The sequence below is a fragment of the Octopus sinensis genome, linkage group LG14, assembly GCF_006345805.1.
Source record: "Octopus sinensis linkage group LG14, ASM634580v1, whole genome shotgun sequence".
Classification (NCBI taxonomy): domain Eukaryota; kingdom Metazoa; phylum Mollusca; class Cephalopoda; order Octopoda; family Octopodidae; genus Octopus; species Octopus sinensis.
In genome coordinates this window covers 51,904,624-52,011,327 of record NC_043010.1, presented here as the reverse complement: position 1 = coordinate 52,011,327, position 106,704 = coordinate 51,904,624, and the positions used below count along the sequence as shown (strand labels likewise).

At 39.1% G+C, this 106,704-nt stretch overlaps 3 protein-coding genes across 3 annotated transcripts; 2 read left to right on the top strand and 1 right to left on the bottom strand.

The window, feature by feature from the left end:
• Positions 1-7,480: 7,480 nt before the first annotated feature.
• Positions 7,481-24,275, bottom strand: LOC115218897 (PRELI domain-containing protein 1, mitochondrial). Its single transcript, XM_029788897.2, has 4 exons — positions 24,097-24,275; positions 16,074-16,189; positions 11,557-11,773; positions 7,481-9,755 (listed from the first exon to the last, which is right to left on the bottom strand). The coding sequence occupies exons 2-4, from the start codon at positions 16,163-16,165 to the stop codon at positions 9,411-9,413; spliced, it is 654 nt and encodes a 217-aa protein (XP_029644757.1). The 5' UTR covers positions 16,166-16,189; positions 24,097-24,275; the 3' UTR covers positions 7,481-9,410.
• A 4,111-nt stretch (positions 24,276-28,386) lies between these two features.
• Positions 28,387-85,103, top strand: LOC115219190 (nuclear pore complex protein Nup155). Its single transcript, XM_029789305.2, has 37 exons — positions 28,387-28,516; positions 32,121-32,339; positions 33,027-33,164; positions 34,451-34,547; positions 37,443-37,513; positions 39,625-39,717; positions 40,819-40,979; positions 41,541-41,646; positions 42,909-42,982; positions 43,196-43,287; positions 44,637-44,734; positions 47,441-47,605; positions 49,045-49,145; positions 49,960-50,115; positions 50,861-50,971; positions 51,951-52,013; positions 52,633-52,753; positions 54,487-54,579; positions 56,527-56,716; positions 57,565-57,631; positions 58,795-58,907; positions 60,002-60,093; positions 60,908-61,041; positions 62,155-62,214; positions 63,217-63,348; positions 65,073-65,150; positions 65,881-66,077; positions 67,700-67,850; positions 69,549-69,653; positions 71,304-71,461; positions 75,951-76,080; positions 77,129-77,230; positions 77,727-77,847; positions 79,306-79,416; positions 81,240-81,376; positions 82,431-82,537; positions 84,948-85,103. Exons 2-37 carry the CDS (start codon positions 32,156-32,158, stop codon positions 85,084-85,086), a joined length of 4,248 nt encoding a protein of 1,415 aa, XP_029645165.1. The 5' UTR covers positions 28,387-28,516; positions 32,121-32,155; the 3' UTR covers positions 85,087-85,103.
• Positions 85,104-94,476: 9,373 nt separating this feature from the next.
• Positions 94,477-105,600, top strand: LOC115219212 (LDLR chaperone boca). The gene is made up of 5 exons (XM_029789346.2): positions 94,477-94,787; positions 98,741-98,894; positions 101,064-101,145; positions 103,107-103,248; positions 105,532-105,600. Exons 1-5 carry the CDS (start codon positions 94,608-94,610, stop codon positions 105,547-105,549), a joined length of 576 nt encoding a protein of 191 aa, XP_029645206.1. The 5' UTR covers positions 94,477-94,607; the 3' UTR covers positions 105,550-105,600.
• The last annotated feature ends 1,104 nt before the right edge of the window (positions 105,601-106,704 follow it).

Sequence of the window (106,704 nt, the reverse complement as noted above, 5' to 3'; positions counted from 1 at the left end):
AAGAGACCGATAGAATTGGTACTAGGCTTACAAAGAATAAGTCCTGGGGTCGATTTGTTCGACTAAAAGCAGTGCTCCAGTATGGCCTCAGTCACATGACTGAAACAAGTAATATTCTTCTACTATAGCCTTGGGCCAACCAAAGCCTTGTGAGTGGGTTTGGTAGACAGAAACTGAAAGAAGCCCGTCGTATATATGTGTATATATATATATATATATATATATATATATATATATATATATGTTTGTGCGTCTGTGTTTGTCCCTCCAACATCGCTTGACAACCAATGGTGGTGTGTTTATGTCCCAGTAACTTAGCAGTTCGGCAAAAGAGACCGATAGAATTGGTACTAGGCTTACAAAGAATAAGTCCTGGGGTCGATTTGTTCGACTAAAAGCGGTGCTCCAGCATGGCCACAGTCACATGACTGAAACAAAGAGTAATATTAATTAAAATTTCTTTTGATACAAGATCAGCTGTTGTTTTTTCTCCACTTCGAAGATCTCATTCAAATATTTGCTCTGAACATTACTACCAACACCTGTACTTATGCTCATGGCTTTCATGAACACCACAGCACCCTCCTATAGGACCAGGCAACAATTTTCATACAACTTAATTTGACATAGTATCAGATGGTTGCTCTTGTGCTGTCTGTTTTTGGGGACCAGTCAGAAACATTCTAGGATTCACCCAATATCACCTTTAGTGGTTTGCCCTTAGTGAGCTTGTCCTGATGTAGTCTCATAAATAAGAACACATTGGTGGATTACCACCCTGGTACAAACCTATGCAACACGTCTAACTCTTTTCCTGATTAGATAAGCTACCAGCAAGCTCACTTACTATGCCGTGCTGAGGAAAGATTTACAGAACTGCTCTGCTTGCGAAGACCTGTTGAAGCAAGTGAAATCAAAATCATATTCGATGACTGGTATCCGTACTAGTGGAGCGCTAAGAATACCTATTTCTTTACTGCCCACAAGGGGCTAAACACAGAGGGGACAAACAAGGACAAACAAACGGATTAAGTCGATTACATCGACCCCAGTGCGTAACTGGTCCTTAATTTATCGACCCCGAAAGGATGAAAGGCAAAGTCGACCTCGGTGGAATTTGAACTCAGAACGTAACGGCAGACGAAATACTGCTAAGCATTTCGCCTGGCGTGCTAACGTTTCTGCCAGTGCTAAGAATACCATACGAGTGAGATCATTGCCAGAGGAACAAGCTGGCCTCCATGCCAGTGGCACATTAAAAACACCATTTGAGCATGATCATTACCTGCGTCGCCTTACTAGCACTTGTGCTGGCGGCACATGAAAAAGCATTCGAGCGAGGTCGTTGCCAGTGCCGCTGGACTGGCTCCTGTACAGGTGGCACATAAAAAGCATCATTTGAGCATGGCTGTTGCCAGTACTGCCTGACTGGCCCTCGTGCCGGTGGCATGTAAAAGCACCCACTACACTCTTGGAGTGGTTGGCGTTAGGAAGGGCATCCAGCTGTAGAAACTCTGCTAGATCAGATTGGAGTCTGGTGCAGCCATCTGGTTCACCAGGCCTCTTAATCAAATCGTCCAACCCATGCTAGCATGGAAACTGGACGTTAAACGATGATGATGATGATTTGCTTCTTGCAAGATATTGCATGAGTGCTTCTAATGATAACTAATCAATGAACTTTATTAATTCTCTCAAATAAAATAGCATGAAACTTAAACCTTTAAACATTCAGATTACTATCAAGTGTAATAAATACTCATTCATACTAATTTGAATTAATCAGGCATTATCTTTGTAGTTTTGGGATTCAATGATGTGATTTCTTATGTTTTGAATGACATTATTAGGTATAGGTACGAGGCCAGATTTGGCCTGTTTGAACATAAAACAGGTAGAAAATTTGGGGCTGGTTTAAATACTAGAGTTAACTTTAATTCTTAGTTGTTTTGAAAATATTCGAACATAAATCATAAAATATGTATTTATGCAACTAACCTACACAGTCTAAAATGACTGACTTTGTGCCAAAATTTGAAGCCATTATTATTATTATTGTTATTAATCCTTTAGCATTCAAATTATTCTATCAAAAGTAATGCTTATTTATTTACATTGTTTTGAATTCATCATCATCATCATCGTCGTTTAGCGTCCGTTTTCCATGCTAGCATGGGTTGGACGGTTCTACTGGGGTCTGTGAAGCCAGAAGGCTTCATCAGGCCCAGTCAAATCTGGCAGTGTTTCTACGGCTGGATGCCCTTCCTAACGCCAACCACTCCATGAGTGTAGTGGGTGCTTTTTACATGCCACCCGCACAGGTGCCAGACAGAGCTGGCAAACAGCCACGAACGGATGTTGCTTTTTATGTGCCACCGGCACAAGGGCCAGGTGAGGCTGGCAACGGACACGAAACGGGGCAGTACTGGCAACGGTCGCGAAACGGAAGGTTCTCTTACATGCCACCGGCACTGGTAACACATCTGCAATTTCCATTGATCGATTTCCATTCTGATCCTCACTTGCCTCAGCGGGTCTTCACAAGTAGAGTTTCGACATGCCACCGGCACTGGTAACACATCTGCAATTTCCATTGATCGATTTCCATTATCTTGTAGCTTTGAGATTTCAATGATGGGATTGTTTATTTTCAGAATAACATTGTAGTGTAGGTATGAGAGGCCAGATATTAAGGCGGTGAGCTGGCAGAAACGTTAGCACACCGGGCAAAATGCTTAGCTGTATTTCGTCTCTCTTTACGTTCTGAGTTCAAATTCCGCTGAGGTCGACTTTGTCTTTCATTCTTTCGGGGTCGACAAATTAAGTCCCAGTTGCATACTGGGGTCGATCTAATCAACTGGCCCTTTCCCCAAAAATATTGGGCCTTGTGCCTAGAATAGAAACGAAATGAGAGGCCAGATATAGCCAGGTCGAAGTAAAACAAGTAGAATATTAGATATGCCTAGTTTAAAAGCTAAAGGGTTTAAGGCGGCAAGATGGCAGAATTGTTGGCATGCTGGACAAGATGCTTAGTGGCATCTTATCCATCTTTACATTCCGAGTTCAAATTCTGCTGAGGTCGACTTTGCCTTTCAACCTTTTGGGGTCAATAAAATAAGTACTAATTGAGTACTGGGGCCGATGTGATCAACTTACCCTCTACCCTGAAATCGCTGGCCCCAAGCCAAAATTTGACATCATCATTAATACAAATATCTTAATACAATTTATTGTGATATCATCTGGTCTGTAATGGCAGCACAGATGGTAACACAATGAGCAACAATTTCACTGATTAATGACCCAAGTTCAAATCCTCAACATTGTATTTTATTCCACTGTTGGTCTGTCAGGAAAGATTTACTATATTCAGTTCAATACACATCATCTGTGTGTGTGTATAGGTCCAAATTCTATTATGCAACAGAAATTTATATCAGATCAAGGGGTCACCAACTGATAGAGTATACCGAAACTCAAGTAGCATAATGGTCAGAAAGGATAACAGAACATTTTGCTTAGTATATAGGATAATACTATTATGATTTGGTCTATTAATTTGATGCTTCCATAATGACAAGTGTAATAATAAAATTCAATTAATTTTTGAAGTTATTTTTTATTTGTATAAATTATGCTAGTTACAGTTATGTAAACCCAAACATAATTTCCAATCAGTGCAATATAAAACAAAACAAAAAAAAACTATGATATTCTGATGACATTTTGATTTTTATGTGATCAATCATCTACTGACTGAAGACATTATGCATTTTTAATACACACACATATAAATCATATACTCTTATTTGATGTATTTTGTGAGTTCTCTCTTTCTCATACTGTGTTTCCAGGATCCCATTTTTCCACAGAACATGGAATAGTGAAATTGCAGAGTAGTGATGGAGAGAAGCATTAATTTCAATTAAATGAATAAATGCTTTTCATGCATGATCACCTTATTTCTCTCTCCAATTTGTAAATCCAGATGTTTGTAGATACAGTTGTATCTATCTCCATATATACTCAATATAAAATAGTGTACATTTAAACGCAAAAGAAAACTACCCTTTAACAGGTAATTTTTACATGCTAGAAGAAGCAGTCAAAAATTACCAAAACCAATTTAATAGCAATTTTCGAAGTAAATGAAAAATAAAAACTTTTACCTTGTTATTTTTTGCAGTTAAAAAATAACAAAGTAAAAGTTCTTATTTTTTATTTCCTTCAAAAATTGCTATTAAATGTGGTTTTGGTCGTTTTGACTGCTTCATCTAGCGTGTAAAAATTACCTGTTAAAGGGTAGTTTTCTCTTCAATTTTATATTGAGAATATATTGTCTATTGACTATTTATACATGCTAGGCCACTGGTGGTGATATTTCTAATATTCGCTACCCTATATATGTATCGTATATATACACACACACACATATTGCTTATTTTTATGTTTAGTTATAATAAAAACAATTTTACATTAACCTTAGGGTTACTCTATACTTTTAGAGAATACGAATTTATCCTTAAACAAGAATATCATTGACAGCGACTTCAACGTTTTGCCCATCATTGGCAGTCAAAGTCACTGTGAACAATATTGTCTAAAAATATATACCGTAAATCCTTGAGTATAATATGCAGGGGATTTTTAGGGGGCTGTACCTCTGAAAAAAACCCAAACCTTGTGTATAGTACGCACCCCTTCTCTAACTTGAGTCAAGGAGATCTATATAGCGTCCTTGATTTGTAAAAATGTATACGGCAACATCCTTTATTATTATTGTATATGTAACATAATGCAAACGTGTAGCTTTTTTGTGCATTTTGTTTGCAGAAAATAAAGAAATAACAGTAATAACGTTTAATAAATATTGCTTACTGCAAGTTATGGATGATTTTTTTATGACTTCATTGCTTTCAGGCTTAGCTTAAGGTATTTTCGCACCCGACATCACAAAATGCGTCTGAATAAACATTGCCGGACAGCAAATAGAGACTCGGACATTGCTTAGAAAATAATTTTCATTTTTAACCTCGTATATAGTATGCACTAGGGATTTTGACCTTTAAATTTTGGGGAAAAAATGCGGATTATACTTAAGGATTTACGGTATATGAGTGTAAATGTGTGTGTGTATATATATATATATATATATATAAGCAGAAGCATTAATACATAACAAATTACCATAGAATGTTGGGGCTAGAACAATTCCTACATTAAACATCCACTGCTATAGAATACTATCAGTGGTGCATTGATATGGTTTAGGGCTGTCACTTAGCTGGCAAAGTAACATACAGTATAAAAGAAGAAAAAAAAAAATGAGAAAACAAACAGTTGGTATTTCAAAACCTTCATTATGATCATCTGCCTGGTCAGTAATAATCATTATACATTAAAATGATCCTCAGAGGATGTGGCTGATAATTGTTTTAGTATGTAATTATTAATTAATTATTTATTAATTAATCTCTCTTTGATTTCTCTCCTGTTAACTTTTCCCTGGAGATCAACTGTGTCAGAAATACTGGATTTTTCACTTTTTCTGATGAGTTTACTATTTATGTGTGAGTGTGTGTATAAACACACACACACACACAAATGCATATGTTAAAAGACATAACTTTGTAGGCTGCATCAAAACTGAAATTTAAATTCTAAAAGTCATGAATCCTATATCTCAGTATTTATCATAGTATCAAACTGCAAATTACCTGCTTTTATTGAATTTTCATAGTTTTTTTTTTTTTAACAGAGATTAATCAGTCCTGTAGCTCAGTTTGGGTTATCAATGAAAACTTGGCCGTTTTTGTGTAGTGAATTTAAAGGTTACCAGTGTAAAACAAGTCCTCCTAACATAGTGAATTGAGAATTAGCAAAGAAGACAGAGTCTTTCTCATGTAGTGAATAGTAGGTTATCATTGAAGACCAAGTCTTCCTCACAATTTGAATTGAGAGTTAGCACAGAAAATGAGGTCTTCATGCATATAGTGAATTGAGGGTTACCGTTGGAGACAAGCTCTTCCTCATGTTGTGAATTATGGGTAGGGTGAGAGGAATGTATTTGTGAAAGAAGACCTGGGCCTAATACAGTAAGCTAATGAAGCTTTCAGTTTTTCAATGACTGACACTGCTTACAGCTGTGAACTGACAATTAGAAATTGCCACCTCCGACTTAAGTGGTTGCTGCATAACCCTCGCCACCACCACTTAGCTTATCTGCTTTCTGCTTTCCTCTCACATATTCAACAAGTATTCCAGTCGTTGAAGCACTAAACTATTTATTGATTGAGTTATAGTGTGAGTGGCTGAGTATTCCACAGACACCAGTACCCTTAATGTAATCCTTCAGTGTGATGGTGGACCAAAGCGATACACAGTGGATCTGAACAAAGCCTAACAGTTGTAAAAATAACTCCTTAACCATTGTCCCCATGCCCGAGGGCCAAACATTCCTATATATACATCATACTATGTTGTTAGATTATTAAAAGAAAACAAAAACTGAACTGGACAATTGGGTGTTTCAATGATTTTATAGGTATGAAAACAAATAATGCAAAAGCACACATGAACACAAACACACACTATTAACTTTTGTCTTTAGAGATGAGCATTACTTTCATTTACACTACATTTTGATTTGATTAATCTTTGATTGTCATCAGGTGCTCTCATCCTGGATGTACACAGAGCACCAGAATGGATTAAAATGTTAGTGGTCTAAAGAAAATATGCTGAGATGTTGGGTGGAGATATGCCAAAGCAATGAGCAGGAACAAAGGTGTGATCCCATTGAAGTAGGATGCAGGCAAGTCTCTCTTCAGAGATTTCAACAAGTTTGGTATCATAGGGGCCAGTAGGCAGAAGGCAATCAGGTCAGCTGTGGAGGCAGCAGAGGTTGCTGCAAAGTGCTGTGAATCAGAAGGCGTGAGCCCTGGAAGGAGCAGTGCTAACTGGACATGAACTGGAGCTTGATCAACCCTGGCTGGGGATGTCTGATGTCGAAAGACCTGAAACACCTAACGAGCCCAGGAAACATCATTGATGATATGTCCAGGTGCATCATAGGATGATGATTAGGAAAATGACCCTTAGTTTGGGACTAAGTATACATTCAAGAATAAGACACCTGATGAGGATCCTAGATCAAGTCAAAGCAAAGTGAAGAAAATATATATTTTTCAACTTTAAAGAATGAAGTTAATTAGTCTGAAAAATTATAATCTTATTAACAACAACTTGTCTCGGACATTTAATTCATACATACATTTAACAATATTTCCATCCATCAATCTCGAAATGTTCTTAACCCAACATGGTGCCAAGCAATGAACTCAGCTCATATGAAATGGATAAAGATATCAAACAGCCAACTTGGCCAATCATGTTCATATTAGAATAAAGAGTTCAGTGACCTTGGGCTCAAGTGCAGCAAAAAGGTGCCTAGAGGAATGTTGATTTTGGAACCAATCAGTAACTGCAGTATCTAGATGGTGGGGCATAGTTTTTTTTTTATTTTTTGGTTGGGAGTTGGGGAAGGGCTCAATATATCACATAGCTCTGTAATTCCATTGGGTTCTATACAACAGCACGAACTACCACTACCATCACCTCAACCACTTTAACTTCATTATTACCATTCAGACAAGACCAACTTTGGTGTGAAGCAATACTGGTAAAGATTTCTTTCCGAGGCACAAACAGTAAAGGCTATGAGTACAAGTACTCATTTGATTAGTCCTAGTCTATAACTAGGCTCATATTGTTTTTAACCCTTTTGATTCCGACTCACTTGAAACTGCATCCTGGTTCTACAACACAAACTGTCTGTTTTAAAACGATCTAAATTAAAACTTAACCATCCAAATTTTATGTTAATCTAAGTTTGAAATATCAGCTTAATAATGATGAAGTTATTTTACAAAATTCTTCAGTATTTTCAAGATTATTTATCATTAATAACCTGGTTTAGAACATATATTAACAAGAAATATTGAGGGAAGGTTTTAATTTAGGTGACTTTAAAGCAGGAAATTTGCATCTGAGAACCAAGGAGGTCTAAAGCAGGTTGGTGTCAAAAGGGTTAAACTGCTTCACACGACAGTATTTGGTACTAAAACTCTTCACACAGTAAAAGCATTTCCCTTCCCCTGATAAATCTGAAGTTTTTTTTCTATCTAAGAAATTATCAATCTTGTTATTGTTTAGCCCTAACTGAACCTATGACCACATTGTATTTTTGTATTTCATGCATCTTACTCTTTTTTTCAAGACAGCAGGTGTGAATTTTGAGATCCAGCTGATGTTTCTAGTAGTCTGAGAGACTGCCACTCGAAGGTTCCCGCTTAAAAATTGTGTTGCTTTCCATATATTTTCCCCCATGGGAAGGGCAATGGAAAAGACCAACACAGAAGAGTGACAGAAAAGGCACCATGCTGCATTGCTGCATCGGAAAAGCAAGATACAATATTTTGTTACTTGCCTCTCAGTTTTGAGTTCAAATCCAGCCAGATCTGACAATGCATTTTAGTAAACACATACACCCCCCCCCCGCACTGCCCCACCACCCAAGTGATGAGGTTGATAAAATAACTAAGAGTAAGAACAGTAAGTCGATTCAAATGAACAAGAAATAATTGGTTTTGTGTACGATTGAAGAATAAGAAGATGGCACTTTCTGGCACAAGCACTGGTGCAGTATTGACTTCTTGTCAAACCGAAAGCAAGAACTTGTTTCAAGTGCTGTTCACAGCCATTTTACATGCGCCGCTACCCAGCACTTTGTGCCACGGAAAGAACACAAACACAACACGGTCAAATTGGAGAATGTGAAATGTGAAATGGTAGTCAACTAAATCAAAGATGTTAGTGTTGTTATTCTTATGGAGGAATGGAACACAAAATACAAAAATGCATTCAAGTCACCTCCTGCATGAATGAATCAACTCACCCCCATGACACATAATAAATATATTTCTTTCCACAAGATCAACTTGTTTTTTTTGCAAGGAAAAGGTGAAGTTACGGTCAACTGATCAGAAACCAGTACATTACTGGTACATATTTAACAAGACCAGAAGAAGATGAATGAAAAGAATGTGATCAAAAATTGATAAATTAAGTATCTGTAATATACTAGAGTCAAGCCACCCACTTGACTAAACTAGCCTCTTAAAAAATTTAAAAAAATGATAATTTGCCTCGTCTGTAACCATAAATGTTTTTTGCTTCTTATATCCTTTGTTTGCAGTTCCCAACCCTGTGCAATCCCTACCTTTTTTTTTTAGCAATTTCTTAATAAATTTGTGCAGGCTGGGTTCCTTTTTTTTTTTATCTGTTTGAAAACATGGAGTGTTTTGGTTTTAGCCTTGCCCAACTACCCATCTCTTTGGGATGAAATGTCATCAAGATATTTGGCCAGGCGTGGACAAGACAGGACGTTGTGCAAGTTCTGTGGCCTTTCGTGCAGTCTCTTTCAATTTCTGTTTCCCTTCTTTGCCGCCATGCACACGAGATATTGTGTCTGTGCTGCTGCTGTGTGACGGATCATGCATGATGTACAACCGAGAGAGGATGTGTTCGAAACCCTTCTGTGTCTTCTGCACGTTCTTTTTGTAGCGCTCAAGTGCGAAGACTTGGATGGCACGTGAAAATCCAAAGATGCTCGAGTTGATGTAGGCCCATCTTTCACACACTGTCCATCTAGTGTTATCAGCACTGGTGCGATAGACGCATTTTTCTTCCAATTGCTGACCAGAAGAAAAAAACATTTAAAAGGAAAAATAAATAATCTTGAAACATGTAAACAAAAGGTAGGGTATTTCAACCAAAAAATTTCAAAAAAGTTTTTTTTTTTTTAAATTAAAAGATGCAAAATAACTTTTGTGTACAACACCATAAGAATCCCTTTTTACTAAAGGCACAAGGCCTGAAATTTTTTTGAGGGGAACTAGTCGATTACATTGAACCCAGTGTTTCACTGGTATTTAATTTATCAACCCGGAAAGGATGAAATGCAAAGTTGATCTTGGCGGAACTTGAACTTAGAATATAGCGACGGGCGAAATACTGTTAAGCATTTCATCCAGCATGCTAATGATTCTGCTAGCTGAAGAGTCAAAAGAGTCATTACATGGTTGCTTGATCTGTTAGAAATAGCAGACTAGTCTCCCTCAAATCACACACCCTTCTCTCTTAGAAAAGGACATACCGGGGAAGCATGGCACTGGGTTCCTAGCACATAGGGGAAAAAAACAAAACAAAACTAAACAGGATGGTTATGGCTGGAATACTTTACATTGCTCAATTAGAGCTAATCTGGGGCTAAACAACAACACTAAGGATTTTCTAAAACCTTATGTTATATTTATACAAATTTACAATTAAAATTTGCATATTTATACAGGAACAGTAGAACCTTACTGCTTCACTTCAGAAATGACACACTACCATTTATCTACCACATAAACATAAACCCATATTGAGAGTTCAATTCACGGACCAGGCAGCATATTCTTTCCTTGAGCAAAAACACTTCATTTCACATTGCTCCAGTACCCCTTTTCGATCAGCAGTGGGGGGAGGAGTGTTGGCCTGGTTGCCTAGTCGTTGGAGTGGCATTATTTGAAGGTTAAAACGATGTAAACGCATTGTGACCAGCGATAAGTAACATCTAATAGCCTGGTCAGTCACATAATGAAATGATGTTGGATCCACATTACAACATCCGACAAGTATTTCATTGTACATACATCCACAAGATACAACTTCCATTTGGGTTAACCCCATAAGGACAGTCCCACCATAGAGTCCAATCTTTATTGTTGGGTGTTGGTTTGTGTGCGTCAATGGTCATAAGAGCTATGCCAGAGGAGTGCAGGCTCCTGGTAGGCCACCCCCATCCCCATCATACTGGACAGGTTAACCCCTTAGCATTCAGATTAAATTGTATTATAATTCTTATTTGACATTGTTTTCAATTAATCAGACATTATCCTGTACCGTCAAGATTTTGATGTGACTATATTTTTTGAATGACATTGTAGAGTAGGTGTGAGAGACTCAATCTGGTTGCTTTGAAAATAAAACAGATAGAATATTTTGACTAAATTTGGCCAGTTTAAATACTAAAGTGTTAAGTTAATTTTTTGGCTCAAAAAGCAAGGCCATGTAAGGGGACATAGAGTTATGTACAGGGAGGGTGTTCCTGGTCAAGAGAGACTTTGAACCGAGCGGTCGTCAGCATCTTCACTATCTCGTCCAGCAGTTTATTCCACGGATCCGCAACCTGGACGGAGAAAGCCCCTCTCCTTCAATTGAGATGAAATTGTCGCAGAGATTAACACTGTTAAGAGATAGGGACCAAATTAATAGGGATCACCTTATCCTCAGATGTAAAAATGGGTTTGCATAGAGTTACAGAAGCATCGATGACAATTCAAAACCAAGAAAATCTAGTAAAGGAAGGCCTTTCATCAGGAAAACATATGATAGGGGAAGAAGCCCTCAAAGTTTAAGATTTGACTGGAGATCAATAATAAGGAATTTTACCATAATTCTCTGCAATCCAATATTTCTGGTGTATGTGATAACAGTTTTGGCAACAGGATCAATAATGGATTCTTCAACAATGCATACATGACGCGCCCGTGATACGAATCTTTCACCCCATTTTGGCACAGGGTTTGTCTTGGTTAACAACCGCTTGGTGTGGAGCTTCTGGTTGACAATCTCCCGTGAAATCACATCTTCCGTTAAAACATGGTTGCTGTGAAAGAGGAACAGTAAAACAATGACATTAGCAACAATGCAAAAGGTGAGACTGTAAGATGTTCTATTAACAAAACAAGTAAACAGTTTAACTCTTTTGATACCAGGCTGACAACAGCTCTGCTTCCATCATATCACCGTGACCGACCAGGCTATCAGATGTTGTTACACATCGCTGGTCACAATGCACTTTACATTGTTTTAGCCTTCTTTCTTTTTTTCATTGAATGAATTCCTGTGACTTCCTAATATGCTACAAAACCCTTTGGGGGGGGGGAGGTCCGAAAAATGGGGTGGGGTGAGGTGGAATCCTCGGAAATTTCACCCATTACCCCCCGGCCCTGATCTTTCCACCCACATAATTTTCACTAAACACAAAGAATAAAAATTGGATTTTTTTGCGTGAAATCAAGTACCCTGACCTTAGTATGCTGCAAATTCCGGAGTCGTTAGGAGTTTTTTTTTTTTTGTGGAATTAATTCCTGTGACCTCCTAATATGCTACAAAACCCTTTTGGATGGGGTCCGAAAAATGGGGTGGGGTGAGGTGGAAGCCTCAGAAATTTTACCCATTCCCAACATTTTTACAGAAAAAAATTTTCCAGTGTGAATTACATGGTTCATTATTAAATAAATAAATAAATATATATATATATATATAATATATATATATATATGGCAGTGCCCCAGCATGGCCACAGATCATTAGCTGAAACTGGAAAAATCAAAATCAAAAATCAAATATATATATATATACACACAGTAGAGAATGCGACATATATATTGTGTGCATATATATATATAATAGCATGCAAACCTTTGATGCAACCTTCTCCAATGCAGCCTTAACCAATAGTACCCCTAGAAGGGGTTAACTAGATCAGGATTAGTCGCAGCCTCTTAGAGGACCCTGAGCCCCCTTTTGTTAGGTTAGCTTGGGCTTAGGTTAAGGCTTAGTTGTGATCCAAACTTAACCCCTTCTGACACAAAGGATTGGGAGCCCTTTTGGGTATTCTATTTTCCTTGCTGGAAGGGCTCCCAACCCATGGTCCAAGGGGGTTTAGATGATTGGGGCTGGTGGTTTCGAAAGGGCCAGCATGTGCAACCTCATTACCTCTGCTAGTCAAACTCCCAACCCATGCACTCCCGTCGCAACACTGATTCTGCAGAACTGGGTTGGGTGTGAAAACCAACTTTAAAGTATAAATATAGATTTTTTTTGAATCAGCAATGTTGTGTTTAGTTAAGTCCTATTTAGGGTGAAAAATCAATAAACCGATTCTTTATAGGATTTCCCATTAAAATTGGCTACACCCCATTTTCAACTGTAACTTTTACCAATTTTGACGTATTTTGTTCGAACTTGATGCTGGCATTACTTAGAACTCATGGGATCTATGAACGCTTTAAGTTCTCAAAAAAAAAAAAAAAAAAATCAATGAGTGGAAAAAACTGATAAATTGATTCCTTATGGGATTTCCCAATCAAATTGTCTGCAACCCATTTTCAGCCAAATGTTTACCAATTTCAACAGATTTCACTCAAATTTGACATCGGTGTTGCTTAGTCTAGTTTGAAACAAAGTGCTTGATTAGCTTAATAATCCTAACTTAATCCCGGGCTATACTGCCAGTATATATATATATCATCTCTTCTGACTGCTGATGGTAATGATGGAGACTTAATGTAAGCCTTTTGATACCAATCTACCTCAGACCACCCTGATTCAATGATACAAACATGTTTTGACATGATCTTAATTAAAACTTGTCAAGATTTCATATTAATGTGTTGCAAATACCAGCTTAATGACAAAGTTATTTTACTAAATTCTTTGTTATTTAAATTGATTGAAACAGAGAGATTGTATGTCAACAGAAATGTAGTTAAAAAAAAAAAAGGTTAACAAAACAGGTGAACTACAAGAGCCAACAAGTTAACAAAGGTGAACAAATTTACAAAACAAGCAAAGACGTTAACAAAACAGACACCAGCAGATTAACAAAACAAGTGAAGAGATCGATAAAACATGAGAATAGATTAATGAAAAGACACAGGCATGGCTGTGTGGTAAGAAGTTTGCTTCTCAATAATTGAGTTTCGGTTCTACTATATGGTATCTTGGGCAAGTGACTTCTACTGGAGCCTCAAGCAGACCATAGTTTTGTGAGTGGATTTGGTAAATAGAATCTGAAGGAAACCCACCATACACACACACACACACACATATATATATATATATATGTGTGTGTGTGTGTATATATATAGGTTGAGGCACATGGCTTAGTGGTTAGGGTGTCAGCGTCATGATCGTAAGATTGTGGTTCCTGGACCAGGTGACGCGTTGTGTTCTTGAGCAAAACACTTCATTTCACGTTGCTCCAGTCCACTCAGCTGGCAAAAATGAGTAACGCTGCGATGGACTGGCATCCCATCCAGCTGGGGAACACATACACCAGAGAAACCGGGTCCATGAGCCTGGCTAGGCTTTAAAAGGGCACATTTATTTATTTTTATACATATATACATATATATATATCTATAGAGACACATACACCTCATCATCATTTAATGTCCGCTTTCCATACCGGCATGGGTTAGACGGTTTGACATGGAGCTGGCTAGCAGAGAGCTGTCCAGACTCCAATTGTTTGTTGTAGCATAGTTTCTATGGCTGGATGTCCTTCCTATAATGCCAACCACTTAGCAGAATGTGCTGGGTGCTATTTATGTGCCAGAAAGAACAAGCTTGCATGTGTAGAAAGACAACGATTTTACTTAGCATGATGTGTCTTATTAGGTACAGCAGATCGTCACATCTTCCGGTCCCTTGTCATTTCCTCAGTGAGGCCCAGCGTCAGAAGATCCTTTCTCACCACTTCATCCCACGTCTTCCTGGGTCTACCCCTTCTACAGGTACCCTCCACAATTAGAGCTTGGCATTCCCTTACACAGCTGTCCTTATCCATGACCAAACCAGCACAGTCTTCTCTCTTGCACACAACAGCTGAGGCCTCTTCTACCTAGTTTTCCTCTTAAATCATTTACACCCTGTTGTGCATGCACACTGACATTACCCATCCAGTGGAGCATGCTAGCTTCATTACTCTCAAGCCTTCACAAGTCCCCTCTCTCTCCTTTCTTCCCCACCCTCTCTCTCTACAGACAGACAAGATAGATAGATAGCTAGAGAGAGAGAGATGTGTGTGTGTGTTACTGTCTCCTTGCCTTTTGACATTGCATGATAGTTGTAAGCAAGTGTCACTGTTATGCAAGCAGTGTCCTTTTGTTTTCAATCTTCTGTGAAGACATGCCTAGTCACAGGGAAATATTACCCTTACTTGGCACAATTCGGGGGTTGGTGACAAGAAGGGTATTCAACCATAGAAAAACTACCTCAACAAATTCTCCACTGAAAGGAGCACGGAAAAGTAGATGCTAAAATGATGATGATGATGCGAACAGTTTAGCAAAACAGGTGAAAAAGTTCAAGAAAATGAAGAAAAGGTTAACACACCAAGTATGAACACATTAATAAAACAATAGCAAAACAAAAGTAAATAAACTAAAAAAACCCAGTAGAACAAAGAGATGAAGAGAAAGAGGGAGGTGATGTAGACTGATGAAGATCCAAACTAGAGGATTACAACTAAACACATTATATTATCATTTATTACACATCATCAATCTTCTTTGCTTCTCTCCAAAGACTTGGGGAGGGCATAGAGGATTACAACTAAAAGCACATATCATTTATTACATTACATTCAATTTGCTATAGATTATTCGTTTCATTATCCGTCATCTTTTCCTTCACATTTCAGATATACTGAAGACCCTTTTTCTCATAAGTCTGACAACTCTTTACTTTCACCAACGCTTTATTTACAGAGATTGAAGCAATGATGAAAAGAGTCTTCAGCATACCCGAAATGTGAAGAAAAAGATGATGGATAATGAAATGAATAATGTATGGCAAATGTAATGTTTTAAATGATAATATATGTGTGTTTAGTTGTAATCCTCTACAAACAGTGTAAAGCCACTACACACATTTTTTTTTTCTGTGTCCCTTTCTGTAGAAGAGAGTAGGCTCGAAACGTAAAAGACATTTTCTATTCCTGAGCGTTATACTAATACATCTGTTTGTTTTGTACACCACCTGTCTTCGTCTTTTGTTTTTTTCGTACCCCTCCCCCCAAATAAAACATAAGTTCTACATTGGAACAGGAAATGAGACATACAGACAGAAATGTGAAGAAAGTTGTCCTGCTTTTTTTTACTTCTTAATTAACTAACCTGTATGGATTTGGATAGCGTTGCCAAAATGCAGAAGCTAACTGGTCCCAGGAAAATTTTAAGATTTGAGTACCGCTGTAATATTTCACCATAATCTTCTGATAGAAAATGTGTCTCTGAAAAGTAAAAAAACATATCAGAATTAGCAGAGGAACCCTTCAAATTATAACATTAAAATATTATTGTTTAATTATATTTAGACTTACTCAATCAGAGACTGCTCTGATTGAGTAGATCTATGGTTAAAGGTATTCTCACTTTGATCATCCTATGTATTTTTCTTCCTTTTTTGCTCAAATCTCAACCACGTGGCTTTAGGTTCAGTCCAACAGCATGGCACCTTGAGCAAGTGTCTTCTACAGTAGCCCTGGCCAACCAACACCTTGTGAGTGAATCTGGTAGATGGAAACTGAAAAATACCCATTGTGTGTGTGTGTGTGTGTGCACATGCGTGTGTGTGTTTGCTTGTATATGATGACAGTAGGTGGGCATCACTGTCACACAGGTGATGCTGCTTATTTCCAATCTTCCACAGAGAAATACATACCTGTCTGGAAACAGGTGAGAGTTGGCAATAGGAAGGGCATCCAACCATAAAAAAATCTGCCTCTACAAATTAGCAAATTCAATCCAATCTGTGCAAGCATGGAAAAGTGGACGTTAAGTGATGGTTACAAGTACAACTAAGCCTACACCATCCAATGTCTTTCCCTTTTAAGATGGTGAGGTGAATGAAAAAAAGCCAAAGTAAGTTGATACATTTGAAATAGTCTTCCACCATTTGGTTATGTAAGAGAGTACATAAATAAGCATTGTTTATCAATCAATCTTATCTATCATAGGCGCAGGAGTGGCTGTGTGGTAAGTAACTTGCTAACCAACCACATGGTTCCGGGTTCAGTCCCACTGCGTGGCATCTTGGGCAAGTGTCTTCTGCTATAGCCCCGGGCTGACCAATGGATTTGGTAGACGGAAACTGAAAGAAGCCTGTCATATATATATATATGTGTGTGTGTGTGTCTTCGTGTTTGTCCCCCTAGCATTGCTTGACAACCGATGCTGGTGTGTTTATGTCTCTGTCACTTAGCGTTTCGGCAAAAGAGACCGATAGAAAGAATAAGTCCCAGGGTCGATTTGCTCGACTAAAGGCGGTGCTCCAGCATGGCCGCAGTCAAATGACTGAAACAAGTAAAAGAGTATCATCTTTTGTTTGCTATTGTCATTGGACTGCAGCCATGCTAGGGTACCACCTTGAATGGTTTAGTCAAAAAGTAAGGTGGCGAGCTGGCAGAAACGTTAGCACGCCAGGCGAAATGCTTAGCAGTATTTCGTCTGCCGCTATGTTCTGAGTTCAAATTCCACCGAGGTCGACTTTGCCTTTCATCCTTTCGTGGTCGATAAATTAAGTACCAGTTACGCACTGGGGTCGATGTAATCGACTTAATCCGTTTGTCTGTCCTTGTTTGTCCCCTCTGTGTTTAGCCCCTTGTGGGTAGTAAAGAAATAGGTAATTATGCAGGAGACGGTATGGGACAAACACAAAGACATGCACACATATACACACATGACAGGCTTCTTTCAGCTTCCATCTACTAAATCCACTCACAAGGCTTTGATTAGCCTGGGAAGCAAGCTTCTCACCACACAGCCATACCTACTATCTATACTGTGCTAAATGTCCGAGTCATTAAGAGTGCAGTTTTTTTTTGTTTTGTTTTTAATACTTAGCTTCATCTTTAGAGGTGAAACATTTTTTAACAATATTTACATCACAATTATCTCTTCGTTGATATGATCTGATCATCATGAGATGTTTTATTCCTGGATGTGTAAATGTCTGGTTGAGATTAGTAATTGATAAGATTATAGTTTTTCAAACTAATTAAGATAACCTTTAGCGACGATTATTTTTTTTTTATACATCTACTTTACATTTTGGTCTCTAATCATCATCCTCAGATGTCTACTTATTCCTGGATGTGTACATAAAACCTGACTGGATTTGAATAAGGTGCCTATCTTTTTAAACTGAAAGTAATCCACAATGCAAATGAAATAAAGTTTCTGTTTCAAATCCATTCTGGTACTATGTGAATGTATACCGTAAATCCTCAAGTATAATACGCAGGGGATTTTTAGGGGGCTGTGCCTCTGAAAAACCTAAACCTTGTGTATAATACGCACCCCTTCTCTGACTTGAGTCAAGGAGGTGTATATAACGTCCTTGGTTTGTAAAAATGTATACGGTAACGTCATTTATTATTATTATTATTGTACATATAACATAATGCAAACGTGTAGCTTTTTTGTGCATTTTGTTTTCAGAAATTAAAGAAGTAACAGTAATAACGTTTAATAAATGTTGCTTACTGCAAGTTATGGATAATTCTTTTATGACTTCATTTCTTTCTGGCTTAGCTTAAGGTATTTTCACACCCAACATCACAAAATGCATCTGAATAAACATTGCCGGACAGCAAATAGAGACTCGGACATTGCTTAGAAAATATTTTTCATTTTTAAGCTTGTATATAGTACGCATTCAGGATTTTGACCATTAAATTTTGGGGGGAAAATGCGGATTATACTCGAGGATTTATGGTATGGCTGAGTGTTTAGAATGTTGGACTGACAATTATAAGGTTGTGGTTTCAATTCCTAAAATGTGCAGCACATTGTGTTTTTAAGTAATGAGTACCAACAGCTGGTGGGGGTTAACCTAGTGGTGTTCAGTTTAAAAAGGAGAGTATTGTACTCTTGCCTGCTTGTACATCATATAAACTGAATTAAGACCTGGTCTTATGAGCCTGCTGATTCATAACAGACATAAGACTGATTGGTAAAAATTCACACATATAGAGATATAACATCTGATGGTGATCGGAGATCAAACAGACCAAATTACAGTATCAATGCAAATGTGTTCAATTCAGAAATGAAGTAAACAGCCTGAAGAATTTTATATTATACAATATTCTGTCTTATTACCAAGGTGCAGGCATGGCTGTGTGGTTAAGAATCCAACTGTAAAAATCTTGCCAAAACTGACCTTGCCTGTGCTTGTGCCACATAATAAGCACTAAGTCCACTCTGCTGAGCGGTTGGTGTTAGGAAACGCATCCAGCTGTAAAAATCCTGCCATAACAATCACAGAAGTCTGGTGCAGGCTTCGGCCTGGCCAGCTCTTGTGGTACCATCCTACCCATGGTAGCATGGAACACGGACGTTAAATGATGATGATGATGATTGTTTCAGTCATTTGACTGGGGCCATGTTGGGAACCTGCCTTGAGGGGTTTTAGTCAGATAAATTGATACCAGGACTTTTTTTTTAAAGCCTAGTACTTATTCTGTTGGTCTCTTTTGCCAAACTGCTAAGTTATAGGGATGTAAACACACCAATGCTGGTTGCCAAGCACTGGTGGGAGACGAACACAAAGACACAGATATATATATATATATATATATATATATATATATATAATTATCATCATCGTTTAATGTCTGCTTTCCATGCTAGCATGGGTTGGACGATTTGACTGAGGTCTGGCAAACCAGATGGCTGCACCAGACTTCAATCTAATCTTGCAGAGTTTCTACAGCTGGATGTCCTTCCTAATGCCAACCACTCCGAGAGCGTAGTGGCTGCTTTTACGTGCCACCGGCACGAGGGCCAGTCAGGCAGCACTGGCAACGGCCACGCTCAAATGGTGCTGGGCTTTTTTCAGTTTCCATCTACCAAATCTATTCACAAGGCTTTGATTGGCCAGAGGCTAGAGTAGAAAACACTCGTCCAAGGTTCCACGCAGTGGCACTGAACCCAAAACCATGTGGCTGGAAAGCAAGCTTCTTATCACATGCCCAGGCCTGTGCCTATTATTGCAAAATAATAAAGTAAATATGTAACAGTGCATTGTCTGTTATATAGTGACAAATGGCATCCATCATATAGTATTGACTTTTTATCTTAACACACTGAATAGCTTTCTAATGGATTCTCCTACTTATCGACTGCTGCTGCTGTCGCTGTTGTTGTTGTTGCTGTTGTTAAGTGCCAGTCAGTCTGCAGCTTTGCATCTGCAGCAAATGAAATATAGAAAATACAGTAATCCGAGGTCAAGGCAGCCAATTAAGCGGAGTCATTAGAATGTCAGATAGAATATAGAATTCTTAGTGATATTTGCCATGATTCTTTGCACACTGAATTCAAATTCCCACCGAGGTTAACTCTGTCTTTTATCCCTTTTTGAGTCAATAAATAAATTGCCACAGAAGTACTGGGTTCAATCCCTGCCCCCATCCCTCTCTTTTACGGAATTAGCTATAACTAATAAAATGGTATCTTTGCCTTTCGACCTTTAAGGGGTCAGTAAAATACGTACCATTTTAGCACTGGGATTCATGTAATCGACTTACTCTCCCACCTACAGAAACTGCTGGTTTTCCATGCCAAAATTTGAAACCATTATCTGTCTATGAGACACACAATCCTCAAGTAATGCAGTAACAAAGTTAAAAAGAAATAATCATGTTGAATAAGTTATTAAAACAGCTGACAATACACGTCAAGCTGAGAAGTTGATGCGAACCTGTTGATGCATGAAAAAAATGATGCACACACACACACACACACGTAAGCATACAGACACACATACTAACCCATTCATGAGTACTTGCCAGCTCCACATATATCACATGCTATTTCAATAATATCTCTCTCTATATAAACGGCAGTTTGTCTGTGCGTGTTTCTGTGTGTCTGTTTTCTTGTACCCTCACCCTGACCACGGCTTTCAACCGATTCTGATGAAACTTGACACACACATAGCCCAATGTCATAATTCAAAACTAACGCAGCGAAAATTTTGAAAAGTTCCCCCAGTTCTGAAAAAAATCGATAAATTCGACATGGGGTCGAGAATCAGAAACACAAACCGCAAACTGTCTAGGGGACGCAACTCCACCTTTTTTAACTAAAAAAAATTTACCATCATTTTTTCCCATCTTTTTGCTATTTTTTGGCTATAACTCTCTAAAAATGCTTTATAGTTATTTCCCTTACAAACCTGAGCAACGCCGGGCGATACTGCTAGTATATATATATATTGCATACTGGGAGGGTAATTTTGGCAACACACTATTTCACATTAAGAGTCTTGCAAAGAAAATTCAAAACCGAAATATATTTGCACATGCACAACACACCTGTATCATTGCTCTTACGTCTATTTTCCCATGCTAGCATGAGGCAGACACACACACACATATATATACATACATATATATATATGAATAGATGAGTGTATTTTCCCCTTGTTAACAAATAACACGGAAAAAAATAGATAAATAGTTACCAGGGTAGCAAAAAATCACACATGTATAAAGGTTGTAACGCCTTGATTTTAAAGGTAGAAACTTCGGGTTTACGTGGAATAATATCAGTGATTTCTTCGAAACATGTGTCGGAAGTAAAAGTATTTGAATTATACCTGCGTTAAACTCCATTTATATATATATATATATATATATATATATACAGAACGTGTAAGGTGGTTAGGAAGGGAATCCAGCATGTAAAAAAGGAATTTAATGATCATCATATGTACATCTCACATACATACTTACGTACACATGCTGCATATTTGGGACACGTAAACTATATATTGAACATCACTACATCCCCTCTATTCGCACATATACTTGAACACTTCTCAATCTTGACAATTGATGAAGGATGTCTCTCTAAAGAGATCTTAAGACTGAAATATGTCCGTTGCTATCACCTTTTGGTTTTAAAGACGAAATCCACAATCATCTACAGCGCCTTTAGTTTCCGAAAATTTCGACTGGCTGATATCATTAGTTATTTACAGATCTCAAAACACCCGAAGAGGGAGTTTTTGTCTGCTAATTGCCAGGACAATCTCAGTTAAATGAATGTCACACATGTGAGACAACCAATGTATGGATCAGATAGATTTGTGTGTTGTAGGTCTTATAAGAGGCGGGTAGGAGGCAGCAGGTACAACGGCGTCCAAGGTCCGTAATTATTTACTAGGACTTCCCAGAAACCATATTTCGCAGTTCCTTGAAGTTTTAAAGGGCATCCTGTTCCCGAACAGGATCCAAAAGCAGTCTTGCACCGCTAGCTAAATTTCTCTCAGAGACTACTGGTCGACCGAAGATCAGTACGGTCGCGCGTAGACGTTTGATGAAGATCGTTCCGGCGGTGAATATATAGATTCTTTTGTTTTTCTATGTCGACGATTACATTACCCAAGGTGTCTTTCCTTGTTTAGTAAAGTAGGATGTGATTTGAAGGAAGTTTATTTGTCATTTCGAGCAGGTCAAACGATGAACAGAGACTCACGTGCGTGTGTAAAGAATAGTGTTGAAAGCACGTGCTAGGGGCAATTATTTTTATGCGTGGAAATACACACGGAGGTGTGTCTTTTTTTATTTCTGCTTTTATGTATCCAAATAACGACACCTATTTTAGGAACAATTTATAGCTGTTTTACACAGCAAGCAGAGTCACGACGCAGAGGTATCTTTTTGTTTAGCCATAGGTCAGCTTTGGTTCTGTAAACCTATGATCCACGTTCTTCAAGACGAGACAATATTATCGTTTTAGCCATACCTAGATTTTCAACAATACACAAGAATTTCGTCTTTTCCTTGTCAAAGGCGGTAGGGTGTAATTTGAGGAAGATTTAGCGACTAATTCAAGTCAATAAACTACGCAAAGGATGCTTTATGGGTACAGAGTGCGTGTGTAAATTCTATTTGATTTCATAGACTTCATAGATACGTATCATTCAAGCTCACACCACGTTACTTTTAAATCCTCTGTATATAGTATACACCACAATCATTACACATTCGAACCTATCACGAGTACAAATTTTTGCTAAATTCGAGATTTAGACACCTGTATCACAGTGGTGTATATATTTATACACGAATAGCATATACAAGTATTGAATTGTGAAACTCAGTAAGGTTTTTTTTGTGTGTGTGTTAATACAAATGACAAGATTCTGCAGTTCCCATCTACCAAATTCCAGTCACAAGATGGAAGAAACTAACCCAAGGTGCCACGCAGTGCATATTTCTGGGTGGTGTTTCATTAACTTCAGGTAAGCCCTCAGTTAAGAGACCTAGGATAAAAGCGTTTTAGCCGTGACCCTCACGTCTTTTGTATATCTGAGGAGAAAGGGTTTGATACAGTTTTCACTACCTCGAGTAGAAGAGAAAGGACTAAAAATAGGGGGTAGTTCTTTCATTTATTTTTAGTCTTCTCGTGTTTCATTTAACGAGAATTGGGATTCAAAAAGGATTTTTTTCCTCCAAAAGAATTCGATTTTTTTTTTTTCAGTTTTTGCTCCCCGATTCATCACCAGTTTTCTTTCCCATGAAGTAGCGATAGTTATTTTAAAAGTTCATCTCTGAAGTTACATTGTTCGAAGTGAATTTCCCTTTTATTTTTTTAAAGTATGATTTAAAATTTAATTTGGCTGCTATTTCTGTAAGATTGGGGCCCCGCCAATATCGAGAGACCGCACTCAGACACCTTCGATAGTATTTCGTTAATGTCATCGGTAAATAAAAATAAATCAAATTAAAATCCATCTCCACAATAATTTTAACAACGTGTCACCTTACATCAAGCCATACTAATTTATACTTCAGCAAAGATCTCAGACCATCATGTGTACGTAATTAAAAATGTATTAGCGGGTCCCCAGTGCTCGACCCGGCTTCTAATAGTTTAGTTGAAATGAGGTTTTGTTGTTTTTCTTTTCTCAGATGTCCCTGACTGATGTCCTTGGGAGCGGTATGAAAGTCACAGTCTCTCATTTTCCTTTCTACTTAAAACAATCCTAATTTTTCCTCTATATAAAGATACATTCAGGTAACAAATACCTACATTTTTTTAATTATGTGATTCATCACATTTTTCTATAACGTCCATATCATATAAATTTTTTTTGAAAATTCTATAAAAAAAATTAGAAACTTACCGAAAATTTAGTTCGATTTCGATTCAATATGTGATGGTAATTCAATTGTTGCTCTTCTTTCCCTTATGACAGGTAATCCTGATTAGTGTATATAAAAAAGAGGAGCAAAAAAAGGTGATGAGGACCGATCGCTCTACGGTTTAGCCATGGCACATATTAACCTGAAAAGGTTGGTGACGTCAGAAACAAGGGGAGATAATAACTGGGTTAACCTAATTTTTTTATTTGGGATTGTCGTATTTATTTTATTTTTGTTTTATTTTATCTTACTCTATGACAGCATTCTAATAATGAAGAGAGAGAGAGAGAGAGAGAGAGAGAGAGAAAATACTACAGTAGTAAGATCCGTAGTAGGTCACCACTACAGGTTTCGTCCTCCCACATATAACCATTTCAAGACCCACCTAAGATAGCTCTGGAAGAACTTCATATATTCCACGGCCTTTGATGTTTCGTTTTCTCGCCAGTGCAAATTCCTTCGTTACATACATTTCTCGGGTTGCCCTGACACAGACTACCACTGCTTTGCCTACCAATGCTACTATTTATTATTAACAAGCTCATATACTTTTCCTTTTAAATAAAAATTACTCCAATAAATACAAATGTGCTAACCTCTCGCGCTCTCTTCAATACCTTAGAGACCTGAAGATCGGAAGAAGCAGTCAATCAGTCACCCTCTTTATCTTATTCAATATCCATTTTCCTCACAATAACCACCTGTTTGCTTTCTCTGGTGCCAAAAACATCTGCTTACGCACACACACTCGTTTTAATGTCTACTTTTCCATGCTCGCATAGTCCGTTTTGTTCTGGTGGATTTTCTATGTTCGGGTCCCTTGTCACAAATCCTCACTTGTTTCTAAGTAAGGTAATATTTTCTCACGAACAGACATGGTTTCAGGGAAAATTGAAAACAAAGGACACCGCTTACATGACGGTGGCGTTCGTTTACAACTATCTTTTGAACTCAAAGCATGGAGACATAACATACACACATACATATATGACGGGTTTCTTTCAGCTTCCATTTACCCCAAATCTACTCACAAGGCTCCTTTGGCAGTGGGTTCAGTCTTATTGCATGACACCTTGGGCAAGTGTCTTCTACTATACCTCTGGGTCGACAAACAGGTGAAGAACTGTAGAGATAAAAACCTCTGAATTGTAATTCAGCAACTTGAAGTTCTGAACGTAAGTGCTATGCTTGTGTCATTTAATAAATTTAGTCCTTTATTTCCAACGATACTGAGGTCTACTTTTGTTGCTAAATGCACAATCTCTCTCTCCCTCTCTCTCTGTATGTGTGTGTGTGTGTGAAACCAGTAGTAGTGATTAGAAAACTCAAACAGATTTCGCATCAAGCTCTCGGCCAAGTGCATGGTTAACAAAAATGACCGTGGTTGAAGTTAGGATAAACCTTTGAGTCATTCTGAAAATCCAGGTGGTACATTAGTGGAAATAATGTATGTGTCGTAGATCTTGCAAGCATGAAGTGGATTCGATCCACCATAGCCAAATTTAAATTAACACTGCAACAGAACTTTTCCCATGGTGGAACAATGGTTTTTCTCTGACAGCAGTTTTACATTTTCCAGATGCTTTAGCTAGGCCAAAATAATGTCACCACTTGACGCTTTCTAACCTCTTCTACTTCACCAAAAGCTAGAATAGAAATAACAAGACTACCAACTAAATATACTGCTCTCAATGATATAGCTATCCTTCTGGATAGTTATAAAAGCAAGCACACCCCAAGCAAAAACTAGTTTGTCACAGTCAGTGACGACTCAACATAAGACAGAAGTTAGTGTATTACTATTCTGGTACGAAGAGATACAATGGTATCCAATGACTAGTAACTACTGTGGCTACTAGCATAAAACAGCAACTACAGTACAATGGCAGTCACACATCACACCAGTGGGATGAACTCATTTTACAACAGATGTGCAGCGTCTCCCACCTCTTCCAAGACAGGTTCACTCACTTCTGCAGGACATTCTAGTGATTTACTCGGATGTTGCTATTCATATTTGAACACCGTTCTGTGTGGTACGGACTCTTTGGCCTGTCCTCATCGGACATATTGTGCCAGAACACTGCTTCCAGTGGCGAGATGCCCCGCCTTTCTGCCATGGCCTTGATCGCTCAATGATGTCTTCCCACAATCTCATTTCCACTCAGCCTGTATGCTGCCCTGGAGAAGCGGTGCACATTCCACTTATCAAGCATCTCCTTCAGTGTCTCCGAACTAAATGTAGTGCCGTTGTCCATCAGCAGTTTGTCCACAGGAACCGCTCCAGGAATATCTCGTACAATTTCGTCTGCAGTACCTGTCTTCAATTCCCTCCAAATGTCCATCCAACCTGACCCACAGTCGACCATCGAGAGATACGTCCCCTGCTGGAACGCCTTTGACCAGTGAGCAGTTTAGAAGATGAGGGATGACCTGGAACTAAATATCGAGCTAATCTCAGATCCTCTATACTAAATATTTCCCAAATTGCTTTCATCTTTTAGTCAGAAGAGAAAGTTATACCCGTGACTCTTTACAAGCCCCAAGAGACTGATGGGAGGGAATACTATATCCTCAAACCAGAGTTTAAACTGGGCTATGGAGTAAGTCTGCCACTTGAGTTACGTCGCGGAACCGATACAAATATTTTTGTAAAAAAAAAACAAACAAACCCAAAACACCGTCATACTAATTTTAACATTACGTGGAACAAAATAAATAAAAACTAATAAAACTAAGATAAAAAAAATATTTATTGGTGCAGGTTTGGCTGTGGTAAGAAATTTGCTCATCAACCATATGGTTCGGAGTTCAGCCCCACTGCTTGGCATCTTGTAAGTAGATTTGGTTGACTTAAACTGAAAGAAGCCCGTCGTGTGTGCGTGTGTGTATGTTTGTCTCCCACCACCGCTTGACAAACGGTGCTGATTTGTTTACGTTCTTGTAACCAAGCGGTTCGACAAAAAGAGCCCGGTAGAATAAGTACCAGGCTTAAGAAAAAAAGTACGAGATAGATTTGTTCGATTAAACACTTCATGGTGGTACTCCAGCATGACCGTAGTTATGACTAAAAGGTAAATGATATATTGACGTATAACTGCTGTTGTATTCGTTCGGGAGTGACGTGCAACTACATTCTCTCAAATCACACTTTATCATCTCAATAGAAAAGAAGGAGGAGTGGCTGCGTGGTAAGTAGCTTGCTTACCAACCACATAGTTCCGGGTTCAGTCCCACTGCGTGGCACCTTGGGCAAGTGTCTCTTACTATAGCCTCGGGCCGACCAAAACCTTGTGAGTGGATTTGGTAGACGGAAACTGAAAGAAGCCCGTCGTATATATATGTATAAATATATATATGTACATAAGGCGGCGAGCTGGCAGAAACGTTAGCACGCCGGGCGAAATGCGTAGTCGTTACGTTCTGAGTTCAAATTCCGCCGAGATCGACTTTACCTTTCATCGTTTCGGGGTCAATAAATTAAGTACCAGTTCACTGGGGTCAATGTAATCGACTTAATCCGTTTGTCTGTCCTTGTTTGTCCCCTCTGTGTTTAGCCCCTTGTGGGTAGTAAAGAAATATATATGTATGTGCGTGTATACGTTTGTGTCCCTCCAACATCGCTTGACAACCGATGGTGGTGTGTTTACGTCCTCGTAACTTAGCGGTTCGGCAAAAAAGATCGATAGATTAAGTACTAGGCTTACAAAGAATAAAATCTTGGGATCGATTTGCTCGACTGAAAGGCGATGCTCCAGCATGGCCGCAGTCAAATGACCGAAACAAGTAAAAGAGTAAAGAGTATACGTCAGATAAGGAAGTCGTAGATATAGGAAAACTGGAACTTATTTAATCGACCCCGAAAGGATGAAAGGCAAAGTCGACCTCGGCGGAATTTGAACTCAGAACGAAACAGCAGACGAAATACGGCTACGCCGGGCGAAATGCGTAGCCGTATTTCGTCTGCTGTTTCGTTCTGAGTTCAAATTCCGCCGAGGTCAACTTAGCCTTTCATCCTTTCGGGGTCGATTAAATAAGTACCAGTTACGCACTGGGGTCGATATAATCGACTTAATCTGTTTGTCTGTCCTTGTTTGTCCTCTCTGTGTTTAGCCCCTTGTGGGTAGTAAAGAAATAGGTATAGGAAAAGTTGGGCTAGTCACGGTTGTGACGATTCTGATGGTGACTCCCCTCTACTTAAATTCAAAGTTTGACTTGGACGAAACAGCCGCAAGAACATCTGGCTAGTTGCATACGTATTTAGCTCCCTTGTTGAGAAGTCGCTCTTCTGCGTGAAGCAATTGATTCATGTTGTAACTGTCACCGGTACGAAATGGCGGTTTTCTTGGATGTTTGAGCACGTTACTACTACAAGAAGTTCAAGGAATTTTTGAAACGGAGGTGACATAAATTCGCTTTCTTTGTGATTTTTTGAATAATAATTCTATCATCAATTATTTATAGCTGTAAATATTTTTTTCCTTCATAACTAATATGTGTTTCGAAGCGTGTTTGTGTGGACAAATACTGCATTTTTTTCTCTCTCTCGTGTGACCAGCATGATACCACCGACCACATTTCTGTTTGGAAACGTGTGAGACTCCAAAAGCAGACACTTATAACAATAGCAATTGTAATAATTATAACAATAATAACGTTTTACATAGACTCGTGATTCTTAAGATGCAATATAATTTTTTATTTTTTTATAAAATAGTTTGTTATGATGTACCTAACGTTTTAGAAAGGCATCATCGCTACAACATCCCACGTCTAATGTTTTATATATTTTAAAGTAACTTTTCTGTATGGGACATGGAAACAAAAAATGAATTACAAAAAAGTGGTATGTTGGTGTGTGTGTGTGTATATATATATCAATAATAACAAAGGGTAAAATTAATTAATTAAGAAGTAATCAATTTTACCAAGTAGAATTCGGCATGAAAGAAACGACCATGAAATGGTCATATATATTAGTTATCTAATGTGAGGGTATATACTACGATAATAGGTAATTAGTCCTGCGCTACTCGGCAAATACAATTATCTTCTACTCCTCTTTAATCAGCGCCGAAACTGGAAAAGCAATTCTCTTTCCACCCTCTCAGACTGGTATTTTTCTTTCATAAAATTTAGCCGAGGACACTTGTTTCCTCGTTGTTTAGATCCGTTAGCCTATGGTTTATAACATTCCAGCTGAGATCATTGACTTTTTTTTTTTAAAGCAGTATATCCAATCTAGGACTGCATTGTCCAGTGTGTCCACCTGAGGAAACGTTGCCTGCTATTTTGAGCATATTAGTCGATCACGTAGCTGCTTCATCGTCTAGTTTTCCAGTTCAAGTTATATATGAATGGTTTCACTGGAGAGCAATTGTAGCTAATCCTTAAAGCCCCTTCCGCCCATTTCCACCGTACCACGTCACTCACCATTGACACCCGGCAAAAGAAAAATCAACAGACCAGCATCGTCAAAATTGAATACGCGGCTGTGACCTTAACAATGGAATATCCCTTACATGTGTTGTTTCTCATAAGCCCATTACCATTCCAGTATTGAGGGGGCTTCGACCGGTTAATCGTCTTGTCGGAAACAGCAGACAAATCTCCCTTCCTTTAAGGAAAGGAGACGTTTATATCTGTTTACTTTTACTCTTTTACTTGTTTCAGTCATTTGACTGTGGCCATGCTGGAGCACCGCCTTTAGTCGAGCAAATCGACCCCAGGACTTATTCTTTGTAAGCCTAGTACTTAATTCTATCGGTCACTTTTGCCGAACCGCTACGTTACGGGGACGTAAACACACGAGCATCGGTTGTCAAGCGATGTTGGGAGGACAAACACACACAAACATACACACACACATACGCATATATATATATATATATATATATATAATATATATATATATATATATATATATACGACGGTCTTCTGTCAGTTTTCGTTCACCAAATCCACTCACAAGGCTTTGGTCGGCCCGAGGCTATAGTAGAAGACACTTACCCAAGGTGCCACGCAGTGGGACTGAACCCAGAACCATGTGATTCGTAAGCAAGCTACTTACCACATAGCCAGCCTTAAAAAAGAAGACAACCCCGCCCCAGATGGTTATCGTTGGAATATCTCAGACCTTAGGTTTGTTCAATCCGGTTTGACCCCCCTGGACTAAACCACAACCGTTCCTTTATAATTCTTCACTCAAATTGGTAGAACTGGTCTGAAGTCAATAACTTTTGTATTATTGTCTTATACCTTTTACTTGTTTTAATCAAAGGACTGTGACCATGCTGGGGCACCACCTCGAAAAATTTAAACAAATTGATCCAGTACTAATTTAAAAATCTGGTACACACATACATATGGGCTTCTATGCAGTTTTTGTCTACCAAATCCACTCACAAGGCATTGGTTGGCCAAAGGCTAGAAGACTTTTGCAAGGTTCCACATGGTGAGATTGAACCCAGAATCATGAAGTTGCAAAGCAAACTTCTTTGCCTTTGCTTATCTACCGTTTTGCCCTTATAAGATCATTCATAGGGAAAGCTGTATTTTTCTTCCCTCCCTCTCCACTAAACCACATGGTTCCAGGTTCAGTCCCACTGCGTGGCACCTTGGGCAAGTGTCGTCTACTATGGCCTCGGACCGACCAAAGCCTTGTGAGTGGATTTGGTAGACGGAAACTGAAAGAAGCCCGTCGTATATATATGTATAAGTATATATGTATGTGCGTGTATATGTTTATGTCCCCCCTCAACATCGTTTGACAACCGATGCGGGTGTGTTTACGTCCCCGTAACTTAGCGGTTCAGCAAAAGAAACCGATGGAATAAGTACTAGGCTTACAAAGAATAAGTCTTGGGGGCGATTTGCTCGACTGACCCCACTAAACTATTGTCTCTCATATCCCTCTTCTAACATTATGGATCACTCACCCAACCAGCAACCAGCAAAATGTCCATATTTGTCCAACAGTTGACATCGGAGCATAACTTTATTGCAGAAAGTTTGGCCTATGTTACTCTTGTAAGAAGCACAGGGCTGGTTTCCCCATTTTTCTGGCATATTTATTCCTCCCTGAACAGGATGTCAGTCTGTCATAGGATTACTCATTTTTAATAGTTAAGTGGACTGGAGCAACATGAAGTGGAGTGTCTCAGCAACACAATACATTACCTAGTCCAGGAATTGAAACGATAATCTTAGTCATGTACCCAACACCCTAATCATTATGCCATGCACAGAAAGTTTACTTCACGGAAAGAGAAACATCCCACTCACTCGTTGTCATCTTGGAAATCCTTGTAGACACCACAGTTTTTGAGAAAGGCCCCAAATGGTTAGAATTGTTTGTTCCTTCTCGAGCCATGCCTGGCTCATAAGGGCCGGTTTCCCGGTTTCTTGGCGTATAGGTTCCCCACCTGGATGGAATGCCGGTCCGTCGCAGGTGAGCATAGTGGGATTGAACCCCACAAAAAAATGTGTTTGCAAAGCAAGTTTCTTAGCTACACAACAATGCAATAATTTTTTTTTATCTTGCTGTGGGCACGTAACAAACACCATCCGATCGTGGCCGTTCGCCAGCCTCATCTGGCACCTGTGTCGGTGGCACATAAAAAACACCATCCGAGCGTGGCCGTCTACCAGCCTCGTCTGGCACCTGTGTTGGTGGCACATAAAAAACACCATCCGAGCGTGGCCATCTGCCAGCCTCGTCTGGCACCTGTGTCGGTGGCACATAAAAAACACCATCCGAGCGTGGCCGTTCGCCAGCCTCGTCTGGCACCTGTGTCGGTGGCACATAAAATCACCCACTACACTCCCGGAGTGGTTGGCGTTAGGAAGGGCATCCAGCTGTAGAAACACTGCCAGATCTGACTGGCCTGGTGCAGCCTTCGGGCTCCCCAGACCCCAGTTGAACCGTCCAACCCATGCTAGCATGGAAAGCGAACGTTAAACGATGATGATGATGTAATTCTTTTTTGTATCTTTTTCTTTCCAGGTGACAAACAGACTGATCGTTTCCAGAAGTAGCCAATGTCTCATTTAATGAGCCCTGTGTCGTTGAGCAGTGGCAGTGTTGGCATGAACATGGTATCTCCTCTGGTCGTGGTAAGCCAAAAGGACTCTCTAGAATGTTCTGTAATGCAGATTGATACTCACATTCAGGAGGATGACAAGTTCCAAGACTTGTCATACCTCTTGCATGTTCCTGCTGATAGTAAGTGTACCTACTGATTCTTTGTTGTGTTTTATATTTTTTTGTGTTCTGGCACCACATCACTTCAATCTTTATCTTCCCTCAGTTATTTGCACCACTTATATACAGTGTGCAGTAGCCAGGTACCTCCTCTGTAGCAAAACACTTATGTTCATACTTCTATCATACTTTAGTCTCTCAATGCTTGGCATTAAACCACCTCCCTCTCTCAATGTGTGTGTGTGTGTGTGTGTGTGTGTATATCTCTCTTTTTCTCTTTTCTCTTTTACTTGTTTCAGTCATTTGACTGCGGCCATGCTGGAGCACCACCTTTAGTCGAGCAAATCGACCCCGGGACTTATTCTTTGTAAGCCTAGTACTTATTCTATCGGTCTCTTTTGCCGAACCGCTAAGTGATGGGGACGTAAACACACCAGCATCGGTTGTCAAGCAATGCTAGGAGGACAAACACATACACACACACTTATATATATATACATATACATATATACGACAGGCTTCTTTCAGTTTCCGTCTACCAAATCCACTCACAAGGCATTGGTTGGCCCGAGGCTATAGCAGAAACTTGCCCAAGATGCCACGCTGTGGGACTGAACCCGGAACCATTTGGTTGGTTAGCAAGCTACTTACCACACATCCACTCCTGTGCCTATATATATATATATATATGTATTTTTTTTCTTTCAGATTCACCATCAGTAAGTGGACTTCATGACTATGACTACCCCACGTTTTTAAATGGAAGGGTGGATATCGAAATTTTTGCTGATATTGGAGACATGAAGAAGGTGCCACTCCCTCCGGAACTGGTTGAACATTTTGGCCGTATCCTTTTTTGTTGTTGAGAATTCCCAACTTCTGTCCTCTGTCCGTGACTAATACACTTATCTCTCACCTGTCCATAACTACCTCTCAAGTCATGACTCAACATAGACGCCTCTACCTGGTCACTGGTCTGCTAGAAATAGCAGCCAAAACATAGAAGCCGCTACCTGGTCACTGGTCTGCTAGAAATAGCAGCCAAACTTATATCACATTCTACCACCTTAGAAAATGATGGACACATTGAATAATGTTACTCTGGGTATACTGCCTGCAGGAACATACAGGTGTTCATAGTTGGATTGTCTTAATTTGTCTATTTAATGTTGACCTCATTTTTTTGCCACTTCTTTTGTGGATTCATGTGACTCTGTCACCATCCAATTCTATTATTATGGATTTGAATTGGGAACTTGAGTCATAATGAATCTTTCATTAGCTGATTACACATCCATGGATACATTGCAGTTACTCCCTTGATAGAGTTTGGAGATCCTGACTGTTGATCTTCTAGGATTCTTCCACTCAGCTTCAATGTAAGAAACACCATTGGCTCAGTTGAGCTCCTCCACTGCTTCTTCACAATCCGCCATACTGCAGTCTCATGACTTTACTATATAGATTGGGCTTGCCAATGGGTAACTGGTAATTATGCAGGTAGCTGGTAATTTAAAGGTGGCGACCTGGCAGAATCGTTAGCATGCCGGGCGAAATGCTTAGCGGTACTTCGTCTATCGTTACGTTCTGAGTTCAAATTCCGCTGAGGTCGACTTTGCCTTTCATCCTTTTGGGGTCGATAAATTAAGTTCCAGTTATGCACTGATGTCGATATAATCGACTTAATCCGTCTGTCTGTCCTTGTTTGTCCCCTCTATGTTTAGCTCCTTTGGGTAATAAATAAATGAGTTTGACAGGCTCCAATAAGTCCAAGGACTGCAACATGCTCTAGTGTCTGCTTTAGCCCCTTGTGGGTAGTAAAGAAATAGGTAATTATGCAGGAGACGGTAGTCATTCCGTTAGGTATTTTCAAAATACCTGCACACCTAATCAAAATACCTGCATATCTACCTGGGGCTAAACAACATCAATCATCATTGTTGTCCTTAAGCTCAAATAGCTTCTGGGTTTAATGTTTAGCTGCTTATATTACTGGTGTGGTGTTGATATATTACATCTCCAGTCATAGACTGTGACCAGCTGAATCATTTCATCTTCTCTTAAAATTTCGACTTTCTTAGCTGTAAAAACAACTCCCTCGTTTACTTTGTTAATCCTTAAGTACCTATCAGACATGCAGTGTCAGTGTTCCATGGGGTTGTTTCCTGAAATTGAGAGGGCATGGCTTGCAATTGATAGTGATATATATATCTGGAGATATGAAGATGGGTAAGTAACAGGTTTTAACCCTTAAGCATTTAACCCTTTAGTGTTCAGATTATTCTATCAAATGTGATGTTTGTTTATTTAAAATGGTTTGAATTAATCATGCATTATCTTGTAGTTTAGATATTTCAGTGATGTGATTTTTTAGTTTTAGAATGACATTGTAGGGCTGAGGTGAGAGGTGGGATCTGGTCAGTTTCAATATAAAACAGGTTAAATATTTTGGCTGGATATGGCCGATTTGAATGCTAAAGCGTTAAACTGACCATATCCAGCCAAAATATTCTACCTGTTTTATGTTTAAGCTGGCCAGATCTGGCCTCTTACACCTACCCTTCAATGTCATTCTAAAAATACACAACCACATCGATATCTCAGAGTTACAAGATAATTCATGATCAATTCAAAACAATGAATTGCATAACTCAGTGGGTAGGACGTTTGGCTCGCAATCATAAGGTTAATAATTTGATTCGCTGACCAGGCTGTGTGTTGTGTTATTGAGCAAGACACTTTATTTCATGTTACTCCAGTTCACTCAGCTGTAAAAATTAGTCGCGACATCACTGGTGCCAGGCAGTATCAGCCTTTGCCTTTTTCTTGGATAACATCAGTGGTGTGGAGATGGGAGACTGGTATGCATGGGTGATAAATGATAAATACGCATTTACATTTGACGAGTAATCTGACTGCTGAAGGGTTAAATAGGCATAACACACATTATATCAGTTGATTATCTTTCGTTATTTAAGTCTTGCTTGATATGGTTTTGTTCAAAGGTATTAATTCGTGAGTGACCTCCCCTGTTGCGTACAACTATTTTTATGGCCATTACATACCTTAATGTTTGTCAGTGAAGGCGTGTGGCTTAGCGGTTAGGGGCATTCGGCTCATGATTGTACGGTCGTGAGTTCAATTCCCGGTGGCGCGTTGTGTCCTTCAGCAAGACACTTTATTTCATGTTGCTTCAGTCCACTCAGCTGGCAAAAATGAGTAGTACCTGTATTTCAAAGGGCCAGCCTTGTCACACAGTATCCTGCTGAATCTCCCTGAGTACTACGTTAAGGGTACATGTGTTTGTGGAGTGCTCAACTACTTGTACGTTAATTTCACGAGCAAGCTGTTCCGTTGATCGTATCAGCTGGGACTTTTGACTTGACTTGAGACAGTATTCACCCGGGGTGGGTTGAGCTGGCTTTATTCATCCTCAATGCTGCATTTTTCATAAAGATCAGGCCTGGCGATTTGAGGCTAACGACCTTGTGATCTCCAACCACTCCTTATTCCAGCGGCGAACGCCGTAGACATGAGAGCCTAGGTTGGGTTCCAGATCAGCCAGGTTTTTCGTTGTCCACCACATTGCTTTCGCCAACCCTGAAGGGGAGCTGGGGCAATTGCTTCATAGATGAATCCTCCTGGTTGACGACGGAGGGCGTGACCCAGCCAACGCAGATGTCTTGTTAGGATGACTTGTCGGTGGGAGGTGATTTTGTACTGGTGTCGCACCAAATTGTTGGAGACAAAGTGATGCCATCGGACACGAAGGATGTGGCGTAGACAGAGGTGATCGAAGGATTCTAGTCGCTTAATATTAAGTGTAACAGCTGGGACTCTTGCCATCGCAACCGACGGAGTGCTCTTAATGCTTGTCAGTTTTACATTACTGCGATTCAAGTCAATAAGAAAGAACCTCTGTTCAGTCATTCAGCTTGCTAAAATTAGTCACCAAATCTCATTCAAATCACAGTGAACCACCATAATCCGGCCCCTCATCCCAGAAAACCTGAATGTCATATTGGGATAATGTCCTTAATTCACTATATTTGAATAAAAGACAGGTTAGTCATCTCTAGAATGCCTTTCATCATAGCTCTCTTCAATGAAGGTTGTCTTTAAAGCTAAACAGTAACATTGATGTTACTGGTTTCAGCAACAACAAGGTGTTTTTACTCCATGCTATCCATTATTAAAAAGGTGGCGAGCTCTTTTTACTCTTTTACTTGTTTCAGTCATTTGACTGCAGCCATGCTGGAGCACCACCTTTAGTCGAGCAAATTGACTCCGGGACTTATTCTTTGATAAGCCTAGTACTTATTCTATTGGTATCTTTTGCCGAACCGCTAAGTTACGGGGTTTTAAACACACCAGCATTGGTTGTCAAGCGATGTTGGGGGACAAACACAGACACACACACACACACACATATATATTTATACACATATACATATATACGACGGGCTTCTTTTCAGTTTCCGTCAACCAAATCCACTCACAAGGCTTTGGTTGGCCCGAAGCTATAGTAGAAGACACTTGCCCAAGGTGCCACGCAGTGGGACTGAACCCGGAACCATGTGGTTGGTAAGCAAGCTACTTACCACACAGCCACTCCTGCACCTCCTGAGCTTGTAGAATTATTTAATATGTTGGATATATTGCTTAGTGGTATTTCTACTGGCACTTTACTTTTTGAATTCATATTCCACCAAAGTCAACTTGGCCTTTCATCCTTTTGGAATGAATAAAATACCAGTTGAGCACTAGGGTTGATGTGACATTGTGCTAGAATTTGAAATAATTATTGAGGAGTTGCAGTGGCATATCAAAAATGGTTGGGTGCCTGGCTCGAAGTTTTTCACATCTAAATGCATTGCTTTATGATCTGTGTTGAGGGCTAAACCACCTTCCTTCCTGCTGTAATCCTGTATATACTGAGATGATAATGAGGGTAAATGATGGTGGTAATGGTAGTCAATTCCTTCAACTATAATACCTTACCTACAAAATCCCTTATGTTTTGTGACCAATGTAAGAATGAACCCACTCCACCCCACCCTCTCACCATCCTCATACTTATTATTTGTTATTGATGACTGCTAATGCAATCTCAAATTCCTGCAGGCAAGACGTTGCTTATTATGATGGAGTTGATGAAACAATCCTGTGTGCCGCTTTGGTGCCCCCAAAACCAGGTAAGTTGATGATGTTGTTTTTCCACTTCACTTTTTTCACATACTGTTTCTTACACATTTTTCTGGTGATAAATCTAATGAGATACACTGATTATATCCTCCTCCTCATCATTAATGTCCCCTTTTCGATGCTTGCTTGGGTTTGGCAAAAATTTGTAGTGAGACATGAGAAATCTATTTTTTCACTGGGGTGCGAGTTAGTTGCAGACGCTAACCAGGTAGGGACGGCGTTGCACGAATTCGAGCAACAACTCCACACAAGGCTAGAATGTATCTTCAGAAAAAAGTTTGTTCAGTTGCGGCTAGTACGTTGGATGGTCAACGACGTTTTGAAGCTCTTCATTCTGTCAGCTTCATTTAAAACATGGAAAGTGATATATTCACTTTCCTTGTTATCATCATCATCGTTTAACGTCCGCTTTCCATGCTAGCATGGGTTGGACGATTTTGACTGAGGGCTAGCGAACCAGATGGCTGCACCAGGCTCCAATCTTGATTTGGCAGAGTTTCTACAGCTGGATGCCCTTCCTAACGCCAACCACTTCGAGAGTGTAGTGGGTGCTTTTTATGTGCCAAAGTTATCCTGGGCAATGTCAGTGCTGTATAACCAGCCCATTTAAGAGGACACTTCAATCATTGGACAATAAACTATGCTTGCAAAGCCTTGTTGAGGCAAGTGAAATCGCTGTCGTGGCCAATGACAGTACCACCTGATTGGCACCTGTGCCGATGGAATGTTAAAAGCACCATTTGAGCGTGATCGTTGCCAGGGCTGCTGACTGGCTCCTGTGCCGGTGGCACATATAAAAGCACCATTTGAGTGTGGTCATTGCCAATGCCGCCGGACTGGCTCCTGTGCAGGAGGCATGTAAAAAGCACCATTTGAGCATGGCTGATGCCAGTACTGCCTGACTGGCCCTTGTGTCGGTGGCATGTAAAAGCACCCACTACACTCTTGGAGTGGTTGGTCTTAGGAAGAGCATCCAGCTGTAGAAATTTTGCCAGATCAAATTGGAGACTGGTGCAGCCTTCTGGCTTGACAGCCCTCAGTCAAACCGTCTAACTCATACTAGCATGGAAAGCGGACGTTAAATGATGATGATGATATGTATATATGTATGTATCATCACTATTATTATTTAGTGCTCTTTTTTCCATGATGGCATAGTTTGGACATTTTGACATTAACTGACAAGCAGTCAGGGTGCACTGAGCTCCAATGTCTCGTTTTGCTTGGGTTTCTACCGCTGGATGTTTTCTTAGTGCAACCACTTCACAGAGTGGACTGGGTGCTTTATTCATGGCACCGGCATTGGTGAGATGACCAAGTACTTTGCAAGACAAGATTCCTCAGCTGAGTGGAGTGTAGTATTGAAGGATATGAAAGCATAATGGAAGAACAGGAGCAAGTGCATATTAATAAATGATTGGCTTCTTTCAGTTTCTGTTGGTTGGCTTGGGGCTATTGTAGAAGGCAAATGCCCAAGGTGCTATGCAGTGGGTTAGAACCTGAAACTGAATTGTTGAGAAGCAAATGTAACCAAACAGCCACATCATCATTTTCATCATCATTCAACATCTGTTTTCCATGCTGGCATGGGTTGGATGGCTTGACAGGAACTGTCAATGCTAGGGGCCATGTCAGGTTCCATAGTCTGTTTTGGCTTGGCTTCTATGGCTGGATGTCCTTCCTAACACCTATTTCTTTACTACCCACAAGGGGCTAGACACAGAGGGGACAAACAAGGACAGACACGGATTAAGTCGGTTATATCGACCCCAGTGCGTAACTGGTACTTATTTAATCGACCCCGAAAGGATGAAAGGCAAAGTCGACCTCGGCGGAATTTGAACTCAGAACGTAGCGGCAGGCGAAATACCGCTAAGCATTTCGCCATGCGTGCTAACGTTTCTGCCAGCTTGCCACCTTTGTAGAGTGTACTGGGTGCTTTTTACGTGACACCTTGGCTTTAGGATCTCCTGGCATGTACAAAATATTTTCACAATTAACACAGCCCCACCAAATTCTCAACTGTTATAAGATTGGTATTGAATTTTTCATTTATTCGTTGTTACTTTTGAACTCAATGCTTCACGCTCTCTCATTACAGATGTATTTCAGTCAAGTATTAGATATATTCTGGTTTTGGCTACAACAGTGGAAATTGTCCTTCTTGGAGTTCGCTTCACAGACTGTCCTCCAGGTGAGTAGCTAGACATTAGAATTGTTTTTTACATTTTAATTTTTATTGTCTTTGTATGTGTGTGTGTTTCTCTCTCTCTCTCTCTCCTCTCTCTCTCTCTCTCTATATATATATATATATATATATATATATTTATATTGTATAGAGGGCATTATTACACATAAATGCCTCACACTAAGAGGGACATAAGTCATTACTACCAAAATTTCACTAATCGTACCTAATGCAGGACATTTAAAAAATGAATTTAGTTCTATATCACGCTAACTACCTGATAATTTCTTGTTAAGATTTCTTATTAAGAAGTTATCCTTAATTGTTAAATATATATATATATATATATAATAATAATAATAATATGAGGAAATATTATTCCAAACTTGCAAGGAAAAATTCAATTTAGATATATACTAAATCAAATTTCACAAAATATAATATATATATATATATAAATTAGAAATAAACCACCTTTTATCAATTCAATAATGAAAGATTAAATTATACCATTTAGAAAAATTACATCTTATAGAAAGATTAAATATAAGATGTCATTTTTCTAAATGGTATAATTTAATTTTTCATTATTGAATTGATAAAAGGTGGTTTATTTCTAATTTATATATATATATATATATATATATATATATATTTACTTGTTTTTGATTTGACCTCTATTACCCTGCTTGTTTGATTTCCGAAAAGTTACCTAGCAAATTCAATATGCTTAAGCATATAATATATAATATAAAGCCAGGAGGAATGAGATGACTCTAGTTATTTCAACATTTGATATCCATAAGATTGTGATCGTTTCACAGCCAACATCATGGAGAAAACAATTTATTTTAGTGTAATTTAAATTATTTTTTTTTGTCTCTATTATCTCTATTAGTGTATATGTTATAAATTACATGGTACTATTGTACATTTTACAGGTAATACAGGTATAGGAGGCTAGCTCTTCAGGTCATAGAATATCATGGTTCTGTCCATTCTTCAGATGTAAAATAAACATGTATGTGCAAGGATGCGTGTGTATGTGTTTGTAATACGATAAATTATTTTCACAAATGTAATTGAGAATTGGTTTGTGTTTTCTAGGTGCTTTGGAAAGTTTGAGTAACTGTGAAATGCATCTGATCACAGAGCCTCTCTTCAGCCTGCCATCGGACAATCTTTATGTTGTCAGTATAGTGGGTATGAATAACGGGCGTATTTTCATGGCCGGAAAAGACAGCTGCCTTTATGAATTGGCATATCAGGTAAACTGCTTTCATGTTTGTTAATTCCAATTGAATTTGCTTGAGTCTGAGGTTGTTGCCAGTGCTGCTGGACTGGCACCTGTGCAGGTGGCACATAAAAAACACCATTTGAGCGTGACCGTCGCCAGTACTGCCTGACTGGCCCTTGTGCCGGTGGCATGTAAAAGCTCCCACTACACTCTCAGAGTGGTTGGTGTTAGGAAGGGCATCTGGCTGTAGAAACACTGCCAGATCAGATTGGAGCCTGGTGCAGCCATCTGGCTCACCAGTCCTCAGTCAAATCGTCCAACCCATGCTAGCATGGAAAGCTGACGTTAAATGATGATGATGATAAGTATATATCATGGAAAACAGGTATAAAATGATGATATAAGAGGCTTCTCCACAGTTTTCCTATCTCAAATTTCATTTAAAGGCATTTGTTAAAGTGATGTCATCATACTCTAGGATTGAACTTAGAACCATGTGGTTACAAAGCCAGCCTTTCAACAGCACAGCCATGTCATTCTGCAATGATTTCCTATATTTCTTTTCTTAATGCTACTTAATTTCCTTCTTCAGGGTCAGAAAGGCTGGTTTGGACGGCAGTGCAAGAAAATTAACCATTCAACCAGCTACCTGTCATACCTGGTGCCCAGCTTTATCAATATATCTTTAACAGAAGAAGGTGAGCTCTTCTCCTTTTCTTTCTTCTTTTTGTTTGCTTTGTAATTCTTGCATATTTTTGTCTTTCTTCTTCATCTCTGTACATTAAGATGTGCATAGGGCTGAACAGAGCCCTTTTAGTGGATTTAATAGATGGAAGCCGAAAAAAGCCCATCTCTTTTACTTGTTTCAGTCATTTGACTGTGGCCATGCTGGAGCACCGCCTTTAGTCGAGCAAATTGACCCCAGGACTTATTCTTTGTAAGCCTAGTACTTATTCTATTGGTCTCTTTTGCTGAACCGCTAAGTTACAGGGACGTAAACGCATGAGCATCAGTTGTCAAGCGATGTTGGGGAGACAAACACACACACACACACACACACACACACACACACACACACACACATATATATGTATATATACACATATATACGACGGGCTTCTTTCAGTTTCTGTCTACCAGATCCACTCACAAGGCTTTGGTCGGCCCGAGGCTATAGTAGAAGACACCTGCCCAAGGTGCCACGCAGTGGGATTGAACCTGGAACTATGTGGTTCGTAAGCAAGCTACTTACCACACAGCCACTCCAATACCTATCATATATATTTGTGTGAAGGTGCATAGCTTACTGGCTTGGGTGTTGCACACACAATTACAAGATTATGGTTTCATTTCCTGGACTGGCAGTGCATTGTGTTGTTGAGCAAAACACTTCATTTCACTTTGCTCCAGTCCACTCAGCAATGGACTGGCATTCCATTCAAGGAGAATGTCAGCTTGCCTGTGAGGTAGCATCATTTGAAAGCTACAACAATGCAAGGAAGCACTTTGTGATCAGTGGTACATAACAGGATTGGATAGTTTGGTTGATACAGTGACGTATGCATGCATGTATGTATGTATATATGTGTGTATGTATGTGTACACATGTGTATATGTACATGTATGTATGTATGTGTGTGTAGTGTCTGTGTACCCTTGTCTAGATATCACATGACGTTTGTTAATGAGCATGGTCATCATACAAGCAAGGTTGTGTTAAGCTTTCTGTGAATAATGTATATGTCTAGCTTGGAAACAGGTGGCAGGCTGGGTATCTGGCCATAGAAAATCTACCTCAACAAATTGTACCTGAAGAAATGGACATCAAATAATACTGATGATGAGGAGGAAAGTGTAACCATCTTCTACAAAGTATTTTGTTCAATGTTCAGATAATTGTGCTGTTTTCTTTTTTATGCTTTTTGTTTCGCTTGTAACCTAACTTCTTTCTCTTTCCTAGATCCACTGCTGCAAATCTGTATTGACCAGTCTCGGAATATTCTTTACACACGCTCAGACAAAGGAACGATTCAGGTGAGGAAATTAAAGCTATTATGTTTTCTGTATAATGTAAGATATAATATAATGCAATATAATAGTATTTATAATGTAAACTTTAATACATTATAATATAATATTGGGTTGTCCAGAGAGTTTGTGCCGATTTATAGTAGCTTACCTTTCGACTTATTTTAGAACATTTGTAACTATGTAAATCTACATGTCCTCATATTTTCCTTATTCCAGGTTTTTGACTTGGGTGAAGATGGCAAGGGGATGAGCCGTGTGGTAACTGTACCATTATCTACCATCATACAAGCTGCCAGTCATATAGCCGGGTAAGATGGCCAAACTTTCAGTTCCTCTCAATCTCTGACTCCTTCATTGATGTTTGGCTTCTGTTTTGTTTGTTATCTGTCATTGCTTTCCTTCCCTCCTCTCTTTCCTGATAATGTTAATGTCCCTCACCTATCTTCGATGATGATTATGATGATGTTGGTTAGCCTTAGTTTTGTCTGACAATGCAGCTCTTTTAACTCAGTTTGCAACGCTAATTGCTCACATAACTTAACCCTTTCATTACCAATCCGGCTGAAACTGGCTCTGGCTCTGAGTACAAATGTCTTGTTTTCATAAGTTTTGAATCAAAATCTTCCACCAAAGCTAAGTCACAGTTTATGTTCCTAATACTAGCTGAACGATAACTAAGTTATTTTACTAAATTCTTTGTTATATTTAAAGTTATTGAAAGAAACACAGAGCCTTGCAAAATAAATACAGTAACGAAAGGGTTAATGTATACATCTTTGCTATATAATAAACATACATCTTTGGTATTGTCATATTTATCATCATCATTTAACATTCGTTGTTCATTCTGGCATGGGTTGGATGGTGTGACCCGACCTGGTAAGCAGGAGAGCTTCATCAGACTCCAGTCTGTTTTGGCATGGTTTCCACGGCTGAATGCCCTTCCTAATGCCAACCACTTTGCCAAGTGTGCTGGTAAAAACACTTCATTTTTGCTTTGCTCCCATCTACTCAACTTTAAATGAACAACCCAGTGACAGATTGGCATCCCATTCTGGGGGGATATTATGATCTTGGTCAGTTATGTGCTATGAGAAGTGGGTAACTGACCTGATGAGTCTTAGGGCTCAAAACAGACCTGCTCCTTCAGTCTTAGGTGCACTACAACTCCTCAAAAGTGCATGTACAGTACATAGACTTATGTACAAAAATCAGTAAAGTGAACAGTGTACGAGTCACGATAAACGTGTGCATGCATATGGAGGGTGTGGAGCATGATATCAAATGTAGCGTTGGCGAATTTTAGGAAGCTTGGAGGTTTTAAAGGATGCAATATCTCGGCAACTACCGACTGATGCAGGTAGTTTGTCCCATGCTTCAGCAACTCAGAGTGTGAAAAATGTTTCTGAAAGTCATGGGAGCTGTGCTGTTTTCTGACTTTGTAAGCATGCTTACATGTGTTAGACACATGGAGCTGCAAAGGTCTTGCGCATTGCCTTCCCTCCTTTGCTAAACCATAAGTTGTTCGAAAAATAGTATTTAACTGTTGTAAAAAATAGTTTGACCAACCTTAATATTGCTGACATTTTTAGTAGATGTCTTGACTCTAGATCTTATTTGTTTTAAAACTCACTCTATATGATTATTTTGTTTCCAGAACGATTGATCCCTCTTTATTTAAAACCATCATTCACATTGCACCACTGACAGCCTCGGAATCACCAAATTTTCATCTAGTCGCCATAACACAAGCAGGTCAGTATTCCTCAATATGTAAATACAAATTTCAGCCAATAAATATAGTTAAAATTTAATTCTTTAATTGCAAAATTAAATTTCATGGTTATTCTAATTAATGATGTTAAAAGAATTGGTATTTTCTGCAGGCCACATTGCCTCAATAAACTTGTAGTGACGCTATTTTGGAAGATTTCAGCACGCATGCTCAGAGTTGGATTACTTCTGGTAGGCCGCCGGAAGTTCCCTCATGCGCAGAGAACTGCCAACAGAAAGTTTTCCCGCCAGATCGGTCTGTTTTTGAAGCTGAAGCCCTATCGAGTGGACACGACTTGACCTTCTCTCAAGGAAAACCCAACATGTAGAGAAGCCCCCTTCTATGTGGGAACGGAGACAGCATTTTGGCTCACACAAGTTAACTATTGTGAATAGTTTTATGGACTTGGCTACCAGTTTGCCCTGAAGAAAATATATGTGTATATATTTTATTTGCGAATCCAGACAAAATAAAGTATTATTTATTGCTGTTGAAGATAGTTGAAGTTTTGGTTTTCCTTTCAACACAATTGAATGTAACAGGATAAGACCGACACCTCTCAAGTGTTCCTGAGACCTTCATCCTGTTACAAACTCGACATATCTGAACACAAAAATGGTTTCCTCAACAAAAGATAGATTAGTATATAAAGCTACTTCCTGCACTTAAGGGTAATGAAATTTTGAGTGAATATATCTGATTTCTACAGTAAAAGGGTTAAATTTCTCTTTTTATTTGTAGTTTTGCAAATGCAATCTTTTATCTTTTACTTGTTTCAGTCATTGGACTGTGGTCATGCTGAGGCACTACCTTGAAGGCTTTTTGTCAAATAAATCAACCTCAGTATTTATTTTAAGTCTGGTGCTTGTTCTATACATGGCTCTTTTGCTGAACTGCTAAGTCACAGTCAACTATTGGGTTGTCTGGAAAGTTCGTGGCGATTTTTAAAGGAAAGAAAAAGGTCAATAAATACTTGCCATTACATTTTTAATCAACCAAATATGAACCTAGAATTGAGGTGGTTTCATGGCAAAGAATTCATCAAGGTATCTTTTTACGTCATCCAAGGAATTGAAATTTTTACCATTAAGACTATTCCACAGAGACCTGAATAAGTGGAAATCCGAATAAGCAATATCTGGTGAATATGGAGGGTGGAGTAACTCATCCCAGCCAAGCTGCAGCAATTTTTGTCTGGTTTCCAAAGCATCAAGTGCTGAAAATGAACTTTCTTATCTTCCAATTTAAAGGGTTACAGAATTAACACAGGTTATAGGAACATAAACCTTCTTCTATGAAAAGATAGCTTAAACTGTGCTCTAAATAGAGATCTAGTCAAATCCTATTTTATGGACTCAGCCATGTTCTAAAATAAGTCAAAAGATAAGCTACTATAAATTGGCACAAACTTTCCAGACAACCCAGTTCTACTGTATAGTCTCTCTTTCTCTCAATCAACAATGTTGCACTCAGAGGGCTGTAAGGGGGATCACTCACAGTAACCCTTGCTTCCAAGAAACAGGTGGGTTGAGGGGCTAACAACTTTTTATAGAACATGCTTCAGAAATAGTCCAAAGAAACCAGAGGTGTTGAGTGTGGATGGACCTACATAAATGACAGAACAATTTAACCCTTTTGTCATATTTCACTGCCTTTGTTTCAATCAATTAAATTATAAATAGCTAATGAAGAATTTAGTTAACTATCTTTGTCCTTATTAAGCTGGCTTTGGAATATTAATTAACATAAAACTTTATTAGATTTTTAATTTAGAGCATTTTAAACAGCATGTATCATATAACCAAGAGTAGTCTCATGTGGGTTGGTATCAAGAGTGAAAAAGACATGCTATATTTACAACTAGCTTAGAAGCTGCCCTCCATATGGACTTTCAAGCTAGCTACTGCTGAGAGCTAATTGAGCCAGCAGCCCAAATCTAAAGAGAGCAATAATAATAAAGTATTTATTGTTACCCCACCAATATTGGTATTACTTTAAATTCAGTTTAAATGGAAAACTTGTAAGTTCACAAATTTTTGTAGTTCTTTTAAAATTTGAATTTTCAACTGTTAGCATATAACAAGTCCTCATCCAGACCTAATCCTAATGTTGGATGTTCAAAAACCAAATGAAGGGCCGATTTTCAATCCTGGGATCATCCTGATTCCAAAATGGTATACTATGTCTATGTAGAGCAAATGTACACTAAGATACAGGGATCCTGGATGGATGGGCAGACAGAATTATTTACAATGGCACGTAAAAAGCACTATCTGTTCGTGGCCATTGCCAGCCTCGCCTGGCCCCCGTGCCGGTGGCACGTAAAAAGCACCATCTGATCATGGCCGTTTGCCAGCTTCGTCTGGCACCTGTGCCGGTGGCACGTAAAAAGTACCCACTACACTCATGGAGTGGTTGGCGTTAGGAAGGGCATCCAGCCGTAGAAACATTGCCAGATCAGATTGGAGCCTGGTGCAGCCTTCTGGCTTCCCAGACCCCAGTTGAACCGTCCAACCCATGCTAGCATGGAAAGCGGACGCTAAACAATGATGATGAATGAAGGGTTTCTTGACCACTAAATTAGGTAGTTTGTTTTCCTGCCTTTTTTACCATGTTTGTTTTTAATATTTTCAATGAGATTTCTCAGGAATGTTCCATTTAATGCTGTGGTTGTATCTAATTGCCAGGTGTCCGGTTATACTTTGCTGCAAAACCATTTGGTGCCGTGCAACATATATCTCGCAAATATCCATCAATGTTAAAGTTGGTCCACGTTCGCTTACCTCCTGGTTATTCTGCCAACCCTGCTCATGGTCGTCCAAGCAATGTTAGGCTTGCCCATTATAAAAAAGGTTTGTGTGCACTTTATTTATGCAATTTTTAATAATTTTTAAAAACAATTTATGATTCTGTTGTGTCTGAGGAGAGTCATTTTCTTTTTGTGCCTTATAATATGACACACTCACCGGTAAAATTTCCACTTATTTCATATTTTTATTTTCCTTAATTTTCGTTGCAACCTTTTCAATAGTCTTGACTCTTGACACTGTTGCAAGACACAACGAAAATTTTAGGAAAATAAAAATAAGAAATAAGTGGAAATTTTACCGGTGAGTGTGCCACATTATAAGGCACAAAAAGAAAATGACTCTCCCTTGACACAACAGAATATGCTTTAACACACGAACTCATATAAAGAATCTTGCAAACCAAATCCAAAAACGAAATTTATGATTCTTTTTTAGTAAACTCATTGTGTTGCACCCTTGAGTAAGACACCTCACCGCCTGATTTTATGGCTCCCGTCAGATTAGAAAGTGCAGTGTCTATACCTTTGTGGAATCTCGCACGTTGATTTGGGGTTTAAAAGAAGATGAAACAATGGAACATGGGTTGATATTAACCCTTGCTTTGACTCATGGAAGAAATTCAAACGTGTGTCACCCACACACAATGTGATCACTATACTATCCTATCCTTTCCTGTGCAATATTAATTGAAGAACATTCTGAAGTGTGGTTCAGATAGGGCAGAAATTCTTGATGTATGTATTACATCCATTGCTTATATCAGCTGGATGAGAGGAAATGAGATGGGAGAGCAGTTTAATTGATTGTTATTCATTGTACCTTATATACAAGTATATGTATATACATGTACACACGTGTGTTTATATATAAGAGAGGTGGCTGAAAAGATCTTAGTTTTCGATAAAAGAAAACACAGGAGCATCAGTTAATTATGATTTTATTCAACATATTCCTCTCTAAGATTCACACACTTATTGCAGCGGACTTTCAGTTTTTTATAAGCCCTGTACAAGAACTCAGAAGGTTGGGCCTCCAACTAGGCCTTTCATGATATTTTTAAAGCCAGCAATTTTCCAGCACCCTTTGTATAGGGATGTATATGTCAATATATGTGTATACAAGTATATATATATATATATTTGTAAAAAGCACCATTCATGCATGGTTGATGCCAGTGCCACCTGACTGACTCCTGTGCCGGTTGGCTTTTAAAAAGCACCATTTGAGCGTGGTTGATGCCAGTGCCACCTGACTGGCTCCCATGCTGGTGGTACGTAACAAGCACCCACTACTACACTCTCGGAGTGGTTGGCATTAGGAAAGACATCCAGCTGTAGAAACCTTACCAGATTAGATTGGAGCCTGGTGCAACCTCCTAGCTTGTCAGTCTTCAGTTAAACTATCCAACCCATGTCAGCATGGAAAGCAAATGTTAAATGATGATGATGATGATAAATATACATACTTTTTTTTGTATTTAGGAACCCTTTTGATGATCCAGTCACGCTCTGAAGAAAACGACTTGCTTTGGACAATCAGCAGTGATTGCTTACCTTTCAATAATGTACTTAAAGAAATCAAGGTATGTTTGCTGAGAGTCCTACTTCTCCCTTGGAACTTTTTCTTTTCTTTGTTTGTGTCTACCTTGCTGTGTGTATCTCAAGTTTAGAATAGCTACTGTATGTCTGTCTGCTGTAAGAGGCAGCTAAAAAGGTTGGTGACTGGAAAGGCATCCAGCTGTAAAGCCCTACCTTAAAAAAACCCTGTCCAACCCATGACAGCATTATAAAACAGGTCTAAAATGAAGATTTTTTTTGTATCATTCCAGGCACAGGTGTTGCTGTGTGGTGAGAAGCTTGCTTCCCAATTACATGGTTCTAAGTTCAATCCCACTGTGTGGCCCCTTGGGCTGATCAAAAGTATTGGGACTGCTGTTATGGTAACCTAACTAAAGTATGCAGAGTGAAACCACTTGGCACAGATTGACCTTGAACTCTGTTACGAATGCACACTGAGTTATGTTCTCTCTCACTGCCATTCCTTAACCCTTTAGCCTTTAAACCGGCCATATCCGGCCAAAAGTATTCTGCCTGTTTTATGTTCAAACTGGCCAGATCTGGTCTCTCACACCAACCCTACAATATCGTTTTAAAAATTAACAGCTACCTCATCAAAAGCTTTTGACTTTTTTCTATTCAATGGGTTTTTTTTTAACCTAATATTTACATGTTATTATTTATAAGCTTTATGTGCTTCAAAATCCACTGTTCCAAAGAAAGGTTTTTTTACATGTTCTCTTGAAAGTTTATAAATTCTTATGATGTCAAATAATAATAAATATTTTAATCTTTCTATATTGTTTAAAAAATTTTTTTACCCATTTCTCTATTTCATAGAGCTATGTTCCTCTTGAAGGTCGAACATGGAGCATGTGCGAGGTCCCAGCTATCCAGACAGATATTACCCCTGAGTTTAAACAGCGGCCAGACCCACCAGTTGTAGTCACGCAGCACAATGAGAAACCAAGGAAGTTTGTTTTTATCAATGCCCAGGTCTGTTTAATTTTTTTCTCTTTTACTTCTTCTGTCAGTTTTTTTAACTTCACCCGAATCACCAATTCTTTCCTGTACCCTGATCATTAATCCTCATTTCTACTCATTTCTTACACTCAAGTTCCCCAACCACCTCTGCTCTTCACTATAATTACTAATCTGTCCCCTTCTCTACCCTAGTTCCCACACCGTCTCTGTATAGTGTATGAGACATTTTGGCGTTGCTGTTTATGGCGTCATTGATTTGACACTGACGCAAAGTGTGTTTTGTAAAAGATGGAAGTCTATAGCAAGTATGTTGCAGCGAGCTGGCAGAAACGTTAGCACGCCGGGTGAAATGCGTAGCTGTATCTCGTCTGCCGGTACGTTCTGAGTTCAAATTCCGCCGAGGTCGACTTTGCCTTTCATCCTTTCTGGGTAGATAAATTAAGTACCAGTTACATACTGGGGTCAATATAATCGACTTAATCCATTTGTCTGTCCTTATTTGTTCCCTCTACGTTTAGCCCCTTGTGGGCAATAAAGAAATAAGTATGTTGCGAGTGAAAGAACCTGTGTAAACGAGAATATAAAAAATGTCCGAAGTTTGAAAGCATTTAGTGACAAAAAATTATTTTTAAAAATCTGTCGGTCAAAAGGTTAAGATCCCAAAAGGTAAAGATCAGTTTTCAAATAAATGATAGTCATATACTGTATGGTGTAATGTGTAATTACACTCACTTCTCTATTGTTTTATGTCTCTTAGGGTTGTACCATTGTGTCGAAACTCCGTCCTGTTGACCAACTGCGAAGACTGCTCATTTCATGCCAAGGTCCAGAATCAGAAGCTGTCAAAGACTTTTTTTCTCTACACAAGGTAAACAGTTCTGTTCTCCATTGTTATCAGTCTGCTTACATATCTCTGCTCGAGTCTTCATTCCCTTGTTCCTCCAATACTTCTCTGTCAATTTATCCATGTCTATCTATCTAGCTGGCTCTCTTCCTGTTTATCTGTTTGTGTGTGTGTGTGTGTGTGTGTGTGTGTCTGTCTGTCTATTTGTTTGACATGCTGTCTATCTACCTGTATATTTCTTTATCTGTCTAACTTTGTCTCTCTCTGTCAATCTCTCTTTCTCTCCCTCTCATTCCTTTCTCTGTTACCTTCTGTCATTTCTTACTCTTTCATTGTGTATACACTACAGACACAAATGCATGTCTTCTATGCTGACATCGTTTTACTATCTGGTTTTCCATGCTTGCATGGGTCAGATGGAGCTTAAAGAGGCAGATTTTCTACAATTAGATGCCCTTCCTGTTGCCATCCTTCACTTGTTTCCAAGTAAAGTAACATTTCCCTGTGGCCAAACATATTTTTACTGAATATTGGAAATGAATGACATTCATTTACAACAATACCACACAATCAGGTCAAGGAGACACAAACACTCACATAGCGCAACACAATTATTTACATACACACAATGCATGCTAGCATGGAAAGCGGACATTAAACGATGATCACACACACACAACTGATTCCTTTCAATTTCCATCCACCAAATCCAAATTTTTGGTTGGCCTGGGGATATAGTAGAACTTGAAACCATGCGGTTGGGAAGCAAATTTCATAACTGCACAGTCATGTCTTTGCCTATCACATCATATTTAGCCTTCCAAAAAAACCAAAAAAAAACCCCAAAAAAAAAGGTATGGACTTGTACTTGATATGTTTATTGATGTAAAGTTGATCAACAGATATATTGTTCAATATGAAACTTGTTTTATTTTTACCAATCTGTAAATGTCTTTTACCACCTTGTTCTTTATATTTTTCTCCTGTTTCCACATCTTCACAGGTTGACCAAGCATGTGCTGCCTGTTTAATTCTTGCTTGTTCCCGATCTCCCAGTGACCAGCAAGTAAGTTTTGTCGTTGTTGTTGTAGCTTGATTCCATTGCACTGCCACCATCAGCATTTGTGTCAATTCCCCACTCCATTTTGTTCTTAATAAGATGTTGTTCAGCTGCGAGTCGTCCTTCATTGAACAGACCATTCCATCTTTTCATTTATGCCTGTCTACATTATCCAATATGCTCTTCTTTTTTATGACATGGCAAGATGTAATTTGAGAGGAATATGGCTGCTATTTCTAGCTGGGCAAGCAACTACATTGATGTTACCCTTATTGTTCTTGTTATTGCTTCTCCTGAACAAGTCCTGTGGATATGGTTCTGTTCTTGCAGCACCTGAATGTTATGCTTTTACAATCTGTGGCAGTGCACATGTATGACCACACCCTATTAGATGCAACTAGTTCAGCCCTCTAGCATTTAAACCGATCATATTTGGCCCAAATGTTCTACCAGATGTATTTTCAAACAGACCAGATCCTACCTCTCACACCTACCCTCCAAGCCATTCTAAAAATAAATAATCACATTACTGAAATCTCAAAGCTTCAAGATAATACATGATTCAGAACAATGTAAATAAACATTGCATTTGACAGAGTTAAAGAGTATAATTTCACTGTTACAGATTGTCAACTGGGCTCAAATGGCATTCTTTATGTACGGTGGACATCCACACATGAAAATTGCAAGTGAAAATGAATATGGACCAGGGATTCCTACTAGTGTTGGCCCAGCATCATATCCTGGTAAATCTTCCTTTTTTTTTTATTTCTTCCATTCTATTTATTGCAGCAGACAGAAATACTTGTACATTGATGATGTGTTGTGTGTAACCAGGACATTTATGTAGCACAGAGAGAGAGACTTGTATAGTGGTGTTGCTGTGATTAAGATAGGTAACAGAGGAAGATTTGTACAGTGTTTTTTAGAGAAGGTTGTGCAGTGGTATTGTGTTGTTTGTGGCTCAGACGTTTATGTAAAAGAGAGAAAGACTTGTACACTGGTGTTGTGTTTATGACCTAAGACATTTATGGAACAGAGACATGTATACTGGTATTGTGTTGCTTTTGACCAAGACATACAGTAGAGAGAAAGAGGCTGTAGCTGAAAGAGAATTGTACACTGGTGCTGTGTTGTTTGTAACTAAGGCATTTATGTAACTGAGAGAGAATTGTATGCTGGTGTTTTTTTTTTTTGTGACTAAGACATTTATTTCTCAGTGGAGAGGTCCACCTAGCTGTGTGTTGTTATTTAAACCTAGCCCAGACTTCATTAAGCACATCATCATCATCATCGTTTAATGTCCACTTTCCATGCTAACATGGGTTGGACGATTTGACTGAGGACTGGTGAACTGTGCCAGGCTCCAATCTGATCTGGCAGAGTTTCTACAGCTGGATGCCCTTCCTAAGGCCAACCACTCCGAGAGTTTAGTGGGTGCGACATCAAAACTATTCTGGCTGCAACTATTCACTCTTTTAATGGGTATCTAGAACTAAATTGACCAGTGGGTCTTGCCTTATTTTAAGACAGTAAGGTGAGCATTGAGTGAGATTTAGCTGTTATTTCTAGTAGATCAAGTGTAGTGTTGAGGCTTCATTGTTGGACTAACATGAACTCTAGTTAGGTATCATGAATTATTGAAGCACACAGGCCATCACAACATAACAAGGACTGGACCTGGTGATACTTCTATATGTATACACATTGTATAAATGTGAGACAGGTGTCCCTACAGTGTGTGTGTGTGTGTGTATGTACATGCTTACCTTTTACTTGTTTCACTCATTAGACTGTGGCCATGTTGCAGCATTGCCTTGATTAATTTGATTTGAATGAATCGATCCCAGTACTTAATTTTTTTTTAAACCTGGTACTCATTCTGTCAGTCTCTTTTGCCCAACTGCTAAGTTAAGGGGATGCTAACACACCAACACCAGTTGTCAAGCAGTGGCAGGGGACACACATAGATACATTCATACACACACACACACACACACACACACACACACACACACACACACACATATACGCACGCACACACACACATGATGGTTTTCATTCAAGTTTCCTCTTCCAAATTCACTCACAAGGATTTGGCCAGCCTGAAGCTATAATAGAAGACACTTGTCCAAGCTGCCATGCAACAGGACTGAACCTGAAACCATGTGGTTGAGAAGCAAACTCCTTACCACACAGCACACCTGTGCCAATATGCTACAACAATACTGCATTCTATGCTACAATATGTGTGAACAATAAAAATTCATTATAAGTATTGACTTTATAAATATGACATAAATGCCAACATGTCTGTCTGTGTGTCTCTCTGCTTGTCTGTCTGCACTCTTATGTGTGTCTCTCTGCTTGTCTGTCTGCACTCTTATGTATGTGTGTCTGTGTAAGTGTGACACATGGTCTATATGATGTAGGCATCACATATAAATGCTGGGTGTTAACCATACCTTTCCTGTTACAGGTCAAGCAGCACCTGGTCATCTGTCCTACTCAATGATGTATGACCCGGCAACCCATTACACAACACTCGCTAGTATGCCAACACCAGCACCAGGTTGGTATAAACCCTTACTAACCTTTCCTGCTTGGCTAACATACTTTTTAAGCTTGCTCTACCTTAACCCTTTTGATAACAACCCACCTGGGACTGCCCCTGGTTCTATGCTACAAGTTTCTTCTTTTGAAGTGATTTAAATTAAAACCTTCCATCAAAAATTTTATGTACAAACATCCACTTAATAACGACAAAATTATTTTACTAAATTCTTGAAAATTTTCAAAGTTAATTTAGAACAAAGGCAGTTGTCATCATCATCATTATCATCATTTAACATCCGCTTTCCATGCTAGCATGGGTTGGACGATTTGACTGAGGACTGGCGAACCAGATGGCTGCACCAGGCTCCAATCTTGATCTGGCAGAGTTTCTACAGCTGGATGCCCTTCCTAACACCAACCACTCTTTTACACACCACCGGCATGAGGGCCAGTCAGGCGGTACTGGCAATGGCCATACTCAAATGGTGTTTTTTATGTGCCACCTGCACAGGAGCCAGTCCAGCGGCACTGGCAACGACCTCGCTCAAATGTTTTTTCATATGGCCAGTCAGGCGGTACTGGCAATGGCCACACTCAAATGATGTATTTCAATAAGAATATGCTAACAAAGGGGTTAAACTTTTCCTACGAACACTTTATCCCTCGCTTTTCTTTTATTCTTATTATTCTTTCTCCATACCCTTTCGAGAGTAGGGCAAGCAGGCTAAATAAAATAAAATAAATTACTGAAGTCTATGATTTTGACAAACTCCAAAATCGCTGACCTTGTGCAATCAGAAGGCGTTACATTATCACTATTTTCATGTATCTGTCTCTCCCTTTTCTATCTCTGTCTCACTTTATCTGTATCTCTCTCTTTTTTTATCTCTTTCTATCTGTCTCTTTTCCCTTTTATTTATTTCTTTTTTTGTATCTTTCTCTTAATCTGTTTTACTCTCTCTTTTTATCCAGTTGTCTCCGTGGTCTCTCTTTTTATCTATATGTATCTCTGTTTTGCCTGTATCTTCACTCTCTCTCTCTCTCTTTATTTATCTGTCTATTTTAATCATTATTGTGAAGGCACTGCTGCTGGTCAAAAGGCATAACAGCATTCTCCTGGCATTACATTCTTATTTCTTTACTGCCCACAAGGGGCTACACACAGAGGGGACAAACAAGGACAGACAAAGGGATTGTCGATTATATCGACCCCAGTGCGTAACTGATACTTAATTCATCGACCCCGAAAGGATGAAAGACAAAGTCGACATCGGTGGAATTTGAACTCAGAACATAAAGACAGACGAAATACTGCTAAGCACTTCTTCCGGCGTGCTTATGTTTCTGCCATTGCATTCTGGGTTCAAATGCTGTAGAGCTTGGCCAGTTAAGAAAATACCATTTACTCTTTGACTTGTTTCAGTCATTTGACTGTGGCCATGCTGGAGCACCGCCTTTAGTCGAGCAAATCTACCCCAGGACTTATTCTTTGTAAGCCTAGTACATATTCTACTGGATTCTTTTGCCGAACCGCTAAGTTACGGGGGACATAAACACATCAGCATCGGTTGTCAAGCGATGTTGAGGGAAGGGGAAACACACACACACACATATACACATATATGACGGGCTTCTTTCAGTTTCCGTCTATCAAATCCACTCACAAGGCTTTGGTTGGCCTGAGGCTATAGTAGCAGACTTGCCCAAGGTGCCACGCAGTGGGATTGAACCTGCAACCACGTGGTTCGTAAGCAGGCTTCTTACCACTCAGCCACTCCTATGCCTTACATGTTCATACCCAAAACACACATGTAGGCACATAAACATAGCAAAACTTCTCAACTTTTTTTTGTTTTTTTTTTGCAATTTATTTATGTAAGAAATCACAATTGTTATTTTTGTATTTTGTTTCTCTTATAATGTAATAACGTTTGTTTCTTCCCTCCTTTACTCTCCATCTTAGGGTCTGCACCAATTCATAGTTCCACACCTATGGTTCAGCCACATCCTCAGCAGCCTCAACAGCAGCAGCAGCAACCATTCTCCCAGTCTTACCACTCAAGTATATTGGGACGATGCTCAGCTGCTGGTCATGATGTGGTCTTCTCTGGCAAACACAACGGCATCTGCCTCTACCTGTCACGGATCCTCAGGTAAGCACGAAGACACCCAACTTTATTTAGTTGATTATTTAACCTTTTAGCATTTAAACTAGCCTCATCTGGCCCAAATATTCTACCTGATTTATGTTCAAACTGACTGGATCTGGCCCCTCATGCTTATCCTACAATGTCATTCTAAAAATAAACAATCACATCATTGATATCTCAAAGCTACTGGTTCGTTTTCAGTTTCAACAGATGATATCTGCTTACATTTGAAATCTTCTGGTATGACTTGCTTTAAATATATAAATTCTTAATTTTTTTTCCTTCTAACCAGAATTATTTTTTTGATCCACACAGAATTATTTAATCCTTCACATGGGTTTATTATTTTTTTTTCCACACAGTACCATAGTTTTTTTTTTCAAAATGCCCACAGGTAGTAGCAAGTCTCACATTATTACTGGTAGTGCTACTACATATAGCGACCTGACTTATAAATCCTTTGGACGGACTTGTTACCATTATATTTTTGTTCCATAGTTTTTTTGATTTTTTTTTTCAAAATGCCCGCAGGTAGTACCAAATCTCACATTATTATTGGTAGCGCTACTACATATAGTGACCTGACTTATAAATCTTTCGAATGGACATATTATTATTTCACTGTGTGTAGTTCAGTTCTGTGTAAGAATTCCAGTTTTATCAGACATTTTTTTTCTTCAAAATCTTTCCTCAATAGAATTTCCTCAATAGCAATAAGGGTAAGTATGGTGCTGATTTGGTATTTGAAATGGTGATTAGATTACATGTGTTGCTGATTTGGTTGTTAAAAGCCTGGTTATTCTAACTACACTGCCTCTTTCAATTCTATATTTCAATTTTATATTTCACAGGCCTATTTGGGATCAATATATAGTCTCAGAATATCACTGTAAAACTGATGGTGAATCCATTACTTATGTAAGTATACAGGTTTTGTTGCTTCATTTTCTTTTTTCCCTTTTATTTTTTTCTTCCATTTATGAATTTGTGTTGCGAGTTTTTTTTTATGTGAAATCGTATGTTGAAACAGATATTGTTATTTTCCAAGATGGTCATTTTTTTTTCTTGCCAAATAAACACATGCACTATGTATTCATTCTTCACTCGTTACCTCGGCCTTAGCAAAGGCATAGGTATTGTTTTCAGTCATGTTTGTTTGTCTGTGGACAAGATATCTCAAGAACTACTGGATAGATTCGGATGAAACTTCCAGGGATGTTTGGCCTTGTGACTAGCACATGAACTAATTAGATCTTGGGATCAATCTAGTACCGGTCAAAGATTATGGATAATTTTTCCGTTTTCTTTTTTTTTTTTTACTGAATTCTTGAGAGTGGTCAGGTTCAGTTTTAGTATTCTCATTTGTGAGAGCAGTTGAGTTTATTTCAGATATTCTCATTTTAAAAAAGCATCTCCAGCTAATCGTTGAGAGGATGTTGGTGTTGCTTTGGTGGAGGTTTGTGCTCTCTGAGTGCTCTTGTTCCTTATTGTTCTTATTTTATCCTATATCCATTCTCTGGCAATCTTTTGTCACACATCCCAAGTGGTAGGCCTATTACTGTTATTCTCCTGAATTTTTTTTAGTGATTCTGTCCATTAGTTTGCCTGCAATCATTACTCTTGAGCTGTCTATGCAACTATTATAAAGTTAGACACCGGGGCCCAGGTCAGAGAGGGTTAATCACTTGACTGTATGGAACCTTTGGCCATCAGTGACTTTTCTCCACAGGTCTCAAACCTGGTCTGTCTTTTCCTCTCCTAGATCCTGTTGGTTTTGAATAGGGTGTCCTATTATCATCACGATCGTCTTAATGGCCATGCTAACATGGGTCAGACGGAATTTGTTGAGGCAGACTTTTCTATGACTGGATGCCCTTCCTGTCACCAACCCTCACCTGTTTCCTAGCATGGTATTATTTTTTTCCCCATGTTCTGACTTGTATGAGGGTGATGCTTGTTTACAACCATCATGTCATGTCTAGACAGGAGCACACACACACACACGCACGCGCGCGCGCGCGGTGGGCTACTCTGAATGTTCTGTATATTTATACCGTTTGTTTGTTCCTTCCTTTGTGCAGCTAGTATGCAAGTTCACCAGTGAGCAACTACAGCACACCTCAATTCTGGTGCGCAATGTCTCAGACTTCATAGATTTCAACTCCCGACTTGATTCACCTTTAGCAGCCGACAGGTAAGTCAGTTTTATATGCTCTCTCTCTCACACACACACACACACATACATATACTCTCTCTTTCTTTTCACACACACACATACTCTCTCTCTCTTTTCACACACACACACTCTCACTTTCACACACTCACATTCTCTCTCTCTTTCACACAAATTCTCTCTCTCTCTTTCACACATTCACTTTTCTCTCTCCCTCTTTCCCTCTTTCATGCACTCACTTTCTCTCTCTCTCACACATTCTCTCTCTCTTTCACATATTCACTTTTCTCTCTCCCTCTTTCTCTCTTACACACACTCACTTTCTTTCTCTCTCTCTCTCTCTCTCTCTCTCTCATACACACATACATATAATGTATCCTCTTGTCCTACCCTTATTTATCTGATTCAGTGGAAAAAAAATATTTAAATATTCAAAAAGACAATCACAGTTATTCAATTAATAAAAGTTCACTGAATCTAGTATATATTAGTTAATATATATAATTAATAGAGCAGCAGGGAAAATACCTTGTGTTTAGTTTTGTCATTTTACAGTGTGAGTTCAAATCCCGGCATGGATGATGTTGCTTTCCATCTTTCCAAAGTCAATAAAATAAAATATGTGTTAAGTACTGAGGTCAATAGATTTAACTGTATAGGAACTCCTCAATGCTCCTTACAGCAGAAAGTGTAGAATTAGAATTAAAATTCCAAATGTGGAAACAAAACCTGAAGTCAAAGGATTGTTAAAGTTAACTTAGCAACAACTAAAGTTCTAATTAGCAGGAAAACACACAGCCCAATGATCCCTTCAGGTAAATGGCCCTGTTCTATATGTAGACAAGGTGTAGATAGAAACTCCTTATGGTGTGTTCAGTGTTGACTATAGACACATGAGAGGTGCAGTGGAATCACAAAAAGGTCGACAGAGAAAGTAGAGTTTGTAAGTAGAGATGTAAAAGAGCAGTAAATAATAAGGGTTTTGAGCAAATGTCTTCACCTCCTTCCGTATAATATTTCTGACCTTGTGTGTTAGTATTGTTGACAAACATTATTGGTATATTTTGGTATTTGTTAGGTCTGTCGTCATCATCATGTTTTGTATTGCTTTTCAGTCCTACAGCTGGGCACCCAACAACTTTGAGAATGACTGGCCCCCATTATGATGGTCACCACATGGATGAACAGACAAGAAAGCAATGGCAAAGTATGTTATTTCATTGTCTGTCTGTCTGTCTCTCTCTCATGTGTCTCTGTCTTTTTCCATTCATCTAATTTTCTGTCTTTCACTGCTTACCTCTATTCTTTGATTGTCCATGCATTTACTCATCCACCTATCTGGCTTTGCTATACATTTATTTGTCTGTCTCATTTGCCCTTACACCTGTCTGTCTTCTTACCCCTTTTAATTGTCTATTTCATTTGCCCTTCCACCTGTCTTTCTTGTTTGCCTTTCCGTCTGTCTGTCTTTGCTTTTCTGTCTGTTTTTGCTTTTCCAACTCTCTATTTTGTTTTAATAATAATAATAATGCAATTATTGTATACAGTGCTCAGGTGCACCACAACTTGTCAAAAAGTGCATATAAAGTATATGCAGTAATATACAAATGTCTGGAAAGTGAACAATGTATGAGTCAGATACATGCTTGTGTGTGTATGGAGGGGAGAAAATCAGGTATAGTGTTGGCGAATCTCAGGAAGCATGGAAGTTTTGAAGGATGCAGTCTCTGATAACTAACAACTGATGCTGGCAGTTTGTTCCATGCTTCAGCAACTCTTAGCATGAAAAAATGTTTCTGAAAAATCCTGGGAGCTGTGCTGTTTTCTGACTTACTCTTCCATCTGTGTCTCTTTTTTTCCCCATCCACCTCTCTGCACTGGTCTATATTGTTCTATGTACCAATATATTTGTCTGTCTATTATATGTTATACCTATGCATCATTTCTGATGTCTTTTGCCATTGTTTTAAATGTGTATTTCCTATAAATAATTCTAAATCTCATCCGTTATTCTTCCCTAGTTGAGTGCCAGAATGTTGAAAGAGCATCTTTACAGAATGTCCGAGAGTTGATCACCCAAGTGGAGCAGGTCCTCAGTCTACTCAAAGTCTTAGTTGATCACCAGTTCCACATGTTGGCCAGAGAACTGAATCAGGTAAATGTCTGTCTCTCACTTTCTGATACACACACACACAATTTGTCTATGTATTTAGAAGTACCTGCATGCATACTTACATATACACTGTAGACAGTCTTGACTGTTAGATTTTGTTGTTGATGATGTTGGTAATTATTATGATTCATTATATCTGAGATGAATTGTAATTCTAGGTGGGTGATGTAGAACTTAGATCAATCTCTCTGTTCTCATTTCTTAGATCTTTCATGAGCCTCAGGACTCATAAGGCCAGTGCTTGACTTAGTTTCCATTTAACTCTTTAGCATTTAAACCAGTCATATCCGGCCCAAACATGCTATTTGTTTTATGTTCTAACCAGCCAGATCCAGCCTATTACATCTATCCTTCAATGCCATTCTAAAAATATACTATCACTGTCAAGTTTTGTGATTTGCTTATTTTAAAAGCACGGGGATAGGAACAAGGATCAAATAGCCGCAAACTGTGAATTTCTATCTCGCCATAGCAGAAGTAGAACCAAAAGCAGAATGTATGAGAAGGGGGTAACAATATCAACCATGACCCTGTAGCAGTGGAATCAATTGTGTGTCCCCATTTATTTTTAATTGTATTATATATAAGAAAAAAAAGCGGACAAGTCCACATAGAACTCACATTTGCCATGTGACTGGTGGTTTTTAATTATTTAAACAAATATACAGCATTGTATATTTGTGATTTTTATCATGTGACTATCAATACATGACAGTCACATCATAAAAATTTGAAAGCTATGAGATAATGCATGGTTGATTAAAGACAATGTGAATGAAAGAGCATTACGTTTAACAGAATAATCTGAATGCTAAAGGGTTAAGTGTTTGAGGTTGCAACACCCCTCATTTAACAGAATGCTAGTCTGTCGCAGAGTTTACTTCCCAGCAGTTGCTGGAACCCATATACGGCTGAGTGGACTGGAGTCATAGGAAATGAAGTGCTTTGTTCAAGAACACAATGCACTGCCTGACCCAGGAATTGAAACCCTGATTGTATAATTTGTGAATTTGTTTTTATTTCTAATCCAGTTTTACTTTTTTGCAGTGTTTTTGTTTCTAAACAATTCCTATATTCTCTTATTAATTTCTTCAGGATCAACAGGCCCATCTCAAGGCAATGACGTTTAAGCAGTTAGTGGTATCAGGACGTGAGGTAAGAAACCAATTCATGTTTACTTTTCATGCCGGTGGCACGTAAAAAGCACTATCCGAATATGGTCAATGCCAGGGCTGCCTGAATGGCTCCTGTGCTGGCGGTACGTAAAAAGCACCCACAACACTCTTGGAGTGGTTGGCATTAGGAAGGGCATCCAGATGTAGAAACCTTGCCAGATCAGATTGGAGCCTGGTGCAGCCGCTGACTTTCCAGACCTCGGTCAAACTGTCCAACCCATGCCAGCATGGAAGACGTTAAACGATGATGATGATGTGTGGCTTTGTAGTCAAGCAGTGTGTTTTGTAAGCACCTGGTTTCAGGTTCAGTCTTAGTGCGTGGCATTTTGAGCAAATATCTTTTGGTACAGGTTTGCACCAACCAATGTCTTCTGAATGGATTTAATTGATGGAAAATGTACAAAGTCCATCATGTATACCATGTTTATTTGTGTATGAACCACACTATTTTGTACTGCATTTCAACTGTAAAACTAAGGTGCAACTTGTACACAGGGCAAAGCTAAAAGTATAAAAGGAAAAAAAATTTGCACCAAGTTTTAACACTAAATTAGAGGTGCAACTTATACACGAATAGATATAGCACACACACACACACGCATATAGGACACACACTTGCTATATATGCAGTGCATTGTATTTTATTCTCCTTGCTTCAATAATGTAAATCCTCTCTTCTTGTTTTAACCCTTTCATTACCAACCCAACTGAAACCGGCTCTGGCTCTTTAGTACAAATGTCTTGTTTTCATAAGTTTTGAATTAAAATCTTCCACCAAACCTTGGTCACAATTTATATTCCTAACACTAGCTTAATGATAACGAAGTTATTTTACTAAATTCTTTGTTATATTTAAAGTAATTGAAAAAAACACAGAGCATCTCAAAATAAATACGGTAACGAAAGGGTTTATCTGAATTGCTCTCTCTGTGCTACTAAATGCCTTTTTCCTAATTGTTGTTATTTGTTTTTTTTTTCACAGATGTGTAATGCGCTGATAACTAGTCTGATTGACCGCTACTTACATGACAACGCCACCATTGATGTTGTGAGTAGCACCTTAAGGAAGATATGTCCACGTCTCTACAGCACTGACGATGAAACTTGTTCAAAGGTTCTGTTCATCTTGTTTCTTTCCTTTCCTTTTTTTCTCCCCCTGACTCTTGTTGGCTCTATACAATCTAGGTTCAAATCCCACTGAAGCTAGCTTTGCCTTTCGTCTTTTTGTGGGGTCAATAAAATGCAAGTATTGGGATCGATGTAATTGATTTGTTCCCTCCCCTCACAATTGCTGCCCTTCTGTCTAAATCAGAAACAGTTATTGGGCAAAACGCTTAGTGGTATTTCATCAGTCTTTGCCAAAAACCCACCAAGGTTGACTGAACCTTTCACCCTTTTGGAGTCAAAAAAATAAGTACCAGTTGAGCACTGGGGTTAATGTAACTGACTTGCCCCTTCCCCCCGAACTTGCCTATAGTAGAAAGGATTATTATGATCATTATTGTTTAAGGTGGTGAACTGGCAGAATCTTTAGCATGCTGGATGAAATGCTTAGCAGTATTTTGCCTGCTGTTACGTTCTGAGTTCAAATTCCACCTAGGTCCACTTTGCCTTTCATCCTTTCAGGGTCGATAAATTAAGTACCAGTCAAGTACTGGGGTTGTTGTAATTGACTATCCCCCTCCCCCAAATTTCAAACCTTGTGCCTATAGTAGAAATGATTATTATTATTATTATTAAGGTAGCAAGTTGATATGGAATGGCCCAAAAGTCATCAAGGTGTTAATTCTTTTATGTCCTGTTTTAAATTTACAACTCTTTAGAATCAAATACAATATGTATAAGAAATATATTTATGTTAGGTGTGGAAAACCACATCTTGTAAATTTGCAAGAGGAAATATCCAATTAATTGACTAATTAAAATTTCAAACCTCTTTGAGTTTTGTTCTAACCTGTAGAATCATTACTGAACTAGACAAAATGCTTAGTGGTATTTCTTCCAGTTCTTAGTTCAAATCCTACCAAAATTGCCTTTCATTTCTTTAAAGGGTAATAAAATAAGTATTAGTTGAGCACTCGATTTGAAGTATAAGACTAACTCCTTCCCCTAATCTTTTAGGCCTTGTGCCTTTAGTAGAAAGGATTATTACTGTTATTAAAAAGGCGGCAATCTGGTAGAATCGTTAGCACACTAGGCGAAATGCTTAGCAGTATTTTGTCTGTCACTACATTCTGAGTTCAAATTCTGCCGAGGTCGACTTTGCCTTTCATCTTTTTGGGGTTGATAAATTAAGTACTAGTTGAACACTGGGGTAGATGTAATTGACACATCCCCTCTCCGAAAATGGCTGCTCTTGTGGCGAGCTGGCAAAATCTTTAGCATGCTGGAAGAAATGCTTAGCGGTCTTTCGACCATCACCATGTTCTGAGTTCAAATTCCACTGAGGCCAGTTTTGCCTGTCATCCTTTTGAAGTCAATAAATTAAATACCAAATTTCAGGCCTTGTGCCTATAGCAGAAAGAATGATCATAATTATATAAGATGGTGAGTTGGCAGAATCGTTAGCGCATTGGATGAAATGCTTAATGATATTCCGCACTATGTTCTGAGTTCAAATTCTGCTAAGGTCAACTTTACCTTTCATCCTTTCAGGGTTGATAAAATTAGTACCAGTTACGCACTGGGGTCGATGTAATCGACTTAATCGCTTTCCCCAAATTTGAGGTCTTGTGCTTCCAGTAAAAAGGACTGTAATAATAATTATTATTATATGCAGTTATAAATGATTGTATGTGTTTGTAGTTAGTACAACTGTAAAATCTGTCTGTTTTCTAGGCTTTAGAGTTACTACAAGCTGCCAAAGTGAATCCTGACCAAATAAAGAAGAAACAGCAACTGGAAGAGGCCTTAATGGTAAGTTGCTTGTGAATTCTTAATATTCCATCCTCTACTTTATTTACACTATTTACATTTGTCGGATATTTGTCCTCATCATGTTTGTTGTTAACACAATGTTTCGGCTGATATACTCCCCAGCCTTCTTCAAGTGTCCTGGGGAAATTTCGAACCTGGGTTCTCATTCCTAAGGTATTTTTTGGTGTTATTATTATTATTCAGGTCACTGCCTGGAATTGAACTCGGAATCTTGGGGTTAGTAGCCTGTGCTCTTAACCACTATGCCATGGGCATATGGTGTGGTGGTTAAGAGCACAGGCTACTAACCCCAAGATTCTGAAGTTCGATTCCAGGCAGTGACCTGAATAATAATAATAATAATAATATTGAAGAATACCTTAGGAATGAGAACCCTGGTTCGGAATTTCCCCAAAACACCTGATGAGGAATTATGTACATTATTTACATTTGATGGGTATATGGTGTAGTGGTTAAGAGCATGGGCTACTAACCCCAAGATTCCGAGTTCAATTCCAAGCTGTGACCTGAACAACAACAGCAGTGGTGGCAGCGAATACCTTAGGAACGAGAACCCAGGTTTGAAATTTCTCCAAGACACCTGAAGAAGAAGGCTGGAGGGTATATCAGCCGAAACATGTTAACAACAAACAAGATGGGGACAAATATCTGTTGAATGTAAATCATGTATGAATTTGTTACAAAATTCCTATTCACCATATCTTTGCAGTTATACAAGTCAGTGAGTCAGCCTCTTCAGTTGTCTGCTGTGTGCAACCAGTTAAGCTCTGTGCAGTATTATGCAGGAATAGTAGACCTCTGCCTATGTATTGCACAAAAACGGGACCCTCAGAACTTTGCCCTCCATTTCCATAAAAACGGTGAGCCACCAGAAGATAACCAAGGCAAACAAGCATATAAAGCCAGGTAAGTGGAAAGGTGTCAGTGACCAGGTTGCCTGCTGTCAGTGCTTTGAAAATTTTGACACCAAACTGTTTAGCATTTTCACCATGGAAATCAGATATATCCAATTTAAAATTTTATTAGTTTTAACTGTGGAAAGCAGTTTTATATACCAATCTATCTTTTAGTGGGGAATGTCATGTTTGAAACTACTTTTTGCTGTGATCTGTCAAGTTTTGGAGGGGCATGCCTATCTTTCATGAAGCAGAATTACTCTTTGTCATCATTCCATGTACTTACCGTCATTGTTCTCATCCATTGTGTAGGCCAATGGTGTTGTACTTGCCAGTCAGAGTAAACAGCTTGATCTTTTACTTGTTTCAGTCATTGGACTGCAGCCATCCTGGGGCACTGCCTGGAAGGGTTTAATTGACCATATTGAGCCCATTACTTACTTTTAAACCTGATACTTATTCTATCAGTCTTTGTGTTGAACCACTAAGCTACAGGGATGTAAACAAACCAACACTGGCTGTCACACCATAATCACACACACTCACATACTTATATATCTTATTTAAACAAAGTGATTGTGCGTTTGGTATTTTTGTGAACTTTGATTATCTTACTTAGATTATTTTATTAGGATTTAGTGATTGTGTGTTTGGATTGGTGTGAACATTGCATCATATGTATGTTGCTATCTGATTCTAACATGTTCTTCATAACCCTAGAACCAATAAAAATGTACATAGAATGCTAGCTCACCCCTTGCAGGGCTAACTTATGATAAAAGTCAATCTATCTCTGATCACTTTGTCTTATATTTTCTTTTCCTTTCAGACTCACTATATCTAGGACTATGTTATCTTAGGTGTCCTTCCTTTTTCTTTTAAGTCAGTATGAGGGAAATTTAGCTGTTATTTCTGGCTTGTTAAGCAACTTTTACTCTTTTACCTGTTTCAGTCATTTGACTGTGGCCGTGCTGGAGCACTGTCTTTAGTTGAGCAAATCAACCCCAGGACTTATTTGTAAGCCTAGTACTTATTCTATCGGTCTCTTTTGCCGAATCACTAAGTTACGGGGACGTAAATACACCAGCATCGGTTGTCAAGCGATGTTGGGGGGACAAACATATACACACACATACATATATATATATATATATATATATATAATACATATATGCGACGGGCTTCTTTCAGTTTCCGTCTACCAAATCCACTCAAGGCTTTGGTCAGCCCGAGGCTATAGTAGAAGACACTTGCCCAAGGTGCCACACAGTGGGACTGAATCCAGAACCACGTGGTTTATAAGCAAGCTGCTTACCACACAGCCACTCCTACACCTGTAGAAATTTCCTCATTAATCTCATCTCAGCTTTGATTAGAGCAGATCTGTGATCTAAGATAAACCAATGATAGTCGTTCCATGTTTTATTGAGACTGATTCTGTACAATGTGTTTCTTATGCTTTTTTTTTTAAAGACTGCAGGGTATGATATGAGGGTGATAAAGTTGCTATTTCTAGTAGGTTAAACGATTACATTAAGAGAAAAGTTCCATTGTATATGTTGAATTTGTTGACTTTAACAGAATGTGTAAGCAATCCGGTTGTTACGTTGGTGGTGTTTGTTGTTTTTTCAGAATGGATTGTTACAAACACATCACAGAGACTCTGGTCTACCTGCTTTATGCTAGCGTTTCACATCCACAGTCACCCAGCACTCCAAAGTCACCTGGTAAGCCCCTAGCCCCTGATCCAAACAGACTGTCACCATCAGAAGCTGAACTACAGGTAAAGCTCTTCAGTAAAATTTCATTGGCCTCTGTCCTGTATGTCTGTCTGTCTGTCTGTCTGTTACATACTCATACACACTCTTTCTCTCTTGCTTACTCTCTCTCTCTCTCTTGTTTACTCCCCGTCTTGTTTACTCCCCTCTCTTGCTTACTCCCCTCTCTTGCTTACTCCCCTCTCTTGCTTACTCCCCCTCTCTTGCTTACTCCCCTCTCTTGCTTAACCCCTCTCTTGCTTAACCCCTCTCTTGCTTAACCCCTCTTTTGCTTACTGTCCTCTGTCCTGTATGTCTGTCTGTCTGTCTGTCTGTTACATACTCATACACACTCTTTCTCTCTTGCTTACTCTCTCTCTTTTGCTTACTCCCTCTCTTGCTTACTCCCCCTCTTGCTTACTCCCCCTCTTGCTTACTCCCCCTCTCTTGCTTAACCCCTCTCTTGCTTACTCCCTCTTTTGCTTACTGTCCTCTGTCCTGTATGTCTGTCTGTCTGTCACATACTCATACACACTCTTTCTCTCTTGCTTACTCTCTCTCTCTTTTGCTTACTCTCTCTCTCTTTTGCTTACTCCCTCTCTTGCTTACTCCCTTTCTTGCTTACTCCCTTTCTTGCTTACTCCCTCTTGCTTACTACCCCTCTTGCTTACTACCCCTCTTGCTTACTCCCTCTCTTGTGATCTGTCCATTTGATTCTACTTTCCTGTGTTGCTCTCTCATCTCCTTCCCATCTCCTGAAATGCAGCCCTAAAAGGAATTTGAGTGGAGAGAGAGAGAGAGTGAGAAAGGACTCTGAATTTTCTTCCTGGTGAGATAGAAAAAGTAAACTGAATGAGAAAAAGGTCACATTACAACTAGCGTAAGGGAGTCCTATGATGGATTCCTCTTAATGTGTTTAAATGTACACTGTATTTTATATGGTGAGGGCACATGGCTCAGTGGTTAGAGTGTCGAGTTTACGACCGTGAGGTTGTGAGTTCGACTCCTGGACTTGGCTGTGTTGTGTTTTTGAGTAAGACAATTTATTTCACATTGCTCCAGTTCACTCAGCTATAGAAATGAGTTGTGATGTCACAGGTGCCAAGCTGTATCAGCCTTTGCCTTTCCCTTGGATAACACTGGTGGCGTGGAGAGGGGTGGGTGGCTGGTATGTATGGGCGACTGCTTGTCTTCCATAAACAACCTTGCCCGGACTTGTGCCTAGCAGGGTAACTTTCTAGGTGCAATCCCATGGTCAGTCATGACCAAAGAAGATCTCAGTAACATTTCGAGCGGAGCTCCTCATTGGAAACACATATATATATATATATATATATATATCCATATCCAACGAAGAGCTCCGCTCGAAATGTTAAACCCTCCTTCTTTCCTGAGCGTCCAATAATACTATATTTGTTTCACGTTGTTGTGTTTTTTTGTGCTTTCTTGTTTGGATTAACTTTATATTACATAACAGCACCAGCAGTCATGTAATCATAACCTATCAGAGAAATATAATACATTACAATTTGATTTTCCACTTAAGTATGGAAAATTTTGCATTGGGTTAAAGAGAGCAAGGCTAAAATTCACGTGTGTGTGTATGTATGTATATATATATATATATATATATATACATATATATATTAGTGTGTATATGTGTATGAATATAAACACACATACCATTTTTAACATTGTGACATCATTTTGTTGTTTTCTTGCAGAAAGAGCAGGTATTTAAATTAGCTTTGAAGTCAGACGACGAGTTATTTCATGTGGCGCTGTATGACTGGCTGTTGCAGAACAATTTGAATGACAAACTCATTGAGGTAAAACAACACCTATTACCATTTCTAATACTCGAGAAAGGTCCTACTTTACATCACATACCCCCCACCCCGCCTTTAATACACTGATCCATGAGATGGGTGGCATATAAAGCTTTGACATGGGCTATACAAGATTTTTGAATGGACTGTAATAACATTTTTTTGTCATTATCATCATAGTTTAAACTGGCCATATCTGGCATCTCACACCTACCCTACAATATCATTCTAAAAATTAACACCGCATCAAAATCTCATAGCTAAATAAATAAATAAATAAATACCAGAAACTTCCCGCAAGGTGAGCGTACAGCAGGAGAGATCTTCAGAAGAAGAACTCCCATCTGGCAAGTGTTTCTGCCCTTATACCTGACACAGTACGGGAGCTGGGCCCACCCAGGTCATGACTCCCAGCCATGCGTTTGAATGGATTCCTTGGTCATATTGACGATATGAGGGTGGGCGTTGTTGTGCAGCTGAAGAACTCCATGCTGCCGATTAGGTCTTTTCTCTTGAATAGCCGTGTTGAGTTGTTCCATCTGTTGAACATAGAGTTCCTCATTGACTGTTTGGTTCCCTTCAAGCTATTCATAATGGATAATCCCTCCCCAGTCCCACCATACGTACAACATCGTTTTACGCGGATGAAGATCTTGTTTCACATGTGGTGTCGCTTGTTTACCGACGCTAAGCCATTCCTTACACTGCTTCATATTGATGTACAGGCACCATTTTCCTTCACCAGTAATTATTTGGTAAAAAAATTGTTGCTTGCGTCCATGAGTTGAGCGGTGACGAGCAAGCAAACCAGAGGAGGTTGTGGCTCGTTGAATTTTTGTTGTCACTTAAAGCATGTGGAACCTATGCTCCATACTTCTGAACCTTTCCCATCGAGTGAAGATGCTTCTCCACAGCAGTGTGGGAGCATTTCCATTTTCTCGTTTAACGAGAATTTTCGGCACAAAAGTTGGTTTAATCACTTTTCATTGAGCTCAACTGGACGGCCAGAACGAGGTGTGCCTTTGAGGTCAAAATTTCCATTTTTGGACTTGGCATACCAATCACGAGTGGTTCTTTCAGCTATGGCACCCTCTCCATATACAGCACAAATGTCACGAGCAGCTTTTGCGGCCTTAGAACCTTGATTAAAAGCAAAAAGGTGGTGTCGAAAATGCTCGTTTTTCTTAACTTGACATTCCATTTTAATGATTTGAAAATAAACAAAAATTAACTAAAATTAACTAGAAAAACAAAACAAATCAGATTCCAAAATTTAAAAGAATGGTGTGAACTTAGTTGCAAACCCAATATATATATATATATATATATATTATCATGCTGGCATGTGGTTAGGCAGTTTGGCCAGAGCTGGCAATCTAGAGAGCTGCACCAGGCTGTAGTTGTCTGTTCTTGTTATCTATGGTTGTGTGGCCTTCCTAATACCAACCACTCCACAGAGTGTATTGGGTGCTATTAACATGCAATCAGCATGGGTGCCTTTAACATTCCACCAGCACAAGTGCCTTGTGTCCACCTCTAATTTAATAACCCTTAAGCATTACAAGATAATCTGGACATTCTTCTAGCATTTTGACCCCTAATTTTTGTTTTCTTGTTCATCTAATAAAACCTTTATTTTTACTTATGCAGATCAAGAGCCCATTTTTGGAGACGTACCTGAAATGGAAAGCCAGCATTGTTCAAGATGACAAGACACTGATTCTTGATTTGCTATGGAAGTTCTACCAGAAGAACAAAAACTTTCCTGCTGCTGCTCGTATCTTATCAAGGCTGGCAGAAAAACACGGGTGAGTTCTTGAGTATTCTATCTTTTGGTATGAGGAATAAAGGGATGAGGTGGTTAGTATGTATATATGTAGGCATAGGCATGGCTGTGTCGTTGAAAAGATAACTTTGCAACAATATATATTTCTTTACTACCCACAAGGGGCTAAACACAGAGGGGACAAACAAGGACAGACAAAGGGATTAAGTCGACTACATCGACCCCAGTGCGTAACTGGTACTTAATTTATCGACCCCGAAAGGATGAAAGGCAAAGTCGACCTCGGCGGAATTTGAACTCGGAACGTAACGACAGACGAAATACGACTACGAATTTCGCCCGGCGTGCTAACGTTTCTACCAGCTCGCCGCCTTAACTTTGCAACAATATAGTGTCAGGTTCCATTCCACTGTGTGGTAAATTGGGTAAGAATCTTCACTTATAGCCCATAACTACCAAATGCCTTGTAAGTGGATTTGGTCGATGGAAATAGAAAAAAAACTATGTTCATTGTAGCTGTGTGATCAAGAAGTTTGCTTCATAACCTCATGGTTTTGGGTTCAGTTCCCCTTGGGCATGTCTTCTACTATAGCCCCAGGCAAACCAAAGCCTTGAGTGGATTTGATAGAGGGAAACTGAAAGAAACCCATCCTATGTATATATGTGTGTGTGTGTGTGTGTGCCACATAAAATGTATTTGTGATGGTGCCATGTAAAAAGCATTGGTGCTGGTGTCACGTAAAAAGCACTGGTGCTGGTGTCACGTAAAAAGCATTGGTGCTGGTGTCATGTAAAAAGCATTGGTGCTGGTGTCACGTAAAAAGCATTGGTGCTGGTGTCATGTAAAAAGCACTGGTGCTGGTGTCACGTAAAAAGCATTGGTGCTGGTGTCACGTAAAAAGCACTGGTGCTGGTGTCACGTAAAAAGCATTGGTGCTGGTGTCACGTAAAAAGCACTGGTGCTGGTGTCACGTAAAAAGCACTGGTGCTGGTGTCACGTAAAAAGCACTGGTGCTGGTGTCACGTAAAAAGCATTGGTGCTGGTGTCATGTAAAAAGCATTGGTGCTGGTGTCATGTAAAAAGCACTGGTGCTGGTGTCACGTAAAAAGCATTGGTGCTGGTGTCACGTAAAAAGCACTGGTGCTGGTGTCACGTAAAAAGCATTGGTGCTGGTGTCACGTAAAAAGCACTGGTGCTGGTGTCACGTAAAAAGCACTGGTGCTGGTGTCACGTAAAAAGCACTGGTGCTGGTGTCACGTAAAAAGCATTGGTGCTGGTGTCATGTAAAAAGCACTGGTGCTGGTGTCACGTAAAAAGCACTGGTGCTGGTGTCATGTAAAAAGCATTGGTGCTGGTGTCATGTAAAAAGCATTGGTGCTGGTGTCACGTAAAAAGCACTGGTGCTGGTGTCACGTAAAAAGCATTGGTGCTGGTGTCATGTAAAAAGCACTGGTGCTGGTGTCACGTAAAAAGCACTGGTGCTGGTGTCATGGTAAAAAGCACTGGTGCTGGTGTCACATAAAAAGCATTGGTGCTGGTGTCACGTAAAAAGCATTGGTGCTGGTGTCACGTAAAAAGCATTGGTGCTGGTGTCACGTAAAAAGCATTGGTGCTGGTTGTCACGTAAAAAGCACTGGTGCTGGTGTCACGTAAAAAGCACTGGTGCTGGTGTCACATAAAAAGCACTGGTGCTGGTGTCACATAAAAAGCATTGGTGCTGGTGTCACATAAAAAGCATTGGTGCTGGTGTCACGTAAAAAGCATTGGTGCTGGTGTCACGTAAAAAGCACTGGTGCTGGTGTCACGTAAAAAGCATTGGTGCTGGTGTCACGTAAAAAGCATTGGTGCTGTGTCACGTAAAAGCACTGGTGCTGGTGTCATGTAAAAAGCATTGGTGCTGGTGTCACGTAAAAAGCATTGGTGCTGGTGTCACGTAAAAAGCATTGGTGCTGGTGTCACGTAAAAAGCACTGGTGCTGGTGTCACGTAAAAAGCATTGGTGCTGGTGTCACGTAAAAAGCATTGGTGCTGGTGTCACATAAAAAGCACTGGTGCTGGTGTCACATAAAAAGCATTGGTGCTGGTGTCACATAAAAAGCACTGGTGCTGGTGTCACATAAAAAGCACTGGTGCTGGTGTCACGTAAAAAGCATTGGTGCTGGTGTCACGTAAAAAGCACTGGTGCTGGTGTCACGTAAAAAGCACTGGTGCTGGTGTCATGTAAAAAGCATTGGTGCTGGTGTCACGTAAAAAGCACTGGTGCTGGTGTCACGTAAAAAGCATTGGTGCTGGTGTCACGTAAAAAGCACTGGTGCTGGTGTCACGTAAAAAGCATTGGTGCTGGTGTCACGTAAAAGCACTGGTGCTGGTGTCACGTAAAAAGCATTGGTGCTGGTGTCACGTAAAAAGCACTGGTGCTGGTGTCACGTAAAAAGCATTGGTGCTGGTGTCACGTAAAAAGCACTGGTGCTGGTGTCACGTAAAAAGCACTGGTGCTGGTGTCATGTAAAAAGCACTGGTGCTGGTGTCACGTAAAAAGCATTGGTGCTGGTGTCACGTAAAAAGCATTGGTGCTGGTGTCACGTAAAAAGCATTGGTGCTGGTGTCACGTAAAAAGCATTGGTGCTGGTGTCACGTAAAAAGCACTGGTGCTGGTGTCACGTAAAAAGCACTGGTGCTGGTGTCACATAAAAAGCACTGGTGCTGGTGTCACATAAAAAGCATTGGTGCTGGTGTCACATAAAAAGCATTGGTGCTGGTGTCACGTAAAAAGCATTGGTGCTGGTGTCACGTAAAAAGCACTGGTGCTGGTGTCACGTAAAAAGCATTGGTGCTGGTGTCACGTAAAAAGCATTGGTGCTGGTGTCACGTAAAAAGCACTGGTGCTGGTGTCACGTAAAAAGCACTGGTGCTGGTGTCACGTAAAAAGCATTGGTGCTGGTGTCACGTAAAAAGCACTGGTAATGGTGCTGTGTAAAAAGCACCCAGTACACTCTGTAAAGTGGTTGGTGTTAGGAAGGGCATCCAGCTGTAGAACCTGGTGTGACTCCTGGCCTTGCTAGCTCTTGTCAAACCATCCAACCCATGCCAGCATGGAAAACGGACGAGAAATAATGATGATGATATGTGTGTGTAAGTGTGTTAATGTCTCCTTGTTTTGGCATAGTGTAATAGTTGTAAATGAGTATCACTGTCATATAAGCAGTGTACTTTGTTTCCAATCTTCTGTGAAGACCTGTCTAACCATGGGAAAATTTACCTTATTGGAAACAGATGAGGGTTGGCAACAGGAAGGGCATCCAGTCATTGTCAAATCTGCTCAACAAATTCCATCTGACCCATGTGAGATGGAAAAGAGGACATTAAGATGATGATGATCATATAATATAATATATATATTATATATATATATATATATATATATATATATCATCATCGTTAACGTCCGCTTTCCATGCTAGCATGGGTTGGATGGTTCAACTGGGGTCTGGGGAGCCCGAAGGCTGCACCAGGCCAGTCAGATCTGGCAGTGTTTCTACAGCTAGATGCCCTTCCTAACGCCAACTACTCCGAGAGTGTAGTGGGTGATTTTATGTGCCACCGACACAGGTGCCAGACGAGGCTGGCGAATGGCCACGCTTGGATGGTGTTTTTTATGTGCCACCGACACAGGTGCCAGATGAGGCTGGCAGATGCCCACGCTCGGATGGTGTTTTTTATGTGCCACCGACACAGGTGCCAGACGAGGCTGGCGAACAGCCACGCTTGGATGGTGTTTTTTATGTGCCACTGACACAGGTACCAGACGAGGCTGGCAAATGGCCACGATCGGATGGTGTTTGTTACGTGCCCACAGCACGGAGGCCAGTCGATGCGGTACTGGCTACGGCCACGTTCGGATGGTTTTCTTATGTGCCACCGGCACTGGTACCACAAAGTTTCAAATTCCATTGATGTTCATCTATTTTGATTTGATTTGATTTGATTTTCACTTGCCTCAACAGGTCTTCACAAGTGTTATATATATATATATATATATATATATATATATATATATGTTTATGAGCTTCTTTACATATTTTTCCCCAGTTATTCAAAAGTCACAAGGTTTGCACTTTCTGTTGAAATTTCTCTAGTGAATAGATTACTCATTCATTTGTTGCTTTGAAGAGCCTATGGAATAAGAAATCCCTTATTTGAAAAACAGATAAGGATTAGTGGTAGGAAGAGTATCCAAATGTAAATCAGTGCCTTCATAACATATTTATCTAACCCATGCTAGCATGAAGGAGAGAGTCGTAAAAGGATTGTGTGTGTGAGGAAATGTATGTGAATGCTGATATTCCCATACTTGTAAAGCAGGCAACGGATGGGAACAGGAAGAGCATCCAGCTGTAAAATCCTGCCTCAAATATGTCTCTGTCCATCCCATTTTAGTATGGTTAAAAAACAAAAAACAAAACAAATGGAAGTTAAACGAATTCATGACTACGTGTGTGTTTGTATTTCAGGTCTGATCTCACCCTGTCACAGCGTGTTGAGTACTTATCTCGTGCCATAGCCTGTGCTAAAGGTTCCACATTGATGACCAGCGTAGCCACGGAAGGAGAATTCTTGCATGAACTGGAGGAGAAGATGGATGTAAGTACATTAACCCTTGAACATTTAAATCGGTCATATCCAGCCTAAGATTTCTTATTTCTTTATTGCCTACAAGGGGCTAGATATAGAGGAGACAAACGGATTAAGTCGATTACATCGACCCCAGTGCGTAACTGGTACTTAATTTATCGACCCCGAAAGGATGAAAAGCAAAGTTGACCTCGGCAGAATTTGAACTCGGAACGTAACGGCAGACGAAATCCCACTAAGAATTTCACACAGCGTGCTAACATTTCTGCCAGCTCGCCGCCTTCAAATAATCCAGCCTAAGATTTCTACTTGTTTTGTGTTCAAGTCGGACAGATCTGGCTTCTCATACCTACCTTACAATGTCATTCTAAAATAACCAATTTCATCATTGAAATCTCAAAGCGACAGTGGTTTCCCAAAATGGGAACACATTCTACCAGTGTCCGAAGTTTGAAAGTATTTAGTTACAAAAAATTATTTTTTAAATCTGTACGTCAAAAGGTAAAGATCCAAAAAAACGTATTTATGCTTTTAATTATATTCACTGAGACTGATGCAAAGTCAGATTAATTGACTTAATTGAACTTCATTTTTTTCCATTACTTTCTTAAAAAAAAAAAGTAGAAAAGGACATAACTTAAAAACAACTTAACCCTTTAGCATTTAAACCAGCCATATCCGGCCAAAAGTATTCTGCCTGTCTTAAGTTCAAACTGGCCAGATCTGGTCTCTCACACCAACCCTACAATATCGTTTTAAAAATTAACAGCTACCTCATCAAAATCTCAAAGCTACAAGATAACGCATGATTAGTTCAAAACAATTTGGATGAAAAAAGGATTAATTTTGGTAGAATAATGTGAACACTAAAGGGTTAAGAGTGACTACATATGTTTCTGTGTATGCCTGTTGGCCCCCACCACACTTAAATGTTTGTATGTAGTTCTGCCAAATCCACAAACATATTACCAACAGCTGTGTGTGTACGCATGCACGCGCACACAGTTATTAATTATGAAACTAATTTCCTTCCCACATGGTTTGTTCTCCGTTGCAGGTTGCTAAGTTACAGATGATGGTCTACAATGCTTTCTGCACTATGCAGTGCAACAACGAAGTGTTGACTGCTTTGAATTCTGATCTTTTAGATATTTCATCAGTAAGTCTCACCTATTAATACACTCTGTGTCTCATTATCTCCTACTCTTTTTCAATCTCTCTCTCTCTCTCCTCCTTTCATTTGCACCCATTTTCTTTCTCTTTTTTCTCTTTCAATTCTCTGCTCACTCTCTCTCTTAACTGTTCATTGTTCTTGCTCTCTCATTCATAGTTTTCACTCTTTGCCTTTCTCTCTGTTTCTCATGCATAATTGTTTATCCCTCTCTTTGCCTCTCTCTCTCTCGTTCACACTCTTTATTTCTTTTTTTTATTCACAGTTCTCTCTTCTTCACAATCATCTCTCTCTCTCACTCACTCTCTCTCTCACTCACTCACTCTCACTCACTCACAGTCTCTCTCTCACTCACTCACACTCACTCACACTCTCTCTCACTCTCTCTCTCTCTCACTCACTCTCTCTCTCATTCTCTCTCTATCATTCTCTCTCTCTCTCTCTCTCATTCTCTCTAATACTTTTTATATCCTCTCCCTTTCAGCTCTATGAAAAATTTGCTGATCCATACGGCCTGCATGAATGCAAGCTGGCTATTGTCCATTCTGCTGGCCTCTTTGATCCAGCTCTCATTGAAAATCTTTGGCAAAGTATTATAGATTCAGGTAAGTCTCAAGACACTCTCACCACCAAACTGAGCCTGAGCCAACGAGGTGAACCTCAACATGACTGAAAGATGCCTGTCATATCTATGTGTGTGTGCGTCTGTTTCTTTGTAATTAACATCACATGATTGTTGTGTCATCATCACACAAGCAGCATCCTTTGTTTCGATTCTTCCATGAAATCATGTCCAGTCATAGGGAAATATTGGGTTGTCCGGAAAGTTTGTGCCGATTTATAGTAGCTTACCTTTCGACTTATTTTAGAACATGGTTGAGTCCATAAAATATGATTTGACCACACCTCCATTTAGAGCACAGTTTAAGCTATCTTTTCGTGGAAGAAGGTTTATGTTCCTATAACCTGTGTTAATTCTGTAACCCTTTAAAATGGAAGATAAGAAAGTTCATTTTCGGCACTTGATGCTTTGGGAACCTGACAAAAATTGCTGCAGCTCGGCCAAAGAGCAAGAGTAATACAAAAAGAAACTAGACAGCAGAGATGAATGCAGACATGGCTACAGTGGCCAAGAAGTCCACTTGACAATCCTGTGAACACAGGTTTGGGCAAGTACCCTTAACATAGCCTCAGGTTGTCCCAAACCTTATCACTGAATATTGACAGGAGACAGAAAGTACGAGAACCTCAGATAGATTGTACTTGTAATTCTGAAGTACACACATGTGCATTTTGTCAAGTTAACACTGTAAGACACTCTACCAGTTGTATGTTTCACTGCCTTAGACAGACTTAGAGAAACATAATATTCCCTTAGTGGTCCTGTTTTTTAGTCCTCTAGTTGGCCTGATATTTAATCCCCTTGTCCTATCATCCAGTCCCCTTATTGCCAGCTGTTCAGTCCTCTTTGTTATCCTGTTTTTCAGTTCCCTGAGTTATCCTATCCATTCAGTCCCTTAATAGTCTTGTTGTTCAGTCCTCTTTGTTATCCTATTGTTGTCCCATGAGTTTTATCTTGTTCAGTCCCTTAACCCATTTGTTACTGTATTTATTTTGAGATGCTCTGTGTTTCTTTCAATTATTTTAAATATAACAAAGAATTTAGTAAAATAACTTAGTTATCATTCAGCTAGTGTTAGGAACATTAAATTGTGACTAAGGTTCGGTGGAAGATTTTAATTCAAAACTTATGAAAACAAGACATTTATACTGAAAGAAAAAGCCGGTGTCAGCCGGCTTGGTAACGAAAGGGTTAATTTTCTTGTTGTTTTTCTCTTTTTAATTTGTGTTTATGTCTTTGAAAATTGCAGTTCTTAATTCATTCCTAACTGTAATGAAATGAATGTTTTTTTTTATTTTAAAAATAATTAATTTTCAATTTTAAACTTAGTAGTGAATAATTAACAATTAATTAAAAATGTATCTTTTGTGTTATTAATTGTCATATTGACAGACATATAGAGAAGTATTAGCATGTGGTTTTTCTTATCTTTTTTTTCCAGCGATAGATTCAGCCAAGAAAGCATCTAGTGTCATAAACCCTGTGAATATATCCAACCAGTTACTTCCAATCGGCAAACAATATGTGTCTGCTGACCGCTACTTCCCTCTTGGTAAGTTAAACTATGAAAACAGTCCCCCAGTGTTTTTTGTATTTGAAGAAGTCTGGTGGATGTACTGTGGTAATATACTTTTAAAAATATCTAAGTTTGAATCTACATCCACTCACACCTAAATAATTATTTTGTGGTGTATTTATCCAAGGGAAAGACAACGGCCAATACAGCTTGGCACCTGTGATGTCGCAAATCATTTCTACAGCTGAGTGAACTGGGGCAACATGAAATAAAGTGTCTTGCTCAAGAACACAACATGCAGCCCGGTCTGGGATTCAAACTCACGACATCACGATCGTAAGCTTGATACTCTAACCACTGAACCATGTACCTTCACTGGAGAGGGGAGGCCGGTATGCATGGGCGACTGCTGGTCTTCCATAAACAACCTTGCCCGGACCTGTGCCTGGGAGGGTAACTTTCTAGGTGCAATCCTACAGTCAGTCATGACTGAAGGGGGTCTCAGGTGTATTTATCATCATCATCATCATCATTTAACATCTGCCTTCCATGCTGGCATGGGTTGGACGGTTTGACAGGAGCTGGCCAAGTGGAAGACTGCACCAGGCTACTCTGTCTGTTTTGGCATGATTTTTACAACTGGATGCCCTCCCTAACATCAACCACTCTGCAGAGTGGGCTGAGTGCTTGTCACATGGCACCAGCACAGGTGAGGTTTGTTTTGGCATGGTTTTTACAGCTGGATGTCCTTCGTGTGTGTTGATGTGGATGCTTTTATCTGATTTCTTCTGTAGACTAAGAAATGGCTGTGTGGTAAAGTTTGCTTCCCAGCCATATGGTTTTGTGTTCAGTCTCATTTTATGACACCTTAGGCAAATGTCTTCTACTATAAACTTGTGAGTGGATTTGGTAAACAGAAACTTAAAGGTGGTGGTGAACTGGGCGAAATGGTTAGCGGTATTTTGTCTGCTGTTACATTCTGAGTTCAGATTCCACCAAGGTCGACTTTGCTTTTCATCCTTTCGGGGTCGATAAATTAAGTACCAGTTACGCACTGGGGTCAATATAATCGACTTAATCCTTTTGTCTGTCCTAGTTTGTCCCCTCTCTGTTTAGCCCCTTGTGGGCAATAAAGAAATAAGAAACTTAAAGAACCCCATTGTGTGTGTGCATGTACACATATACACAATGGTTGTCAAGTGATGTTGAGGGGGGGGGGAACAGACACAAACACACACATACATACAAACACATATATATACATATATACGACGGGCTTCTTTCAGTTTCCGTCTACCGGATCCACTCACAAGGTTTTGGTCAGCCCGAGGCTATAGTAGAAGACACTTGCCCAATGTGCCACGCAGTGGGACTGAACCCAGTACCATGTGGTTCATAAGCAAGCTACTTACCACACAGTCACTCCTTGTAAATATAAATTTAATCTGTGGAAGATAGTGATGATGGTATTCATAGTTATTAGGCGGCGAGCTGGCAGAAGCGTTAGCACTCCGGGCGAAATGCTTTGCATTATTTCGTCTGCCGTTACGTTGTGAGTTCAAATTCCGCCAAGGTCGACTTTGCCTTTCATCCTTTTGGGGTCGATAAATTAAGCACCAGTTACGCACTGGGGTCGATGTAATCGACTTAATACCTATGTCTGTCCTTGTTTGTCCCCTCTATGTTTAGCCCCTTGTGGGCAATAAAGAAATAGGTATTTATAGTTATTGTTATTATTAATATTATTGAAAATGTCTAATTTCATTTAAAACAATTTCTTCTGTTGCTGTTTGTGTTCTGTTCTGTTTTTTTTTCTTTTGCCTTAATATATTTTTCTTCCTTCTCATTCTATACAACAGCCTTCATCACAAAATACTTGGAGCAGTGCAGTTGTCAGCATGATCTGTCTCCAATATGGGTCTTCAACACACTACTCGATTTTGGCGTGAAACCTACAAAGTTGCTACAGGTTTACGATTCCATCTTCAAATTTCGGGTGAGCCTCTTCATACTAGAATCTTGTGGGTAAAAAATGCCTGTTTTGGGTTAATAGTTTGGCAAAAGTAAATAATAAAATAAGTGCTAAGTTTAATCCTTTAGCATTTAAACTGGCCCAAAATATTTTACTTGTTTTATGTTCAAACTGACTGGATCTAGCTTTTGACACCTACCCTACAATGTCATTCTAAAAATATACAATCACATCATTGAAATCTTGAAGCTACAAAATTATATATGATAGGCATAGGAGTGGCTGTGTGGTAAGTAGCTTGCTTACGAACCACATGGTCCTGGGTTCAGTCCCACTACGTGGCACCTTGGGCAAGTGTCTTCTACTATAGCCTCGGGCCGACCAAAGCCTTGTGAGTGGATTTGGTAGACAGAAACTGAAAGAAGCCTGTCGTATATGTGTGTATGTATATATACATATATATATATATATATATATATATATATGTATGTTTGTCACCCCAACATCGCTTGACAACCGATGCTGGAGTGTTTACGTCCCCCGTAACTTAGCAGTTTGGCAAAAGAGACCGATAGAATAAGTACTACTATAGGTGGTGCTCCAGCATGGCCAGTCAAATGACTGAAACGAGTAAAAGATAAGAGATTAATTCAAAACAATGCAAATAAATAAGCAATACATTTGACAGTAACCTGAAAGCTAACGGGTTAAAAAATAAGTAGGGGAGTGTCCAATGATTGAAACAAGTAAAAGATCAGCATTACCATCATACAGTCAGTGTTTGTTTCCAGTCTTCTGTGGAGACACTCCAGTTACGGGGAAAAATATTACCTTGCTTGGAAACACGAAGGTTGCAGTTTATATATATGTCTGACCTCATAGATATTTCATGGTTTATTTAGAACCAGCAACCAAGTATTAAAGATCAATGACATTTTAAATGTTATATTCGTAAGTGGGGTGTGGCTGTGTGGCACAGCCACAGAGCTCACCTAAGCACAATGGTAAACCTGGCACTGGTTTCAAGTGAGATTCTGTGTAAATATATTTACGTTGTCTTTATCGTTTATTTCACTAGGGTCCAAGCTGGCAGAAATACCACAAACCATTACACATTCTCACAGTTTTATACCATCTTATTGATAAATTAACGAACATGATCCACTTGATTCCGACAGCAGAACGGTAAGTTTAAACCTCTTTTTATCTGTCTGACTCCCTACCTACCTATGCCTGTGTGTGTGTGCATTTCTTTGAGTTCTTCCTTTAAAGAATGAACTGGTTTCTAACATAGTAATATACTTGGCTTTTGAACACAATACGTGCCATTTCTAATGCCAGCCATTCTATAGAGCAGTGTTCCTCAACCTTTTTACCCTTGCATAACCCTTAAATTAAATTACGTCTCAAGGAATCCCTGCACAAAAAAATTATATGCATATCTTTCTCATTTTTTTCATCATTTTTTTCATCGTAGTTCATGTGGTAAATATCGTGTATATATATATATATATATATTTTGGCACCAGCACAGGCAAGGTCAGTTTTGATGTGGGTTTTACAGCTGGCTTCCCTTCCAAATGCCAACCACTTTACAGTGTGGACTATATACTTTTTATGTGGCACCAGCACTGGCAGGGTCACCAAGTAACTTATAGCATAAATTTGTCGTGATTTTGTTACTGTATTTATTTTGAGATGCTCTGTATTTCTTTCAATTACATTAAATATAACAAAGAATTTAGTAAAATAACTTTATCATTAAGCTAGTGTTAGGAACATAAATTGTGACAAAGGTTTGGTAGAAGATTTTAATTGAGAACCTTTTGAAAATGACATTTGTACTACAGAGCCAGAGACAGTTTCAGGCTGGTTGGTATCGAAAGGGTTAATGTAACTACCACCCACTTTTTAAAAAAATCTTTTTCATTACCGAAGTTCTGTTAAAACACACTGTCCTTGTTTTAATTAATTTTGGTAATAATGAAGAATTTAGTAAAATACCTTTATCATAATAAAGCTGGTATTTGAAAGATAAATTAATATGAAATTTTTGTGGGGGGTTTTAACCCTTTTGATAGCAACCCACGTAAGACTGCCCCTGCTCCTATGATACAAATTCACTGTTTTAAAATGATCTAAATTAAAATCCCCCATCAAAATTCCATGTTAATTTATATTCCAAACACAAGTTTAACCCTTTAGCATTCACATTACTCTGTCAAATGTAATGCTTATTTCTTCACATTGTTTTGAATTAATCATGCTTTGTCTCATAGTCTTAAGATTTTGATGATGTAATTGTTTATTTTTAAAGTAACACTATTGGGGGTAGGTGTGAAAGGCCGGATTCAACCAGTTTGAAGATAAAACAGAATATTTTGACTGGATTTGACTGGTTTAAATACTAAGAGTGCAATTATTTTGATAAATTCTTCATTGGTTTCAAAAATTATTGAAACGAAGGCAGTGTATTTCAACAGAAATCATCATCATCATCATCATTGTTTAACGTCTGCTTTCCATGCTAGCATGGTTTGGACGATTTGTCAGAGGGCCGGCGAATCAGATGGCTGCACCAGGCTTCAATCTTGATCTGGTAGAGTTTCTACAGCTGGATGCCCTTCCTAACGCCAACCACTCCGAGAGTGTAGTGGGTGCTTTTACGTGCCACCAGCACGGGGGCCAATCAGGCAGTACTCGCTACGACCTCGCTCGAATCTTTTTACACATGCTACCGGCACAGGTGTCAGTAAGGTGATGCTGGTAACGATCACGCTCGAATGGTGCCTCTTACGTGCCACCGGTACGGAGGCCAGTTAGCTGCCCTGGCAACAATCACGCTTGGATGGTGCTAAAGGGTTAATTTAGCTGACTTTAAAATAAGAAATTTGTATCATAGATACAGTCTTGGGTGGTTTGATATCAAAAGAGTTAACGATTTGTTTTTTGCATCTACCCTTTTTTTTTTTAGTGGAGTGTTGACTAAAATGTTTGACTGTTGTATATCGTAATAATGTTTGTGTTGATATTACATATGTAATTAATTATAGACATCATGATTATCATCATTGATAGCTATTATGTTAAAATGAATGGAAGGCAGTGAGCTGGCAGAATCGTTAGCACACCAGCCGAAATGCTTAGCAGTATTTCGTCTGCCGCAACATTCGAATTCTGCCGAGGTCGACTTTGCCTTTCATCTTTTTGGGGTCGATTAAATAGGTACCAGTTACACACTGGGGTCGATATAATCGACTTAATACCGTTTCTCTGTCCTTGTTTGTCCTCTCTGTGTTTAGCTCCCTTGTGGGTAGTAAAGAAATTGGTATGGGATGAGGAGGGATGAGGTGCATGTTCTGAGGAGGGTGCTTGGGTTTGAGGTAAACAGACCTTGAAAGTAAGATAGTCTGAGGAAAACGTGAAGGGAGAAGGAGATTGGGAGGGTTGGCTTGAGTAGGGAGGATGCCCAAAACCAAGCATATGTAATTAATTATAGACATCATGATTATCATCAATGATAGCTATTATTTTAAAACGAATGATATTTTATGACATTTGGTCTTTATACTTTCTTTCTTTCTTCTTTTTGCAGGAGGCAGTTTTTCACTTATTGCCTTGATGCAGTGTCCAGCTACCAGGTGGAGCTACAAGCAATCAGCAGCACAGACCCTGAAGTGCGCCAACTTGTAAACAAATACCGCTCAGTTCAGGCGAAACTGGAACGAATGTAAATAAAATTTCAGTGGAACCTGGCTGACCTCTGCTTATTTGTTGTTCACCAACAACGATGATGGCCTTCTCCCCCCCTCTCCCTAGGGGACTTACCGACCCAGCAGCTGATTTCTTGTTAAAGGGCCTGATCACTTTCCTTCTCATCTAAAGCCGACCTATTCATAAGGACCACTCTGTGGAAGTTTGCTGGCCATTAGTGGTAGCTAACGTCAACAACAATGACAATAATAACTGCTTGTGTGTGTATATATTGGTATATACATTTAAAGATACAAACGGGAAAAAGAGTACTCAAAATGTGTGTGTATGTATGTCATATATACATATATATATGTATATGTGTGTATGTATATATTATGTTTATATAAAATATATATGCATGCATATATGTATGTTTGTGTGTGTGTGTGTATATATATACACACACATACAATATATTTATGTATGTATGTGTGTATGTATATATTATGTATATATATAAAATGTGTTTATATATGCATGCATATATGTATGTTTGTGTATATATATATATATATATATATATACACACATACATACACACACATACAATATATTTATGTATGTATGTATTATATGTGTGTATATGTATTATATGTAAGTATACAATATAGAGGTATACATAATAAATATATGTATCAGTATGTGTGTGTGTGTGTGTGCATGCGTGTATATATGTATGTATTCTACACTTTGCTATGATAACTGAGTACTTTTTTTCCTAGTTAAACTGCACCTCGCTCCACTCCACTCAACAATGTTACTCATAAACACACAGACACACACAGCTATTATATACATACATACACACTTGGTTGCGCTACCATCAGCCAAACATTAGCTGCATATTTTTTCGCTCTTGATATTTTATTAGACCGAAAAATTATCATTATTGTTATTTTGCTTTTATAATTTGTTTCTGCCTTTAAATATTTTTTTCCTTTTCAATATGGGTATAAATTTTGTTGTAATTTCACTTCGATTTTTTAAAAAAGTTTTGTTTTCATTTTTCTTTGTCCTTTGTTTGTTTGTTTGTTTGTCTGTCTGTCTGTCTCTTCCTTTTCTTCTCTTTTTTTTTTTTTTCTTTGTAGTTCTTTCTGCTCTCTTTTACTTGTTTCAGTCATTTGACTGCGGCCATGCTGGAGCACCACGTTTTGTCAAGCAAATCGACCCCATGACTTATTCTTTGTAAGCCCCGTACTTATTCTATCGGTCTCTTTTGCTGAACTGCTAAGTTACGGGGACATAAACACACCAGCATCGGTTGTCATGCAATGCTAGGGGGACAAACAGAGACACACAAACATACGCGCACACACACACACATACATATATACGACGGGCTTCTTTGAGTTTCCGTCTACCAAATCCACTCACAAGGCTTTGGTCGGCTGTTTATTTTTTATATTAATTATTCCATTAATTGTGAAGTTGAGTGGCCAAGTGGTTAAATGTTGGGCTCATGTTCATAAAGTTGAGAGTTCAATTCTTGAACAAGGTAGTGCACTGTGTCCTTGAGCAAAGCACTTCATATCATTATCACTCCAGTCTGCTTGACTGAAAAATGAGTACCAACCAGATGCTGGTGCAGCTATTTTGTTTGTAAAATCTCATACTAATTTTATCAGTCACTTTTACTGAATCTCTAAGTTATAGAGGTAAACAAACTAAAATCAGTTGTCATTTGGTAAGGGTGGGCTAACACCTGTACACACACACACACACACACACACTACAAGGTTTTATACCATCTCCACTCTACCAAATTCACTCACAAGGCATTGGTTGAGCTGAGGCTTATAGTAGAAGACACTTGCACAAGATCCCGTGCATTGGAATTGAACCCAAAACCTTGTGGTTGCAAATTGAGCTTCTTAACTACATAGCCATGCCTTCCTCTGGATCACATTGGCCAGCTGGAAGTGGTTTTATAATGACAGGGATGTTGACACTGAATATGGATACCCACACATCTAGTGTCACAGCATCTAGTGTCTATATTTTTTATCTCTCATCTCAAAAGACTGTGCTTGTTAATAAGAATGCTTCTGCCCACCACAGACAGCATGGTTTAACGTATCCAGCCTCCCCATCTTCTTTCTTCAAATTAATTGCTACTAATTTTACAAACATCAAACAATTTTTTTATGACAGTGAGATTCAGTTGCTGTGCAGCTACCGGATGTCTGCTACTGATGAAGAGACTTGGTAAGTCTCCTGCTATTCCTCATAATTGAAGATGCACGTATTGTCAGTCACTAAGGGACATGCTCAAGTGGTTGACGTGAAGCAGTTGACATAGAAATGACTGAATTGACTTGACAGCATTCACCCGGGATGGGTTGAGCTGGCTTCATTCATCCCCAATGCTGCATCTTTCACAGATGCCAACCAGGCCTGGCGATTTGAGGCTAATGACTGCGTGATCTCCAACCACTCCTTATTCCAGCGGCGAATGCCGTAGATATGGGGGCCTAGGTTGACATAGAAATCTGTGGTATTGAGCAAAATATTTGCTGTAATGATATTTCTGCTTCAGTAACTCGGCACCAAATCTGTCTGAAATGTAATGGAAAATGGGTTATTTTGAAAACATTGATGTCCAGGTCAGAAAAACAAAGTTTGAAAGGAATAGTAGTCATTTCGTTTGATTTCTAGATGGAACCAATAGGAAATAACACTGACCAAAGACAAAAAAAAACAAAAAAAAACACTGTAATAATTGTGGTCAAGTAGCAACTAAGTTTGAATATTGTACTGCTCATTCCATCATCAACACCACTACCATCACCATCACCATCATTTTAAAAGTCTATAACTATAAGTTTGCATAAATGGATTCATTGAGGAAAATTTTCTATTGAATCCGATACGTTGGATATTCCACTCCTCACAGCAAGTTCACTGTACTCCTTTCACTTTATATATATATATATATATATATATATATATATATATATATATATATACACACACACACACACACATATGCACTGGCCAACTAAAATCTTTCAGGGTAGTACTCCAGAATGGCTGCAGTCCAATGACTGAAACAAGTAAAAGATAAGATTAAATACAGTAAATATGAAAATGAAAACAGTTTTGTTAAAATCATAATTTACAGAGCAATATGAAAATGAAAGTCTTTTTTAAGGGGATGGGCTGATCCCACCCATGGCCTTTTCAAACCCTTCACGACATACAACATCATGGTTCATGTTCTTCAGATCAACTTCAGAAAGTATAATGGTTAGTGTAAGGCATCGGTGGACAGAAACTATGTTTTTGTGAGAGGAGAAAAATTCTTGAGTGGACATGACATGACACCAGCAGGCTTTGAAGAGCATAGACCACAGCAGTAGTGGTAGAAAAGACAGAGAGAAGACACAGCATGCCTGAGGGAAAGTAGTTGAAATGTGTTGGTGAATGACTTCAGACCATTCAATCAAATGCAATTTTCTGTGGAAGCAGGAACATATTTTCTGGTATAAAAATTGAATTTTTCAGACCAAAGTTTACTGCCAAAAAAATGTAGGACAAATTATACAACTTTGGAGGGCCATAAATTCCATTGACATGCAGCAGCAATTGAAAGGATAATGGCAATGTTTGAATATTTATGCTATATTATGCTTTGTCAACTTGTATGCTGGAAAATATGGGTCACTACATACCGAAAATCCTCATCTCAAAGGTTGAAAGAAAATAATTAAAATTCAGATTAATGAAAGCCTTAATAAAAAAAACTATAATACCATATTAAAAAATAAAATCATTTTAATCTAAAACTTGCAATGTTATTTTACTTTGACACCATTTCTTTTTGTTCTAATAGAAAATGTATTTAAAAAAAAAACAACAAAACATTGAAATTAAAGTTATTAACAAACAAGGCACAGGAGTGGCTGTCTGGTAAGTAGCTTGTTTACCAACCACATGGTTCCAGGTTCAGTCCCACTGTGTGGCACCTTGGGCAAGTGTCTTCTACTATAGCTTCAGGTCGATCAAAGCCTTGTGAGTGGATTTGGTAGACAGAAACTAGAAGCCTGCTGTATATATATATATATATATATACATGTGTGTGTGGTTCCCACTTCTTAAAACCCTGGAACTCCCGAAGTCCCCACTACTGGATGCAGTTTAAAGACAAGCCCAGAACAAAGGTAACTAATTGTTACACATAGACATCCTATAATGTGTAACCAGCATTCTCCCAGACTGGGAGCAGCATCCTATTGTGGGTATCACCTGAGTTGTTGAGGGTTAGTTGTTAGGGTTTGAAGTATTTTCTAGTTGTGAAGAGGGAAAGGGGCAGTCTTTGCTATGATGAGGATATGTGTTGATGAGGATATGCACAGGCCAACTATGCTTAGGAGAGCTTTTTAAGGGTGGTGAGGCCGAGTATTTGTAGCAACGCTGAAGGTTCTAATTGCATGTTTTTCATTCTAGTTATATATTTTTGTTGGGGAAGGATTGGTAATATTTTCTTGATGTATGTATATATATATATATATATATATATATATATATATATTATATATATACACATACAAGCAGTAATACCCATTGTTGATCGGGTAATTACTTTTACTCTTTCTTGGGAGTCACATTCAAAGTGTTATTATATATATAGATTTACTCCTCCTGTATGTGTGTATTTTATAAGAAAAAATCATTTAATAATTGAAGTAGAAAAAAGATCAATTTCATACATGAGCTTCTGTTTGTTTATTATATGACAATAATAAGTGAGTTGTATGTGTTATTTTATTTATCAATACAGTAATGGCAATTATATAATACACAAGGCTTTGGTTGGCATAGAACTGCAGTGAAAGGGTATTGCCCAACATGCTGCAGAGTGGGATTGAACCCAAGGCGACATGGTTGGGAAGCAACCTTCTCAACCATACAGCCATAAAGGAGAGATACATTTTGGTTGATAGACTCCTTGATACATTATGCTTAACAAGATGAGATGTTTATGGCAAGAAGACCTTTGATTTTAATATTTACTCGAGCAATGCAACGACTAGCAACACTACACCACACGGGGTGTTCCAGAATTATCAGTTTTGATAAAATTGAGGAAAGGCTTAAAAAACTGACGAGATTTTATGTTTATTACCTAAACAAAACAAATTTATAAATCTTACGTCAGACATTTATTGAAAATTTTCAACATGTCTGTATCCCTGCATACTTCAAATCTCTCCTTAGTGTTGTGAAACACATAATAATAATAATAATTGTGTACAGTGCTCAGGTGCACTACAACTCATCTAAAGTGTATATATAATCAGGTGTAGTTTCGGCGGATTTCGGAAAGCATGAGGGCCTTAAAGGATGCAGTTCATGGCAGTCAACAACTGACGCAGGCAGTTTATTCCATGCTTCAGCAACTCTGAGCGTGAAAAAATGTTTCCGAAAGTCATGGGAGCTGTGTTGTTTTCTGACTTTGTAGGCATGTCCACGTGTGTTAGACACATGGAGATCAAAAAGGTGTTCATTTTGAAACATTTCAGGAGTTAACTCCTCCACTGCTAACTGAATGTGTTCTTTAAGCTCACCTAAACAATTGCTCCATCATGGGGATGGAGGTAAAAAGAAAAATGATTGCTGCCAAATTGGATAAAAACTGTCATGGACAAATAAGAGGGGTCCAACAGGAACGAAAATAGAATTATAAACAAAATTCAAAATTTATACACTTTCAACACATATTAAACATGATAAATGTAAATAAAAGTGAGTTTTAAAAAATATGCATCTGATTTCACTCAAATCATCATAAATTCTGGGACACCCTGTATTTACTCTGACTAAAACTAAACGGGGAGGGAACACAGGTGGGGTGGGGGGACTAATTGCAGGTGGCAAGTGTAGATTCCAGAAGTGGTCACGTGGTGAAACTCAATTGGCTGTGAGTCACAACAGCAGTTTATTTTTTTGTATGAACATTTTGCATTATATAGTTCAGACATGGATGGCATAGAAAGCAGACATGCTGTTGAAGGCCATGCTGTGTTGCGCAGGATCGGAAACGTGAAACAACAACGGGGCACTTCTGCAGAATGGACGAGTGGGTTTGTTGTACCTTTACCCAGCCACATACACAAGGCCCGGTGGTACATGGGATGATAACATGAAGCATCAACAGGGCACTGACAAAAATTTTAATGTTCTTCTCATTTCCTCTGCCAAATTAGGCAAAAAGATTTTCATGAAATATTATACGCTACTTATAATGCATGAGTAGTGTCAATATTTTATCGTAGGAAAATGGCCTAAAACAAAGATAAAACTCAGTGCAGTATACTCAAATCTGATTAATCTGCATTTTTGGCGGGCCCCATAGTTGGTGTCAGAAATTTTTTTAGACAACAGCAATTTGAGGAGCCTGATTAATGTTTGCTGCAAATTTGGAGGAAAGTGACTGGATACTCTTCAAGTTATGGGCCTTAACGCTGAGAAAATGCTTTAAAATTGTGGTTTATCTGCCCCTTAGGCCCGCATTAGGCAAGAAGTTGAAAATTTTTTTGGCCCATGACACTCCATGGACCCTATGTAATGCATGTATAAAATTTCATTAAAACCTGTCAGGTGGATCTTGAGTTTTAATGACATGACAAACACAGATATACACACATCCTGTGTTTATATAATAATGAAATTATTGTATACAGTGCTCAGGTACACCACAACTTGTCAAAAGTGCATATTAAGTATATGCAGTAATGTACAAATGTCTGGGAAGCGAACAATGTATGAGTCAGATACATGCTTATGTGTGTATGGAGGGGAGAAAATCAGGTGTAGTGTTGGCAAATCTCAGGAAGCATGGAAGTTTTGAAGGATGCAGTGCTCCAACAACTAACAACTGATGCCGGCAGTTTGTTCCATGCTTCAGCAACTCTCAGCATGAAAAAAATGCTTCCTAAAGTCATGGGAGCTGTGCTGTTTTCTGACCTTGCAAATATGTCCACGGGTGGAGTTTGAAAAGGTGGGTGGTAGACGGGTGTATATATATGTAGTGATTGTGAAGGGGGTGAGCTGGCAGAACCGTTAGCATCCTGGACAAGATGCTTAGTGGCATTTCTCCCATCTTTACATTCTGAGTTGAAATTCTGCCAAGATCAACTTTGCCTTTCAAGGTTGATTACATCAACCCTAGTTGAACACAGGTTGATGTAATCAATTATCACCCTTTCCACAAATTTCAGGCCTTTTTTGCTTTAGTTGAGAGGATATTTATAGCGATTGTAAGGAGGTAAGCGGGCAGAACTGTTAGTGAGTTGGACAAAATCATCATCATCATCGTTTAACGTCTGCTTTCCATGCTAGCATGAGTTGAATGATTTGACTGAGGACTGGCAAACCAGATGGCTGCACCAGGCTCCAATTTTGATCTGGCAGAGTTTCTACAGCTGGATGCCCTTCCTAATGCCAACCACTCCGAGAGTGTAGTGGGTGCTTTTACATACCACCGGCACAAGGGCCAGTCAGGCGGTACTGGCAACAGCCACACTCAAATGGTGTTTTTTATGTGCCACCAGTCCAGCAGCACTGGCAATGACCTCGCTCAAATGTTTTTTCACATGCTACTAGCACAAGTGCTGTGTAGGAGTATTTTTTGGGACTCTTCATTCTGAATTCCAATCCTACCAAGTCCAATTTTGCTTTTCATCCTTTTGGGATCAATAAAACCAGTACCAGTCAATCTCTTGGGTGGATGTAATTGACTGCTCTCTCCCCTCAAAATTGTTAGCCTTGTGTCAAAATTAGAATGAGATGTGTATAGGGATTGTATTCTCAAAGGGGACAAGATTGGTATGATTCCATTAGGGGATGTTTTTGAGGTATCTAAATGTCGAAGTCTGTAGATTTCACATGAAGTGTTTCAGTTGCACGTGGATGACGCTTGGCTGCTGAAGGTTAGGATAAAGTGCAGGTGGTGGGGGGGTTGTTTGAAGTTGTGACAGATGGATAGTTGATGGTTAGGGGGTTAATCACTAGCTAATGGTGACACCAGTGCCTGTTTTGGCACTGTTTTTGTATATGTCCCTTGCAAGGAGATGAGTTGCTGCTTTCTCTAGCAGTTGAGAGTCCATTATTGACAAAACTAAGGAAGTCAATTCCACTTTGTGACACCTTGGACAAGTGTCTCCTGCTATAAGTTCTGGGTCGATCAATGCCCTGTGAGTGGATTCGGTTGAAGGAAACTATGTGGACGCCCACTGTGCATGTGTGTGTGTGTGTTAGTCCCACCCCCCCGCTTGACAGCTAGTGTTGGTTTGTTTACGCCACTGTAACCTAAAGGTTTGAGAGATGGAGAGAGAGAGAGAGAGAGAGAGTGTGTGAGTATCAGACTTAAAAAATAAGTACAGCGGGGGTGGAGGCGATTTGTTTGAATAAACCCTTCAAGGCAGTGCTCCAGCATGGCCGCAACACAAATACTGGAACAAGTAAAAGAACAAATACGTTTCAGACTATTATTATAACGGAATTTGATGAGTAAAAAAAAAAAAAAAAAGTGGGCGGAGCGGCTATTTCACATAACAGAAAATAAAGTTGGACTATGTGAATTATCCGTCGCGCGATGCTACCCACAGTTTTCTTTTTTCACCTCAAACTCAGACATAATCGTAATCTCTACCATCTGAAGCATATTTATAGAAAATTTTATAAAAAACTATCCATTTTTCAGAAAGTTAATAAGAGTTGTGTGAATTATCCGAAATTCCTCTCCAACTATCCAAAAAAGCTTTTCGCTAAAAGTTTCAGTATAACTTTAATTTACACTATCTAAAATGTAACTCTGGAAAATTATAATAAAATTATATTCATTATTCAGAAAGTCATAACGAAACAAAATCGGTGGGTGGGTGAGGCAGAGAGGTACGCATCTGTAGTTTTACCTACAAAATTAACTTCGGTGTGATTCGAACTTAGAACCTTAGAAATTGAAACTAAATACTAACAGTTCTACTAATCTAATACTTTGAATTAGCAATCACCAGGGAGTAAAAGTAATTAAAAGGAAAATATTTTAAAAATATCTATAGAATACTCTATTCGTTAATTACAAGCGTTGAAGATTTTTTTCTAAGCAAAAATAACAAGAGGACAAGGAGAAATTTATAAAGCAATTAGTGTGTACTTGACATCTTACAAATACAATTAGTATAATAGGTTGGCTTGTTTTTAGAAGTGGATATTTTCGCGAATATAAAGAACTACTTTTCGAATTTCATTAACTGTTTTATGTATTTATTTAATTTTTACTTTATTGACATTTTGGCTGTATTTTTCACATATATGCTCGCGCGCACTTACACCCAATTACGCATACGCGCACATTCACTTACTGTTCCATTACGAGTGTGTGGTTAGGAATCTACGGTCAACTTTACTGTAATGCCAAACAACCAATCAAAAGAGACGGCGTGTTCATTAAAAGACAAGGCGAGGAATTCCATTTATAGTGTGTCATTCCTTCACGATGTCCAAGATTGTCTGCTTCTATATTTTGTGCCTGTTTTCGCTTTTACATAATGTTGCGGCGACAGCAGAGAAGTCCAAACTGAAGTCAACTGATCAGGATAGCGCGGACAGCTGGAAGAAGAAAGACATCCGCGACTACAGCGAAGCTGACCTGGAGCGATTATATGAACAGTGGGAGGTGAGTATATGTTTGTTTACTATTGTTATTATTCCTAATGGTAGGATAAGGCACGAGATGGGTGAATTGTTGACACGCTGGACAAAATGTATGGTGGCATTTCGTTCGTCTTTTCTGTTCTGAGTGTAAATTCCGCCGAGGTCAACCTTGCCTTTCATCCTTTCGGGGTCGATAAAATAAGTATCCATGTAAATACCGGAATGTATGTTAACGACTAACCCGTCTCCCTCAAAATTTGTCTGTAGTAGAAAAGAATTATTGTTATTTATGGCAGGGCAGCGTGCTGGCAGATTCTTTAGAGCGTCAGAAGAAATGCTCTGCCGTATTTCTTCCAGAGTTTTATGTTCTGTGTCCAAACCCCGACTAGATCACATTCTTATTTTTTCACGGTCGATAAAATAATATACCTGTGAAATACTATGGTAGATGATATCGCGTACTTAACTCACTCCTTAAAATTTCAGGCCATCGTTATTATCAATAGAAATGGACGATGCTTTGGTAGGATCAAACAAAATGTTTTAAGGATTATTTTGACAATATTTCTGTTTAGGCACCGGTATTTCTTCTGATTCCTTATGTTCTGTATTCAAATTCTACTGATGTCAAACCGGGGTCGATAAAATAAAGTACCAATCTGTTACTAGAGTCAATTGTAATCGACTAACTTTTCCCCCTTGAAATTGTTAGCCTTGTGTCCAAATCGGGAACAATTATTATCCAAAGTGGGCGGTGCCCCGGCTGAACTGGACGTAATTCCTTGCTGTATTTGTTCTAACTCTTGATATTCTGAGTTCAAATCCAGCAATGGTCAATTTTGCTTTGCGTCTCCTGTGGAAATGAAGTACAGTACTAGTAAAATAATGAGAAACGATGTAATCAACTTTTTGGTCTTGTTTATATTCTTTATATTCTTTTACTTGTTTCAGTCGTTGGACTGTGGTTATGCTGGAGCACCACCTTGAAGGTTTTAGTTTAACAAACTGACTCTAGTACTTATCTTTTTTTGTAAAGACCGATACTTATTCCGTCAGTCTTTTTCTGCTGAACTGCTTAGTTACGGGGGCCACAAACATGCAGTGATGGATGACAAGCGCAACAGACATGCACACATTCACATGTGTATGTATGTATGTGTATATATATATATATATATATATATATATATATATACGATTCAGTTGAATTAGGTACTTATGTTGAAGCACCAAGTCAGTCCGGTATTATCCGCACAGCTCGAAGTAAGGTAAATAAAATCAAAATAAGCAACAGAATATTAAGTAGTAATGCAGTATGACACTTTAAGTGGCTCTGAACAAGAAGCCAGTCCATTGCAGGGTCAGCCATTTACAGCTGAGTGGACTGGAACAACATGAAATGAAGTGTCTTACTCAAGAACATAACACAGTGCTGGTCTGAGAATTGAAACCATGATCTGGAGATATGCTGTGACTTCGAAGACCTGACAAATGAAGTGAGTTCATGGCTTGCAGGATGGCCTGCTGTGCTAACCTTGGATCGTAGAGTGACCCGCTGTTCTTGAGGAGACCTCTTGAGTCAAGTACGTCAGCATCAAAATAAAGATTCAAATGGAAATTGTAGTTAAGACACCTGTACCGGTGACACGTAAAAAGCACCGTCCGAACGTGGCAGATATTAGCACCGCCCGACTGGCGTCCATGTCGGTGACACATAAAAGCACCAACGATCGTGGCCGTTTGCCAGTCTGCTCTGACCCCTGTGCTGGTGGCACGTAAAAGGCACCCACTACACTCATGGAGTGGTTGGCATTAAGAAGGGCATCCAGCTGTAGAAACACTGCCAAATCAGACTAGAGCCTGGTGCAGCCTCCATGGCTTACCAAACCCCAGTCGAACCGTCCAACCCATGCTAGCATGGAAAACGGATGTTAAATGATGATGATGATGATGATGATCTTATGCTCGTAAGTGCAACACCCTAACCACTCAGCCATCCACTTTCACCCCCACACATAGATATGTACAAACAACAGGCTTCCACATGGTTTCCATTTACCAAATTCACTCACAAGACATTGGTGAGCCTGGGACCATAGTAGACACTTGCCCAAGGTACTGTAGGACTGAACCACAAACCACATGGTTGCAAAGTGGGCATCTTAACCACACAGCCATGTTTGCAATCAGATGTATTGAATTAATTAAAAAAAATAATAATAAATGTGCAATTTTAAAGCCTAGCCAGGCTCATGGGCCCGGTTTCCTGGTTTCAATGGCGTATGTGTTCCCCAGCTGGACAGGACGCCAGTCCATCGCAGCGTTACTCATTTTTGCCAGCTGAGTGGACTGGAGCAACGTGAAATGAAGTGTTTTGCTCAAGAACACAATGCGTCGCCCGGTCCAGGAATCGAAACCACAATCTTACGATCATGATGCTGACACCCTAACCACTAAACCACGTGCCTCCACCTTATTGAATTATCATAAAGTAATTATCTAGACATCCTGTATCATTTTACAGACATTTGATGATTATGAATGTTTCTGGTTTGTTCCTTGTTTGTTGTGTTGTTGTTGTCCTCTTCTCTCTGTTGCTTCTCTTTCATACCATGTTCTGTGCCTGGTACCAAGTTTCTCTGAAACCTTGGCTCTTGTGCCTGTCACCACCATCTCAGTTAATTAATTTGCATTTCACTTTTGTTACTTCCCCTCTTGATCTCATTCTTGGAACTCTATCTCTCTGTCTGTCTCTCTCACCCTCTCTGTCTGTCTATCTCTCTCTCTCTCTACTTCCCCCTTCTCTCTACCACACTCTGCTCCCTTTCTTTCTCTCTCTCTCTCCCTCTATTCCCTCTTACCTTCCTCTCTCCCCCTCGCTGTGGCCATGAAGTTTTACCAGATAGTATAGAGATCTTTTCTCCTATTTTCTTTTACTTCAGTCACTGGTCTGTGACCATGCTGGGGCACCGACTTGAAGAGTTTAGTTGAACAAATCGACCCCAGTACTTCTTTTTAAAAGTATGTTACTTATTCTATTGATCTCTTTTGCTGAACCACTGATACAGGGATATAAATGAACTAACAGCAGTTGGTATCAAGCACTAGTAGGGGACAAATACTCCTCCCCTGTATATATGTAGGGAGAATTCACAAAAAAAACAAAAGACGAAGACAGGTGGTGTAGACAACAAACAGATGTATTATTATAATGCTCGGAAAGTGAAAAAGTCTTTAACATTTCGAGCCTACACTCTTCTTCAGGAAGGAACACAGAAAGAAACAAGGAGAAAAAATAATGTGTAATGGCTAGTGTGTGTGTATGTGTTTTTCTGTTAGCCAGCACCAACACTGCTTGACACCCGTTGCTGGTTTGTTTACATTCCCATACCCTAGCAGTTCAGCAAAAGAAATTGATAAAATAACTTCTAGGATCAGTTTGTTCGACTAAACCCTTCAAGGCACTGCCCCAGCATGGCCACTGTCCAATGACTGAAACGTATAAAAAAGTAAAAAGAAATATAGAAGAAAGGTTTGGATTATATTCTGTAATTCTTTAGCATTTAAACTGGCCACATCTATCCCAAAATATTCTTCCAGTTTTATGTTTGAACTGGTCAGATCTAACCTCTTACACCTACCCTACAATGTCATTCTAAAAATAAACAGTCACATCATCAAAATCTTATAGCTACATGCATAATTAATCATGCATAATCCTGTATCTTCAAGATTTCGATGATGTTATTACCTGTTTTTAGATTGACATTATAGGTTGGTGTGAGATACCAAACCTGGGCTGTTTTAATAGAAAACAGGTAGATTATTTGGGCCGGATATTTGGGATTATTTGGGCCAGATATGGCCGGTTTAAACACTAAAGGGTTATAGAAAGGAACTGTTAAGAAGGGTTTCACACTTTTTTTTTTTTTTGTAATAATTTATTTATTAACCATCAAGTGTTTGTTCTTGTAGGAAGGAGATGAAGAACTGGAACCAGATGAACTTCCAGAATGGAAAAGAGAAGCACCAGCAGTTGATTTCTCCAAGTATGACTCCAATAAACCTGAAGAACTTCTCATGATGAGCAAAAAAGGCAAAACTTTAATGATGTTTGTGTCAGTTTCTGGTAAGTATTCTTTATTTCCTTTTTCCATATTGGCCTGGATATTGGTCTATCTTTGGACAGTTCTAGTGGCATACAGTTTGTTAAGAGGTTGGCAGCCCCTCACTCAGCCCTTCTCTATTTTTGGATAACGGGAGACGCTGTAAGCAGTTTCCCAGCAACTCTTCTTGCAGTGCAAAATGCACTCCATCGGTTGCGACGACGAGGGTACCAGCTGATACGATCAACGGAACAGCTTGCTCGTGAAATTAACATGCAAGTGGCTGAGTACTCCACAGACACGTGTACCCTTAACATAGCTCTCGGGGAGATTGAGTGACACAGAGTGTGACAAGCTGATCCTTTGGAATACAGATACTACTCATTTTTGCCAGCTGAGTGGACTGGAGCAACATGAAAATAAAGTGTCTTGTTGAAGGACACAACGCGCCGCCAGGAATTGAACTCACGACCTTACGATCATGAGCCAAATGCCCCTAACCACTAAGCCACGCGCCTTCACACAGTGCAAAATAGTCTGATTTAAACAGAGAGTGAAGTGGGGAAATTGAAGGAAGAAAAGGAAGAGAGAAAGAGAGAGAAAAATTGCCCTTGTATTTTATTTAAAAAAACCTCTACAGAATAAAAGGCAAAGTTGACCTTGGTGGAATTTGAACTTGAGAGTACAGGGAGCTGGAAGAAATACTGCAGGGCATTCTATTTGATTCTGTAACCAATCCACCAATTTACTGTCTGGTAACATAATGTTTTATATTCCTTTTGAAGTTTTCTATAGGTGACTTCAGAGTTAACTATGATGATTTAGGTGTAATTCCTATTAGGTGAAGGCACGTGATTTAGTGGTTAGGGGGCATTTGGCTCATGATTGAAAGGTTGTGAGTTCAATTCCCAGTGGCATGTTGTGTCCTTGGGCAAGGCACTTTATTTCACATTGTTCCAGTTGACTGAGCTGGCAAAAATGAGTAGTACCTGTATTTCAAAGGGCCAGCCTTGTCACACACTGTGTCATGCTGAATCTCCCTGAGGACTACGTTAAGGGTACACGTGTTTGTGGAGTGCTCAGCCACTTGCACGTTAATTTCATGAGCAAGCTGTTCCATTGATCATATCAGGACCCTCGTCGTCAAAACTGGCGGAGTGCTCCTTTTAAAGATTCCTATTAGCAAACGAAACGTGTGTAATGGTGAATAAATAACAAAAAAAATTCCTGTTGTGTGTGTGTGTGTAACTATTTTCTTACTTTGACAGTGCACAGTAGCTGTGAATGTGTGTCATCCTCATACAAGCAGTATCCTGTGGTTACAATCTTTCATGAAAACCTGTCTGGTCATGGGGAAATATTACCTAACTTGGAAACAGGTGCAAGCTGGCAACAACAGGAAGAACATCTAGCTATAGTAAAAAATCTGCATCAGTTTGAAAAATTTTGAAAAATTATAATCTTATTAATAACAACTTGTCTCAGACATTTAATTCATACATTTGACCTATGCAAGCATGGAAAAGTAGACTTTAAAATGATGATGTTGTCGTTGTTGTGACCACCCTTCCCTTTGTTAACGAGTGAGTCTAACTATGCCTAAAGCAGACACTAGAGCATGTTGCAGTCCTTGGACTTATTGGAGCCTGTCAAACTTATTTAATTTATTACCCAAAGGAGCTAAACATAGAGGGGACAAACAAGGACAGACAAAGGGATTAAGTCAATTACATCGACCCCAGTGCAAAACTGGCACTTAATTTATCGACCCCCGGAAGGATGAAAGGCAAAGTTGACCTCGGCGGAATTTGAACTCAGAACGTAATGGCAGACGAAATATCGCTAAGTATTTCTCCCGGCACGCTAACGTTTCTGCCAGTTTGCTGCCTTAACTGTCAAACTGTCCAACCCATGCCAGCATGGGAGATGGATGTTAAGTGATGATGACAATGATGATGAAGAGTCAATTTGTTTGGCTGAAAACTCTTTGAGGCAGCAGTCCAGTATGGTTGCAGTCCAGTGACTGAAACAAGTAAAAGATGTTTTGAGTGACTTTGAGGAGGCTCCTGCCCTTGTTGGCTTTGTGTTATTGTTGATGTTGTTGCTGGTAGTGTTTAGCCTCTAGTTAGCCTTGATTGTGCAAGCCTGTGATCAAAGACATTCCAACCATGAACATCTCTTCTCACTAACAGGTGACCCTGCACGGCACGAGACTGAAGAAATTACGTCACTGTGGCAGAGCAGTTTATATAACGCAAACATAGATATTACACGGTAAGGAAACAATCCACTGTCCCTTTATAGTCATTGTTTTTATGTTTTTTATGTTTTGTTTTTTTTTCTTTTTTTTTCAATTTCTCATCAATGCAGGAATGGCTGTGTGGTTAAGAAGCTCACTTTGTAGCCACATGGTTTCAGGTTCAGTCCCGCTTTGTTGCACCTTTGGATTATGTCTTCTTATTTCTTTATTGCCCATTTAGTTCAAAACATTTGTTAATAAATAAGCATTTGACAGAGTAATCTAAATATGAAAGAGTTAAAAGGAGATTTAGCTACTAATTCTAACGGATCAAGCTTTGAGATTTTGGTGCTCCACAAATTTCTCATACTCCTCTGAGCTGCATAGCAGCCTTAATAGTGATGGTGGTATGAAAAAAGCACCAAGTACATGCTGTAAAGTGGTTTGTGTTAAGCAGGGCATCAAGCCATAGAAACTATGCCTAAAGCAGACACTAGAGCATTTTTGCAGTCCTTGGACTTATTGGTCCCTGTCAGACTGTCCAACCAATGCCAGCATCGGAGATGGATGTTAAGTGGTGATGATGATACAATGATGGTATAGGGCCTCCATTGGTCAAGGTTGATCATACCACTGTACTTGTTTGAGTAGGCATGGGCTGGGCAAGATTTCCTAAGGATGATTGGCTGTTGCCCGTGAAAGCATGTTGCCTTTTTCCATGCTACTGATATTTAAACTTTAGCACATTTAGGCACTTTTAGGTGGTGGTGCAATGGCCCAGTGGTTAGGGCAGTGGACTCGTGGTCGGAGGATCGTGGTTTCGATTACCAGACCAGGCGTTGTGTGTGTTTATTGAGCGAAAACACCTAAAGCTCCATGAGGCTCTGGCAGGGGTTGGTGGTGACCCCTGTTGTACTCTTTCGCCCCAACTTTCTCTCACTCTTTCTTCCTGTTTCTTGAGTAACACTGCGATGGACTGGCATCCTGTCCAGCTGAGGGGGAACACATATGCCATAGAAACCAGGAAACCGACCCCATGAGCCTGGCTAGGCTTGAAAAGGACGAAAAAAATATTTAGGCACATCATGTTGCTGTACCAGTTTTCTCCCCTGTAGTTGCAGACGCATCATATTGCATCAAGAAGAGAGAAAACTCATACAGCAACAAGATGTGCCAAGGTTAACCAAAGGGAAAGGCCACCAGCCTGGTATTGGTGTGACTGTGGGTGTTGCTGTCAGAACACAAAGTGACCAGAGCAAATACCATAAGGTATCTTGCCTGACCCTCTAACACTTCTGCCCTGGATTAATACTTTTTTTTACTTGATCTTGAAAAGATGAAAGGCAAAGTTGACCGTGGCAGGATTTGAACTCAGAGCACAAAAATTTGTAACAACTACTGCAAGGCATTCTATCCAATACTCTAAAGACTTTCAGTTCATGAAGATCTTTTGTCATTTTTCTGTTATTTATTTCAGCCATTGGACTGTGGCCATGCAGGAGCACTGATGCACTGATTGAAAGAGTTTTAGTTGAGGAGATTGATCCTTGTCCTTTTTTTTCTTTGTTTTAAAGTCTGGTACTAATTGTTTCAGACTTTTGCTGAACTGCAAATTTATGGAGACATAAACAAACCAACATTGGTTGTCAAACAGTGGATGGGTGGGAGGCAAACCAACACACACACACACACACACACACACACACACACACAATGGGCTTCGGCACAGTTTCCGTTTACCAAATTCATTCACAAGGCTATGGGATTGAACTCAAAACGACATAGTTGCAAAGCAAACTTCTTGACCATGGAGCCATTGACTGTGCCTATAAAGTCCAAATTTTATGAAAAAAAAAAAAACCTGATCAAGTTTTCTCTTGTTTTATTAATCATGTATAACAAAATTATAAATAACCTTGGTTTTCAAGAAGCTCAAGCATGGGTTTTCTAAGTCCTTAAATTCTATTATTAACATATTCATTTTTGTGCATTGCAGATATTTAATCAGTGACAACCGAGCAATTTTCATGTTAAAAGATGGCTCAAAAGCATGGGAGATAAAGAACTTCCTTGTCGAGCAGGAACGATGTTTGTCAGTAACCATAGAGAACCAGGACTTCCCTGGCAAAGGATCACCTGTTAGTATAAAATATTCATTTGTTAATTAATTAAATCATTAATTAAAATTCACCAAAACTTTCAGGTGTGATTAAAAAAAAAAATCCCAATATTGGGAAATATCCAATCTAACAATGTTTTCTTAGAGGAACTACGATGTCTTGGTGGTGGGGCTTAACTCTTTAACATTTGAACTGCCCATATATCCCATCTGTTTTATGTTCAAACAAGCTAGATTCGTCCCATCACACTTACCCTACAATGTTATTCTAAAAATAACAATCACATTGTTGAAATCTCAAAGCTGCAACATAATGCATGATTAACTCGAAACAATGTGAATAAGCATTACATTTGACAGAGCAATTTGAATGTGAAAGGGTTAAAAGTATAAATCAGATGTGCTGTGTATGGGTCCACAAGTGGGCTGTGAGTTTTTGAGGGCTTGTTGGGAAAGGCCAAGTAATTTAGAAAATGTGTTTTTAATGCAGTGTACTAGTGCAACTGTATTTCTTTGCAGTGAAATTATTACTTGTAGCACCCATCTCTGCTTTAAAACAATTTTAATACTCATTTTACACACACACACATAATCATCATCATTTAATGTGTACCTTCTATGTGAGCATGGATTGGACAGTTTGATAGGAGCTGGTGAGCCAAAGGATTGCAGCAAGCACTACTGTCTGCTTTGGCATGGTTTTTATGGTTCAATTCCCTTCCTATAGCCAACCACTTTACAGAATGTATATGGTGCTTTTTACATGGCACCAGCATGAGTGAGGTCACCAAGTGGCTCATAAGACAAGACTTCTCAGCTGAGGGTTGAGTAGTATTAAGGGATGTGGCTTTGTGCTGGGTGATGAGAGGTAAAGTTATGATAGAGGGATAAAAGCAGGTGTCCTGCAGTAGAATAGATACATGGTTGCTCCTGTTGCAAAAGGAGAGAAGAGAGAAGTGTTATTGGCTAGTATTTAACTTTTAAAAAGTTTACTTATATATGTATTGACGCGTTTTGGAAGTTTTCAGCGCACATGTGCAGAGTTGGATTACTTCTGGTAGGCCACTGGAAGTTCCCTCATGCGCAAGCTGAAAGCGTTCCTGCTAAATCTGTCTTTTTGAATCAGCAACCCTACCGAGTGGACGTGACCAACCTTCTCAGGGAAAACCCTACATATAGAGAAGCTCTCTTCTAAGCGAGAATGGAGATGGTAATTTTGGCTCACACAAGTGAACATTTGTGAACAGTCTTGTGGACTTGGCTACTGGTTCGCCCTTAAGGAAAATATATGTGTATATATTTTTATTTGTGAAACCCAAAAAATAAAGTATTATTTATTGCTATTGAAGACAGTCGGGTTTTGGTTCTCCCTTCGACAATTATATGTGACAAGATAAGACAGACACCCATCAAGTGTTCCTGAGACCATCTTGTTACAATTGGTGACCCCGACGTGATATGAACACGCAGCCTTCTGATATTGTTTGTTCCTTCTTGAGCCATGCCTGACTCATAGGGCTGCTTTCCCAGTTTCCTTGGTGTATAGGTTCCCCACCTGGACGCCGGTCTGTCGCAGGTGAGCAAGATGCAGGAGGAAAGAGTCAGCAGAAGTTTGCCATTACCTTCTGCTGGAGCTGCGTGGAGCTTAGGTGTTTCGCTCATAAACACACACATCGCCCGGTTTGAGATTCGAACCAACGATCCCTCGACCGTGTGTCCGTTGCTCTAACCACTAGGCCATGTGCTTTCATCCTTATATATATATATAGCATTTAAAAAGTTATTGGTGTCCAATAACACATGTACTTAATCCAGCTATGTAAAAATTTGCAATCATGGATCTAAAGTAAATTGAAGTGGTAGGTAGGATATATTAAAAAGGTTGCCGGTTCAACATCACTGAAGTCCTTCATGTGTGTGTTTGAGCATCTACTTATGTTTAATTCTATCTTTATTACAAATACTTCCTCAGAGTTTAAAAAACTGTTATTATTAATCTATCTACCTGTTCAACACCTTTTGGTGTCTTTAGAAGAATTAATCTGTTCCAAGCCCTCACACTAGGTCTCCAGTTTGGGAATAATTGCTTTTTTCCTTCATTAAAACCTCCAACCCATAATCTTGGAAGTCCTGAAAAAAAATTAAGGGCATTGCCTTTCCGTTTTCTGAATAAATCTTTAAAACAATTATTTTTATTGTAATTACATTTATTTTATTGTATCTGTTTATTAATAAATTATTGTATCTAATGTTTATTAACAAATATATAATTATCTTTTATATATCTATATATTTATAACAGAAAAAAACTGAATTATGAGGTGGAAAAAGTCTCTAGTGTGGTCCTAAATTTCCTGAAGAAATAGATTACCAAAAAACCAAAGACACAGTGAAGAATCTCTTTTCATCTCGACTAAGACATATATATATATATATATATATATATATATACATATATATTTCTCAGATGTATGTATGTATTTTAAAAGGAATAATGGGCCATCTTACGGTACTAGTAACACAACTGTTACTTATAAAATTATAAAACCACGTGTGTTTATTTACTTTTCTGAATAACATCAGCGGTTTCCATAAATATTTATTTTTTTACATATAGGTTGGAGGGAAAGGGTATCTTTTGAAGTCAGCATAAAAGTGAAAGAGACAGAGAGAGTGCGATTTGATCAGGGAAATTCTTTTGAAGTTGGCATGTGTGTGTGTGTGTGTGTGTCACTGAAGTCATACATACATACATACATACATAACCTCTCCCTCCCTCCTCTCTCTCTCTCTCTCTCGCTTTTTCTCTGTCAATCACTCACACATTCACTCACTACAAAAAGTGAATTAAAAAATTTCAGTTATCTCTCTCTCACACACATACACACACACCAGCAACATTACTCTCTCTCTCTCTCTTCACACTCACACTAACAAAAGCAATTCACGTACACACCACACATTCTGTCTTGCACACACTATCAAACACACACACACACACACATCAATTCTTCCGCTTCACGCCAACTTCATAAGAACTTTCCTCATATATTCGCACTCTCTCTATCTCTTTCACTTTCACGCAGATATCAAAAGATCCCCTTTTCCTCCAACACCATATTAAAAAAATAAAAATTTTTTTACAGAAACCAACTATCATCTTCAGAAATGTAAACAAACGCACATGGTTTATAAATGATTCCTATATCGAAAGATCGCCAGAATGATATAAAAAAAATAATTGGTTTTTTTTACAATGAGTCTCCATCATTTATCATCATCATCATCTCCAACATCAGTGACTTTATAACCGTGACATCTAATTGGTTTTTTAAACACAGACAGGATTAATTTTCCTCATTTTCTTCCTTTCTTTCCAGTCCCCTTGCTCTGTAAGATATTGATCCCTTTATATCATAAACAGAAATAAAAGTATTAACTAAATGTTTCTATATTTTTTTTTATATATAATATA

Coding starts and splice junctions, on each gene's coding strand:
- LOC115218897 (XM_029788897.2), bottom strand. CDS start 16,165: ATGGTGAAATATTACAGCGGTACTCAAATCTTAAAATTTTCCTGGGAC. Junction 11,774..16,073: donor CGCTATCCAAATCCATACAG/GTTAGTTAATTA, acceptor CCTCTTTCACAG/CAACCATGTTTTAACGGAAG. Junction 9,756..11,556: donor TTGGATTGCAGAGAATTATG/GTAAAATTCCTT, acceptor TCTTCTGGTCAG/CAATTGGAAGAAAAATGCGT.
- LOC115219212 (XM_029789346.2), top strand. CDS start 94,608: ATGTCCAAGATTGTCTGCTTCTATATTTTGTGCCTGTTTTCGCTTTTA. Junction 94,788..98,740: donor GATTATATGAACAGTGGGAG/GTGAGTATATGT, acceptor TTGTTCTTGTAG/GAAGGAGATGAAGAACTGGA. Junction 98,895..101,063: donor GATGTTTGTGTCAGTTTCTG/GTAAGTATTCTT, acceptor TCTCACTAACAG/GTGACCCTGCACGGCACGAG.
- LOC115219190 (XM_029789305.2), top strand. CDS start 32,156: ATGTCTCATTTAATGAGCCCTGTGTCGTTGAGCAGTGGCAGTGTTGGC. Junction 32,340..33,026: donor CTTGCATGTTCCTGCTGATA/GTAAGTGTACCT, acceptor TTTTTCTTTCAG/ATTCACCATCAGTAAGTGGA. Junction 77,848..79,305: donor GCAAAGTATTATAGATTCAG/GTAAGTCTCAAG, acceptor TTTTTTTTCCAG/CGATAGATTCAGCCAAGAAA.